Source organism: Trichosurus vulpecula, chromosome 5 (assembly GCF_011100635.1).
Source record: "Trichosurus vulpecula isolate mTriVul1 chromosome 5, mTriVul1.pri, whole genome shotgun sequence".
In the NCBI taxonomy this organism is placed as follows: domain Eukaryota; kingdom Metazoa; phylum Chordata; class Mammalia; order Diprotodontia; family Phalangeridae; genus Trichosurus; species Trichosurus vulpecula.
The window spans coordinates 201,360,443-201,494,164 of NC_050577.1; the positions used below are offsets into that span (position 1 = coordinate 201,360,443).

Consider the following 133,722-nt stretch of genomic DNA (forward strand, 5'->3'; position numbering starts at 1 on the left):
AACATGAATATTGTGGAAGGGTTATACATAATAATACATGTGTGGCCTAGGTTGAATTGCTCAACTTCTTAGGGAGGGTGGGTGGGAAGGGAAGAGGGAAGGGAATTTGGAACTCAAAGTTTTAAAATCAGATGTTCAAAAACAAAAAAACTTTTTGTATGCAACTAAAAAATAAGATACACAGGCAATGGGGCGTAGAAATTTATCTTGCCCTACAAGAAAGGAAGGGAAAAGGGGATGAGAGGGGAGGGGGGTGATAGAGGGGAGGGCTGACTGGGGAACAGGGCAACCAGAATATACGCCATCTTGGAGAGGGGGGGGAGGGCAGAAATGGGGAGAAAATTTGTAATCCAAACTGTTGTGAAAATCAATGCTGAAAACCAAATATGTTAAATAAATAAATTGCATTAAAAAAAAAATTTTATTATATCTAATTTTTCAAACATTTTGTTCAAATCTTTAGTTTCTTTCATGTTCATCCTTCTATGTCTGTCTGAAAAGTTGAAGTCATGTTAAGGCAAGCTGAAGTCATCAACAATTATTTTTTTTACTAGTTAGGTCTTTGGCCATTCAGTTAGCTTTTCATTTAAGTACTCAGATGCTGCACTATGATAGATAGATAGAGATAAATAGTTATTAGATAGATAGTGTTAGATAGATAAGTTATTGGACAGAGAGAAATGGAGAGACATAAATAGATATCTAGAGACTAATTAATTGTGGTGCCTTTTATGACAATTAAAAATTTGCAAAGCAACTTACATAAAATATTTCATTTGAGCCCTGTAACAACTGTGAAATAAATATTACAGCTGTTACTGTGTCTACTTTACGTATAAGGAAACAGACTCAGAGAGGGTAAATTATTTGACCATGGTCCCAGTTAAAAGTGCCAGAGGTGGGATTCAATTCCATTTCTTTCTGACTACAAGTCCAGCACTCTACTAAATCACGCTACTGCTCATAATGTACTTTTTCTGCTTAACTCTCTAGACAGAATCTATTTTTGCTGTCATCTTGTCTGAAATCATGATTGTCAATTCCATTTTTTTATTCAAATGAAGCATAATAAATTCTTCTCTAACTCTTCGTCTTAACTCTTTATGAATCTTTTAAATGTGCTCCTTGAATAAAGCATCTTTTGGGGTTTTCTCTCTAATCCATTCTGCCATGCTCTTCTGTTTTATAGGCAAGTTAAAACTACAAACCACTCACTGTTAGGATTATTTATTTTTTCCTCCATCAAATCTTATCACAGGTGTTTATAAACAAAAATCAAAATCAGCACTAGTTATTTGTAGTTTGTTCTGTTGGGAATAATCCTGTCCCAGTTTCTTTCTGTCTTTCTTCCCTTACAGCCAAGACCCAAATCCCTGGATGTGCCCTCATTTTAGGCAATTGGTAATTTATTGCTGTGCGTATTTTTGCTTGAGGCAGTTCCTTTCCCAATCCATCCCTTCTTCTGCTTGTCTCTACTTCTTTATCAATTGTTTTTAATATGCAAACTCTAACCTTGTCTTGTTTTCTTTCCTCAATGACCATGTAAGAAATGGTGGGATTCCCAAGGGACAGTAGTCTTATCTCTTCCTTTTGGTATAAGCACCACATCATCACCTAGTCCTGTCAGCTGTTCAAATGCCACTTCTGAGCCCTGTGATCAACAAGGTAAAGGACTAGACATTTTCTCCAATCCTCAAGAACTCTTGAAAATTCCCCAACATAGGAATTATTTAGAAGATATGAAGCAATTGCAGCCATCTTCACAGGCCAATACACCAAGAAGCTCAACAAGCTTTATGAATTAATAGCAAAAAAAAAGGCTAATCCTTAACAAACAAATTGAGTACCTCCCTCACAAGCCTCCATGCTCCTACAGGATGCACAACCCAACCAAATGGCTTTTGCTCTGGCATCTACTCAGCGATTTCCTTTCTGCTGCTGGCATAACCTCCAGTCCTCACCCCACCATTCTGTGGCAGCAAGCAGCAGACTTCCTTGTGGAAACAGAGAGAGCAGTTGTATCAATAAGTCAAGATTCATGATATCGATGGCAACCATGAATATACTTGTAGAATTCAGAATCACAAAGTATAAGAGACTCTCTGTATAGAAGGCAGAAGAAGTAAAACATTTATTCAGACACCAGAGGATCAGATCCCAAAACCAATAACCCCAATTCAACACAGCAGTAATTGTAATCCAAAACCAGTAAGTCCACCTCAATGTAACAGCAAGGAGATTAAAACACAATATCACAACAAGGAGTCAAGCCATCCTATAACCTTCCCCTCTGCTGGGGACTTCCCATAAACACTCACTCACAAATCCTGTCTGCTTACCTGCATCCTCTCCTCCTGCAGTTCTGAAAGCCCTTGTAGTTCTCCGAGCCCTTCCAGTTCTCTCTCCGTTTCTCTGTCTCTCCGTCTCTTCCAATTCTTCATCCTCTCTTACAGTTCTCTCTTCTTCATCTTCTTCTTACAGCTCTCTGGTCTCTGCACCTCCTCAGCTCTCTAGTCTGAGCTTAATGGCTACCCCCAGGATATATATATACCCTGTGTAGGCCTGGGGCTTAGCACCTAGTAGCAAATGGGTGTGGGCCTGCCAACAAGCAAGCCTCTCCTAATCAAACTTCCCTTAACTAGCTCCACCTGAGGCCTAGTGAATGGGCGGGGAAGATCTTTGATCACATTAGCACCACAGTAGTATAGGAAAGCAGAAATGCAGACTGTCTGGGGCAGCAGAGAGAGACCTCTGGAATAAGATGTGAATCTGTATATGGGGCTACACCAGACCTGAGGGAAAGATAATTGGCCAGTTCTGTCCCCACCCCCAACCCTTGCTCAACAGGTGACTTGGGGAAGGGGGACTGTGGCCAGTGAAAAGTGAATTTCCCAATGTGGAATGAGGCTAAAATCAAGAGTCTCAGGAATTTACCATGAAAGGAGAGGAGGCAGAAAATGGGCAATAGACAAATTTGAGGTGAAAAGACAACCAAAGATCTCAACAGGAAGACTCAGTTAAACACCTAAAGCACAAGTAGGTAAGTCAACAGGAAAGGCATTAAAATAGAAAGAAAGATAGTCATCAAGATATCCAAATAAGCACAAATGTCTCTAAATTAATATTTTAAGACAAAGGAAATTGAAAACCTGATAAGACAGAGGATTCTGAGAATGCCCAAGAGAGCATGGAAAATGTTCACAAATGGTTTAACAGAGAAATAATAAATTTGAAAAAAGAAGTTAAAAGGGAATAAATTTATGGCCTGTATAGAAGAAATAATTAGTAGAATAGAAAAACTTAATTAGTTAGCTAATTAGTAGAATAAGAAAAACTTAAAATAGGGTGAATCTCTTTATAAAAAGCAAAAGAGAAAACAACCAATTGGTAATATAAATATAAAGTCATTAACTATCATATTTCTCTTTCCCCTGCCCCTAGGTCTTGTCAGTGTTAAACATTCTTTAGAGATATGTATTTCAGACCCTCCAAATGTAGGAAATGTATGAAGATCCCAGTAAGAAATTTATTCTTCAAATAGTGATTGTATCTTCTATGTACCTTATAGTTTGGGGGAGGTTTTGTAAATAGTATTTTACTTTTCCCAATTACATGTAAAGATAGTTTTCAACATTCATTTTTTGTAAAATTTTGAGTTCCAAATTTTTCTCCCTCCCTTTCTCTCCTCCCCCCACCTCCCCAAGACAGCAAGCAATCCGATATAGGTTATACATTGTCCCTTATAGTTTTAAAGAGTTATTCAGAATATTGATAGATTAAATGACTTGCCCAGGGTCATACAACCAATTGGTATTGGAGATAGGACTTGAACTTGATATTCTTGGCCCTGAGACCAGATCCACTGTGCCATGTTACTCCCTTGTCAGAGGCAATAGGGGAAGTGTGTGTGTGTGTGTGTGTGTGTGTGTGTGTGTGTGTGTGTGTATGAGAGGAGTAGAGAAACACAGAGATAGAAGTCTGATATTATCTTTGGAAGGTCTGCAAATACACATCTCCAAATGATACAAAGATTTTCTTTTTCTCTCTTGGATGATGCGTGTGAAATATGAGGAAGAGCTACTAGATTCAACTTAAGAATAACTATTGTGGGACAGCCTGAGTCCAGGGTTCAGGATGTCGAGAAGAAACCATCAGAATTCAACAATGGCACTGGTCAGAGGCAAGGGAAAGTAAGGAGACAGAGAGGGGAATGGGTAATGGGAGTTCACCACAACTTCTGAATTTGAATGAAAGTAGGACGTTAAAGGTGTGTTGGGGTTGGATATTTCTGAATAGACTTAAACACACTGGAAGGCAATGGTTCTCAAGGAGCTGCCCCTGTTCTCAGGCAGAATTATCCAGGACAAAGACAATTTACCTTTAAAAAAAATCCACCATCCCTAATGTCAACATTTCCACCATCATAATTCTATAATCACCTCAACAAATATTTATTGAGTGCTTATCTATGAACAAGGAGTTGTATGTGCCCTTCCTAGGATGTAGGTATACAAAAACAAAACAGTTCTTGGATTCAAGAAGCTTATATTCTATAGTGCAGGGAGGGAGAGGTGAAATACAACATGTATAGAAATAAATGCAAAAAACTTTGAGATAGAAGGGGGCACCTATAAAAGTGTAGAGAATCAGAAAAGGCTTCAAATATAGAGTGACATCTGAGCTAAACATTTAAGGAAGCTAGGAATTTTAAGTAGTATAGATGAGAAGAAATTGCTTTCTAGGCATGGGGCGAAGACACAAAGGTAGGAGGTGGAATGTCAAGTTCAGGAAAGAACTAGTATGCCAGTTTGATTGGAACATATGGTGCATCAAGTCAAGTAATGTTAAGTAAGTCTGGAAATGAAAGTAGGGGGCCAGATGACAAAGGGCTTTAAATGCCAGCAGAGATTGTATTTTATCCTAGAGGTAACAGGGGGCCACTGAAGGCTTTTAAACCTGGCAGGGGGAACGGGGGAGACATGACATAGTCAGATCTGTACCTTAGAAATATCAATTTGGCAGCTATGCAAAGGATGAGTTGGGGAAGGGAGAGACTGGAAGCAGGAATACTAGGTGGGAGATAATTTCAATAGTCCAAGTAAGTGGTAAAGATGGTCTGAACTCCATTAGAGGCAAAATAAATGGAGATAAAGGAATGAATGAGATAGGTGTTTTAGGGGTAGACCTGCCAAACTTGGCTATTGTTTTGACATAGGTGTGAGGGAAAAGAAATAATTATGGATGACTTTGAGAATGAATGGTAGGGCCTTCAACAAAATAGACAATTTTTGAGGAAAAGGCAGATGGGAGAGGGGTAGTAAGATAATGATTTCCATTCCACTGAGTTCATTGTTATGATGGAATATCCAGGTGCAGATGTCTATCAGGGAGTTGACAAAGCAGGACTAAATTAGGAGTAAATTTTGGGGGTTAGCATAGAGATGATAATCTAACTGAGAAGATAATATAGAGTTACTATAGAAGAGAAGAGGGCCCAGAGAGAGCCTTGAGAGATGTATGTGCTTAGTGTGAGGGAGATGGATGATGATCCAACAAAGGATATTGAGAAAGAAGGGTCAAACTGGAAGGAGGAGAATCAGCAGCATGGAAACCAAGGGATGATAGAATATCCAAGAGAAAGCATCAAAAGCTGCAGAGAAGTCAAGCAGAAATAATCTGAGACAAGGCCATTGGATTTTGCAGTTAAGATGCTTTCAGTCAAGCAGTGACATTGGAGACCATATTGGAAGTGATTAAGAAGTAAATGAAATAGGAGAAATTGGAAGCAACAAGTGCAAAAAACTTATAGAAGTTTGACTTTGAACAGGAAAGGAAATATAAAATGGTAGGTCAAGAGGATTGCAAGGTTAATAGAAGAATTCCATTTGTCTTTACATATAATGGAGACCCAGAAATATTTGTAGACAAGGAGACAGGATTGAGTTATTAAGGAGAGCTTGAAGATGAGACAGAAGCAGTTATTGAACAGGCAAGGTCCCAGAGGAAACAGAGGTTAGCCTTGGCAAGTAGAAGGACCCACACAAGATCAAGCAAGGAGAAAATGGAGGGGAAATGTAGAGTCATTTTTGAAATGTGGAATAAGGGGAAAGAAGTAACTCACAGCGAATAACCTCTTACTCACTCCAGGCTACTTCTCCCAACTTCTCCCAACTCCCAACATTAGCAGGTTGGGTCTGCCAAAGGTGGCGCCTACCTCAGGTTCTAGGTGCAGGGGTGGGGAACCTGGGTCTCAAGGTCACATGTGGCCCTCTAGGTCCTCAAGTGGGGCCCTTTGACAGAATCCCAACTTCACCGAACAAATCCCCTTAATAAAAGGATTTGTTCTGTAAAACCTGGACTCTGTCAAAAGGCCACCCCTAGAAGGCCTCAAGGCCCCAAGTTCCCTACCCCTGTTTCCCGTGGAGAGCCACTCCTGCTACTGCAGCAAACATGCCTCAACCAGTGTGATTCCCCTTTAACAGTCATACCATTAAACACAGTTAGCTCCTAGCAAAAGCATTTGCCCAGCTGGCACGGCAGAAATCGTAGTTGCAGAACATCTCCCACCTGCCATAAATCTGGGATTCATTCTGCCACAAACACACACAGCATCCATGGGAAGAGGGGACTCAAACTAGCAAGACACATATGTAGTACAGACATGCAGCAAAGGCAACTCAACTCCTGCTTCTTCAAGGCCTGTCTTTTTTCTCTTCATGGTCCTCAAAGCACCAGCCCTGGGAGGTAGCATCTCTGCTGGTTGCTCATCCAGGTTCCCCAGGGTCTTCTTTCTATTGCTAGAATCTCAGTTTCCAGAGCTAGCTCCTTGAAACTGCTTCCTCCCTAGTGGGGAAGGGGTAGGGGTGAGGGACTGATCTGGCACTTTAAATTCCTTGAAAGAAAGTTTTCTGGAGTATTATCTCGTGGAATCAGAGAGACAGAGACAGAGAGATGAGCCAGGGGGAACATCCTCTGTGGTTGGATTCTCCAGTCTTTGTATCTGTTTTTTCTCTTAGGAACCACCATGAACCATTTCAGTAAAGATGAACAAGATGATTGGCTAACGGTCTACCTGAAATATCTCCTCTTTGTGTTTAACTTCTTCTTCTGGGTAAGTGAATTCAGACTCTCTCCACTCTTTTTCCTGACTTTCAAATCTTCTAAAAGTCATCACCGTGTTGTTGAATCACCACTCGGATTATTTCTCCCAAAGACCACTCATGGGTAAGTTTCGACTTCTTTTAAAAAGTATCCATGGTTGCTGCAGTGGTCCAAGAAAATAATTCACTTATGAGGCTGACATAGATTGTCGACAGGATGGCATCAGGATAGGAGATTCACCAAAATGGTGGAATTTCGCTAAGGAAAGATGGGGCTTTTTCTTTCACAAGTTCTATGTGAAGAATGTGATACATTGACATCATGGGTCAGTATTCAATGAAGGCTCATTTGTTTTTTCCTGATTAATATTCTAACCCAGAATCGGATGGAAATGGTAGGAAATGGAAGCCTGATGCTTTGGACGATTTGTGCTGGCGTAGCTTTCAAAATTTAGTAGCTAGTCTCAGGAAAACCCAGAGGTTCTAAATATGGCTTGCACCTGTGTCCACATGTACCAAGTAGAGAAATGAAGTAATTATCTCAGTAAACAATTAATTAATATAACAATTGTCCAAAATGACTGTATTTGCTTACAAGAAAACTATAGTCATTAGGCCTACCCTAATTCTGGATTGATGGTACTTTAGGCAGAATACATAAAATCATAGTATCTCAGATTTGGAAATGGCCTTAGAGGCCCCAGACTGATGTTATCTGACTCCCAGCTCCATATCCTTTCTAACACATCACGATGTATTTCTTATAAAGTAAAGCATCATGATGATTTCTTATTCTGGTAGATTTACTTGGACATAAAATCAGTCTAAATTTGGTAACTTATTTTTAAAACTGAAGATTTTGGAAATTAAAGAATTCTTCGATGTATCTTAAACTTCTGTGGTCTCTAATTAATTTTTGAACGCTAAATGACTTTATGTTTATTATGTGCTGTGATGCTTCTATCTAAAAAGGAGCTGAGGTTTCAGATCAAGTTTTGTGAATATTTTTAATTCTTCCCGGGAGGAATTAATTCCAAAATAAAATAGGTTGTCTGTAGAGGTTGTGATTTCTCCATCACCAGAAGTCTTCAAGTAGGAGCTGGGTGATCAGTTGTGAATGTTGTAGAGAGAATGCATGCTTCGTATGTGGTTTGAAATAAATGATTTCTGAGTTCCCTTTCACCACCATGTTTCTATCAAAGCCTGAACTAGGAATGTTTTCAGCTGGGTTGGAAATAGGATTGGGGAGAACAATGCTGTTGGCAGAGGAGATGGGGAGGAGGAGGTGGTGACAAGGCATAAGACAGACCAACCACAGGTGCAGTTACAGCAGAAAAGAGATGATCTGACCCCCAGAGTAATCCACCACTGCCCCCTAGTGGTTGAAAATAGATAGCAAGGAGTGGGGTACCAGAGTGATAGAATGCTTGAGATACAGGATTAAACAAAAAATGGGGTCGTACTGTAGAGCAGAGACGTCAGACTCAAATAGAAACCAGACTATTAAACCATACATAAGAATCCCTGCATATTGACTTAGAAAAGCACATTATCTAAATTCTATTTTTTAAATTTATGTTGTTAAATATTTCCCAATTACATTTCAATCTGATGTGGAAGCACTAGGGAGTGTTATGGGATGTGGCAGCATGTTTGACATTTCTGCTGTAGAGCATGAGTTGGCAGAGGACAAAAAAATCACAAAGACAAGTCTCTACAAGGTGAGGGTTGTAGGAATGGGCATCTCCAGGCCACCACAAGGAAGAAGCATGTCCCCAGGTGCCAGTGACTTGGGGCATTTCCCCATAACTCTAGTTATGGCTCTGAATTAAAACACCGCTTATATTATAAATGGCTTCTATGGAAGAATTTTTCTCTTGTTGCTGCAGTAAGAGAAGAACCTCATTGAGGCAACCATGAAAATAAGAGATAGAATTCTTTTTATTATTTTAATATACTAGATAAGAGAACCAGGATCCAAATGATCCCAAAACACCAAAGCAATAGCCTGGACCTGATACAATGACATTTATTAGAGACGAATGTAAACTTTTACCCTTGGGTTCAAAAAAATCAATTTCACAAGTAGAAGGCAGCTTGGTAATTCAGTAGGTAAGAGTCAGGAGCCCTGAGTTCAAATCTCACCTCAGATACTTGCTAGCTATGAACTTGGGCAAGTACTTAACCTCCATTAGCCTCAGTTTCCTCATCTGTAAAATGAGAGACGAGAGTTGTTGCAACAGTTTAATAAGATAATAACATGTACAGTGCTTTGCAAACCTTAAAGTGTTATATAAATCCTATTATTATTGTAAGACAGAATAGGGCAGACTATATAATGGTACATCTGAAAAAAAGATTTGTGGGCTTTAAAGGATTATAAACTCAGTATTAGTCAATAGTATAATGTGACAGCTAAAAGAGACAATAATCTCGAACTGAATTGAGAGACAGTGAGGTAGGTAATTGTTTCATTGCACTGTGCCCACACTGGTGTCCATTCATTTTTAAGGGTCCCACATTTTAAGGCCATTACTAAGCTTCAGGGCATCCAGCTGAGGGCCATGAGGGTGGTAGAAGGGCTTGAGGTTATGCCATGCCACTGGGGAGTGGGAACAGTAGACTGGAGAAGAGAAGAATCATCACAACTGACTATTTGAACAATTGTCATGTGAAAGAATTAGAACCAGGAACCATGAGTCATAGAAACTCCTTTCAACACAGTATAAGGAAAACCTTTTGTTCAAAAGTAGAAAGGACTACCCTCAGATGCAGCGCCCCTCCACCCCCCACCAGATCCAAACGCAAAGGCTAGATGACTTATGGGGCTGCTTTGGAGCACACTCTTGGTCAGCTTCAAGACGGAATACATGGCTTCAGGTCTCTTCCAACACAAGCCCTGTGTTTTGGTGTTCCCCTCCTCCACTCCCTCCCCAGGAGAAAGAGATATCTCTGATCAAGTTTTCTTAGAGCACTTTGCACAGATTTCTCCTTTGCTCTACAACATGTAATGTTTAATTGTGAATATATTTCCTCCTGCATTGAACTATAAGTTCTTTGAGGGCAGGGACTGTATCATATGTATCTTTGTATCCAAAAGCACTTTGCAAATATAAAGTGCTTAATAAATGTTTTTGAATGATTCCCATCCATTGAGGCATAGAGAGGAAGGAGGTGAGAATCCATAACATTGGGGACTAAAAGGAAAGGAAAGGAAAAGAATTCTTTCTAATATTCAGAGCTATGAAGCACAACCACATCCTGTTTCTGAAAGCCAGCTGGGAACTTAATTACCAATTATTACATTGTTTCTATGGGAAACTGTGGTCTGAATGCCAAATAAAAAATTTACAAAATGTTTTTTTGGAACTGAACCCATTCATAAGTTAGGGACTGCCTGCAATTTTTCCTGTAGACAGGAACACAAAGTAATTACTTACTTCTACATTGTGGTGTCAAAAAAATTTTCAGACTGAGTAATCAGATAAACCCAAAAGATGTTACTTATTTAAAACAAGGGGAAACATAGTCAAATTTCTCCTAAGACTGTTCCAATTCTGGATGGCACAGCTTTACGTTTTTATAGGTTTAAAATGGATTAAGCAGTAGTGGAAAAACTTGAAGGATGTTACAGCATTTTGTGGTTGCTATGTTTAAATTCTCAGACTGCAATATCTATGTTTTACATTCCAAAACATTTTGCTTCCTAAGTGTCCTTGTAATTTCCTACAAATGTGTTGTCATAGCAATTCTAATTGTTAAAATTACTCCAAGATGGAGTGTGTTGGTCTTCCTCTCCAATGGAATGTAAGATAGCTGGGTTAGTAGTTTTTGTTTAAACACTAAACACAATTAGATACCTCCTTGCAGCTTTTACTTGGTAGAAATTCTAGTTCCCTAAATCTTTGCTTGTTTACCTTTTCTCTACCTGAAGGCTCTTTAGCCACTTTCAAAGCCAGTCTTTTAACAGCTTATCCTCAGCAGCTATTTAGAATACAGCTGTTAGTTTCCTCACTTAGACACCTCTGCTACTCACCTTGAGCCTGAAAGAATCTAAGTGTCTCTCAGTATCATCCATCAAGTCCTGTTTGGAGCTTTAAGCAGCTATATAACCCTTTTCCTCTGTCAAGTGTTACTCTTTAAAGCGGGGCGTGGGGCACTGAGCCTGTCCCTAGCTGTTACTAATTCTCTCACCCAGGGCTACATTGCTTAAAGGAGCCAGATTCATTCATTTTTAAAGTCCCCTTTACTGTGGACTGCCTTCATCTGAGCATGCTCCTGGAGTCAGGAAGAGCTGAGTTCAAATCTAGCCTCAGACACTTAGTACTCCTGACTCCAGGGCTGGCACTTCATCCACTGTACCACCTAGCTGCCCCATATATAAATATTAGCTATCATTTATTAATCCAATCTAAGATCATGTTGACTTTAGGGCAGATATTCCACAGTGCTGACACCTATAGAATTTGCAGTCAATCAAAACCTCTAAGTTCTTCTTACATGAACTGCTATCTAGCCATAGCTTTTCCACCCTATACCTGAGCAGTTTTTTTTAATTGTTTAGTGGATTTTACAAGTTTATCTACAAAATCACATTTTGCTAGATTCAAGTCCAATGTTTCATTCAGCCTTTTGAGATCTTGGATCCTAATTGTCATCCAGATTATTGGCTATTCTTCCCAAGTTTGTGTTGTCCAGTTGGGTAAGTATGCTATCTACCTATTTATGAAAGTGACAGAAATCTTAAACATAATAGCTCCATGGATGGCACATCCCTAGAGAATAGTGGTATAATGGAGAGAACCCTAGATTTGGAGCCAAAAGACCTTTTCTTTGATTGCTCATGTGACCTTGGGCAAGTCACATGAACTGTTTGTTCTCAGTTTTTTCACCTGTAAAGCAAGCTAAAGAAGGAAAAGGCAAGTATGGAGATGAACTAGTCAACTATAATGTCAAAAATGCAAAAAGAGGAAGGTTGGAACAGGGATAAGAGCAGGGAATACAGGGAGAGGGGGTGGAAGGAAGAGAGATGGAGGTTGGGATGAGGATTAAGGATAGATTTAGAATGAGCGAGGCAGAGAGAGAGAGATGACAGCACAAGAGTTCATGACTAAAGAGGGTAATTTCAGTGTTTGAGATCAAGGAGGTGGCACAGATTGGGGTGATGAGGAGGTCTAGGGAGTAACCATCCCTGGGGGTGACTGAGGTAAAAGTAGGACATGGGAGCTAAGAAGGGGGATGACCCCAAGTGTAAGGGCAGGGGATAGGGGAGGAAAGGAAACCTTTGACTCAAGTACCAGTGCCTTGAGTTAACAATTGAGAGAAAAACCTGGAGGTCAATAGATGGCAGCAACAAGGGAAAGGAAGGAAGGAAGGAAGGAAGGAAGGAAGGAAGGAAGGAAGGAAGGAAGGAAGGAAGGGAGGGAGGGAGGGAGGAAAGAAGGGAGGGAGGAAAGAAGGAAGGGAGGGAGTGAAGGAGGGAGGAAAGGAAGAAAGGGAGGGAAGGAGGGAAGGAAAGAAGGAAGGGAGGAAGGGAGGAAGAAGGGAGGGAGGGAAACAGGCATTTGTTTAATACCTACTATGTACCAGGCACTGTTCTAAGCACTTTACAAATATAACATTTGATCCTCACAACAACTTGGGAGGTGGATAACATTGATGAAAATAAAAACTAGCATTTAAGATTTGCAGAGTGCTTTTACAAGTATTATCTCATCTTATCCTCAAAACAGCACTGGGAGATAAACACTATTATACCCACTTTTTTTGTTCAGTCATTTCTGTCGTGTTGGACTCTTCATGACCCCACCTGGGTTTTCTTGGCAAAGATACTGGAGTGGTTTACCATGTCCTTCTCCAGCTCATTTTACAGATGAGGAAACTGAGGCAAACAGGGTTAAGTGACTTGCCCAGGGTCACACAGCTAATAAGTGTCTAAGGTCAGATTTGAACTTGGGAAACTCAGGGCTTCCTAACTCCAGGCCCTGAGTTCTACCTACTGCACCACCTAGCAGTCCTTTAGAGTTGAGGAAAGTGAGCCTGACAGAAGTTAAGTGACTGTGAGCTTTGGCTCAATCAGCTGACAGGGATAAGGTGTCACATGGAGAAAGTCAAGTTTCTATGATCAGAAAAATGTAGAAAAGATATAAAAGGAAGAGAATGAGAATGAAGGGAGCTTTTTTTTAAGCACTAGACCATGGGTTCCAGGTATTAGAGTGGAAGGGAAAAGCAATGGAGGATGTAGAATTGGGATGTTGGGATAAAATAGATGAGAGATAAAGGAACAATGAGAATGCAGAAAGAAATGGCAGGAGGAAGGGCTTCTTAACCTTAACAACTCCAGGTTCCAGGAGTGAGGGGAGCAAGAGAAGGGACTTTAATTAGCCATAAGACAGTGGAACACCACTGATGATCAGCTGATCAGAGCAAGGGACAGGAAGAAAAGGTCATTGGGAGGCTACTAATCCTATACAGTAAGTGGCTTTGGTGGCCATTTCTCTTTTAATGAGATGTTAAGTCTTCCAAAATTTAGGCAAGTTTTGATGGGTTAAGGGGGTACATGCTGAGCAATGGTCATTTTGCTCATCAGTTTTGCCCTGGGAGAACCTAATGTTTGATAATCTTTCCTCCACTTTCCATTAAGGAGTCAGGGAAGAGCAGGCTTTGAGAAGACTACTTATCCCCCAGTGGTCTGTCAACTGGTCTTCTACTGATGTATTTACATTGGACTTGAAAACCTGTTCCTCAAAGCAGAAGACAGCCTTGATGAGAGAGGCAAAGCCAAAAGCATAAAACAGGGCCGAGGTAAAGAACTCCATTTGTTAGATCCACACCCTGGGGACGCAAAGTAGTTGCTGCGGTCAGCCTCCAGCAAGTAGCCCAGTGGATAGCTCATCATTATAGTTTAGTCTCATTGTAGTTGAGTCTTAGGGCAGCTAAGTGGGCACTGGGCTGGGAATCAGGAAGACTCCTCTTCTTGAGTTCAAATCCAGTCTCAGATACTTACTAGCTGTATGACCGTAGACAAGTCACTTAACTCTCTTTGCCTCAGTTCCTTATCTGTAAAATGAGCTGGAGAAGGAAATGACAAACCACTCCATTCTCTTTGCTAAGAAAACCCCAAATGGGGTCCCAAAGAGTCAGACACAACTGAAACTACTCAACAACAAAGAAGAGTCTTAATTCTACTCATAGCTTCTAAGATAAGAGGACTTAAGACAGAGGTTCTTAACCTTTTTGTGCCTTGGACCCCTTTGGACGTCAGGTCAAGACTATGGACCCCTTCTCTTGTTGTGCCAAAAAAAGCGAGCGAGACCCAGATATAAATTTTGATGTGGATTTATTCAAGTATGCGACTGTTTGGAGTAAAGACTCAAATCGAACAGCCCCAAGCAGGGGTAGGGTCAGGGTATTTAAAGGGAAAAAACACAAACTGATTTCCATGAAGATGGGAACACAAACAGTGGGACAAGCTGGGGCAGGATTATTTCCGTGGAGGTGGGAGCACAAACTGTAGGGTGAGCTGGGGCAAGATGGAGGGTAAACTGGGGGACAGGGCACAACACTCTGAATCATGTTTGTAAATGCATAAAATAAAATATTTAGGTCTACAGTGAAAACCAATTATATCAAAATAATATTTACCAAATTGTTTTTTTTAAAAAACAGGGTTGTGAAACTTGGGTTAAGAACCCCTGCTTTGGGGACATGGGGACCTTGACATTACCTCTCCTCTCTCTCTTAGAAGCAGAATAATAGTATTGACAAGAAGCTGATGGACTGGCCTTGGATGGAGGGGGTGGGGGTGGGGGGGAAGAATCTACTCATTGCCACATTCTCATAGAGCATAGACACAGCTAAACCACTGGTGATTTCCTATCATCCCTTTTAAACAGGGAATGCTAGGAAGTATAACTTTGAACAGTTGGCATTGGCTGCACAAGGATTAACAGCTAGGCTGTTAGGGAGCCTACACCACCCCCACTCTGTTCAGGGTAAATACCCTGGGGATCTTCCTAGGTACTAGCCAATAGACTGCCTGGAGAGCTGATCTGCACTAAATTAATGCACAATTTTTCTCAATAAAGAGAGGTGACTACAAAGCACAGAGACTGTCTGGGGAAATTCCTAGTTTAGTAAAAACATACAACCCTATCAAAAATAACTCTGTTCATAGCAGCATGATTTATGATGACCAAAACCTGGAAACAATATATATGTAATAATCAGGTCGCATGCCCCTAGCTCCCTCTTGCCTGCTTCTTGGCTTCTCTCCCCTTAAAGTCATGTTGATTCAGATCTCAGCGCTTCAGCTAGCTACCTGGGTAACCCTGAGCAAGTCACTTAACCCTCTCTGGGCCTCAGTTTCTTCAACTATAAAATAAAGGAATTGGACCTGAAAACTTTTGAACTCTCTTTTAAAGTTCTAAATCTAAGATCCCTTATGGTTTGATGGAGTGCTAGAGACCACTCTTTCATGAGACCTGACAAAGGAAGGACAAAGTATTGTGCCCCTTCCCACCATTCTAGATCCTAAACTCTAAGAAGGGGAAAGAACGTTTACCTATTACCTATATTATCTATATAATTTACCTATATATTGCCTAGGATGGATGAGCACTTAAAGTTCTTAGCATATTCCCCATTGGGTGAGTTGATACTAACCATCATGCCTACCACACCATGGTTTGGTAGGTAAGCTTTCAAAGGGCTCTTAATGGCCAAGATCCACTTCGTTGAACAGGAGAGGGAGCTGGTCAACATAGGAAGCCAAAGATGTGACGGCTGAGTGGGGGAGAATTGTTGCACCAATGGAAATCAAAGGAGCAAGAGTGGAGAATTACAGACTGGCTTTATTACATTGGAGTTGATAGTCAGAAGCAGAAGTTGGGCTGAGAGGAAGGTATTGGGATGAGCCAAAGGTTGTAGGAGAGGTGAGGAAAACCAAATAAATCTGGGTGTGGAGCACTGATTAGCAATTTGCCATACTCAGTGTGAGCCTCAACATAGCATCTTCTCAAAGTGGGCCACTGCATGCCAGCATTATCCCCTGGAACTTTTGAAATGGATGTCAGGCAATTCCAAAGGACCCATTATGAAAAATGCTATCCACCTCCACAGAAAGAACTGATAGGGTCTGAATGCAGATCTAAGCATACTATTTTTCACTTCATTTTAATTTTAATTTAATTTTGGTCTGTGTTTTCTTTCACAACATGAAATATGTTTTTCATATGAAAATGTTTTGCATGATTACACATGTATAACCTATATCAAACTGCTTACCATCTCACAGAGGGGAGAGGGGAGGAAAGGAAGAAGAGAAATTGGGAACTCAAAATTTTAAAAAATGAATATTAAAAATTATTTTTACATGTAACTGGGAAAAATAAATATTCATTAAAGAAAAAAGAGAAAAAATGTCAGGGTATGAGGTCTATGCAGTGAGACATGGAGGAGGCTACTTCTGGGAGTTCCTTCAGGCCTAAGCATTATTTGGTTCTACCTGAGTAATGTGAGGTTCTAGAAGTGAGCTGGAAAGTGAGCAGGTGATATATTTGGGCACATAATCACCTTAGAATCAGAAGACGAGTTCAGTCCTTGGCCCTGACAGTAACTAGCTGTGCAACTCCCCCCACAAAAAAAAAGTCACTGAATTTCTCTGTTCTCTTCCCTCATCTCTGAGGTAGGGATATGATATGATATGATATGATATGATATGATATGATATGATATGATATGATATGATATGATAATACAATGTGATATGATATGATATGGTATAATCTAATGTATATAATACATAATATTCATATACCCACCTTATAGGCTTGTTGTAATGAAATCACTTTATAAAACACTCTGTGTGTGTGTGTGAGTGATTACTAGGGAAGTGCTAGAAAAGGACATGGCGGTCGGTTTCTGCAAAAAGCAATGGAGGCTGTCCCAGACTGCAATTGTACGTGGGAAGTCAGCTGGGCAGCTAGCAGACTGTTAACAAAGGAGCTGCTTGAGAGGAAGAGTGGTTTTTTTAATACAGATCTCTCTGCACTTTCAAGTTAAAAATACACAAGCTCTGAGATCACGTTTGGCTTCAGAACAGCTTCAGAGAGGCTTGGTTTGGGGCTCCATATTAATGTTGGGTGATTCAAAGCTTTGCTGCTTAGCCATTTTTGCATGTAAATGACACAAACAAAAGGTTTAAGGTAAAGGGTGATGCTTAGCAATCCCATTAGCTATTTTTCATCTTGTTTTCTTCCTATCTATTTATTTACATGGCAAGACCCAAAGGTTCTGGGGTAGCTTATATGATGTGATCAGGAAAGAGTATAGTGACTCTGTAACCTCCCTTGTTCTGAATAATATGCCTCTATTAATCCACCCTAAATTCAGGTTCACTTTTTTGGTGACTAAGCCAGATGCCCCCAAGAGGGGAAAGATTCCAGGGTGGAATGGAACCTTAATAACTAATGCACCCCAGTCCTACTCTGCCATCATTCTGCCTTCAGGAGCTCATTCAGTCCATACTCTCCTTGGTTGCAATTTTCTCCCTGATCCCTTGGGGTAGCAAACACCAGTGCAATCTCTCTAGGAAGTTTCTGTAGTGCAGTGTTTCTAATCTGTAAAATACAGGGTGCCCATGAAGGAGGAATCCTGTTCTTCTATTTCACTCCCTCCATACACATACACATCCCAAGTCCAGCCCGTTGTCCTGCACAGAGCATGTCGATGCATGTCAGCTCTTCCCCTTCCTCCTCCTACTTCCTCCAACTTCCCACCTTCCTCATCAAAATGTTGACAAAAAGAAGGGAGGAAATATAGGATTATCAAGGCCTAGCCAGGATGTTTCCCCACGGAACCAAAGAGCCCTTCCCACTGGCTGGGAAACAGTAATTAAGTATGATATATCCACAGGGCCTGGATTTTGAGTCCTGACTAGGCCACTGACCCCCTGTTTGACCTTTCAGAATCTATAAAAGGAAGCCATAGGTTGAAGTCAAAGGTGTGAATCATGCCACATTGCAGGCAGGTTGCAACCCAACCAAATTAAAGTGGAATTGGGAATGGGGCAGCTGGATGGTGCAATGAATAGAGTACCAGCCCTGGAGTGGGGAGGACCTGAGTTCAAATGTGGCCTCAGATACTTGACACACTTACTAACTGTGTGACCTTGGGCAAGTTACTTAATCCCAATTGCCCTGCCTTCCCCCCTCCAAAAAAATGGAATTGAGAAATATGTAACAAAATAAAGAGTATAAGTTATATACATAATATCATATTTTAAAACTAAATCAATATGTGCACAGAATGTTCTAGTTTTTTGAGCTTGATGCCGCTAGGTTAAATGATCTCAAAGGCCCTTCCCAGCCCTAACCTTGTATGATTCTTTGGGAAAACCCCAAGAATGACCCATAAGTGCATTGTAAAAGGAAAAGGGGAAGAAAATGTCTACTGATATATAAAATAGGGCCTACCATGGAATCATAGAATTTGGAGCTGAAAGGAACCTTAGGATTCAGCTAGTCCAGCCTGCTTATTTTGCTGATGAGAAAACTGAGCCCCAGAAAGAAGAAGTCGCTGACCCAATATTGTACAAATGGTAAGTGGTAGATCAGGACCCTAAAGCAAAACAACCAGGGGCAAGAACGTGGAGAAACAGGGCCATATGCAGATCTTTTGGTTTCAGATACTTTCCACCTCACCGCATTGCCAGCTCTTCACTCAATTCAGAGAAGGCACCTTGATAGTCATCTAATGAACCTTTGTGTTTAGTGCAGGAGTCACCCCTATGTTGTCCGTGCCCATTGTAGCCTAAGCCTCAGAATGCGTGAGATTGCTTAGGGTGCCCTAACTAAGTTCTCAGGCCTTCATCATCTCTCCTCTGGATCATCCTCCTAAAGGGTCACTTCCACCCCATGTTTCTCCTTACTCCAATCCAACATCCGCAGAGACACTAAAGTGACTTTCCCAAAGCACAAATCTGACAATGTCACTCCCTTGATCGGTAAATTTTAGTGACTCTCTAGATCAAATATAAACACCTGTTTGTCTTTTAAAGCCTTTTATAATCTGTCCCCAACCTACCTTTCAATTATGTCGTATTTACTTCCCTTCTCCAACTCTGTGGCCCACAGTTAATAATGACCTTGAAGTTTCTTCCATGTAACTCTCGATCTCCTGACCTCATATTTTTACACTGAATGCCCCCCATTCCTGAATTGAACTCTCTTCTTAACTTTTCCTCTTGTTGTTGTTTAGTCATATAAGTCATGTCTGACTCTTAGTGACTCCATCTGCGGTTTTCTTGGCAAAGGTACTGGCATGGTTTGTCATTTCCTTCTACAGCTCATTTTACAGATGAGGAAACTGAGGCAAACTGAGAGATTAAGTCAGTTGCTCAAGGTCACACAGCTAGTAAGTGTCAGAGACTAGATTTGACTAGTCTTCCTGACTATAGGCTTGGCAGTCTATCTGCTGCACTACCTAGTTGCCCTATAATTTTCCTTTTAGTATCCCTTATTTCCTTCAAAACTTAGCTCAGCTGTCACCTCCTACAGGAAGTCTTTTCTGACCACCACTAGCTGCTAGTGCCCTCCCCCCAAATTAATTCATATTTATTTTATGCATCTTTTGTGCAAACTCATATATTTATTATATCCTCTCCAATAGTGTAATTTCTTCAATGGCAAAGACTATTATATTTTTGTCTTTGCATCTCCGACATCTAACACAATTCCTGACACATATATTTCTTGGTTGATTGATTGATGAGTTCATGCTCAGCATCCTTTTAAAATTAGCTTTTATCTATACTGTACTTTCTCTAGCAGCTCCCTACAAAAATACTTCTTTTCCTCCCCTCCCTTTTCCTGCTTAGCTTCATACATCTCCAATCAACCCTGAATGTTGGCTCACTAATGTATTATTTTAATTAGCAGCATGATTGTGCTAATGATCAACACTCATCCAAGAAGTGAGTTGTGCCAAACTTTAGAGAGAACAAGAGAGTCGACATGCTCACCTTGCCTGGGAAGCTGTTACTCTTTGTGAAATCACAACCCTGGCTTGGAAACCAGCTAGCTAGTTGAAGATTACCTACGGAGAAGAGGAAAATCGTCTTCCTGAAAGAACTACTGATCACAGTCCAAGATTCAACCCAGTGGGAGATCTAGTACAGTAGGAGAAAAATATCCATTAGAATTCCCCGTCATGTGGACTGGGCTAGTTCTTTTCCTTAAAAGGTATAAAAGTATAATTGAGATTTAGGAGACAAAAGGCTCCAGTCATTGACATCGCTTCCTGATTACAAAAAGCCATGAAGCTACTCCCTGATGCTCTGACCAGTGCACCACCACTGGCAATATGGAGACAGGGAAGCACAGAGGATTCAGCACTTAGCTGAATCAATTGATTCAATGCTGTGTCCTTGATATATATCCTTGTTTAATATTTTTCTCTTGCTGTGGCTAAGTAAATCTCCTTTTGTTAACCGTTACATGGACTACAAGTGTCTCATTTCTTCCCAATGTCAAGCCAGCTCCGGCCAGCCTGCTACAAATAGAAATGCAAGAGGAAGATACACAGGCTTAAGAAAGGCAGAAGGTACCAAGCCACAGTTTAGAAGACTGACATTGACTAGAGAAGAGTAACACAGATACTTCCAGGTAATCCTGAGCAAGACAGGAACTGGGAACAAGAGCCAGGAGGGGACTACTCCCTGATTCCCCTGACCTTCAGTTTGAATTCTTCTACCCAGTATAAAGAAGCTGCTGAAAATGGACTTGAGCCCAGACAAATAAATCATGTGTTCAAGCATTATTGCTGATGAACTTGCCTCTCTTGGATGATCATGTATCATCCATCCTGAGAAAGGGTGGATTAAATTGGAAGATAGCTGGTTGTTTTTCTCTAGTCTCACAGTCCTTCCCAGCAGTTATAAGACTTATTCAGGATTTCACAAAATAGTCAGACAAAACCTTTTTATTATAGTGTGCTTTAACTCTCACAAGGGAAGACTCAGGACCAAAACAATATACTTAGAGGGGAACAGTGACAACAAAGTAAGAGAGGTTTAGGGCAAAGTATGCAGCCAGGTCTCTATCACTGGAGAGGACAAATACAACCAGGGATCAGTCAAGAGAGGGGTCAATCACTAGAGCCACAAGCTTGATGGCTGTCAGGTCAAACAACTGAAGGGAGAGGGTCAGCGCTGATGCCTCAGAGCGGCTGCTCTCAGACTTGGCACACCAGCACTGCCAAGTTCTCCGTCACCCCTACTCTGTGCAGAATGCCTATAACACAATTGTTTTCATTCAGTTCAGTCATCATTTATTAAACACGTGATGTTATATGTTTGACACTATGTTAGGTGCTAGATGAAATAATCCTTGCCATCCAGAAGATTGCCTAAAGAGGGGAAGGAAATATATGGGACGATAGCTTGAGAAAATGATCATGTCAAGTAAAGAGCTGGGCATGTGTCTAAGCAGCAGGAATGGATCCACTTTGACGATGATGATGATGATGACTGATATTGATGTTTAAATGTTTACAAAGCATTTTATATTTGTTATCTAATTTGATCCTCAAAACAACCTTATGAGAAAAGTGCTATTGTAATCCTCATTTTATGGTAGATGAGGAGACCACAGCTCTGAGAAATTGTGACCTGCCCATGGTCACACATCAATTAAGTATCTGAGGAGCAATTCAAACCTAGGTCTTCCAGAATTCTTAAATTTCCTAGAGCTCTCTACCTCAGACTCTTGGTAAGGACAAATTTTCCTCGATTTGTAGTCCAGGGCTTTTTCCATTAAACAATACTGCCTCTAGGGGTAAGGGACAGAATTGAAAACTAAAATATATCCCATCCATTGGTAATCATTCAATGCAGCGCAAATAAAGAAAGGTTTGGGGAAGAAGATATACTATGGAATTATAAAATTCAAACCTGGACGAGTCCTTAGAGATTATCCAAGGACAGCATTCCTATTTTGAAGAATCCATTAGGTTGGGAGTTTCTCAAGGGAAATGACTGTCTTTTGTCTTTCTTTTATCAGCTCTTAGCATAGTAGATAGCACAGGGTAGGCATTTAATAAATTCTTATTGATTGACTGGAAAGGTTCTTAACTTGTAGCCAATAAACTTTGTTGTTATTTCTTTTTAATATTTTGAAGACTTATTTCAATATAATTGGTTTCTTTTGTAATCCTGTGCATTTTATTTTATGCATTTAAAAACATTATTCTGAGAAGGGATCCATAGGCTTCACCAGACTGCCAAAGGGGGTCCATTTCTCTCTGTCTCTGTCTCTGTCTCTGTCTCTGTCTCTCTCTCTCTCGCTCTCTCTCTCTCTATCTATCTATCTATCTCTGTTTCTCTTTCTATCACACACATACGCACACACGCGCGTGCACGCGCGCGCACACACACACACACACACACACAATTAAGAACTCCTGTTACAGAGGAAGAAATGAGGGTTAGAAAGGTGAAGTATCTTACCTAAGTTTGCACAGTGAGTTAACGAGAGTGCCAAAATTGGAACCCAGATCTTCTTCCAGGCTCCTGCTTTTATCATTGCTCCATCCTGACTCTCTACCCAATGCTCTTATTTCTCTCAATGCTCATGAATTCTATCACCTCTATTATGGCAGAAATAGGAAATTCTTAGGTATACAAAAAAAATTGGTGTGTGGTTTTTACTCATGATCTCACCCAGAGATATCTTGATCATTATGTAACAATAAATGTTCTGAGCTCAGTCTCCTCAGAAGAGCAAAGAAATTCAATTCACAAGGTGGAGTTGGAACATAGCCAGCACAGTGCATAACTTTGTAGTCATTTATGTGTTTTCAATATTTCATATCCATAGCCATATGCAGTATGGCATAGGGGAAGAACACTGAATTTATCATTATAGTTAGAGGATTGGATTTGAATTCTAACTTCCCTAATTATTGGCTGTAGGACCTTGAGAAATTCATTTAAGCTCTCTTGGACTTCAGTTTCCTCATCTGTAAAGTTAAAGGGGTTAGACTAAATGTGCTCTAAAGTTCCTTCCAGCTCCTGGGAAGAGTCAACCTTGTTAATTTTTTTTTTAAACTTGATCTTGCCCAACATACTGAGTGTTGTAAAGAGGGTTGTAAAGTCCAAAGAGGCTGAAATCCTGAGTTTCATTCTGGGGTGTTCCAGTGGCCCAACTGCCAACCTGGAGACAGAGTTTGGAACATTCACTCCTGTGTCACCCTGTTCACAAGCACATTCTAAATCAGGGGTGGGGAACCTGCGGCCTCAAGGCCACATGTGGCCCTCTAGGTCCTCAAGTGCAGCCAAGGGGCCTTGAGGCCGCAGGTTCCTCACCCCTATTCTAAATCATCAGAGCAGATGAGGTTAGATTGACATATATCCATGTCCTCTATCCCATTAGAATGTAAGCAGGAACTGTCTAACTTCTATCTTTGTATCCTCCGTATTTAGCATGGTGCCTAGCACCTAGTAAGCTTGTCAATTGATTTATTGATCCCTTTCAACTTTGAAATTCCCTGATTCTGCAATCTACTCAATCTCTCTCCTGAAGCATGAATCGTAGGTGTATCTTTCCTTTAGAAATAGTCATCTGTCTCTACTTGAATCTTTCATCTTGTTTAGCCACCATTTTTTTCCAGTCTGTAAATTGAGAGTATTAGACTCAGTGATAAGTAAGAATCCTCCTTAAATCCTATGATCTTGTGACCTTCAATGTCAGGGAATTCACTACCTTCCATTGGCAATGTATGACATTTTCAGATACCTCTGACAGAAGGCACTGCATTGACCAATTACATCATTACATCAATTAACCTCTGACTAAAAAACTCACAGTATCTAAATATGGGCTGCGTGTTGTATATTGAAATTGACATTGTATGTTACATATCGAAATTGGGATCTGTGAACTCTAAATAAGTCAACAATATGACTTGTCTGCCAAATCAACTAGTGTTATCTTGAGATGTATTAAGAGATGCAGTTTCCATAATAAGGAAAGCTATAACCCTGTTGTTAGGACTAGTTGTTAGTTATAGTCCGCAACTATATAACTATGTATAACTATACAACTAGTTGTTATAGTGAATTCCCCAGGCAGTTCACAAAAGGAGTCTTCTATTCACTTCTAGATGCCACATTTTAATAAGATATTTATAAATTAGAGACCACCCAGACAAGAGTGACCGAGGGGATGAAGAAACTTGAGATCATACATCATGAGGATTAGTCCAAGGAACCAGGAATGTTTAGCCTAGAGAAAAGAAGACTTGGAGTAGAGAACAGGGATAACATTACAGCTGTCTTTAAGCATTATACTCTTGGCACCACAGACCAGAAATGGGTAAAAGTTGCATGTTGAACCTTGATGAAAGAGAAAACTTCCCAAATAAACAATTAGGGCTATGCAAAAGTGGAACAAGCTTGTTTGGGAAGGAAGACCCTGATGAAAGGCTCTAAATAAAATACAGATGAGCACTTGGGAAAATTTTTAAAGAGATTCTTGTTCAGTTATGGGTTGGACTAGATGACTTGTTAAATCTTTTTTGTTTCTTTAAAATCCTTCTTAAGACCAAGAATATAGAAGCAGCTTAGCACATTGGGAAAAACAATTGGGGAAAACCTGGCATTGGAGGCAGGACACCTCAGTTTGAATTCTGACTTTGCTACTGTATGACTTAGGACAAATCACTTAATCGCTCTGAGCCTCATTTATATGTAACAAATGTGGGAGTTGTAGAATTGTAGAGCCTCACAGCCCTCACACAGTGTGTATGGACACTTACTCTCTAGGCTGACTTATTCACTTCAACTTGTTCTTACATTCCCTTCCCAGGGAAGGGCTTGTACTTCAGATTCTCTCAGGGTGCTGGAGTTTAATCTGTTTAGGTAGAATATATTCCCTTTACTTATTACTTTAGCTCTTGAGCCCCCATCAGTGCACTTACATTTACAGAAATCAGCAACTCACAATAATGACACTTTTAGACCTTAAATATAACCATTCCTTTAACGATAAGGCAAAAGAAATAATAACATCACAGGTACTCATATATTAAATCATATATAGGAATAATTAAAGACATAAATCTGGGTTACACTTTCCCATTAATGCAATCATATCTATAAGGGAAACCGACCACATACTTACAGAAACCTTTCAAGGAAACCTATGTATTCAAAGTAACTCACAATTCTGGTTATAGGCTTTGATGTACTTGATCTGTTCAGGAATATCTGCCATTCAAGAAGCTACTTCTCTGCTAACTGCTTGACTGCTGAGCCTTACTGCTCTTTAGTTGGGAAAATCCTCTTTTCATTTCTTCTCAAATTGGCATAAAATTTGTGAGCTCTTTCAATTACAATTGGAAAAGCATCATGTGCTTAATGTAGCTGAAGTTCCTTTTAAGCTAAAGAACTACAAAGCTCATCAGGTAATACAATCCCAGCTAACTAGTCACTCACCAGGATGCTGTGTCATTCAATCAGATTGTTGCAGAGCTCATAACAATAGTGCAGGTTGACTCTTTGGGCAAAGCAAGCCAACCTAGCCAACTGTTCACTCATCAGGATTCTACATTGTTCAATTAAATCTCAGCATCTCTTCTTATAGAATAAAGTAGCCATAAAACTTTCACCTTCCTGCTTTTCCCTCTAAAACCAAAAGAGGGCAGCAAAGAGCAAAATGAAGTTCTTTAAGGCTTTACCTCTCTTCAGCTTTAGGGAGCACTGAAGGTCAATAGCTGGAATTCCAGTCTATTTAGCCAATCAGGCGCTAGCTCTGAATCCCGTTTGTCAATGACTTATTCTTGATGTTTGTGTCTTCAAATAGATCCAACAAAGATATTTTTCCCCTGCCCTTTCTTGACTACACTAGCCTTAGCCTCCTATACTTTCAGAGGCTTAAACCGAGCTTCACTTCTCACTTACCAGATAGCAACTCATCAAATCTCCTCTTTCAAATGAATAATCTTTAACCAACAATCTTCAGTCTCCAAATGGTTTTATGATTTTGCTTTTTTTAACTCTATTGAGTCTTTTACTGCTGACATGGAAATGAGCTGACTCCTGGCTATCACTGTCAATCAGTTCTCAACACAGTCATGTCTTATAATCCTTGAAATTGTGCTTTTTCATGCTCAAAAACTTCCAGTTTTAATAAATAAAAATTCTCTCTCTGCCCCTTTTAAACCACCAAATTGTTCACTTGCAAATGAAGCAGCACTCTGTATCTCTGTATCTTTTACAAGGAGATTTAAATCTTTGCATTTATACCACAGTTCATTTTTTGTCCCAAACTCCTCAAATCATATGTGAAAGCTGTTTCTTCACATACCTACTTTAAAAGATTTTTATTAAACTGAAATTTTCTTTCTACTCTTTTCAGGCATCATGTTGTTCCTGTATTAAAGTAACAATACCTTACATCCTTTATAAATTGATTTAACTCTTTCTTTACACAAAAAAATATTTTTCTGCCCCTTTCATCACTAAACTGCTCTGTATGAAAAGACAGTATGTTAAAGGGACTGTACCTTACATGAAAAATAGAAGAGTGGACTAGAGAACCTCCAAGGTTCCTTCTGAATCTATAATCTTATTTAAGATCATAAAAGTTTATGATCTCAAAAATCTGCATGTATTACTGCCCTGGTTAGCTCCTTAAAACTTGGCAGGAGCAGTGTAGGCAGAGAAGAGGAACAATACAAGTCCTAGAATGCTTGTTCACTCTTTAAATCCTCACACTCAGTTTTCCATATGAGTCAATAAACAGTGCTTGCTGTGGATAGGGTCCAGGTCCTGTGAGATACAGAGAGAACAGAAAATCCCCCTTCCACCTATGAGGAACTAAACATCTACTACGGAAAGGTAGCACACACACACACACACACACACACACACACACACACACACACCTGTGAAGACTCCAATTCTCCACTGTATGTAAAATCTTAACAATGTGGGTATATCCCTCCAATAATTCAGAGGTCAACCTATCCATCCATGCCAGCCTATCCTGTGCAGCTCTTATCCACATTCATAGATTTAGCAGAGGAGTTTTATCTCATCTACTGGGGGGAGGTTACTCTCATTTTCTTGACATACTGTGGATTGCAACAAAGCTTATTGGCTGCACATCAATTGTCACATGACTAGCTCATCTTTTTTCTGTTCATATATAATACATACGGGCTGCTGGGCCCAGAGGGGCTAGGGTGTTTACGCTTTCCCTTTAATGGGAGCTCTGGGCCCACATGCATGGACCTGGTTCAGTCCTAGAGGAGCCTAGGTCCTGAAGAAATAATTCAGGCTCTTATTCTCTAACTTTCTGACTCTTTACACCCTCACTCTGGAGCCCTGAGAAGAATCCGTCCGAGCTTAAGTATAGAAATAGAGTGTCCTCTGTGAGGAGCAACAAGGCCAGGTTGCCTGGACCAGAGAGTGCAATCAGTCAGTCAACAAGAATTTATCAAGTGCTTACTGTGTGCCAGGAGAGCTGGTCTTTCAGAAATCCCTGGCAATGGATCAGCTAATACTTTCAGAACTATTGACATAGTGCATCTGGGGCCACTGACTTGTTCATCAAGTCTAAATATTCTCATGGGACAGCTAGGTGGTATAGCGCACTGGGCCTGGAGTTGGGAAGACGCATCTACATCAGTTCAAATCGGGGCTCAGACATTTACTAGCTGTGTGAGCTTCAACCAGTCACCTTGACTCTGTTTGCCTTAGTTTCCTCATCTTTAAAATGAGCTGGAGAAGGAAATGGAAAACTACTCCAATATCTTTGCCAAGAAATTCTCCAAAATGGAGTCACAAAAAGTCAGACATGACTAAACAGCAAAGTGTTCTTATATTATCTCTCTACTTAGCTCAGATTTCAAATTCAATCTATGCTTTATCGTTCTTTTGGGACCTCTCTTGCTGATGACCCAGAATGAGCCATATATACTTTCTTAGCAAAATTTGGTATCTTCCTCCTAACCCCAGATTTAAAATTTGCTCTCCTTCAGCAAGAAAGCATTTTACTATGAGATATAAGTAGCTCTCAGTAGGCAGGTATTGAACTAATTGCAACAGTTTTCCTTGCCTCCCCATCCCCAAATGAAAGTGTGCTCATTCTCTCTCTCTCTCTCTCTCTCTCTCTCTCTCTCCCTCTGTCTCTCTCTCGCTCTGTCTCTCTCTCTCTGACTCTCCCTCTGTCTCTCTCTCTCTGTCTCTCTCTCTGTCCCTCTGTCTCTCTCTCTGTCTCTCTCTCTGTCCCTCTGTCTCTCTCTCTGTCTCTCTTCCTCCCTCCCTCTCTCCTCTCTCTCTCTTTGACTCTCCCTCTGTCTCTCTCTCTGTCCCTCTGTCTCTGTCCCTCTCCCTCCCTCCCTCTCCTCTCTCTCTCTCTCTCTCTCTCTCTCTCTCTCTCTCTCTCTCTCTCTCACTTTCCCTCTGTCTCTCTCTCTGTCCCTCTGTCTCTGTCCCCCTCCCTCTCCTCTCTCTCTCTCTCTCTCTCTCTCTCTCTCTCTCTCTCTCTCTCTCTTTCTCAATTTTCTTACAGCGTATGGTATGGACTTCACCTTCCTTTGCTTTTACACATTCTACTTTAAATCATACTTATAGTGACCATGTCTTATATATATATCCTTCTGATCCATTAGAGGGCAAGATCCTTAAGGGCAGGGACTGGGTTGTTTTTCATCTTTGAATTCCCAGTGCTTTAAAAAGTGCATTACATATGACATATACTCAATAAATGTTCAGTTACTTTAAATGAAGTGAATCTGTAATTAGCATCTGATGAGCCATAAACCTCCTAAAGATGCATATGTACCCCAAACCCTGAGGTTAGGAGATGAAAGGAGCTGGATCAAAAATAACCTGAGGGTGACATGACTCAAATACTCAAAGAATACTGGTTTGAGGTCAAGGGGGAGGAAGAGTATCCAGAAAAGTTTCTCTTCATACCTGGCCTCTCTGTGACTCAGTCCCATTGTTCCATTAACAGTGAATAGACATCAAGGATCTCTCAGAGTTCCATGCACACTGAGAAGCAATCAGAGCACAATCATAGGCCAGAACTGGGCCAGAAAAGCTGTAGCTTTCCAAGCTCCCCAATTGACTTGACTTTGACCTTCTGATAAAGGTAGACAAGTCAATGTACATGGGAAGAGGAAAATGCTAGGCCCATGAATGGGGAAATTCCAAGGATATTTGTTAACACAAGCCTAAGAAATATCTACTAATGCAGGCATCGGGAACATTTGTTCACTTCCAGTGGGATGGGTGATGGGGATAACACTTGAACTGTGTTTAGGGACTCTTAGTTTTGGGTGTATCTATAAATAATTCATGAGCTGCTTAGTTGATAAGAGCTAAGGATGCAAAGTCCACATTGTAATTGTTTTAAATCTATTTGGTCATGTTTCTTTTATTCTTTGATCATGAGTAAAAACTGTTTTTTGGCCAAGCTGTGATTGTGTGGTGATCTTCGTTATATTATGTTCCGTGATTTAGGGTCCTTTGAAATCTAGTGGGAGCAAGAAGAAGGCAGAGCTTCATCAGTAGGTAATGACTGAGCCAAGAGTTTAACTTTATAAATCCAAGAAGACCACACCCCTAGATTAATGAGATGAGCCCTACCACACACAAAATGAGTTGTATGGTCTGCCTTTCATTCTGGAAGAGGACCATGACATCAGGAAGATGATACCATGACTTACAATGAACTGGTTTTAAGTGAGACAGGACTGTGCAAAGTCATCAGCCTCACTTTCTCCTCCAGAGCCCACTCACAAAATGGGGCAAAGCTGGAGAAGAGAGGGAGCAGCTTTCTGAGAACTATAGATTGCTTGGTAGTTCCCTTGAGAGCCCCCTGTTCTTAGTTGGAGCACATAGCCTCCTAGAGATCTTGTGGGCTTGCTTAGTGTCTGGTTTCTTTTGTTGAACAGGATAAATTAGTGGCCAGCAGTGCCCCTCAGTGGTTTAAAAATTGAATCAACCATATCCAGAGAAAGGGATTAACAATCCCAAGAGAGACAGAGGAGAGCCTGAAAGCAACAGATGTATCCTGTGAAGTGATCAGTTAGGGGAGAAAGAGATTAGAAAGATTTTTCATAACATCTGAAACTTAAAATGCAGAACCACTATTAGAACTAGAAAGACTCTTCTGGTCCAATCTTTCATTTTACAGGGCCAAGGCCCTGAGTGGGAAGAGGACTTGTTCACACAACTAGTTAGTCACAGAGCTGGTATCAAAACACAGCAAATCACCAATAATCAAATTTTCCAGAAGGGCCTTAAAAGCTGGATGAGTGTTGGGTATTTTTCCTGAAAAGCTTAACATCATGGCTAACATACAATCCAGGTGACTCAGGTTGGGGAAATCACTCCATGACTGTGGGATAATTTATGTTTACCAGTGTTAAGCATGATCAAGTCTCTTCTCTCTGAGCCATAAGTGGAAAATATGGAAGACAATACCCAACTGATTACCCGCCTGATAAGGTTCCTTCAACAGACATTTAAAAACACCTGTTGCATGCAACCCCACCTTGGGCTGCTGAAGATTCAAGAATAAATATAAGACATGATCCCCACTCCCTTCTCCCAGTGGGTTACTATGAAAATGAAATCAGATAAAGCATGTAAATTATTTTGAAACTTAGTCAATTACTATACAAATATGCCATCATATAACATCACCATTAATATGGATGACACCTGCTCTGACAGATGGCTCATGAAGGTAAGCCTATGTTGACAAAGGCTCTGCTGGAAGACTACAAGCTTTGGAAGGTCCTAAGGTGGAAAGTCTTTGAAAACAAGAATACTTTTGGGTCAGCTACGTGGTACAGTGGCTAGGGTGTTGGACTTGAAGTCAGGAATACCTAAGTCCAAAGTCTGACTCAAACATGTACAAGCTGTATGACAGTGGGGACGTCATCAAAACCTCTGTCTGCCTTAGTTTCCTCATATGTAAAATGGTAGCAGTAGTAGTAGTAGTAATAGTAGTAGTAGTAGTGGTGGTGGTAGTAGTAGTAGTGGTGATGAGGGTGGTGGTAGTAGTGGTGGTAGCAGTGGTGGTAGTCATGGTGGTGGTGGTAGTAATGGTAGGAGTAGAAATAATAATAATACCTACCCCCCAGTGTTGTTGTAAGGATCAAATTAAATAATATATGTAAAGAGTTTTGAAAACCTCAAAGCTATATACCCTAAAAACTATATAAATGCCAGCTTTAGTGTTGAGGCAAAACTTGGGAATAAGCCTAGCTAAATTTAGAGAGACTCATCACTGAAGCATTAGCCATGATTGGTAATGATTGGTTTTTGTGGGTATAGGCACTCATGAAGACAGTTGACTCTGGAGGAGAGGGCGAGGCTCTGCACATCTTAAATCCAATTCACTTGCAAGTCAAGAGATCTTCCTACTGATATCATTGGTCCTCTTCAAGAAGGAGAGATGAACCACCACCACCACCAAGGTATAAAGGGGTGGTTTTCTACACCTGACCAAGCATTAATGATACCATTGAGAAGTATTAGAAGTTGGGGCAGCTAGGTAGCACAGTGAGTAGGGCACCAGCCCTGGAGTCAGGAGGACCTGAGTTCAAATCCGGCCTCAGACACTTGACATGCTTACTAGCTGTGTGACCTTGGGCAAGTCACTTAACCCCAATTGCCCTGCCTTCCCCCTTAAAAAAAAGGAAAAGGAATAAAAGGAGAAATATTAGAAGTGGGTCCAATGGCTATGGGAGAGAAATAATCCAAATCTCTTTGTGGATTACCACAAAAGATTTATTTTATGTTCCTTTGTTATTATCAATCAGCCGTTTCCCAGGAACACAACTACCTTCTTTTATTGTTTTTCTCACTCTGTTTCCTCCCTGCAAGAAGAGTGCTCCTGGACAAAAAAATATATATATAACAGGAATATTAGGAATCACAGGTTTGAAAAAGCATTTGTGAACTTCTAATAAAATATTTCAAATTAATGTAATCTTAAAAGTGTATCATCAATCTATCCAGAGCTATAAGTACTAAAAAAATGTGACTGGAATATATTCCCTTGGTGGGGAGAAGATAAAGGGAAAGTAGGATGAATAGAGGACAGTCCCACCAAAGGAGGGGATACAAACAGGGGCAGAGGGGACCATCAGACTGGGTGCAAGCGCATTGGGAGAGAGTGACCCCTTCCCAGAGAGTCCTAGCCCTTGAACCAACAGTTGTTGGGGGCATCATGGCAATGGTACCATGGAGGGGGTAGCCACCTTCAGAAGGAGGTAAGGGGTAGATATATTGGTCCCCATGGATAGGAAGCACATCCCCATGAAGGGTCAAGCCCTTGGGGCAAAACTTTGTTTGCCCTTTGCTGGTTATGACTCTGGCTCTAGAGCTGTTATTAAATATATATTTGTCTGATGGATAGAGAAATGGATATCTAAGCCCTACTTTTGGGGGGTGTGTGTGCGCGTGTGTGCGTGTGTGTGTGTGTGTGTGTGTGTGTACATATAGATGTGTTCAGGTTGCAGGATTAGTAGAGTCCCTGAAACTGAGGAGCAGATAAGATTATTCAAGGAAAGCTGTGAGGGTGGTGGTGTGTGGAAACAGTGCTTAAAGGATTTTTTTTTTCGGTATAATGGATCAAGAATTGATTTTGAAGTCAAGAGACCTGGGCTTAAATCTTGCTATTATTATTCACTAACTGTGTGACTTGAGACAAGACTCTTAGCCCCTTATGGTCAGTTGCCTCATTTTGCTACCTCTTCCACTTAAAGCCAATTCACTCACAAGTCAAGGCGTCACCCTCCTAATGTCATTGATCCTCTTCAAGGACAAACAACAACACCTCCTCCATGAAGCCTTCTCTGATTCCCCTGCCAGTAACCACCTTTGCCATTGGACCAAACTTTAGTTTTCACCTCTCTGATGTACTCACCATGTAATATTATATGTTATAATTATCTATGTTGATGGCTTATTCCTGTACTAGACTATTAGTTCCAGGAGGATGGGGACCATGTGTTCAGAGTCTTTGCATCCCCTCTCACACAGTACAGTGCTCTGCACATAGTAGGTGCTTAATAAATGTTTGCTGAATGTATAAATGAATAAATTCATAAAATAGGGATAAGAAGACTTTGCCCACTTAAGGACAGAAGGTTGGACCAGATTATCTTTTAAGGTTCTTCTGGTTCTAAAATCTTTGATATTATGAGGAAATTAAAAAGATCCTCCTTTGGATGAGTAAAAATAATGCTTTCCATTATCCACAGTTAATGGTTCTCTCTTACAGCAAGGCAAGGAAAAAATAGAGATTTTTTTAGAGTTGGGATCACATGCCATTGCCTAGATCCAATATGGAAACAACCTAAGGAAGAAATTCCTGTTACAAAATAGGAGGGTAAAGAAAGAGAGATCTAGTGCAATGAAAGGAGGGGTATAAGTAGAAAATCTGGGTTTAAATCTTGGCTATACTACTTATCTTCTATTATTCTTTGGGAGTCACCTGCCTGGGTTTCCTTTTCTGTAAAATGAGAGAGGTGGACAAGATGGCAGCCACAAAACTCCCAAGTGCACAGAACCAAATTCAAATGTAACTGGGAGATGTTTAATAAAAAAAATACAAATACAGTATCACATAGATAGTGTTACTTTGTGGCTTTCTAAGTCAATATTCAGCCTAAAAGGATCAGTTTCTATTTGATTTTGACATCACTTTGTAGATGACCTTGGATGTTCATTCCAGCTCTAAATCTATGAGCTGTGAAGAAAACTAATGGAGGCAGCTCTGGAGACTGGAGGCAGTAGAATTGGTCCTAAGACCCAAGAGTTCAGCCTCAACCTTCACAGAACAGCAGAATCTCAAGAGTTTCAAAGGACCCTAGAATTCAGCTAGTCCAACCCCCTAATTTTGCAATTGAGGACACAGAGGTTCAGTAAAGGATGATTTGCTCAACATCACAAAGGAAATAAGAGCCAGAATAAATTCAAGTAGAGTTGCCATGATTCTAAATTCATTAGTCATAAGACTGCATCATATTGCAGAGGAAATATGGGACAGAAGGGAGAGGTAAGAAGCATGCTAACAGTAAGCTGCAAGGGGACAACATATAAGGAGAAGAGGTCCAACTATAATGAGGACTCTGCACTTTGGTCAGTTATGGGGGAAGGAAGGAGAGGCCTAGAAAGACAACAGTTGTTCTGAAAAATGTGGTTTTGGTGGCCTCCAAACTCTGTCTCAGTCAAAACCGTGATGTGGCAGCCAAAAAAAACTGCTCATGCCATCTTGGGCTGAGAAAATCATTTCCAGAGATAAGGAGGTGATGGTCCCATTAAACCTCATCTAGACTGTTGTGTTCTAAGCACCGCAGTTTTAGCAGGACAATAATAAGCTTGAACATGTATAGAGGAGTGCACCAAGGACAGTGAAACACCTTGGGCTCATGAAATAGGAGGTTTGGTTGCAGGAATTGAGTGTGTTTAATCTTGAGAAAAGGAGACTCAAGAGGGACCTGGTACCTGTCTTCAAGTATTTGAAAGACTGCCATGGGGCAGAGGAGCCTTGTTTGTTCTAACTCCAGGAAGCACAACCAAGAGCAGATGGCAGACTTGCAAAGGGACAATTTCAGGCTAATAGCTGACGTTTATACAGTGCTTACTCTCCACCAGGCACTGTGCTCCATTCTTTAATCTCATTTGATCCTGACAGCAACCTTGTGAGGTAGGTGCTACTATTATTCCCATTTTATAAATGAGAAAATTGAGGTAGAGGTTAAGTGACTTGCCCAGGGTCACACAGCTAGTAAAGTGTCTGAGATCAGATTTAAACTCAGGTATTCCTGATCCTAGGCCCAGTGCTCTAACGACTGTGCCACCTATTCAACCTGTCAAAAAAAATAGAATGGACTTTCTCAAGAGATGGTAAGTTCCCTGTCCTTGGGGGTCTTCAAGGCAAGGCTGAACAACAACTTGCATGGCTGCTGACAACCCTTTCATATGTAAGTGAGATCAGATGGCCACTGATTCATTGCAATTCTCAAAGTTCTGTGAAAGTACCAGAGTCCATACCTCAAAGGAGAGGAGAAGAAAAGGACTTAGGTTATAGTGGATAAAGTGCCAAACTTGGAACAAGGAGTCAGTTCCTGCCCTGAATACTCACTCCCTAGCTATGTGAGCTTGGGCAAGTTTCCTCCTCTGTAAAGTGGGATTAAGCATCATCCTAACAATTATAGTTATCCAGGGCTTCCAGAGTCAGAGCCAAGATGGCAGAGTAAAGGAAGTACTCAGCAGAGCTCTTACAATATTCCCTTCCAAACAACTTTAAAATAATGCCTCAAATAGAATTCTGGAGTGGCAGAGCCAACAAAAGTTCAGAGCGAGGCATTCTTCCAACCCAAGACAACTTAGGAGGATGGAAGGAGAGATCTGTAGCTCAGGAGTAGAGGCTAACCCAAAGCTCATGTGGATAAAACATCAGTGATGGGAACAGGGGATAGCAATGGAAGTAGCAGCAGCTTTAGAAGCTCTCCAGCCAGAGACAATAAGGGGACCTGGCAACTCATCAGAAAGAGATCACAGGGGACTCCTGTGATAGCACTGGACACAAGACATCATCTATAGTCAAATGGCGGCAGCTAAGTGGCACAGTGGATAGATTGCCAGGCCTAAAGTCAGAATACACGTCTTCCTGAGTTCAAATTTGGCCTCAGATACTTACTAGCTGTGTGACCCTAGGCAAGTCAATTAACCCTGTTTGCCTCATTTTCCTCATCTGTAAGTGAGCTGGAGAAGGATATAGCAAACCACCCCAGTATCCTTGCCAAGAAAATTCCAAATGGGATCACAAAAAGTTGACACAACTGACATGACTGAGCAACATCAAAAGGCAAGAAAGAGGGATGCCCTGGGAGAAGGTGGAAGTGAAGGGAAGAATGGAGGAAATTGTCTCATATAAAAGACGTGCACAAAAAAGAGCTTTCACAATGGAGGGGGTGGGCAAGACTTGAACCTTGTTCACATCTAAATTGGTTCAAAGAAGAGGGGAAATACATACATACATACACACACACAGTCAATTGGCAATATAAACCTATTTTTCCCAACAGGGAAAAGGGAAGGGAATAAGAGATGGAAAGGGGGTAATAAAAGGGAGGGCACATAAAAGAAGGCAATGATCACAAACAAAACATACTTTAGAGGAGGGACAGTATAAAAAGAGAGAGAGAATGATAAACAAAAGAAAATAAGATAGAGGGAAATGCACAGTTAGTAATCATAACTGTGAACATGAATGGGATGCACTCACCCATAAAACAGAAGTGAATAGCAGACTCCAACAATATGTTGTTTACAAGAAACACACTTGAAACAGAAAGACACACACAGAGTTAAAATAAGGGGTTGGAGCAGAATCTATTATGCTTCAGCTGAAGTAAAAAAAATAGGCAAGGGTAGTAAACATGATCTCAGACAAAGCAAAAATAGACCTAATTAAAAGGGATAAGCAGGAAAACTACATCTTGCTAAAAGGCACCATAGACAATGAAGTAATGTCAACACTAAATATATTGATATATACAACAAATGGCATATTATCAAATTCTTAAAGGAAAAGTTAAATGAATTCTGGAGGAAACAACAGTAAAACTATACTTGTGAGAGAGCTCAGCTTTCCCCTCTCAAGAGCTAAATAAAGCTAACTATAAAATAAATAAGAGGGAAGTCAAGGAGATGAATAGAATCTTAGAAGAGTTAGTTATGACAGATCACTAGAGAAAACTGAATGAGAATAGAAAGGAGTATATCTTTTTTTTCAGCTATACATGGACCATTCCCAAAAATTTATCATGTATTAAGGCATAAAAGCCTCACAAACAAATGTAGAAAAGCAGAAATGTTAAATTCACCCTTTTTAGACCATAATTCATTAAAAATTACATTCATTAAAGAGCCATAGAAGCATAGATTAAAAATTAATTAAAACTAAATGATCTAATCCTAAAGAATAAGTGTATCAAAAAATAAACACAGAAACAATCACTAATTTCATGAAAGAGAATGATAACAATGAGACAGTATTCCAAAATCTGTAGGATGCAATCAAAGCAGTACTTAGGGGCTGTGGGGGGATTCAAATGAATTAACAACTGGTTCTCCAGGGAACTGAGCCAAGGTGCTGCACCCACCACTAACGTGGTGGGTACAGGCCTCAACTCTGCTAACAGCCAGTTCATGGAACTCAACCTAAAATTAGCTACAGGTTCTACCAAACCAGTGTGAACCGACTGAATCCTACCACTGCTTAGGGAGAATTTTATATCTCTAAATGCATGCATCAATAAAATAAAGAGCAGATCAATGAATTAGTCATGCAACTGAAAAAAAGTCTAGAAAAAGAACAAATTAAAAATATTCAAATGCCAAAATGGAAGTCCTGAAAATCAAAAGACAGATTAATAAAATTGAAGGTTTTTTAAATCATTGAACTAATAAATAAAACTAGTAGCTGGTTTTATGAAAAAGCCAATAAAATAAATCAACTATCAGTTAGTTTGATTTTAAAAAAAAGAAAGAAGAAAACCAAATTACTAGCATCAAAAATGAGAAAAGGTAAATTCACCACCAATAAAGATGAAATTAAAGCAGTTATTAGGAGCTATTTTGCCCAACTATATGCCAGTAAAACTGACAATCTAAATAAAATGGATGAGTATTTACAAAAATATAAATTGCCCGGATTGACAGAAGAGGAAATAGAATGCTTAAATAACCCTAAGTCAGAAAAAGAAATTGAATAAGCCATAAATGATCTCCCTAAGAAAAAATCCCCAGTACCACATGGATTTGTGAGTGAATTCTGCCAAGCATTTAAGGAACAATTAATCCTAATACTATACAAACTTTGAAAAAATAAGTAAAGAAAGAGCCCTACCAAATTCCTTTTATGACGCAACATATGGAAGAGACAAAACAGAGAAAGAAACTACAGACCAACGTCCTTAATGAATATCAATGAGAACATTTTAAATAAAATACTAGCAAGGAGATAACAGCAATATATCACAAAGATCATATACTATGACCAGGTGGGATTTATACCAGGAATGTAGGTCTGGTTCAATATTAAGAAAACTATGAGCATAATTAACCCTATCAATAATAAAAACAACAATCATATAATTTTATTAATGCAGAAAAAGCCTTTGACAAAATACATCACCCATTCCTATTAAAAACATTAGAAAGTATAGGAATAAATGGGTCCTTTCTTAAAATGATGAGTAGGATCTATCTAAAAGCAAGAGCAAGCACTACCTGTAATAGGGATAAACTTGAAGCCTTCCTAGTAAGATCAAGGGTAAAACAAGGATGTCCATTAGTGCCACTGTTCTTCAATATTGTATTAGAGATACTAACAATAAACAAACAAACAAACAAATAAATGAATAATTAATTAATTAATTAAAATACTAACTATAGTGGTAAAACAAGGAAAAGAAATTGAAGGAATTAGAATAGGCAATGAAGAAGCAAAACTATCTTTCTTTGCAGATGATATGATGACATAACTAGAGAATCCTTGAGAATCAACTGAAATTGATTGAATTATTGAAATAATTAACAACTTCAGCAAGGTTGTAGTATATAAAATAAACCCACACAAATCATCAGCATTTCTATATCCCACAAACAAAATCTAGCAGGAGGATATAAAAGAAGAAATGTATACCCTTTGACCCATCAATCCTACTTCTAGTTCTCTATCCCAAAGAGATCATAAAAAAGGGGAAAGGACCTACATGTACAAAAATACTTATAGCAGCTCTCTTTGTGGTGGCCAAGAACTGGAAATTGAGGGGATGCTCATCAATTGTGGAATGGCTGAACAAGTTATGGTATATGAATGTAATGGAATACTATTGTGCTATAAGAAATGATGAGTAGGCAGACTTCAGAAAAATCTGGAAAAACATATGAACTTATGCTGAGTGAAATGAGCAGAAACAAAAGAACATTGTACACAGTAATTGCCACATTGTACGTTGACTGACTGTGATAGACTTGGCTCTTCTCAGCAATGCAAGGTTCTAAGACAATTCCAAAGGACTCATGATGGAAATGCTATCCACATCCAGAGAAAGAACTATGGAGTCTGAGTGCAGATCTAACCATACTATTTACTCTCTTTTTTGTTGTTGTTTTGTTTTTTTCATTCTCATGGTTTCTCCCATTCATTCTAATTCTTTTTTACAACATGACTAATGTGAAAATATGTTTAATAAGACTGTATATGTAGAGCCTTTATTAGATTGCACGCCATCTTGGGGAAGGGAGAGGGCAGGGAGGTGGAGAAAATTTAAAACCCAGAAGCTTATGGAAGTGAATGTTGAAAACTAAAATTAAATAATTTAAAGGGGAAAAAGATTAATTCCACTTAAAATAACTGCAGACAATATAAAATACTTGGGAATCTTTCTGCTAAGACAAACTCAGAGATTATGTGAACAACATAACAAAACACTTTTCACTCAAATAAAGACAGATCTAAACAGTGAGAAATATAATTGCTTATATGTAGGCCAAGCCAATATAATAAAATGACAATTCTACTTAAGTCACCTTACTTATTCACTGCCATAACAAACAACCATAAATTATATTATAGAGCTAGAAAAAACAATAGCAATATTCATCTAGAACAAAAGGTCAAAAATACCAAGGAAATCAATTTTTTAAAATGTGAAGGATGGCAGCCTAGCAGTTCCAGATTTTACACTATATTACAAAGCAGTAATCATCAAGACAATCTGGTACTGGCTAAGAAATAGAGTGGTGGATCAGTGGAATAGATCAGATATACAATGCACAGTAGTAAATGACTATAGTAACCCAAAGATACAAGCTTTTGGGGTGAGAACAACATTTGGTAAAATTGCTGGAAAAAGTGGAAAACAGTTTAGCAGAAAATAGACATAGACCAATGTCTTATACTGAATACCAATATAAGGATCAAACTAGATAAAGGATTTAGATATAAAGGGTGACATCACAAGTAGATTAGGATATCACAGAAAAATATACCTGTCAGATCTATAGGATAAGAGAAGAGTGTATGAGCAAACAAGAGATAAAGAAGATTACAAGAAGTAAAATAGAAAATTTTGACTACATGAAATTTAAAATCTTTTGCACAAACAAAACTAATGTGACAAAATTAAAACAAAATAGGAAAGTGGTAGGGGGTGGATTTTCACACAAGTTTCTCTGATAAAGACTTCACTTCTCAAATATGTAAATGAACCCAGTTGATAAATGGTCAAAAAATATGAATAGGAAATTTTCAGAAAAAGAAATAAAAACTATCAATAGTCCCATTTTAATGCTCTAATTTGAATTAGAAAAATTCAAATTAAAACAACTCAGAGATACCAACTCATATATCTCAGATTAGCTAACATGACAGAAGAGGAAAATGACAAATACAGAAAAATTAGGTCACTCATGCACTGACAGTGGAGTTGTGAACTAGTCTAACCATTCTGGAGAGCAATTTGGAACTATGCCTAAAGGGCTATAAAAATTTGCATACCCTTTCACCCAGCAATACTACCTCTAGTTCTCTATCCCAAAGGGATCATACAAATGGGAAAAGTGCTCACATGTACAAAAATATTTATAGCAGCTCTTTTGTGGTGGCTAAGAATTGGAAATTGAAGGGTTATCTATCAATTAGGGAATGATTGAACAAGTTGTGGTATATGAATGTAATGGAATATTATTGTGCTATAAGAAATGATGAGTAGGCAGACTTCAGAAAAATCTGGAAAGACATATGAACTGATGTTGAATGAAATGAGCAGAAACAAAAAGAACATTGTACACAGTAACAGCCACATTGTGTGTTGACTAACTTTGATAGATTTAGCTCTTCTCAGCAATGCAAGGATCTAAGACAGCTCCAAAAGACTCATGGTGGGAAAAGGGAAAAGGACTTATTCGTACAAAAATAATTACAACAGCTCTTTTTGTGGTGGCAAAGAATTCGATGCCCATTAGTTGGGGAACAAGTTATGGTATGAGATTGCAATGAAGCATTATTGGGCAATAAAGAAGTGATGAGCAGGATGGTTTCAGGAAAACCTAGGAAGTCTTATATCAACTCATGCAAAATGAAGTGAGCAGAATGAAGAGAACATTTTACAATAGCAAAATTGTAAGGATGATCAATTGTGAAATACTTGGCTACCCCGATCAAGACAATGATCCAAGACAGTTCCAAAGGACCTATAATGAAAACTACTGGCCTCTAGAGAGAGAACTGATGAACTCTGAATGCAGATTGAAACATAGCTTTTAAATTTTCTTGATTTTTCTTTTTTTATTTGTGTCTGTCTTCTTTTGAAACATAGCTAACATGGAAATATGTTTTGCGTGATTTCATATATAGAAGAGATAAAAAATTGCTTTCCTTCTTAAGACAAGGGGAGGAATAGGAAAAAAAGAACTTGAAACTCAATATTTAAGTGAATGCTAAAAAAATTTTACATGTAATGGGGAAATATCTAATAAATAAAAATATATTTTAAAAAAATAATTATAGCTATCCAAAAAGTATAGACTGCTGCCTTGGGAGGTAGTAGGTTTTCTGTCATAGGAGTCCTTCAGGTAGAGGCTGGATGGACCACTTTTCAGGTATATTGGAGAAAGGATTGTTGGCTGGGTATTTGCTAGACAAGATGGTCTCTGAGGTCCCTTCCAGTTTCGAAATTCTGTGTTATGAACCCCGATTAAGTAAATGTATGATTTGCAAACTTAAAATATCATTATAGAATATTAGAGTTCTAAGGAACCCGAGAGGTCATCTAGTCTAAATCTAATTTTTACAGGTGAGGAAAGTGGGCCTGGCAAAGTTAAATGGTGTACCCAATGTCACAGAACTATAGAGAACAAGGATAGAAAGTCTCCAAAGCTCTTTCTACCACCAGCTAGAAATCATTGTTCCTAATATGTAGATGAGTTGGGCTCCAGACTCCAGATTCGTTTGCTTATTTGGACTTTTAAAAGTTCATAATATAAGCCCACTGGGCCACTGATGCCTGCTTTTATGCTCTATGTCTTGCCTGTACATATGTCTAATCCCTATTGTACTTGAGGTATAACTCAGGTCAGTCTGGTAGTTCAGGTTTGGGACTGAAACAAAACAAGATGCTCACAGACTAGCTAAGCGTTAACAAAAGCAAGTCTATGTGACCGTAACATGGCAAGACTATCCAGCAAGGATACAGCATTGATTCTGCTGGTTGGGGCTTCCCTGATTCTGAAATTGACATTGTTGAGGAAGGAGTCCCTGACTTCTTTGGTGATAGCTTTTATACTTAAGTCACCTGGATGCAATATAGATAATTCAAATCTTAGTCTCCTGAGCCAATTAAGTCTAGAGTCTGGTTTCAATACCTTTTAAAGAGAAAAAAACTAGTCTAGCATGCATGGGCAGGAATCCTTTGTAGATATTGTTCCTATCACAACCCCTATCATTCCTAACCTTATTACCTCTCTCTCTCTCTCTCTCTCTCTCTCTCTCTCTCTCTCTCTCCCTCTCTCTCTCTCTCTCTCTCTCCCTCTCTCTCTCTCTCTCTCTCCACATTAGGTGGGAGGAGCAGCTGTCCTAGCTGTGGGCACCTGGACCCTGGTGGAGAAAAGTGGCTACCTGAGCGTCCTGGCCTCCAGTACCTTTGTCACCTCTGCCTACATCCTCATCTTTGCAGGAGCCCTGGTGATGATGACTGGTTTCCTGGGATTCTGTGCTGTTCTTAGGGAGCAAAAGAGCTGCCTCTCCACAGTAAGTGCCTGGGTACTCTCTTCAATCTAAGGTGGGAAAATTCCACCAAAGGGCTGTGGGGAGATCACCGAATCAGAGCTGAAATTTAGAACCTTGGGCTCTAGGAAGGGACTTTAGAGATTATCTAGTTCATGCTACTCGTTTTACAGATGAGAAAACTGGGGCTAGCAGGAGTAAAGTGACTTTACCCAAAGTTACACAAGTAGCAAATGGTGGGTTTTTTACCTCTAAATTCAGTGGTCTTTCCACTATGCTAATTTTGCTGTCTTAGAGACTGATTAGTCTAACTGCCGACTGTGCAAATAAAGGTCCAGAGATGTAACTTGCCTAAAATCACATAGTAGGCAGCTAGGTGACACAGTGGATAGAATGCTGGGCCTGGAGTCAGGAAGACTTATCTTCCCAAGTTCCAATCTGACCTTAGACACTTAGCTGGGTGACCCTGAGCAAGTCATTTAACCCTTTTTACTCAGTTTCCTCGTCTGTCAAAAGAGTAGTTGGAGAAGGAAATAATAAACCACTCCAGTACCTTTGCCAAGAAAGCCCCAAATGGGGTAGCAAAGAGTCAGACATGACTGAACAATTGATGCTTTTTATTGATGATACTTCTTCACAGGGTTGGACTGTCAGGCTGAAATTAAACATCTTTTCCTTAGAGAATCAAACCAATTCCTCAGTGAACTTAGGCTTCTGCATAAAATTCTCTATCCTTGCTCAGTGTCAAGGTTTTTCCTCCATAAAATAGTCAGCAAAGATGGAACTGGGGGAAGGATGATGGGTGGTTGCCTGCGGCCCAACACTCAGAAGGGGACAGATAAGAGACTCCTTTTAATATAAGTTTAATATAAATTTAGTTGATATATAAATAAGCTTAATATAAGTTTACATATTTTAATGCCTTCATTCCCCATGACACTTAGGTATTTGTTTTGTTATAATCCATCACATATTACAATATTACAGTATCACACAGAGGACACAATTTTCAAGCCTCACCTTTACTGCCTTACCTTACATTCTCAGGTACTGCATCCCAGATCTGCTGGTCAGTCCCTCTCTCCACCCCCAACAATTTATAAGATCTCTCTTTCATTGAAATCAAAAGGGAAAGCAGAAATCAATTGGCAAGTATTTCTGGGGTACTAACTACATTCCAGGCACCAAACTAGGCTCCCCAGGGAAGACAAAGATGAAAAGCTTACTGTGTAGCTGAAGAGCTAAGAATCATGGACTGATTACATGTTAGGGCTAGGAAGGACCTTAGATATCATGAAACTGAATGTCCCCCTGCTCCATCCCCCATAATATAGGTAAGAAAACTTGGCCTAATTAGGGGAATTGATTTGTGTGAGGTCAGACATACATATAAAGTTAGTTAATAGCAAAACGTGACAGCACAAGAGAAGTCAGGTAGTGCAATGCTGATTAATTGCTAGGGAGTTTGTACAGTGAGAAGGGCAAATGCTATGGACTGAAGTAGTCTAGCAAGATCTCCTGGAGGTGATATAATCTGAACAGGGGCTTGGAGGATAGTAATAACTCCCCACCAGTTCCCAGCTATGGGCAAAAGGCCAGAGGAAGGTGAGGGTGATGGATAAAGGGCAGGGAGGATCAGAAAGGCCCTTCTTCCCATCGTTGCTATACTCCACCTGCTGAAAAACTGATACCAGTTTTAAAGTTGGGAATATAAAAAATCCTAGGGCTTATTTCTCTCCCATTTGGAAGGGATGTAGATTCAACTCTGAAGGAGCTGGGCCAAGGTGTGGGAAACACATGATAGGTGGTCCTTTGTTTACCAGCATGCTCCCTTACCCGCCCCAACCCCATGACCATGGCCAACCTCATTCATTTGCAACAGAGCTACTTGGTGATAGGAAAACCAATTGCCTTGGACAAAGCTAGCAGGGATATCACCTGTTGCCATGAGATTCAAAGCCTCTGGTGACCACTACTTCACAGCAGATATAATTTTCTCCTGAAATGCAGGTGTGCAATGGATCCCTCCTCGTCACCAAAGTCAGCTAGATCCTGGCTCCCAGGGCCATGCCTTGGGAGATTGATGCTCAGTAGAGACCATAGCACTCAGTTCAGCTGCTGAGTCAGACCCCCTGGGATCACCCTCCTCTCTCTGCCTTGTAACGTAATGGAAGGACAGGACTTACACAAACTCAATATCTCTAAAGTAACTACTCCATTGTTTCTCAGCGTGCAATGAGGTAAAACAGATGCATGTACTTGGAAAACATGGGCTTTGGTTCAAATCCATTGCACTTTGGGCTCCTGCAGGCAGATGGCCTTATGCTGCCTCTTATCTTCCACTGAGGGCACTAGGATCTTTGGAGGGGCAAACTTACTCCATAGAGTTGCCATGGTAACTGAAGTCCCAAATACATTTGGGATGTGAAAGGAAGGTGGCTTTGAGAAACAGAGTGTGATGAATCTGGAAAAGGGAAGGCAAGGGGGGTGTGAGTGTAAAGGATATTATGCAAAAGGCAGTGGCCTGCCAGTCTTTTTGAAGGACAAACCAGAAAAAAACCTACACCGGGAGTGATTTAAGCTAGCCCCAAAAAGATCTTCCTGAATGGCTAATGTATAGGCCTGAGAAGGAGGAGACCTGTTGACTCACCCTGTGAAGGTGAGAAAGTTGGGAAGCTTGTGTGCCTCCTTTTCCCTCATTCTTAATACGGGAATGATAATCCATTGGGATGGTGGTGATGGAAGTGAGATGATAGAGGGGAAAAGACCCTGGAATCTGGTCCCGCACTCTATTTGTCATTGAACTTACTGGAACCATGGCTTTTCCATCCATCAAAAAGGGGCAATGATATAATATTCATGTTATCTGCCTCACAGGGCAATTTCAAGGAAAATGCTTCTGTAAGTGATAGGTGTTTTATATACATGAGCCATTATTACTTAGAGGATGAACACTGAATAGGTAAGAATTCTTTGAGCCCAGGTAGAAAAGGGATGAAAAACTTAAGGCAGCATGCTTCTTAATAATTAGCATCTACTGATGCTCATGGAGCATCATGGAGATGTCTTCTTGGGGAAGCCCTGAAACCCAAGCTCTCTGCTCCATTTGCCACAAACCCACTTCTGATTCTCATTCTAAGCATTCCCTTCTACATTTCCTTGTTACAGTGAGACATCCTCATCCTCTGTGTGAGTCCATCAGCTGGAGATGCTGACTCTGCATGTGGTTCTCCCTGTTTCATGGTCCTCTCAGGCTGTTGGTCACAGAATGACACTATCACAAACTGTCTGAGCTCAAAGGAAGCTTAGAGACTACTGCAAACTTCTCAATGGACAAGGGAGGGATCTGGCCTCACAGAGTCACCCAAAGTCACACAACTAGTAAATGAATCAGGTTTTAAACCAAATTCCTGACCCCATGTTCACCTGTAGATACTGAACAAGGGGGAGGAAAAGGTGTAAAAGAGAATGATGGAAGGTTGTTGATCCCTTTGTTACCACCCTTCATCCTAGAGATCCAGGATAAGATGCACACACACACACACGCACACACACACACACACGTATATGTATACACACATATATACACAAGCAAATATATGTGGATATGTGTGTATATACACATATATACATATATTAGAGATCATCTAAACCAGTAGCATCAAACTCAAATGGAGTAGAAATGTAGACTAGAAATGGGAGCCACTAAATAGTTCAAAAGGATCTCTGCAGACTTGATATTGACTTTGAAGACTATATATTCACATCATCTATGTTCCATTAAATTTTTATTTATTTTATTGAATGTTCCCCAATTACATTTTAATCTACATTTTATTTCTCCACTATATGGAAGGGAATTCACCTCTAAAGGAACCACACAGGGCCAGGGTATAGGAAACACATGGTAGGTGGTCTTTTGTTCACTGGGATCTTCCCTTACTCATTTCATTCCCCAGCCCATAACCAACCCCATTCATTTGTAAAGGGGCTACTTGGTGATAGAAAAACTAGCATCTGTTCCATTGGGCAAAACTAAGGTCCTCTTACTCCAGAGGCATTATTGGGAGTGTCAGCCTATGGGTTGTACGTTTGACACCTCTGATCTAAACTAGGGATTCTTGACCTGTAGTCTATGATCTTGAATGGGAAAAGAAATAATAAATCATTATTTAAATATAATTGGTTTCCTTTGTAATCTTGTGTGTTTAATTTTATGCATGTAAAAATAGTGACCTGAGAAGGGGTCCATAGTCTTCACCAGACTGCCAAAGAAGCTTGTGATGCCCCACAAAAGGTCAAGACCCTTTGATCTAGATCAAATCTTCTTTCAGGGAAGAATCCTGAGTCTCAGAGAAGTTAAGTGACTTGCCCAAAGTTACCAGAAAGTTAACCAGGACCATGATTAGGAGCCTAGTGGTCTGGGACAGTGTTATATAAATATTTCAATGCTGAACAGAAACCCCTGTAGAGTGGTACAAGACTCCTTTCACTGCTCTTTGCTCTGGTTCTTCCTCCTTCTCTGAAGATCTACTCTAAATTTACTTCCATGACATACACATCTGCTTTCCTCTGCCTGTTCAATATTATCAAACAGCCACATTAGAGAAGCAACAGCTTGAAATGGAGATAAGGGAAAATAACATACATACTCACACACACACACACACACACGCATAGGCACATACTTGCACAGACACATGCACAGACACATGCACAGAGAGGCACTGTGCTAAGACAGCAGAGAGGGCAAAAGGGGGCACGGAAATAGATATGGGTTCAGGATCCTGAAATTAGAGTAATTGGCATTCGGAAAATTCCTTTCCTCTCCTTTTCATTGCCCACCCTCTGGAAGAGGTATTAATGAGCAAGTGAAATAACCTGAGGGGAAAAACCAGGGGAAGAAACAAATGGACAAGAGTAATCATGACCTGAATCACTGAGCTCTGAAATAACTGTGTAATTTTTTTGGAAATTATATTCATAGACTCATAGATTGTCATATCTGTCAAGCCTTCTCATTTTATGTGGCAGCAAAACTAAAACCTGGCTCTGACATTAGCCACAAGGCCTTGGGCAAGAAGCTTTATCTGTCCAGGCCCTGGTTCCTTCATGCCCAAAATAAAGGAACTAGACTATGTGTTCTCTAAGGTCCCTTCCAGTGTGAGCAATCTGTTTCTTCACTGAGTGACTTAACCAAGATCACAAGTTAGTCGCCAAGCAACGACTAGATCCCAGATCTCACTCCCAGTATGATGCTTTTCATTTTATCAGACTCATTAAGTGTTTAAACTGAGAAGGTGGGGATAAAAAATGTATTTGGATGAAAACAAAGATGAGCTCAAAAGACCAAACTTCTATAAAGGACAATGTTAAGATAGTTACAAAAGAATGTTTTGAAGCTGAAGTTCCCTCAATTATTTTATTTCTTCCTTTCCTTGGTGTTAGACTTTCTTTCTAAAACCTCTTGGGGAAATGCTCAACATCTAAGAAGGCACCAGAAAAGATAAGCAACAAGTCCCAACAATTATAAAGTACTTTCACCTTAAGAGTAGGAGAAGAGAAGGCATTTGTGTGATGCGCTTCCAGTTTGGTTAAAGGTGAGATCAGCTGCTTGGTTTGAAAAGCTGATCTCATGTCAGGAAATGGAAAGAGCATGACATTAAGAGTTGTAGGTAGGTTCTAGTCTTCTCTCTATCATTAACTTATGACATAACTTTTGGCAAATCACAAAGAAGCATAGATTACTTGAACTACTGTCAATCGTCTAGTCATTTTGTGGCTTTGTGAAAACCTTTAGAATTGTACTTGTTGAGGGCAGCTAAATAACCTCTTCCTTTTTTGGAAGGGGCTGGGGAGTGCTTTAGAGCTTGGTTAGTCACTGAAGATACTAAGGTCATCCGCTGCATCCCACGTCATCACCAGCAGTCATTGGATTTTGATGACTCAGGAAAAGAGAGTGAGGCTGATGACTTGGTGCAGCTCTTCCTCACTTAAATACAATTCACAGGCAAGCCAAGACATCACTCTATGATGTCATTGGTCCTCTTTGAAAATAGACGACAAACAACAACAACCTTCTCAAATTGTAAATGAGGACAATGAAGCCCTAAGAAGGGGCAAGATAGGGTTTATCCAAAATTCACAGCTAATGGAAGAATCATAAATGTTAGTTTTCCAGGGGAGTTGGCCATAAGAACTACTTATAAATACAACCAAAGGCTACCATCTTTCATCAAGTACAGAGATCAGGGAGAATTTTTCAGGAGCATGCCAGGAACATAAAGTATTTATCTTTTTTGCCATAGCCAAGAAACCACTATAGCATCCCATCTGGATGCTATACTCCATCCCACCCCAAGATTTACATTTGCAGGTTGTAGGTTGGGTCCCCCAGAGAGACGACTATTACCTCATGTTCAAAGTACTCTGTGGGTGAACACTCTTAAAACCATAGTTCATGAGTTCCAATGGTGTTTACTTTCCATAGTCTGCCAGTAGACACAATCAGTTCAAAGCAAAAGCGTTTACAAAGAAGACATAATGAGAATAGTTGCAAAACATTCTCTCCCTAAATATGAGGCCCACTCTCTCAGAATTAAATACAACATCAATGTGGGTCCAAACTTAGGATGCAGCGATAGTGAGGCACACATGGGGCATAGGCATAGCCAAAGCCACTCAGGTACCATGGGGCCCCTGTGCACTTTCCATTCTTGTGATATCCTCATGCTGCTCCCTACAAAATACAGTGTCTTCACTACGTAGGTCATTCAACTGGGGTCTCTGGGCCTTGGTAGCCCAACTCCTGACTATCAGCAATAATGCTCTGTGGAATGCACCATTGGTTTGTTTCTTTGCTGCCAGGTGTCACGCTCCTTGGAATTATCTCCGCTGACTCAGTTTCTCTGTCTCTGTCTTGTCTCTGCAAAAGAATGGAGTAGTTCTCTAAGAATCCCATCAGAAAGTCTAAAGCTCAGAATGAGCTGAGGCTACTGAGAAGTCCTGAGCACAGAAAAAGGGGGAGAAGTATATTGAGGGAAAAGGGGAAGATCAAAGAAGAAAAAGAACCATTGCACAGAATAGAGAGGACGATGTGATAATAGGTGATAAAGAGAATGTAGAGTTACTCAACTCATTATTACCTTTTTCTGCTAAGGAAAATATGTTAGAGATGGAAAAAAACAAAAATGGCTAATGGGCAGTTGAAGCACAAGAGAAATAGGAAGACAGAATGGAAGCACTTAACTGCCCTTGAAGAAACCAAGTCCCAGAGCCCAGTAAGCTTGATTTCAAATCCTGGCCGAATTCTAAGTTATTAAAGGGATAGTTAGTGAATATGTAAAAAAGAAAGCAGCAATCACAAAGAGCCAGTGTGGCTTCATCAAGAACGGGTCATGCCAGGCTAACACTATTTCTTTTTTGACAGGGCTATTAAACCAGTAGAGCAGGCAATTTGACAAAGACTCTTGCTAGTCTCATGGAAAAGATGGAGAATTGTTAGAAGTGACTGAATGGCTAGATGTAAAGTGAAGTCATTAATGGCTTCATTTCAGCCTTAAAGGGGGTCACTGGTGGAAGGCTTCAAGGATCTTTTCTTAGCTCTATGATGTTTAACATTTTTATCAATTACCTTTAGAAAGGTATGTTGCTGTTGTTCAGTCATTTCAGTCATGGCCAACTCTTTGTGATTCCATTTGGGGTTTTCTTGGCAAAGATACTGGAGCGGTTTGCCACTTCCTTCTCCAGTTCATTTCACAAATGAGGAAACTGAGGCAAACAAAGTTAAGTGACTTGTCCAGGGTCACACAACTAGAAAGTGTCCATGGCCAGATTTGAACTCAGGAATGTGAGTCTTCCTGAGTCCAAGCCCTCTATCTCTATCTCCAGCACTCTATCCACTGCACCATCTAGCCTCCTAGTAGAAAGGTATAGATGGTATGTTTAACAAACTTGCTAATGTCTCAAAGCTAGGAGATACAGCTAACACCCTAGATGACAGTCAGGATCCAAAAATTCTCAGCAGGGCAAAATGTTGCATCAAATCTAATAAGCTGATATTTAATTAGGGTAAGTGTAAACTGTTATACTTGGGTTCAAAAAATCACTTCACAAATTCAAGCTAAGAGAGATATGACTAGACAACAGATAATCTAAAAAAAACCCTGGGGCTTTCAGTGGCCTGCTAGTTCAATATGAGTGAACAGTGTTCTATGGCAGCCCAATAAAGCTAATGGAATATTAGGCTACATTGAGATTCATAGGGTCCAGTGTGTAGGAAGCCTTAGGAAGACACACAATCTTCCTAATGTCTAAGAAGTTTGTAGTTTGGTTTTACCAAATCTGCCCAAATCAAACCATATCTGAAATGTTGTGTCCAGTTACAAGAACCACATTCTAGGAAGAGTATCCAGAAGGGTACAACAAAAACAGAGAAAGATCTTAAGGTCGTGCCACATGAGGATCAGTTGAATGACCTGGGGTGTTTACAATGAAGAAGAGAAGACTTAGGAAGAACCTGGTAGTGGTCTTTAAATATTTTAAGGACTTGACAGACTCATTCTGTTTGGCCCCAAAGCTCCAAACTAGAAGTAATGGGTGGAAATTTAAGAGACGAAGATTTCGACTTGATGTAGTGAAAGACCCTCTAATAATTGAAAATACTCTAATAATTCCAAAAATGGAATGGGCCTCTTCAGGGGGTAGTCAGTTCTCCCTCACTGGAGATCTTACAACAAAGACTGACTGACCACTTGTCAGGGACGTTGCAGAATTGTTTCCTCTTTAGGGGAATGGTTTAAAATTAGTGACCTCTTAGGCTCCTCCTAATTATGAAATTCTCTGTGAGAAAGGTAAAAAGAGCAAAAGTCTCAGAGCTATGACTACACAAATTCATGCTGACTTTCCTCATTTAATTCCTTCCCCAAAAGGAAGCCGCACCCTTTTGGTTCATCTGCAGCCCCTCAAAGTCACTTTCCCCAGAAGGAAATATATTAGGAGACAAGAATAGTACATCAGAGCCGGTGCTGAAATGATGATCAGCTCAACTTCTGCAATCGACAGAGGAGAGAAAGGGAATGGGATTTAAATTATTCACACCAGATCTTTTTTAGAGCCAGTGGTGCAAGGGAGGCCAGATCATTTAGCCAGCCAGAGCCCAAGGCCGATGACTGTGACAGATGCTATCCTGATCAAAGGGGAAAGATATTTTTAGGTCATGATCCACACTTTGAACACAGACACCTGGGGCCTCTGTCTCTTTGCCCAAATGATGAATGGTTTGGGGTAATCAAGATCTGAGTCTCTTTTAGAGCTGGGTTGTTTTTTAAAAAGTATTTTAGGGACATAGAGGAAATTCTGGGAAGCAGATTTAAAAATCTGGGAGTAAACAGAAAGTGGTGAATTCCTCAGTCAAATTAACTGCAATTTACTCATAGGAGAAAAAGTCTGGAAATGAGGGACATAATTCCCTGTGCTGTAAATTGGGAAACCAGCCTTCTAGCCGCCACTTGCTGCTCTCATGCTGTGTGCACCCTCAGACTAGTCACTTAATCTCTCTATTCATTGATATCCCCATTTTTAAAATGGAGATAATGTTATCTAATCCTTTCCTTCACTGATGTATGATGATTAATGTGAAAGGTCTTTTAGGACTCAGAAGAAAAAGCATTACATTATGTAAGGATAACTAAAGAACATAGAAGTATAAATTTCTCAAACCACCTTAGAAGCTACTGGTTCCAAAGTTTCACACACTTCAGAAAGGCCCTCCTCAAGCTTCCTGACTTGTCATCTAGAATATACTTGAACTAGAATTATTGGCATTACCGCACTCCTTAAAGAAAAACCCTTCTTAATTAGAAACATTATTATTAGACCACCATCATCATCAGTGTTATTGGACCAATGTCAACAGAGTTCCCTCTTCCTTCACCCTCCGCCCCAACATGGGTTAGGCTGGATTTTCCCTAAAAGTCAATAAAGTTGGGATTTGATTAACCTGGAGGTAGAAAAAAGTTTGAGCTGTTCTTCCATTGAGTGGCTTCCTGGTCACCTAAGGGCATAAAAAGCCCCATCTGGAACAGTTAGGTGGCACAATGGATAGAGTGCCAGCCTGAATTCAGGAATACCTGAGTTCAAATCTAACCTCAGACACTTACTAGTTGTGTGATCCTGGGCAAGTCACTTAACTCAAATTGCCCCCAAAAAAAGTCAGTAGGAACTGAGTTCAAAAAGTCCCACCCAACCTTTCTGTACCTTTTTGACCTGGTGGATATCCTAAGACCTAAGCAAGTTACCACACCTTGCCCTGCTGACCAGTTTCCTCATAGAGATGAAGGGAGCTTTCCTTACCAAAGCTAAGTGCCAGCATATCCTTATTGGACAGCATTGCTACATTAGGGATAAGTAAATCTTCTTTTGTTAACTGCTCAATGACCTATGTTATGAGCGCCTTATTTCATTCTAACATAAAACTGTCATTAAGCCAACCTAATTAAAGTCCTTGCCAACAGGAACTCTGCTCCTTCAAGCACACTACCACCCTTGTCTATCATCAAGGCCATTGGAAAAGGAGCTGCCTCCATGACAATATTGATGTTACTGTCATGTACTCATTTATAATCATTCTGCTGCCATGTATCTCTTTCATCAATCAACAAACATTTATAAAGCATCAACTAGCAGCCCAGAATTGTGCTAGGCACTGGGGCTACAGAGACAAAAATGAAACAGTCTCTGTCCTCAAGGAGCTTACATTCTTTTAGAGGAGATAGTGTGTACAATATGTACAGGGTAGTACCACTGTGGACCATCCCCCATAACTTATACTAAAAAATTCGTTTTCCAAGGACAATATTACTTCATTCACCAAGGTTTAAGGTAGACTATGATTTGTAGTCCTAAACCTACAAATCATAAGCCCCTACCAGTATGTTTACTTTGACATTAGTCGGCCAAAGGACACCATGAGCTCAACGCAAAGGCATTAAAATGGCATTTAAGAGCTACAGCAGCAAAACATCTCCTCCATAAGCCTGGGAAATAATCTCTCACAAATACACGGTGTCAGTGGGAAGAGTAGATGCATACAGATTTTTAAAGTGGATAGGCACATACACAACTCAAATGGTGCCAAGCTGCAAGGTCACTGAAGTACCCACACTGGTCCCACTGACCTTGATCTTTAAGTCTCCACTTAATCAAGTGATCACTGCCCCATTAGATCTCACTGGATGCTTCTCTGATAAATGTTGCTATACTGCTTGGCTACAGCCATACCAACTCCAGCTTTGGCTCAACTGAAATCTTAATCTCTCAATCAAGCAATCAATAAAATCTTTTAAGTTCCTACTATGTGCCAGATTCTGTGCTAAATGATGGGGATACAAAAAGAAGCAAAAGATAATCCCTGCCCTCAAAGACCTTACAGTCTAGTGAGGGAGACAACATGCAAACAACTATATACAAAGCAAACTATATACAGAATAAACAGGAAATAAATAATAGAGGAAGGTCACTGGAATTAAAAGGGGTTGGGGAAGTGGTCTACTGTACTTTGTAAGTGCTTATTTCCTTCTCCCTTCCCCTTGCTCCTTCTCTGTGCATGAGCTACCCAAGGTGGATAGTCAGGATCTAAAAAGGGCAATCTTATAACTTGCAAATGAGACCACACAAAAACTAAAAGGGATAATAATAATTTATATGATGATAATAATAATAATAAACAAATGTGGGATCTCAATTACTAATGAATTACTTATTAATATCAACAATTATCACCAGGAATTAACAATTAATACTCTCCTTTAATAATTAGTTATGATGCCTGGTTTTTAATTATTAATGATCACTGTTAATAAATAATTATTAATTGAGACTTGGTTTGCTTGTTGGAATTAGACGATATAAGAGGCAGGTATTGGAAACAATGACATGATGCCCCTTTTAGTCTTTGCGTGGACTCATTTTCAAGTTGTAAGACTTCCCTTTTAGACCCTGATTACCCCAAATCAAAGCCTATTATTTAATTGGTATAGAGAACTCCCAAGCAAAGAAACTCCCTAATTCAAATCAGCATATTCTCTGTAATTTATAGGCTTAGACAGCTGCCCAGAGATTTGAGAGGCTGAATAACTTGCCTAGGATTACACAGCCAGTATGTGTCAGAGACAGGACATAGACCCAGGTCTCCTAGCACTGAGGCCAGCTCTCTGTCCACTATGCCATGATACTTCTTGAAAAAAATATATACCGTATTTCCCCATGTATAAGATGCGCCTTAATTTGGGGGCTGAAATTTGAAAAAAAGAATGTATTACATAAAGTTATTGAACTCAAGTTTTATTCATCCACTCATAGCTTTCAGGCATCTTTTGGGCAAGTCTGGTGCATGTACACATGCTTAGTCCATCCTGTTTCATGACCTTGAAGCACCAATTATGTTCTCCTTTGAAATCGGTAACTTCTTTTTCATCAGCAATTCTTCTTGCCTCATGCTGAACCACCTTTGTGACACAGGAATTCCAATTGCCCTTTGCTCTTCAACCCATATCTTCAATTCCCTCTCTGAATCAGGCCATTTTGCTGACTTGCCTCTCATGGCCTTCTTCTGCCGTGGTGTTTTCATTAGGGTTTCTTCTTCCCGTAGCCAGTCTGGGATTGTTTTCTCAGTTGGAGGAGAACCAAAGTTATGTTCAGCAGCATGATTTCCATTCACTTTTGCAAACTGGATCACTTTTAACTTGAATTCAGCACTGTACAAAAATCTTTTCTGAGCCATTTCTGGGCAGAACGTGGCAAAATGTAACCTAACATACTGGTAACAAATGCGAAACAATGAGCGCAAAGACAACAAGCACGAAAAAGTGGGAAATGCAAGTAAAAAAATCTACAGCCACTGTATAAGATGCACCCAGTTTTTAGACTCCAAATTTTTCGAAAAAAGGTGTGTCTTACACATGGGGAAATATGATATAGATATAGATATATATAGGTATATATATATATATAGATATATATATTTGTGTTTATGATATGTATCTACATATACACATATGTAAGCATATATATGTATACAAATATACAAAACGTGTATAAAAATTAATATAAGGTCATTTTGGGAAGAAGCACTAGAAATCATGGTGATCAGGAAAAGAGTTGTATAAAGAGTTTGAGGTGAGCTTTGAAAGAAAATAAGGAATTCTAAGAGGCCAAAGTGAAGAGAGCGGATGTTCTAAGTAAGGGAGAGCACATTATAAAAGCATGGAGATGAAAGATGGAATGTTGGGTGGGAAGAATAGCAAGAAGATATGTCAGACTGAACTGAAATTTGTGAAGGTAAATAATATATAATAAGCCTGGAAAGAAAGATTGGAACCAGTTGTGAAGGGCTTCAAATGCCTAACAGAGGAAGTTGTACTTAATCCTAAAGGTAATAGGGAACTGCTTGATTAGCCTGTGCTTTAGGAATAAAGTCCTGAATTCTGAATCTGCTTGCAACCACCATCTGCCTCCCTTCCTGGGGCTCTCTTCTTCTGTGAAGAGACTACAGGGAACTCAGAAATTTACCATTTAAACAGAAAAATCCAATCAGGCTCTTTTTTTAATCACAGCCCAATACAAATTCTACTAGAGGATGGAGGGAAGACCGAGGGCTGGCCTCAGGCTTAGAACACCGGCTGTCTCCCATTGCATGCACTCAACCCTCACAACTCTGGTGCACCTATCAGGCTTCAAGCTTCTCTTCTTGTCTGTGTCTCTGTGTCTGTGTCTGTGTCTCTTTGTCTCTGTCTCTGTCTCTGTCTCTGTGTGTCTCTCTTTGTCTCCGTCTCTGTGAGTCTGTCTGTCTGTCTGTCTGTCTCTCTCTTTCTCTCTCTCTCTCCCTCCATCTCTCTCTCTCTCTCTCTCTCTCTCTCTCTCTCTCTTCTCTCTCCCCCTATCTCTGTGTCTGTGTGCCTGTCTGTCTCTGTATGTGTGTGTCTCTCTGTCTCTGTCTCTCTGTCTCCCTCTCTCTCCCTCTCTGTCTGTCTCTCTCTCCCTCTCTGTCTGTCTCTGTGTCTGTCTCTCTCTCTCTCCCCCGCCCTGTTCTTCATTCCAATTGAATGTTCCAGAATCACCTTTTCCTCTCACAAACATACTCAATTTCTCAGAATTCCACATACAAACTTCACACTCTTCAAAAGTTAGTATGTACTAGCATGCCTTCCAACGCCAGCACGAGTGCCCATCTCTCTTTGTCTTTACTGTGCCTGCCACAGAATTAGTTATTAAGACCAGCTGTGTGGCCCCTGCAGCCTCAGGCACACAGTTGAACCGCTTTTGCCCATATCCCCAGGCTGCAACACCTGACTCTAGATTTGGTAGACTGTGGCTAATTGCCTTCAATAGAGACAGCAGATGGCAATAATATAACTCAATTTTTACTCTCCCCTCTGCCCCTTATCTGTGTTCTCTTTTGCTCCCCTTCATGTCCTGCCCTCCCCACCCACCATCCCACGCACACGCACACCCAAACACGTATCTTTTGGCCTCTCTGAATGTATCAGTCACTTGTCCTGATGTGTTTCCCTAGCGAACATTCACTAAAGGCATATGAACTTTTCCACGTAAACCATGTCTTTGGGCAGCTAGATGTTGCAGGGAGTAGAGTGGCAGGCCTGAAGTCAGAAAGACTTTTCTTCCTGAGTTCAAATACAGCCTCAGACACTTACTAGCTAATGTAGCCCTGGGCAAGTCACTTAACCCTATTTGCCTCAGTTTCCTCATCTGTAAAATGAGCTGGAGAAGGACATGGCAAACCATTCCAGTATCTTGGCCAAGAAAACCCCAAATGGGGTTACAGAGAGTTGGAAATGACTGAAAAATAACTGAACAGCGACAACAATATAATATTTTAAGGTTCACAAAGTGTTTTCCTCCCCACAACCTTGTGAGGTAATAATAATTAATAATAATAGTCATTCGCCTTTTTTTGCTTTCTTTGTATCCTCAGTGCATGCACAATGCATTAATAAATGCTTGTTGACTGATGGACATTTTGACATTAAACTTGAAGGTTTGCATTGTTCTTTTTTTCTTTTTTAATCTTTTATTGGTGCCGTTTTATTTTTTCCACCACAGTAATTTCGTAATGACTTCCTCTACCCAAAACCTTCCCTTGTAACAAATAAGTACAAACAAAACAAATCAACACATTGTACCTGTCTGCAAATGTATGCCTCAATTCTGCACCCAGGCATACTAACCAGAGGTCCTCTGAAATCATCACTATGCACCGTGTAGATCAGAGTTCTGAAGTGTTCCTTTTTATGTGACCATTTGGTACATTGTTCTCAGGGAAAAAAAGAGAGACAAACAGAGAGAGGAAGGTGGGGGTGGAAGAGAGAGAGAGAGAGAGAGAGAGAGAGAGAGAGAGAGAGAATGTTGTATAATTATTACTAGGAAGCTTGGTCCTAGAGAAGAGTTAAGAAAATGTGTAAAACTAACTCTCCTTTGGTTGAAAAGTGGGAGATTGTAGAGGGTGGAATACTGCACATACTGTCAGACGTAGTCGACGTGTAGGTTGCCTTAACTAAATTTTTTTTTCCTCTCTTTCCTTTTTTAATCTTTATTACAAGAGATGACTTGCTGGGGCAGGGATATATTTGGAAATTTAGGTGATACACAAAGAAAATATTAAAAGAATAAAACAAAATAATATCACTGACATTTTTATATAGATGAGATAGTGATAGAAACACGGAGAATTAGGTGTTGTACTTTTGTGTGAGCTGGGAAGCAGAAGGGTAAAACCAAAGCAAAATGCTCCCTCTCCCCTCACCTTCAGCTTAGTTCTTGGCAAGTGCCCCTCTCTAGTCATTGTGGGATCCCATCAAGACGTTACCAGAATGTTACCTTTCTGTTCCAAGTACCCAACGCCTACTCTTCCCACTATCCCTAGCCTACCTTGTTCTTTCCCCACCTGAGTGGGCTTCCTTTTTATTCTTCTACAGCTTGTAATTTACTAATGGATTTTTGTCCCTGAAGTATTAATTCACTTCTTCCTCTTAAATCTCTTGCTGATTTTTCCCATTAGTATATATTTTGCTTCTTAAATTCTTTAGCCCATTGATGTACCTTATTAATGTGTGTGTGTGTTTTTTTAAAGAAAATGAAACAAAGAGACTCTGTCATCCCACATTTATGGGGCCCTCTAGCTCAAGCTGCATGAAAATCAACATAGCCTTTCTTATTCTTTCTTCCTATACAGTATTGATAGTTTTAACTATAACCACACTTCTGTTCTGCTCCATCCTCCACAATCTTCTCCCAACTTTCCACATTTCTCCATAGCCTCTTCCCTCCCTTCATTTTTAGCCTTGGGACTGGTCTGATTCATAGGATTCAACCCACCTGAGTTGCTGACAAGTAATCTGCTAAGCATACATCCCAGGAAAGCCAAAGACAAAACCAAAGGTCCCATATATACCAAAATGCTCCTAGTATCACTCTTTGTGGTAGCAAAGACTTGAAAACAGTAAGTGTCCATCGATAGAGGAGTGGCCAAACAAATTCTAGCAGATAAATGTAAGTATGGACAGATGCAGATTGAAGTAAGAAGAATCAGGAAAACAATATGTACAAAGAAAACAACAATATGATGGAGAGAACCAAAAAAGAAAGGAAGAAAGGAAGGAAGGAAGGAAAGAAGGGAAGAAAGGAAGAAAGAAAGAAAGAAAGAAAGAAAGAAAGAAAGAAAGAAAGAAAGAAAGAAAGAAAGAAAGAAAGAAAGAAAGGAAGAAAGGAAGAAAGAAAGAAAGAAGCTGAATACTGTAATTATAATGACCATGAAACTTAGTCATGGAGAAAAGTTGAGAAAATAGGAAGGGGGAAAGGAAGGAAAAGAGAATAAGTAATTATATAGGAACTTTTATGTGCCAGGCACTGTACTAAGTGCTTTACAAATATTATCTCATTTATACCTTCTTTCTTTCATTTCAGAGGTGAGAGAATGTGTGTGGAAAATTGCATATAACAGATAGAGTCAATGTATTGGTGGGTTTTGCTGAAGTGCTCTTTTCCAATGTTTCTTCCAGGAGATGGCTTGTTGGCTAAGGAAAAGCAGAGGGATATGTTCAAAAATGAATGTGATGTCTTTTAAAAGGCAACAATACAAAAAAAACCCTTAAAATTACTTAGAAAGCATACAGAGTGAAACTTGATTATAATTTCAATTTGATTGTAATCCAGATTGTTATGACTAATTCATATAAATGTGCAAAAAAATTTAAATAAGAAAAAGTTGTGACAAAAGACTAAAAGCATCTTATTTGCTTATTTATTGTTGGTAGTTCCTTTGATTCTGCCTAGTTAAAGGCTAGAGGCTTTCAGTCAGTGAGTCAGCAAGCAATTATCAAGCTAGGCACTGTGCTAAGTTCCAGGGATACAAAGAAAGGCAAAAACTGTCCCTGCCCTCAAGGAACTCACAATCTAATCAGGGAGACAACATGTAAATAACTCAATTAATTCCTGAAAGACATATAAGCATAAAGTTTTTAAATGATGGGGAGACCTGAGTATGTTTTAGGTAATAAAGAAAGAGTGTATTGATAAGATGAGGTTGGAGATGAGCAAAAGAGGAAATGATTGCAGAGACAAGTCCCCAGAGGATATGGGAGGGAATGAAATCAAGAGCAGAAGTGGAGAGATTGGACTTTGGAAGAGATCATAGACTTGATCAAAGGAGGAGAAAATGAGAGAATGATATAGAAGGATTGCCAGGTATAAAACAAAGGAAAAGAAGGAGTTCATGGAGGATAGATAGCCTCTATTTTCTCAGTAAAGGAGGCAAAGTCCTCTGCTGAGGGGGTATGTGGGGAGGAAGGAAAGATGTGTAAGAGGTTTGAGGAGGGAAAAGAAGATTTGAAATAGCTGCTATGAAGAGTGTGCTAGTCATTTGCTTGGAAAAGTGAAATGTTTACATAGTGGTTGACTAAGCCACAGGTGTTTGGAAATTCTCTAAGTTTTGCCTTAATAACTATGCTATTAAAACCACGGTTAATTATTAAACTGTTTGTACAAGCCCCTAAGGCAGCATTAAGGGGAGGTGATTGGAAAACCCAGAAGGGAAGGAGATTTAATCTATGGCTCAGCCACCACCTCCTGTCTGGAGGCGTATACTCCAAGATGAAGTGAAGATTTATTGACTTATTTTAATAGCTCCCCAGAGCAGAGAATACATTCACAGCAGTGTCCCTTTGGATTAAGGCATGTCAGTAATCATAGTGCTGGTTGACTGAATTGAGTTAGGTTCTGACACAATGGCTTTGGTCAGACAGCCACATTGGAAGGAAAACACCCCAGGGAGGGAATGGGGATAAGAGAAGGTCTTAGCCCATCTAAGGTGGGGAGGAGTTAAATAACTAAATTCAGCCTGCCTGCTGAACAGTCCACCTATCTGTACTTTTGCCTGGCTTTTTAGAATGTATGCTTCTTGAGAGCAAGGATTATTTTCATTATTTTGTCTTTCTATTCCCTGAACCTAGCACAAAGCTTGGCACATAGATTAGTAAATACTTGCCTGCTTGATTAACTAAAAAAGTGAAATTAAATATAAGGCAGCAGTAATATCCAAAAAGTACTTGGGCTAAACTAGGGCATAAATCCAAAACAAGTAATCAAGAGTTGATGTACATGGTATAGAATCAAAGGCAGCAAACATCTGAGTAAGATTTAGACCAAATCAGAATCCAGGGAAAGAAACAGGTAAACAAGGAAATGATAAGCAGAGTACAGGATCAAAGGCAGGAATTAGTCAATGTTGGCAGCCATGTGCAGTGTGCTTCATTCATTTGGGTTGGGGTCCTTCTGACAGGAAAGACTGTTCTTTGTACCCCTCTACCATTCTATTCAATGAGACACCTCTGTGCCAACCGAAGTGAAAGCAAACAGCTTCACGAAGGAGGCTGCTGGGACATTAGATTTGGAAGGAGGGGAAAGCACACTAAATCACAGACCTTAAGAAGGCTGGGAGGAGCTGAGGTTCACAACTAAATTGCCCAGGCCTGTCTTAGCCTGGGGAGTCTGGACAATGGTGGCCCCCACGTCTGTAAGAAACTGTTGAACTTGAAAAGAGGTGGGAACAAAAACATACCAATTACTGCTAACTGGCAAGGACCAGCCGTACAGAGCTACCCCCATCCATGATACAGGGACACCAGATCAGGCTCCTGGAAATTGCATTCATTTTTGCATCAGGTTATCCCTGTCAGCAAGAAGGTAGACCAGGACCCCCAATTTGATGACCTAACAAGGGAGTACAATCCTGAAGTGTTTGAGAGGATGTACAAATTTCTGATCCATATCAAAGAGACAGAGCTGGTGGCAAAGGAGATGAAGAAAAACCACCAGCCAAGAGAGAAACAAGGAAAGTGGCAGCCAGTGCTTCACAGGCGGGAAGGAGACGGGCAGAAGCAGCATTGGACCCTGAAGCAGGAGCAGAAAGCTCAGGTCCTACAGGGCCGTCTGCCCACCTTCCTGAGGCAGTCCTAGAGTAAGCTCAGTGCTTCCTGGTTATGCTTTGTCTGTCCTTGGATGAAGCCCCCAGCTGCCATAGATCATAGTGGTAGTGATAACAACCATAGGGCTGTTGGTATCAAATTGCAGACTCTGCGTTATTTTTTTTTAATTTTGTTTTATTTTTAGTTTACAACACTCGGTTCTACATAATTTTGAGTTCCATATTTTCTTCCCTCCCTCCCCACTCCCTCCCCAAGATGGCATGGAATCTGATATATCTTCTACGTATAACTTCACGTTGAACTTATTTATACACTAGTCAAGTTGTGAAGAAGAATTATGACCAATGGAATGAATTATGAGAAAGTAGAAACAGAACCAAAAAAAACCCCAAAAACAAAAACAAAAGAGAGAAAAAAAGGGGAAAAAAAGCCGAGCATAAAGTGTGCCTCAATCTGCATTCATACTTCATAGTTCTTTCTCTGGATGTAAATAGCATTCTCCATCCTGAGTCCTTTGGAGTTGTCTTTGCACCTTGTGTTGCTGAGAAGAGCAAAGTCTGTCAGGGTTAGTCCATATATCTGTAGTTGTGTATAATGTTCTCCTGGTTCTGCTCCACTCACTCAGCAACTCTGAGTTATTTTTGAGGCAAAGACGCTTCAAACAGATCAAATCAGCCTGGTTCCATGTGAATCCCTCTGATCAAGCCTGCCCAACTCCTTCTTCCCTTAAAGGATGGAAATACTTTCTTGCAGTGTCTTACTTTGCCCTACTAGCAACTGTTAATACTATTTTCCCCAATTATATGTAAAGACAATTTTAGCATTCATTTTTACAAGATTTGGGTTACAAATTTTTCTCCTCCTCCTCCCCTCTTCCTAAAATGGTAAGCAATTTGATGTAGGTCATATATGTGCAATCATGTAAAATATATTTCCATATTAGTCACAGTTGTGAAAGAAGAAACAGATGAAAAGGAAAAAAACATGAAAAAACAAAGTGAAAATAGGATGTTTGATTTTCATTCCCAATCCATCAGTGCTTTATCTGGATATGGATAGCATTTTCCATCATGAGTCCTTTGTAATTGTCTTGGATCATTGCATTGCTGAGAAGAACTAAGTCATTCATAGTTGATCATCATACAATATTGCTATCACAATATTCTCCTGGTTTTGCTCACTTCATTTTGCATCACTTCATACAAGTCTTTCCATGTTTTTTGCACATTTTTTTCCTGAAGTCTGCCTGCTCATCATTTCTTATTTTACGGTAGTATTTCATTACATTCATATACCACAACCTGTTCAGCCATTCCCCAATTAACAGGCATCCCCTCAGTTTCCAGTATTTTGCCACCACAAAAAGAACTACTATAAATATTTTTGTACATGTGGGTCCTTTTCCTTTTTTATGATCTCTTTGGGAAACAGACCTAGTAGTGCTATTTCTGGATCAAAGGCTATACACAATTTGGTTGCCCTTTGGGCATCCTTCTAGCAATTTTGTTGCAAAAGGAAGAGGGGTTGTCAATGGCTATGGATGGAAGAAGAAGCTCATGAATTCTGCTCCTGCACTTGAGACCGTGATTCTACAGAAACTTTCATAAACACGTGGTCCCCAAAAATCAATAGATACGCAGATAGATAGATACATAGATAGATAGAGATAGAGAGATGGATGGATGGACGGATGGACGGATGGATGGATGGATGGATGGATGGATGGATGGATGGATGGATCGATGGAAGGGTGGATGGATGGGTGAATGGATGGATGAATAGATGAATGAATAGATGGATAGACCGATGAATTAATGTATGAATTTTAAAATAAATTGATAGAGTAGATTAATCAACCGATCAGTAGAACAAGGAGTATTAGAGCAGTGTTCAAGGCCCGTGTGTGAGAAAGTATGCAAGGTTGTTGTGATTAAAGTGGAGAGACTGCAACAAGGATGTAATTTGATAATATAATTGGGGACCAACATTGGGAGAAGGCCTAACTGTAGAGTTTGGCTTTAGCTTCCTCTTCTCTAAAATGAAGAGGTTAAAGTCTGTGATCTCTAAGGTGCTTTCCAGCTCTAGCAAGCTATGAATCATGAGTTAGGTAATAATGTGTTCCCCTAGTTTTCTTAGCAGAGGAGTGGTGTGATTGAATGTTTCCCCTTCCTCCAGGTACCAAGAGTCACAAGGTGTTTGTCATGTGTGGCTGAATAGTCAGCATTTACTAGTAGATCATTTTTCAGCTGCTTCAGCCTTTTTTTGACCTTGAGGCTGCCCTCGGCAGTGCCAATGAGCCAATATGTTTGTTCCTAGTGTGTGATCTTTGCTCTCCAGGATTCAGGGCATACATCCTAATGCCAAGAAGACCCAGGGAGATTCCTTCCCTTACCCAAAGTGACTGAAATGTACTGGAAGCACATAGGTCACAAGATCACACGTTTGAAGCTAGAAGGGACCACCTCATTTTACAACTAAGGAAACTTGGGCTTGCCAGGGTAAGCTGACTCACCCACAGTTATACAGCAGGTAGTAAATAGCAGTTATAATATCAACCCAGGTTCTCCAAATTTAAATTTCAAGAGTCTCACTACCTTAGCATACTAAGAGAGTGCAGAGAGAGGAGAGATGACTTCTACATGGGAAACGAGGGAAGGCAGAGGAGGCATTACTTGAGCTGAAATTTGAAAGACGCAAAGGATTGTATGAGCCAAGATCCAGCGGTCAAGGATGATGGACAAGGTGAACTCTAGAGAGTACTTGAGGGAGAAGGATGCTGACTCTCTTAGAGAACCTTGGCCTTATGAACCTATTGCAGAATGGAGTCAGACATCTGTTCTGCCTTCTCCAGCTGGGCTTCAATGATGTCATGCTGGAGCAGCTCTTGGGATGAAATTAAGTATATGGGTCTCCTGGGCCAACCCTGCAGCTGCCCGCTGAAAAGCAGCCCATTCTCTCAGAACCCTTATGAGTCTTTTTTATAGCCACCTTCAGCTCATCAACCTTACTGCTTGTGCTGGGAAGAAGGAATGACTTATATTCCTTGCTTGCATGGGACTATGGGAAGTAGACCTCCCCTCTCTTTTGTTTTTGTTGTAGTTGTTTACTTGGAAACCAATCTACTTACATCCATCCCAGATTCCAAGATTTGGTTTCCACCTGAAAAGTTCCCAGGTTTGAAAGATTCATCAGAATTCACCAGAAATGAGAATCAGGTAACCTAGGTTCCATCCTCAGTTCTGTCACTTATTAGCTATGGGATGTTAGCAAAGTCACTTTGCATCTATTGTTGTCTGGGGCCTCATCTTTCTCTGACAGTCTATCTCTATCCTACTTATGCTTCTTCATCTCCCTGTCAGTCCTTCCCTTTTCTGGAATCCATAGAGCTAGAAACTTCTATTTCTCAAGTAAACTTGCAGATTGTTGTCTCCCTTCCTGTGTCTTCAGAGGCCAAACAAAAACTCTTAGAAGACATCAAGGTAAAACAGAAAGAAGGCAGGGTTCAATGTCAAAAGGATCTGCCTTCAGATCCTGACTACCACTACTGTGTTGACTTGGGCAGGTCTCTGGACTTCTCTGGGCCTCAGTTTCTTTCCCTGCAAAATAAGGCAGTCAGACTAGTTGGACTCTAAGCTCCCTAAATCTATGATACTATGAATTTGCCCTTTCCTATAAAACACATGGTTCTTCCTATATACATCTCATCTCCCTAGATGCATGGAGTGGTGACAGATTTGGGAGTCCCATCCATCATACTGCTGGGAGCTTGGTATAACAGAGAAAGCTCTCACAAAATAATGTTGGACTTCTTCTTCCCACCTTGGCTTAAAGGACGTCATGCCTTAGGCTTACTGGTGATAGCCCTGGTTTCCTTTTTCTGCTCTTCCCTGATGTTCTTTGAAGGTTCATAGTTAGAAGGGACCTCAGAGGCTACCTAGTACAGCCTCGTCACTTTACAGATGAGGAAACTGAGACCAAGTAAAGTTATGTGGCTTGCTTAAGGCCACACAGGAAGTAAGTATCCAAGGGGAGATTTGAACCCAGTGTAAGTGTAAGTTTGTTAGTATTTTTTGGAGTTTTGTTTTCCAGGATCCATGGCCATTAACAATGTCTTGTCCCCAAGTGTTAGATATAAGTTCTATGGTTCAAAACATCTCCACCATGACCCATGTAGATTGTAAGGGCCAGGTGTCACTCATTTAAATTGTAATGGTCAGGACCCTAGAGGGATGGAGTGTAAGTAAAAGCAGGTGAGCACTGGTCAGTGAGGGGGCAACCTTTAGGGTTGAAATGCATAAGCTAGGATGCTGTGTGTGCCTTGGTCAGCCGCCATCAAGGCTTGGGGGGAATTTGCCTCAACTGGCCCCCATTGAGGTTTGAGGAGATTTAGTACAAGTTGTGCTGGTCTCGACTGACTGCACTCAAGGCATAGGGGGAATTGCCCTCCCCATCTTCTCACTGGCCCCTGCCAGAAGGGTGATTATGGAATGCTGTAGGAGTTGGTGCTCAGCAACCCTTGTGAGAAGACTAGATAGAATAAAGTCTGCATTGTTTAAATAAGGTGGGATCATCAACCCTTTTGAAGTTGTCTTCCTTTATAAAAGCAGATCAAAGAACCTGTGCTAGCAGGACATCCTGGGCATGCTAAGGTGCTTGCTAACACACCCAGGTCTGACTCCATCTTTGTACTGTAGTATCTCAGCTGCGGCCCGGGTTTGACTATGAGTGTTGTTCTCCTTGCCCATAACTAGAACTAGAAATTATAACTATATACATTATATATATATGTGTGTGTGTGTGTGTGTGTGTGTATGTGTGTGTGTGTGTGTGTGTGTGTGTGTGTGTGTATATACACACACACATATGTATAGTTTCCTCCCTTTCCTCACTTCTTTGGGCATCTCCATTTAAGCCAAGCTGCCTTCCCTTAAATCCACAAATAAAAAGGCTTATTGTTTTCAGCATTCACAAACTCTTCTAATTCCGCAAAACCTCTTTAAGTCCCAGATACATTATAGTTTAAATAGGCCTTTTTATGTTGGCTTGCAAGCTTAACCACCATTTATAACACTGATTCTACTATTATTTGAGAGACGGTGTAACGTAGCAGAATAAGTAACAGAATAAGTAACAGATTTAGAGCCAGGCCACCAGGGTTCAAATCCCAGCTTACAGTTGAATACATGAGTGACTCTAAGCCTCAATCTTTCATCTGTAAAATGAAGGGGTTGGATTAGGTCACCCCTAAGGTCCTTCTCAACTCTGTCTTTTTGAGCCTCCAATCCTGTGTTGTACAGGCTGCCTATACTGGGTACCCTACTGTAAATGTCAAATAATTGTGTGACACTGGGAGGAGGTTCTTGAAGAGCAGTGCCTGGTCCTATATCAGGTTGTCTACCATGTTCTCACCCTCATGTGGACCACCCAATACTAGATAAGTGCTCTGGAGTAACCATCAAGTTCTTTCTAGCTTTCAGAAAGCTGGCTGCCTCTCTCGCCTTAGTTCTGTCCCTGTGTGGGTGGAAATTCTTCTAGCACGGTGTCTTACACAGAGAATTAATAAATGTTTGTTGATTGACTCATCTCTGGTTGAAAGACATGGATATCCCAAGCACTTAAATCAAAGGTCATCAAAGCAGAAGCATAAATCATATGAACAGAGAGAAACATTTCATTTGATTCAGCCCCTCCCAAAACTGGAAACCCTGCTAGGGCTGAAATCCATCTTTGTCTTTCTCATCTTAGTCTGGCACAAAGTAAGTGCTATATGAATGTTAGCTATTATTATCCCCCAGTCTGGAGAGGAGAGAAAACCCTGAGGTTGGGTTCTCTGTTGTTCTCTGGTTGGGAATTAGGTTAAAAGGTTCCTTTTACTTGGGAAGTCCACAGTACCTACAGTCAGATAGATGTCTTTCATTTCTTTAAGCATGACCAAAGCCTCACTTTTGCCATGCTCATACTACTTGCTCAGGGTCCAAAATACAGATCAGTTTCAGTCTGGCCCTATAACCTTTCCAGGTGAAGGTAACAGGCTCTAGGCTAGCCTGACATTCCTAAATCTAACATCCTTAGAGGCCAGGGAATTATCATTGGTTTTTCAAGCGCACACACATTCCCCTGCCCAGCTTCTTGCAGCCAAGGCGGCCATGGAATGGGGAGATAGGGTTGTTACGTTGGTAACACAGTAATGACCACTAATAAGTATCCTATGTATTCAAATGAGGCAAGAGAAGACATGGATAAAGTACCATGAAGAAGGTGCTTCGAAGGAAAATTAAGACCTTTGCAAAATAAGAATGCGATTTACTCAGGCAAAGCTGTACTTCAGAGACAGGAGATTAGGGCCTTAATCAAGGCATGGAGCCAGAAGAAGGGTGGATACCTGTCTCCAGAGACCATAAGGTCTGTGTGCACACCAACACTATTTAAAAAATAAAAATAAAATTTATTTCAAACTTCTGGCTATTTAAACTCTTTAAAACTTTGCAGTCAAATCTTTGTAAGAAAATTGAAAGAAAAGTTTAAATAAGGATGAGGGGAAGAGCATCTTTGTAACTGCTAAGTAGAGCTCCAACTCCCCTGCCTGGGACCATCCTACATTTCTAGAGGTTCTAGAGACATTCTGGGCCAGGTTCACATGGGTCCCAAGTGTATGGTATGGATTTGGTAAGATTGAGTCAATGAGGTAGAAGGCAAAATAAACAACCAAATGGATGAATAAATAAATAAATCTATTATTAGATAACAGCAACACTATATGGAGACCCTTAAGCTGATACACAATACCTGGATGAGCACAATCTCTCCAGGTCCCCCTAGGGACCCTCCAGGTCCACAAGGACAGCCTACAGTCCCTAGAGGAGTAAGGAATCTACCAGGTCCCAAGAACTAGGACCCCTTTTCATGTTGGCTTTTTGAGGGCTTAGCGGGTCACCAAAGGTGGGCCTTTGTTCTTTTAACCAATTGATGAACCATTCAGGAAGGGCTCAAGCAGACTTTTGGCCAAGATGGTTGCCAGAACGGAAACAAGACAGTCTAATAATCTCACATAAAAATACTGAAGCTCATACCAGGTAGAATAATATACAAGAAATCCAATGAAAAACTCCAGTAAATGAATTCTTCCACTACAGAATTGCACCAAAAATAAAAATGCTCCAGAAGCCCAAGGCAACAGGAAAGGAAGCCTACTGGAAAAGCCAGTACCTGTACAAGGTAACCTCCCAGTGCTATCAGAGATGGACCAAAGATATCTGTGACCTTAAAGGCTCAGTTTCTGGAGGCAATAAGAGTGGAGAACTTCCCTGAGAAAGCTCCAGGGTAGTGTGACTTTGTAATCCTCAGAGAGCAGAAACAGAAATTGGGCAGTGACCAGCATGGTGCTATAGCACTCCAACAGAGAAGCCCAGGAGCTCTGAGGTCCCTAGCACTCTGTCCTGAGATGCCAAAGAGGGCCCTGAAGATCTAGCACTCAGAACCTCAAAGATCCGGTGGAACACCTTATGCCATATTCAACAACAAATTTCAAATGGATATGTGACCTTAATATTAAATTTCATGCCATAAAAAAATGACAAGGGAAGTAGATCGTATACCTCTCATAGCTATGGGTAGGAGATGGATTCTTAACCAAAGAATAGAGGCAATTACAGAAGGTGAAATAGATAATTTGATTACATGAAACTGAAAAGCTTCTGTACAAACAAAATTAATTCACCTAAGAAAGGAAGCAGTTGAATGGGAAAGAAATCTTTGCATCAAATTTCTCAGATATTCAATAAAATGTGTTTCCATTTGTTTTCTGTTGAATGGGAAAGTGTTGTGTATATTTTGAAACTTTTGTAATTTTTCTCCAATCTTTAAAATTATTTTATTTTACAATTTGTCTTTTGATTATCTGAAATGTCCTGAATTGAATAGTTGGCAAATAGCATGTTCTGTTTTCTTATGCATTGAATTAAAATGATTTTCATTTGAAAAAAGAAAAGTTTGGTATTGAAGATATATAGAAAGCTAACAGCCCCAATTCAAGAACTAAAACTGGAGCGATAAAAGAAAACACTGATCAGTACCAAAATTTTTATGAATCTTGATGTCCCTCAAAAGAATAAGCAGGTAAAACTTTTAACAACCAAAAAGGGGTTACTCAAAGGGGAAAAAATGGATTTTCCACAAGTATTATATCAATACCTAGAAGAAATGAAGCAAGAGATAAAAAGTGTAATAAAAGCTCTGGAGGAAGGAAATGAAAAGCGAATAATTAACTTAGAAGAGAAATTAGCAAACCTTACCCAAGAAAAAAAACTTCCTGAAAATCAGAATAGACCAAAAAAACAATGGCTTCTATCAGACATTAAGAAAAATTAGAACAAAGTCAAAAGATCAAAAAGAAGACCATATATCAGATATGAAAAAAACAACTGAACTGGAAAAAAAGGTCATGGAGAGCTAATTTAAGAACCACTGGGGGAAAAAAAGCCTAGAAATCATAAATGATAGCTACCTCGATCTATTAGAATGAGAGAGCAAAGATGGAAAGAATCCATTAATCATCTCCTGCAAGAAACTCCAAAAGAAAAATTCCCAGCAATGCCATGGCCAAAATCAGAGCTCTCATATCAAAGAAAACTTATTGCAAGCATCCAGAAAGATGCACTTCAATTTTTAAGGCAATATAATCGGGATCACACAAGACCTGACAACTTCTCTAATTAACAAGAGAAGATGTTGGAATTCCCCCCAAAAAAGCAAAAGAGGCTTACAACAAAACATAACTTATCTCTAAAACACTACAGGGCAGTGGAGGGGGGGTGGGATGGATCTTTAATGGAGTAGAGAACTCAAACATTTCTGATGAAAAGATGAGAGCTGAGTGGGAATTTTGAAATACAAACTTAAGAAAACAGAGAAACCTATAAAGGCAAATTTATCTGTACAATGGGCAGGGGCTATGTAATCATGTAGCACTAACATTTTAGTGGTTGAAGAAATAAGTACCTATCAGAACTTTAGTATCTTGAAAGGGAGTTAAATAAGAAAAGCATATTGCGGGGGAGAAGAATTGGTTCTATTCATGCTACTGTAGGAAGGAGGAGGAAGGGGTGGATTTTGCAATTTCCTATCATTGAAGTGTGAAAAGAAGGTGGAGAATTGGGTATCAGATGAACTTCCCTTTTATGTGAAGTAGATAGAGGATTTAAAACACTCACACTCACAGTTTGGTGTAAAAGAGTATCACACTCAACAGGAGAACAAACAGGGAGGGGTATGTTGGTGGGGGAAGGGGGTGTTTAAGGAGGATAATACTGGGAAGGTAAAATCATAAGCAAAACAAACTTCCTAATTCTAAGGAAGAAGGGAGATAAGTTGGGGGAGAGAAGAAAAGCAAAGAACTAGAATCTGGGGAGGGTTCTTGGATTGCCCAAAATAATTAAGGAACAAATTGTGGCATGTGAATAAAATGGAACATTATTGCCTCATAAGAAATGATGAAAGACATTATTTCAGAGAATCGTACACAGTATGAACTAAAGGAGTGACGTGAGCACAACCAAGAGAACGATTTCCACAAAGAGAGCAGGACCTGCTTTTTACCTTTCTCTGTGTCCCTAATATGTAGCACAGTGCCTAGCACATAGTAGGCATTTTAATTGACTGCCAGCAGCATTGTAAAGAGAAATATCGTTAAAGAGTCCTTTAGGAACTTTAATCAATGCAATGATAAACCATGTCTCCAAAGGACCTATGATGAAAAATGTTTTCTACTTCTAACAAAAGGATATTGGACATGAGGCGAAGAGACATACATTTGTGGATATGGACAGTATGTGGATTCATCTGGCTTAATGATGCTTATTTTTATGGGATTTATATTTTCTTTCTGTTTTTAATTGGAATGGGAGAGTTGGGAGGGAGGAGAGAGTTAACAGTAATGATGCCAAAAATGGAGGAGGAGCCATTGTAACTTTTTTTAATACAGAGAACAGAAGAAAGAAAGCAAAGACAAGCAGGACAGTTTTGCAAATAATACGTAGAATTTGTTATATACTTTAAAAACAAAAGTAAGCAGTATGGAGTGGAGATTAATGACCTTGTATGGAATCCTCTTTCTTGTGTCCTTGTATGCGTATGGAAATTTCCTTCCTTTTAAATTTGTGTGTTTAAGTTCAGAAGGAAAAAAAATAAAAGCCCAAAGGAAAAAATCTAATTTGGAGCTTGAGAGGGCTCTAAGTCTAAGGACAATACCCTATCAGAGGGCTATCTATAGCCTCATTTCAGGTCATATTGCCATGACTAGGGAATGGCACGTAGCTTAAATTTCTAACTGTGCCATATGGTCTAGTCAGTCCCTCAGGACTGAGGAAAACATGCCCAATAGCCTTATCACAAATTACTTCACTCCATGGATTCTATGCACCGGCCAAATTTCACTACTGTGAAATTTGAAATGGAAAGAGTAATGAACTGGGAGCCACAGGGCATGGGATCAAATCCTGTCTCTGCTACTTCCTACATGTGTCACCTTGTGAAAGTCACCTCACCCTCTCCATTCCTCCGTGTCCTTGTCTGTAAAATGAGGAGGTTGGGCTGGATTCTTCTAAGCTCTCTTCTGTCTCTCCATCGATGATCTTATAGCTCTCCTATCTCCATCCATTTGTCCTTGCCATCCCTATTCTTAGGATCCCCTTCTCTTTCTCTTTACCTTTAAAAAAAGACTCAGTTCCCACTCCTACAAAGCCTTCCTTTAGTTAGTGATGACTTTCCCCCTCAGACTTCACATAGCATCTTAATTTGCATCGATGTACTATTTTTTTGGCCTTATCTGTGATTTTTATTGGCACGGGACTCTCAGTGAAGAAATTACTAAGATCTGTAGGGTAAATGACTTTCCCAGAGTCACATAGCCAGTCTATGTCAGAGGCAGGGCTTGAATTCAGGTCTTCCTGACTCTGAGACTTACTCTATCCCCTATGACAAGCTGCCTTTCTGTGTTCTTACCATGTAATCTTATCAATTACAGCTCTCTCTGTTTAGAGGCAACTAGGTGGCTCAGTGGCTAAAAGGCTAAGCCTGGAGTCAGAAAGACCTGAGATCAAATCTAGCTTCAGATGCTAACTAGCTGTGTGACCTTGAGTAAGTCACTTAACCTCTGTTTGCCTTGGAGGCAGCTAGGTGGCTTAGTGGATAGAGAACGCTGGGCCTACAGTTAGGAAGACCTCATTTCAAATCTGACCTCAGATACTAACTGTGTGACCTTGGGCAAATCACTTGACCTCTATTTGCCTTAATTCACTGGAGAAGGAAATAGCAAACTACTCCAGTATCTTTGCCAAGAAAACCCCATTGACAATATGGCATGCTATGGTTCACAGGGACACACTGAGCAACTATGTTAGCATTTTATCCCCCCATTAATCTATAAGCTCTGTGAGGCAAGAGATTATTTCTCATCTAAGCTTTGTATCTCTCCCAGCAGAGTATATTTAGCACAATGCTCTCTATGTAATAGATAAATGGTTTTTGTGGTTGAGATCAGATTGTGGAGTGCTTTGAAAACCGAGCTATGAAATTTGGACTCTCTCTTATAAATAATAGGAAGTTGTTGGAAAATTTTGACAAGTGAATGACTTGATCAGAGCTGAAGGGTGTTGTGTGGCAAGTGTACGAATTGGAGTAAAAGCCAACGACACGGATTAGGGAGTTGAAGCAGCAGTCTAGCCTTCTTCATTGTTTGTGAAAGCTCAGAAAAGGGACTTTGCAGCTTGAATTTGGTAACATACTTTATTCCTTTTGAGGTGGATTTGACTATGAGCCTCAACCAGTCCTTCAGGCCAGTGTTGGGCATTAATTAGCTACAGTGAGCATTAGTGGAAACACAAGCTGGCATTCTCCTTGAGGAGGAGAGCATAGGTGGAGATGCATCTATGCAGTACCTCCTGGAGCCCTGGAAGTCACTCCAATAACACAGACAGAGCACCACAGTTGGAGAAGAAGAATTTCTCGTCCATTCTTCCAGGACTGAAAAGTTGTTCTAGCAATAACCCTGGACCTCCCATTCTACATCCTCTCCTCTGCAGGAGCAGCCAAGCCCCTAAACCCCAGGCCTGACTGCCTTGAGCCTACAACTACCTTCCAGGAAATAACACACCCAGTTGTTACTTCTTAAACAGCTGGTTCTGTTTTCTCTCACTGTTTTGTTTTGGTTTTGTTTGTTTTTTAATCACTTGCCCTTGTTCTGCCTGTTTTTGTGATCTCCTTGATGCTCAAGCAAAGTAGAGACTTGAAGCTAGGTTTCTCTTCCCCAGCTGCAAGATATCAGGGCTGGATTTGGGCTCCTTCTGTACTTTTTTTTAGATCCTTCACATTGTGTTATGACCACATCATTCTGAATGCAAGCTGACCTTTCCACTCCCACCCTCCTCCTCCTCTCTCCAGCTGGAAGCCTTGGGTTTTCAGCCTGTGCCTTGGGAGGCAAGTTTGTGAAGTCATGGTGCCTGTGGTCTAGGCTGTCTGTGGATGAGCAAGAGGGCATGGAGGAGCATCATGCCTTGTGGCAGAATCAGTCCAACTAGTGGGACTCTAAAAATCCTGAGAGCATTAATGTTCTGGGATTCTGTGACTGAACAATCCAAAGGATCCAATTCTAAGCTGTTCATGAAAAATGACTTAGGTACATCAGAAATGGGGATTTTGAGATGCTGTGGCACTCACAAACTCAGACTTGTAGAATTGCAGGGGTGACTAGACCTTACCAGATGTTTCTAGGGGAGCTGCTATAAGAAAAGTGCATGGTTACACTGGAAGCCCTGTTTTTACATCCATCACTAACAAACAAAATATTTTCCTCTAAGCATTCCAAATGAAGGAAATATATTAGTGGAGGATCAGCTGTAGCTCAGATAAATTTTTGAGGTTTCACATTTGTTCTTGTTCACTAGTTTTTGAAAGCAAATACCATCTTGGTATGAATAGAGACTGTATTATTTTCCATATTTAGCTTCTACAGAAACTCAGGATGGCTTACAATCAAATTCTCATTAAGAGAATGATAACAAAGTTATAAAGATGAAAAGAGCAGTGGAAATAAAAGTGAACAAAAGAGATGTATTTAAATAAAAATGCTTAACATAAATTTCACAATTATAATGCAGGTAATTTTGTATAACAGTCACAATGGTGTAGTGGATAGAGAGCTGGCTTCAAGGTCAAGACCTCTTGGGTTCAAGTCCTTGTTGTTTGTCCTTCCCTCTCAAAGAGGACCAATGGTATCAGGAGGGTGATGTCTTCACTGCAAGTGAATTGGATTTAAGCAACGCAGAGCTGTGCAAAGTCATCAGCCACATTCTCTCCTCCAGAGTCATTGGAGTCCAGTGGCAAGACATAGTCAGGATGACTGGTGATGGCCCCAGATGCAGTAAGGGACCTTGGCCTTTTTAAACTAAGGTCTTTCCCAGCTCTGTTTGTCTGAGACAATACCCATTGAGTGATTAAGATTAGGCAAGAATTGAGGCAAAAAAGTGGCCTAGTTTGCCTTTACAAAAGAATCAGTCTGGGAGGGGAAGATCCTCAAGAGTTTCTGGTCCATAAACAATTGCTATTTAGATTCACCCTGAGCCATCAAAACCCAAAATATGAGCAAGAGTTCAAGTCCTACTTCTGACATGTTGTTGTTCGATTGTGTCCAACTCTTTGTGACCCCGTTTGGAGTTTTCTTGGGAAAGATACTGGAATGGTTTCCATTTCCTTCTCCAGCTCATTTCACAGATGAGGAAACTGAGGCAAACAGTGTTAAGTGACTTGCCCAGGGTCACACAGCTAGTAAGCGTCTGCGGTTAGATTTGACCTCAGGAAGATGAGTCTTCCTGACTCCAGGCCCAGCACTCTATGCACTGTGCCACCTAGCTGCCCAACCTGAGCATGACCTTGGGCAAATCACTCTCAGTGTACCTAGAAAACTCTTTAAGACTATTTAGTTTCAGAGAAGGTGCTAATGGGCATCAGCAGAGGAAGTTCTTCCATGAAAACTCCTTTTACTGTTAAAAAAAAAGTCTGATTAAAAATAATCTAATAATAACTCTCCGCATATCTTTATATCTATATACTTGCACACAGTTTAAGAAAAACTTGGGAAGACCTATATGAACTGATGCAAAGTAAAGTGAGCAGAACCAGGAAAAACATTTACAAAATAACAGTAATACTGTAAAGATTATCAACTGTGAAAGATATAGTAACTCTGACCAACACAATAACCCAACAAAATTCCAAAGGACTCTTCATAAAAAACACTATCCACCTCCAGATAGAGAATGATAGACTCAGAGTGCAGGTTGAAAAACATTTTTTTCTTTTTCTTCAGTTTTTTTTTTTGGCGGGGGGGATGGGGGGGTGGGAGGGACATGGTGAATGCAGCAATTTGTTTTTGAGTGACTTCCTATTTGTAATGGGTTTTATGTTTCTTGCTTCATCAATGAGTAGGGTAGGGAAAAGAGAGAGAGAGAGAATTAGGAACTGAAAATGAAATAAAAATATTTTTTTAAAAAATCAAAGATATCTCATATTATAGGTATAGTCTCTATTGTAGGGCATTCTATATATGGACAAATAGATTTAAGTATTGTTGTGACTTAAACCAGCTCAGTAAATATTTTTAAAAACTATAACTGGTTTTCAATTTATAAAAATAATTAATGTTCAACAATTAATGTTCAACAGAGAACTCTTAGAAGCCAATTATTCCAAATCATACTGAACATGATTCCCTTCTGCAATACACTCAAGAAGTAGTCATCCATCCTTTGCTTGAAGACATCCTGTTATACCAAGGGTCTTAGCATCAGTGAGTCACTTCTCTGGCCATCCCAGGCACCAGAATCAAACAACTGTAATATATAAACAGAATCAATAAATGTAAATTGATTGGCATGAAGAAAAACTTGCCTGCTAGATCCCTGAGGCTTTTTAAAGCCCGAGGAACTAGTGATTCAGTGCCTAGTCACCATTTCACTCCCACCCCTCAAAATCGCTACCGTATAAACAACATATGAGTCACTTTTTACATTTTCGCTTTCAGAATCACCCTCAGCTACTTCATCTGGGAGTCCAGTGACTGCAAGTCCTTTATCACAGCCCAGTGAAGTGATGTTTATCATCAGTGGCACTCTATAGAAAAGCCCCAGTTGTCCTCATCCTCTTTCTAGGAGCCAGGCACTGGCTTTTCTCCCAAGGTGTTTTTGCCCATCAGAACTTGTTAGGTGGAAGGAGGAGGGAGCTTGAGGAAAGGAATATCCTTTGGCATTTTATTTTATCTTTCTGAGATTTCCCAACTTCTGACAACTCAGCTCAGGTCTGACAGCTTGTGTGATTCCTCAGAACATGCCTTTAAGGAGCTGACATGTACTAATTTAGCCTGCCACTAAATCAAGATATAAACTCCTTTATTTTTTTTTATCTTTCCCACTATACCTCCCCCACCCCCACCCTCTTCAACTCAACTATAGCTGGTATTTCTCCCAGGAACCAACATTCACGGATCTAAGAGAAACAGGGTTTAGGATTGGAATCTAACTTTGGGCTAAGGGTCAGTGGAAAGGGAAGGACTCTGAAGATATCCAGAGACTTCACCATCCTCATGGCATGGCCAGCATCCTACATTTGATGTAGACAACCACTCTCCTCCGTAGACTCTAATGGTGCATTCCTTCTGCTTTGTAGGACTCACAGGTGTGCTACCACCGTGAAGCCTGAAAATCAACAAGTTAATGAGGCAAAACATTCTAATCACTGTTGTTAGAGTGCCATGTAGCCAACCCAGCAGATGTTAAATTATACCCACCTCCAGAGACTGAGCAAGAGCCAACTGCCAAAAGAGAAAAGAAATTGGGAAGGTGTAGGGGGAGGGGAAGTTAAGCTCTTCAGAACTTCTCCTCTTGAAGTCAGTGGAACCAATCAATCAAACAACAAACATTTATTAATTGTTTACTCTGTGGCTGGCACCAAGCTAGGCTCATGTGAGGTAAAGACAAAAAAAGACAGTCCTTGCCCTCAAGAAGCTTACATTCTACATGTTGGTGGATGTAATTTTTCTTTTTTTTTTTTTAGTGACTTCATATTTGTAATGGGTTTGAGTAGGGGAGGAAATTGGAGAGAGAGAGAGATAAGTAAATAAAGCTATATTTATAAAATAGAATACAGAATAATGGAGGGGGAGACTATCAACTAGGGGAATCAGGAAAAGGCTTCTTTAAAGGGGTGGTTTTTGAGGTGAGTCTGGAAAAGAGCTAGTGGTTCCAAGAACTGGAGGTGAAGAGGGAATGCAAAGTAGGGGACAACCTGTGCAGAGGCATGGAGATAAGAGGGAAAGTTGGGGAAGAACAAATAGCCAGTTTATCTGGAATATAGAGCATGGGAATGGGAGTACTGTATAATCAGCATGAAAAGATTGGCTAGAGTGAGGTTATGAAGTGTTTTAAATGCCAAGGAATTTTGTATTTTATCCTAAGGAAATGGAAGACATTCTGAAGCATCTAGAGGCAAGGTAGTGACATGGTCAGACCTTATGAATATTGGTCTTACGAATGTGCCTTATGAATATTAGTTTGGCAGCCTGGTGCAGGTGGATTAGAGTGTGCAGAAGTTGGTTGAAGAGACACCAACTGGGAAGCTATCATGATGGTCTAGGTGAGAGGTGACAAGGGGCTGACCTAGGATGGTTGTAGTCCAAATGTAGAAACAGAGATGTAGATATTCCGATGATAGAATCAACAAGACCTGGAAATTGGTTGACTTTGGGAAGAGTTGAGGATGACTCCTAGGTTGTGAAACTAGGTGACTGGAATGATAATGGTGCCCATAACAAAAATAGGAAGGTTAGGAGGAGGGACAAATTTATGGGAAAAGATAATAAATTCAGTTTAGGACATGTTGAATTTGAGATGCCTATGGGATATCTGATTCAAGATATCCAAAAGGTAGTTCAGATTACAGTAGTAGAGCTCAGGACGCTGATTGTAGCTGGATATGTAATTATGAGAGTCATCTGCATAAAGATGAGCGTTAAATCCATAGGATCTGTTGAGATCACTAAGATCTCTAACAACCTCTTGTTAGAGAGAAACAGCCGGGCCAAGCTGAATCCTCCCCTAATCTCACAACCAGAGCCTCGAGGTGAGTTCCCAACTTATTAGAATGACATGAATGGAAGGAGTTGGCCCAGGGACACTTTTTCTCTAACAAGAGTAGCCTCCATAGAACAGGCCAGACCGCTTTCTAGGCTACTAGTCCACTAGATTATTTCTAGGAGTAGCAGGGCAAAACTTCTCCGTCATGTAAAAGTGTAGCACATACTATGTGTGACCCATGGTGGGATTCAAATGAATTAACAACCAGTTCTCCACGGAACCGAGCCGAGGCGCGGCTCCCGCCAACAACGGGTTCACAGAACTAAGCCTAAAATTAGGTACTGGTTCTACAGAACCGGTGCAAACCAGCTGACTTCCACCACTGTGTGTGACCCATCTAGATTGTAAAATACTTGAGAAAAGGTTGTGTCCATAGTGCCTAGCACAGTGTTAGGCAAAGGATATTAATGTGTTATAGATGAAAAAGATCTCCAAGATCATTTAGTCACATGAATCATGAATACAATAATAAAAGCAGCTAGCATTTATATAGACCTTTAAGGTTTGCAAAGTGTGTTTGAGCTTTACAACAACCCTGTGAGGTAGGTGCTATTATTCCCATTTCACAGATTGGGAAACTGAGGCTGAAACCAGTTAATTGACTCGCTTAAGGTCATACAGAACTAACAAGTGCCTGACAGAATGTGAGCTCAAGTCCTACTGATTCCAGGCATCTAGGTTCAAGACCTAAGTTCAAATCCAGCCTCAGACACTTACTAGCTATGTGACCTTGGACAAGTCACTTCACCCTATCTGCCTCTGTTTCCTCATCTTTAAAATGAACTGGAGAAGGAAATGGCAAACCACTCCAGTATCTTGGCCAAGAAAACCCCAAGTGGGGTCACAAAGAGACAGGCATGACTGAAACAACTCAGCAACAACAAAGACCTCCTGATTCCAAGTCAACACCTAGCTAGCTGTTGACTTGGAATCCAGAGGGCTTGAGTTCAAATAGGTGCCCTACCTCATATACAATATGCCCAACAAGAAGTCCTTGAGGAATTTTGCTTAAACACCTTTAGTACCAGGGACCTCACTACCTTATGTGGTAGCTCATTCCATTTTTGGAAAACTCCAATTGTTAGGAAGTGCTACCTTACATTAAGCCAAAATCAGCCTCTTTATGATTTCCACCCATTGGTGGTACTCCTGCCCTCTGGGGCCAGCAGAATAAATCTACTCCCTTCTCTACATAATAGCCCTTTCAGTACTGGAAGTCATTTCATGTCCCCTTGCCTCAAGGTCAATGCTGATGGTGTAAGCAGCCAGCTACTTTTACTAATCTAGTTTCCAATACCCCCAGCTTCTGCAACCCACCCCAAATGATTGTATTCTCTCTTTGTCCCTAGTATTTCTGCCTGTTGCTTGTCATCTTCCTCATTGAGCTGGTGGCTGGAGTTCTTGCCCATCTTTACTACCAAAAGGTGAGTAATCAGCTTTCTGCCTCCATGATCTTCCTCCAAGGTCTTATCTTTATGTGTTACTGTGAGTTGGCAGGAAGAGGGAATAAATTGGGGCAAAGAGAAGATAGAGAGACAGAGAGGTTGCCATGTCCCCAAATGTCCCTATAACTCTGACTTAGACTTGGCTACTTCACCCTAACAAAGATTCTTTTCTTTTTTCATTTTTAATAGTATTTTATTTTCCCAAGTATATATATAAAGACAATTTTTAACATTTTCACAAAATCTTGAGTTCCAAATTTTGCTCCCTCCCTCCTTCTCTCCCCTCCCCTCTTCCTAAAATAGTAAGCAATTTGGTATAGGTTATATATGTGCAATCCTGTAAAACATATTTCCATATTAGTCATGTTATGAAAGAAAAAACAGACCAAAAGGGAAAAAAACACACAAAAATGAAGAAAATCAAAATAGTATGCTTCGATCTTCATTCAGAGTCCATCAGTTCTTTCTCTAGGTGTGGATACCATTTTCCATCATGAGTCCTTTGCAATTGTCTTGGATCATTGTATTCCTAGCAAAGATTCTTAAGAAGAAATCGATCAACAATCATTTGTTAAGTGCCTATGATGTGCCAAGCCTTGCTCTAAGAATACAAAGACAAAAAGGAAACAGTTCCTTTCCTCAAGAAGCTAATATTCTAGCAGAAGAAATGACACATATACATACAAGTATATACAAAAAATATAAACCGAATAAAGGCAGGGTAATGTAAAGGGATGCCCCAGCATTTGGGGAGATCATGTAGGAGGTAGGGCTTGAGCTGACCTTTGCCAAGTACTAGGAATTCTAAGAGCCAGAGATGACAAGGGAGTGCATTCCAGGAATGGGAGACAGCCTGTTCAAGGCCTTGGAGATGGGGAGATAGAATGTTGTGTGAAAAGAGAAGCAAAAATGCTGGTTTGGCAAGATTGGGCAACTCATGAGGGGCAATAACGTATGATAAGCCCAGAGAGATGTGCTGGAGCCAGATTACTTTAAATGCCAAGGAGAAGAGTTTGTATTTGATCCTAGAGTTAATTAGGAGGTCTGGAATTTACTGAGTAGCAAAGCCAGACTTGTACTTTAAGAAAATCATTTCTGGCAACTATGAAGAGGAGGGAATGGAAAGGGGAGATGCTGGATGGAGAGACCAACCAAGAGACTATTACATTATCCCAGGCAAGAGGTATGAGGGCCTGAACTTGCAGAGTGACTATGTCAGACAGAAAGGTCAGAGTCTCATTCTGGGATAATTGTAGGGCAGTTCTTCCCTAAAGCCAGAGGATGAGTTTATTTCCCTTTCAGCCCTAAGGTCAATAATTTAGCCAATGATTTAAGAACTTAATTAATCAATCAATATTTAATGAGTGCCTTCTATGTGCTAGGACTGTGGCTGATGTTGCAGGGAATCCAGAGAAAAACTTCAAGTCTCTTGCCCTCTAAAAGTTTATGGTCAAAGACTCTCATAGAGAGAGAACTCAGAGGTCATCTAGTCTAACCATACCTGAACAGAAATGCCCTCTGCAATGTGCTTGCTACATTGTCATCTACCTTCTACCTAAAGATTTCCAGTCGATTTAGAGAGAGAGACACACACACATATGCACACACCTAAAACTGAAGATAAGAGAAATACCAGGCAGCATGGTGTAGTGGGAATAACCCTGAATTTAGTGACAGGAGAGCTGGGCATGAATCCCAGATTTGCCAGTTAGTAGCTGAGTAGGTCACTTCATCTCTCTAGGTCTCAGTTTCCTGACCAGTGATATGGAAGGGTCATAGATGATTTCTATGGGTTTTCTCAGCTCTAAAAATTCATCTATAAGGTGGACAATAAGTCTCATAGGAAATTAAATTTGAGAGAGAGATCTGATGGCTTAGGTAGTCAGGAAAGCCTTCCTGGAAAAAGAACTTTCAAACCATGTCTCGAAAGATATGTGAGATTTAGATAAGTGAGGAGTAATCACAGGCAAAGATGCAGGGGTTAGCAATCATAATCCATTTTAAAGAGCCAATGACTCTATGATCTGGGCTACAGAAGAAGTTTTCTATAAGTTGCCTGAGATAAGACTGGGAAGGTTGTTGTTGTTTGTCCTTCGTTTTCAAAGAGCACCAATGACACCACCAACCTGATGTCCTGACTTGCGGGTGAATTAGATTTGAGTGAGGCAGAGCTATTCAAAGCTCTCTCCTTGTTCTCTCCTCCAGAGTCATATGAGTCCAGTGGCAAGACAAAGGTCAAGGCACCTGGAAATGACCCAGGATGCAGTGGGTCACCTTGGCCTTTCTAAATGAAGGTCTTTCCCAGGTGTCAGTTTGTCTGAGGCCATGCCCATTCAATGACTAAGGGCCAGGTAAGCATTGAGACAGGATATGGCCCAGTTTAACGTCCCAAAGCAATCCCAAGGGCTAAGGCTCTCAGAGTTTTGGGCCAGAACAGAAAACAATTACACCCATTCTAAGCCATCAAAACCTAACAATGAGCCACAGAGACTTGGGCTGGACCTATTAGTGGCCATTCAGTGAAATCCAGAACGATTTGGATTTAAAGGGGGAATCAAGTAGCTCCATGTAAAATAAAAGCCTGTTTTTCAGAGCTATGTTTCAAGAAATCAAGGATGAAAATAGAGGAGGAAGAGGAGGAGGAGGAGGAGGAGGAGAAGGAGGAGAAGGAGGAGGAGAAGAGCATTTCCCTTCTTTCTGAATCAGCAGGTTGGGTGCCCAGATAACACAGTAAACAAAACCTTCTCCTAAGACTCTGGTTTACTTCTTCACACAAATACACACAGCACCCATGGAAGGAGTAGGCTTAAACTTTGACCATAATAGTAGTGAGCCACAATGTAAGAAATACATATAACCAGGTTTAAGTCAAATCACCTGCTGTGGGAGGCCTCCTCTCTGTGTAGAGACCTCACGCAAAATCTTTGTTGCTGTTGTCCATCTTTTGTTCTTGAAGAGGACCAATGACATCTCAAGCATGATGTTTTGACTTGTGCATGAATTGGATTTCAGTGAGGTAGAGCTGTGTGAAGTCACCAGCCTTGCTCTCTCCTCCAGAGTAGATAGGTTGGGGCCACATGGAGATCACTGAAAGATAGTCTAAGGAGTTGGGGCCTGACTCTGTATGAAATTGGGTCACATACCTAGGGAAACTAAGGCAAAGGGCTACGCTCTGGTCAACACGAAGGGATACCATCATTGCTGATCAACTCATCATAAGGTGCATGACTATGAACTTAAACAGAGGATGCGTATACATGGCCTGGAATGTGAAGATTCTTGAAAGCAGGTGGTGCCTGAGTTATACTTTCTCATTCTGTTCCATCCCTACTTTTCTCTCTCTGTCTTTCTTTCCCAGCTAAGTGAGGAACTAAAACAGCATCTGAACCAGACTCTGACTGAGAACTATGGCCAGCCCAGAGCAAAGGAGATCACATACTCAGTGGACCAACTACAGCAGGATGTAAGATACCTCTCCCTTTCTTAGTTCCCAGTTCCTGTATTCATTCGGTCTCTAAATCCATTCTACATACTTAACATCCCAGGCTCCCCTGTAAAAAGGAAGCTAGCTATGCCAAAGAGAATTCCATATTCAGGCAAGAATCAAAGACCAGGATAACCCAACTCCAGAAATCTTTTTCAGGGAAATCCCATCTTTTTTTCTTCATCTTTGCCAATCTTGTAGCAAAGTGCTCCTCTGCGATAAATTTGCCCATGCTAGTTTAGGGAATACTGCTTACAGGTAGGAATAAAAACATGTGTGAATTGAACCCCAGACACAACTTACTGTATGTTGTAAAACAATGAGATAGTTCATTGAAGGACACGTTGGAATCTCTTTCCCAAAAAAGTAAGTGGATGCCCATTTATGAAGAATGAAGGGCAAACAGACAAAGAGCAGGAGAAAAGCAGAAAACCTGGAGTGAATACAGTGGGAGAGCAGAAGGGGCAGGAAGAGGTGTAGTCCTCAGTGATGAAAATCTATAAATCCTCTTCTAAATACAAGCTGTGCTCAGCTTCTGTTCGCATTGGATCATTGGAAGGAAGTGACTAATGGCCAATTAAATACCCATGAACAGCTCAGCAAAAGACTGTTATAAATAAATAAAGTCTTCCTTAGAAGCAGCCAGGAGAAGATCAGATAGTTTATAACAACAGTTCACTACCAGAGAGACTTACGAGAGCTTCCAACAAGATTAATAGGGACCAGAGAACTCAGACTCTCATTTCCTGCACATATGAGGGATAGAGAGAATTTGCCATGGCCAAATAGGTGTTACATATGTACCAAGTACAGGTTGGCATTCCTTCTAGAAGAGAAGCTAAAAGTGTCATCAGAGGACGGAGCCAACTCACAAGCGGGGATTGTGTAGAAGGAGACAGAGATGGGCTAAAGCTATTACTTTCTTTGAGCTTCCAGGAGGTAGATGCAGAAGCCAGGGATTGTATCAGAGGGTTTAGCCTTATCCCAGCCAACTCATTCAGAACTATCGCAGTAGTAGCATCCAGACCACTGAAGAAATAGGACCAAGCAGAGCAGGCTTACTGTATCTAAGAGCATAAATGAGGGTAGAATCTAGCTCTGGCACAAAGTCTCAATCCAGAAGCTGAGGCAGAAGGAATAAGTAAATAGAAGGTAACTCCAAATACAATGGGAAACACTATAGGAGAAGAGACATCCAAGAGGTAAATCCAGAAGAGATAACCCGTTAAGTACAAGCAAGGCCTCAGAGAGAGAATGGTCTGGCCACAAGGATTCCAAGGATGTCTGAAAAAAAAATTAAGCAAGACAGAAAAAAATGGAATTAGAGCTCTTTGGAGGGAAAAAAACAAATTGCTTAAAGCAAAATGTAGAAAAGCTTACCTAAGAAGTCTACTGCATGGAAAATGGAATATAACAAACATAATTATTAGAAACAATTGTCTTACCAAAAAAAACCAAAACAAAACAAAAAAAAACTCCACCTGGGCATTAGTGAATTCAGGAAAAAGATTTTTATTTTACATCTTTTTGGTGGGGTGACCTGACCACCGCCCCCTTCTAGTAAAGAGTAACCTGACAGGCACAAGCACACTCTTTAAAACAATTACAAAGCCTTTTATTTCTATCTCAATTCCCATTTCCCTCCCCTATTCCCCATTGACTGGGTATTTCAGAGTTCACAGACTATCCAAAAACACCTAAAACCCAACCCCCACGTGGGTCTCTGCCCCTGCATACATTTCCCATTTCCACATTTCAGTCCCCCCACTTTCATCCTCATTTTCTTTGGACTTTATTTAGTAAAAGAATGGACACGCCATAAATATTTTTAATCATAACTCAAGGTGTCTGCTTCACTCAGATATTATGATCTCCATAGCATGAGAAAGGAATTTTCTCAATTGATAAGAGTTGAACCCAGGATTCCTGTTTTTAACATAAGAAAAGTCCCACTGTTCGACATAGTGTTTTGGCTCAAGGTGCCCCCATCCCCAGTGAAGCCTCCTCTGGTCTTTGAAGCTGTTGACACAGGAAACAGTATTCACTAGGTTTACTCAGAGGGCAAAGAAATGTGCTGATAAGTAGGTGCCCACATAAGTAACATCGCCAACTACATTTACCTCGTATATCATGTATTACATGATTTCTGTGGAAACAAAAGTTCAATCATCTCTTACAATAACTCAATGATTTCATGGGATAGCAAGAAACATTAGAAAAAGTTAAAAGACTAAAAAATAAAAGAAATCAACTATCATAAACAACTAACCTGGAAAGTGAGTCAGGCAAAAATTTATGAATCATATTCTCTGAAAATCTTGGAAAAAAATACTTAGAAACTGTATTTTGAGAAATCATAAAAGAAAACTACACAGGTCTATTATAACCAGAGGACAAAGTAGAAAACAGAATCCATTTATCACATCCAGAAAAGTTTTTTTCAAATATAAAACACTAGAAATATTATTGTCAAAATCCAGAACTGCCAAGAAAAATACTCCACGCAATCAAATAGAAAGAGTTCAATTACCAATTGTAACTACTTTAAAGAAGATAAAGTCTTGGAATGTGATACTCCAAAAGGAAAAGGCTTAAAAACAATAACTTACTTTTAAAAAAAAACCTTAAAATAATCCTACAAGGAGGAAATGGACCTTTAATAGAGTAGAGAATATTCAAGCATTCTAGATGAAAGAGTAGTCTTTGAAATACAAACAGAATACAAGAGAAACCAAGAAAGATAAATACTTTGGAGTGATTAGAAGTGTTTACATAAAATTCACCAGGGAAACAAGTGGGGACAATGAGAAAGGAGAAAAGAAGTTAAGAAGGAGGAGGGAGTCACAAGCAAAACAAACCAGCTTTAGAGGGTGGATCATAAAGACATAAAAGGAGGAAAAGAAAGTACAAAAACCAGCTATCTGGGCGAGCTAAAGAGGGAAGAGCAGAGGAATGGGGTCATGTTGCTCTGATTATAAATTATCCTCAGAGATAATAGTGGAAACCTTGAGAGTTGATGAGGTCAGTAAGTGAGAGAGCATAGAGAGAAGAGGGCCCAAAACAGAGCTTTGATGTACATCCCCAGTTAGTGGATATGACATAAATAAAGATCTGGCAAAGGAGGATTCAGACAGGTAAGAGGAGAACCAAGAGACCAGTTACAAAAGCCTAGAGACACCAGAGTGTCAAGCAGGAGGAGATGGTCGGCAACATCAAATGTTGCAGGCAAGTTAAGAAGGATGGAGGCTGAGAAAAAACAAACCTTTTGATGGAGCAATTAAAAAATAATTAGAAACTCTGGAGAAATATGTTTCAAATGAGTGATGAGATCTGGGAAGCAGATTCAAGAGAGCTTAGAAGAGAAGAAGTAGAGGCAATGAGTATAGATAGCTTTTTGCAAGAGTTTGTAAAGGGAGAGATATAGGGTGATAATCAGGATGGTAGGATTTAGTGAAATGTGTGTGTGTGTGTGTGTGTGTGTGTGTGTGTTTTAGGATAGGAAGACATGGGAGGTTTTCTTTTGTAAGCTGCAGGGACAAAGTATATGTAACTGGGACAGAGATTAAAAATTAGAGAGGGTTGATGAAAGTGGAGGCAATCTTCTGGAAAAGATGGGAGGGGATAAGATCAAGGGTACATTTAGAGGAGTTGGCCTTGGCAAGAACAAGGGCCATCTCTCTGTCAGTAATTACACTGAAGTAGGAGATAGAGAGGGATAATGGCAAGGGGACATTAGATGGGGATAAGAAGAAGTTGGAGACAAATGGCCTAGATTTTATCAGTGATGCCTCAGCTAAGATGGCAGGAAAAAAGCCTGCTGTGGGAAGCTTGAGAAGATAGAATAAAAGTTTTGGAACATCTCATTTGTCTGGTGGCTAGAGAAACGATTTGGGAATAGAAAGATTGTCTTGTTGCAGTGATGGCCCAGTCGAAATTAGATAACAAAAGTTTGTATGGATCTATGGGGGCTGTCAGGGATGGAGAGAGAAGTCTAGCAGTGGTGGCAGTAGTTCCCTGGTGAAGGGGATTGTGGCACCTCTGGGTGACCTGATAGAAGAATGTAAGAAAGGCCAGCTGCTTTCCTGAGTATTTTGTCAGGACTTGACTTTGACCACCCTGCCCCCTGCCCCCCCCCCCCCGAGACCTATCAAAACAGACAAATCCTGTAGGTATCTACAGATTCACACGTGTCCAAACAATGCTACCAGAAAGTATCCAGAAAATATTGCTAAATGTTCTGTATTCTTGGACAGGAAAATACAGGCCTTGGGGGTATATGCCAGACTCTCAATTATACTGTTCCCTATTTGAAAAATTTGCTGTCCTCAGTAAATAAGTAGGGGGTGCATTTTGAATACATTGTTAGTATTCCCAGTCTACATGGTCCTCTGGAGTCTCTGGGGAGGCCTATAATCACTGTACTTTCACGTGCTTCCCCATTGCCCCACAGGAAACAATCTCAGAACAGTCAACATGTACTTGAACATCCTCAAATATAAAGTTCTACAGATTCAACAAGCAACGAACATCTTACATAATTTACCAAAGTTTATTGCTTTCTTTGTACTCAATAAGTGCTTGATTTGGTGCTCATAAGTCCTTCCAGAAGAAAGGAAGGAAGGAAGGAGAGAGGGAGGGAAGGAAGGAAGGAAGGAAGGAAGGAAGGAAGGAAGGAAGGAAGGAAGGAAGGAAGGAAGGAAGGAAGGAAAAAAGGAAGGAAGAAAGGAAAGAAAGAAGGAGGAAGGGAGGGAGAGAGAGAGGAAAGAGGGAGAAGGGAAGGAGAGAAAAAAAAGAAAGAGCAAAGAAAATCAGTTTGTCTCTGAAGAAAACCTGATCCCTCCTGAGAGTCTCAGACCATGTTGAGCTCTCCCTGATAGACCCAGAGTCATCTAGGGGTCACTGCCTGCCCCCTTCTCAGACAAGAAACCAAGCCACCTTGGCTTGGGATCCACTCAGCACTGGTCCCACCACATTCATGTCCAGATGCAGCACAAGTGTTGAGCTGAAGAACTTGAAGATCGACTGCTGCCCACTGATGCTGAGCCAGTTACAAAACCTGGTCTGGGCTTCACTCCCATATTCCTGTGGTTCACTCCCCAGCTTTGAAATTCATGAAGTTGGAGACTGCTTCTTTCACCAGATGCCATGAGTGAAGTAGTCACCAAGATCCCCCAGATATAAATGAGTCATTCGAGTCTGATGGGCCTCTTTATAACATCTTTGTAGCCAAGTAAAGAGCCTCCTCTCTACCATGGGGTTAGCCAAGTAGAAGAGACACTTTCTTTTACATGTCGAGGAAGTCATTCTACTAGCATTCTCCAAGGGAAGTGACTGCAGCAGCCAAGCAAGATAATGAGTCCTATGCATGCTCCAGGCCCCCGTTATAGTTACAAGAGTTTCGTTTTGTTTCTCAATTAAGGATGGGAAATGGGAAAGAAAAAGAAAGGATAGTAATGAGGTTGCGCCAAAAAAAAATAGAGTGAGAGGAGAAGGAAAGAAAGGAAAGTCAATGAAGAATTTTTAAAATGCATAGATGAAAAGAGACGGAAACACAGATAAACAAGACAGCTTTGAAAGTTACATGTTGGGGCAGCTAGGTGGCTCAGTGAGTAGAGTACTGGCCCTGGAGTCAGAAGGACCTGAGTTCAAATGTGACCTCAGATGCTTGACACACTTACTAGCTGTCTGACCTTGAGCAAGTCACTTAACCCCAATTGCCTTGCCTTTCCCCCACAAAAAGAAAGAAAGAAAGTTACATGTTGAATTTATTCTATACTTAGAAGGCAAAACAAGCTATATAATAGAGATTTAAGGTTTTAGGTACAAAATCATCTTTTTTTCCATTCCACTGTGCAATTGGATTGCAGTAAGAGGGACACAGTGTGCAGGAATAGGGAGATTATATTCATTGGTACTCTGCCTTCATCAGACCTCATCTGGAGAATTTGTGTTCATTTCTGGGCACTATAGTTTAAGATAGACAGTGGTAATTTGAAGAGTATCTGGAGGAAGCCAGCCAGGATGGTGAGGAACTTGAGTCCCTGCCATGTGAGGATCAGTTGAAGGAATTGGGCACATTTATCCTGGAGTAGAAGAGATGATAAGCTATCTTCAGGTAAATGGAAGGAAGGATTCGATTTGCTCTGTTTGGCCCCAAAGGGCAAAACCAGGAGCACTGGGTGGAAAACGAAAAGAAGTAACTTTGAAAATCCTTCCTTTCAATTCAGATTATCCATAGGTAGAATGGACTTCCTGGAGGCTGGACGGCCACCTGTTGGGTATGTTATAGTATAGAGTCTTTGTGTGTCTGGATTGGATTAGATGGCCACTGAGGTCCCCTCCCAACCCTGGGATTCTGTCACTGATTCTTTGTATATTGACTTGCTCATTGTATTTGGTATTTAAATTCAGAATATTTTTTTCAAAAAAAGACTTCAGCATTCCAATCAAGCCTCCGCAAGACTGATGATGAAGCATGCTTCCCACCTCTTCACACAGAGGTGATGAACTGGAGGTGCCAGTTGAGACATATATTTTCAAACACCATGAATAGGTGGACTTTTTATTGCTTGATCACACTTAATCTCTTACAAGAGAAGGCTTTGGGAGAACAGTGTGTTAAAGGGGGAATTTAGCATTAGGGATGCCAAACAAAAGAAGAAAAGAAGGAAGAGAACATCAATGAAACGGTCAAAACAATACATAGGACAACAAAATAATACTGACATCTTATTATGCTATTACGTTCATTATTCTATATTATAATAACAATTATCAGCTTTATAGTTAACATTTATGTAGTGCCTACTACATGCCAAGCACAGTGCTAAGCACTCTACAAATATCATCTCACTTGATCCTTACAACAACCCTGAGAGATGAGAACTATTACTATCCCCATTTTACATAGAAAAGCAGAAGAAAGCAGAAGTTCAGAACTGGCTAGAGACAGGCAGGGAAGGGGAGTACTGTGTTCAATTTGATAAATCAGCCCAAGCTGTATGGCATAGAGAGTCATAGTCTTCATTTTTTGTTCATTGTTTACGGAAATACCGATGTTTGTCAAGTTCATAATAAAACAAAAAAAAAATTTTAAATCAAACCAAAAAAGAAGCAACAGAGGAAACTGCTATCACAGATTGGATTCTGACCAATATAGGGAAATGCTCCCAGGCATTTTCTTGCTCCTAAATGGTGTACAAGATAGCGTTCTGTACTTGGAGTCAGGAAAACCTGGGTTCAAAGTCTCCCTCAGACATTTACTGCACGTACAGTACTAGACAACTCACCTTACCTAAGTCTGCCTCAGTTTTCTCATCTTTAAAATGGGAATTGGAATAAGCACCTAGCTCTCAGGGTTGTTGTGAGGATGAAATGAGATGATTGTTTTTTTGGTTTTTGTTTTTTTTCTCTTTTTTTCTTTTTTTTTCCTTTTTTTATTTTTTTTTGTTTTTTTTATTTTTTTGTTTTTTTGTTTTGTTTTGTTTTTATTTTTTTATTTTTTATTTATTTTTAGATGATATTTTTAAAGCACTTTGTAAACCTTAAAGTACTATGTAAATGTTATTTGTTATTATTAATGCTTGATGAAGAAGGAAAGATAGGAACCATGAAAGGAAACTGACCGCTCCCTTTTAGAATTTGTTAAAAAAGGAGGAAAGCCAGGTGGGGAATGGCAAGGACCCTAGGATCCTGTTTTTAAAAAAAAAGCCATCCTAAGGGCAATGGAAAATTCTAGAAATTGAAATTCTGTAGAAACAATTCTTAGGAGGAGTAAAAAGGGAAATTATCAAATGAGATCTGTGTGGATATTCATCAACCAACTTAGACTTTTATAAGACTTGTATAAAAGAAGGAAGCAAGACTAAGTAATAGCTGGTGTGGTCCTCAAAGAAAACTGTCACAAATACCAAAGCCTAGAATCAGTAAAGAATCAACAGTAAGAATGTTTAAAATGATGTTTTTAATTTGTGTTGGAAAAAAGAGGATGATGAAAAAAGAGGATTACACCACACAGTCTATAGGTTAGTAATAACAATAATAAGGGTGGTATTTATATAGTTCTTTAAGGTTTGCAAAGCATGGTACATGTTATCTTATCAGATCTTATTTGCTCATCACAACAACAACAAGGTAGGTGCTACTATTATCTCTACTTTAGAGAAGAAGAAACTAAGGCTGGGAAAGGACGAGTGACTCAACTCAGGATCATAGAGCTATCAAGTGTCTGATGAAGAATTTGACATCAGACTTTCCCGACTCCAAATCCAACATCCTTATCCACTATACTTAACTGCCTAGGTTAATGATCACAGATGATGGAGAGAGGACAGAACTATTCAACTCCTGTTTCTGTTTTCTCTGTCAAAAGAATTATCTTTGGATGAGAAAGGAAAGAACAAAAACAGGGAGTTGAAAACACAAACAAATGAGAGGACGATTTTTAGGGAAAAAAGGCCGCATGGGATGGTAAAACAGGAAGGAGACAAGTATTCTGCACTTACTGTGTGCCAGGCACTGTGCTAAGCAGCATGGTATAATGGATGGAGCATCGGCCTCAAAGTCAACAAGACATGGATTCATGTTCCACTCTGACACATACTGACTACTTGAGTAAGAACTTGACTTACTTGACTGTCCTAGGTGAATCACTTGACTTCTCAGTGCCCCAAGGTAGTAACTCTTTAAGACTAGAAATTTCAGAGGTGCTAATTTGCATTGGTAGAAGGAGTTTCCTCACTTGGAGCTCCCTATACCAAAGAAATCATGTGTCTGGTCCAAAAACATAATAATTGTTATTTGCCCTTCATTTTAAAGGCAGTCAGTGACATCATGGGTAATGTCTTGACTTGCACGTGAATTGGATTTAAGTGAGACAGAGTTGTGCAGTCATCAACCTCACTCCATCTTCCTGAGTCATCAAAGTCCAGTGGCAGGACAAAAGTCAAGACGATTGGCAATGACCCGGGATGCAGTGGACGACCTTGATGTAGCTCTAAGTGCTACACATCATCTTCCAAAAAAATAAGAGATTATCTGGCTGCCCTCTATGAGTACAATTCAAAAGGTTTTTATAGAACCAGCAGATGCAATTGCTGAGACAGTGTTAATGATCTTTAAAGGTCCATAGAGGATACACACAGCACCATAGAACTGGAGAAGGGAAAATATTGTCCCAATTTTTTTTCCATCTGGACCTGTGTTTCCATTGTGTAACACCATATTATGACAATTAGCTCATTTTGTGCCTAGGGGCAATATAATGGCCCCTAAGATCCACATGCTTCCCTCCTCCAAGGCTTTAAGGAGTTCATTTTAAAATAAAATTTATCAATTCAATCACAATCTCTCCCAGCCTCCAGTGAGGAAAATTCCCAACATTTAGGCAGAGGATTGGCTCTCTGCATGAATTTCCATTTATATCTCTATCTACTTAACCCTTGGCCTCTTTGTAATTGAGGCAAAATTCAGGTTACTGGATATGTTCCAGTAACAAAACAGCAAATTTATTAAAGTTTCTGTGGATAGACAGGGAAGGAAAGTCGGGGAAAAATCAGGCTTTTTCTCAGGACTTCAGTCCTTGAGTAAGTGGTTGTAATGGTGGCATGAGTCCGTGGCATCTCTTCTGCTCCGAGATGTCTGCAGAGCCTTGATTAGGGTATCTCTTTTCTAAACTACAGCTCAGTCCTGCCCTCTCTTTCATCTTTTTTAGTTGTGCAGGAGCTACTGATTCTTGGCTCAGTTCTGTATGACCCAGATACTTCCCTTTCCCTTCCAGATCTTCTGATTCTCTCTCTGGTTCTGAGATAGTTCCTCCCTTTTATATAAATTTTCTAGGGAGTGGCCAAGTCTCTCCTGTAATGACTTTGATTTATCAAAGAAGTGTACAGGCCCTGTTCATGTTCAATTCAGATCATCTGATTCAATTAATAAGTGTTCTTACCTAACAAAGGTAATTACTGTTAGGTTGAAGCAGTAATCAAATGGAGCCCACTCTTAAAATTGGTACAGGAAATTCCTATAGTGCAGAGAGTTCAGAGACTCTCCACATATATGCCCAGCAATTTTTCTAGAATTTATAGTCATAAAGACTTGTCAAGTGCGTGGAGAGGTTAACTGATTTGCTAGTACTTGCACAGCTAAAATATTTCAGGCAAAATTTGATTACAGATTCTCCTAACTGAGCCAATCTTCTATCCACTATGACAGTCGTTCTCAAGGTGTGATTCTGAGGACCCCCAGGATCCCCAAGACCCTTTTGGGGGGTCAGTGAGGTCAAAACTATTGTTGCTATAATACAAAGACATTTTAATTGCTAATACAGTAAACATTGATAGATATAACCCACATAAACAAAAACTCTTTGGAAGAAGGGTCTTCAATAATTAGTTTGAGAACCACTGCACTATCACATTCTTCCTCTTGATGTGATTTTAAGCTGTTTTAAAATAAATGGATATCCTATTGCTTCCAACCATCTTTGGAGCATTGTATTCCATTCAAGGTGCCACTTTTTAGGAAGGACATTAATAAAGGTGGAGAGTTTTTGAGAAGTGGGTGATCGACATGATGAGAGGGCAGGAGACCATGACCAGTGAGAGTTGGTTTGCAGATGACACAAATGGGGGAGAGATAGATAACATGCTGGAAGACAGACACATTCAGGCATTGAAAAGATCTTAATAGAGTATAACGATGTCTCAAGCCTAATAGGATGAATTTTAACAAAGATAAATGTAAAATCCTATGCTGTGGTACAAAAAAAATACATTTTAGAAGTACAAGATGGGGAAGGTATGACTAAATATGAAAATATGGTTTTTATTTGAATAAAAAAGGGGGGTGGAGAGTCTTTTGTGGCCATTACAGCTAGGTCCTGTTTAGTTGGAATAATGAACTTTGTAAAGTGGTTGCATGTATTCAAATCTGCTCTATTTGAAGTTATAATTATTTAAACTGTGGTAATTGGTTTGAGCCTAATGGAAATATGCAATCTGAATTCAAATAATGCAACCACTTTGCAGGATTCATTATTCTCACTAATAAGAACCCAGTTCAATATGAGTCAACAGTGCAATATGCATGGCAAAAAAGCTAACATGATTTGATGCTTCTCTTAAGACAGGCATAGTATTCACAAAAACAGAAGTAATAATTTATGTCGGTTATATTCTGTCCTCATCAGATCACATCTGAAGTATTGTTTTCAGTTCCAGTTGCCATGTTTTAGGAGGGACAAGCTTCAGAGCATCCAGAGTAGAGAAGTCAGGATGAGGAGAGAACTGGAGACCTTGCCAAATGAGTATTGGTTAAAGGAACTGGGAATGTTTAGATAAGAGAAGACTTAGGCAGAAATGATAGCTGTCTTCAGGCATCTCCACTTCTGTTGAGAGCACCCATCCATCCATCAAGTCACCCAGGTTCACAACCTCAGAGCCATCCATGATGCTTCCCTTTCCTTCTCTTCTCTCCATATCCCATCAACTAACAAGTTTTGTCAATTCTACTTTGGTGACATCTCTCCCATTCACATTCTTTTCTCTACTCAACACCTACTCTCATCAAAACCTTCAGTACCTCTTGACTAAACCATTGCAATAGGGAAAAACTAAGAAAAATAGGTAGAATTTAACAAAGTGAGAATGTAAGCCAAAACTCCATAGCAAGAACTCTTCTAGAAAATAGAATGTGCTACTTCAAAAGGTACTGGCTTTCCCCTCCCTAGTGGTATTCCAGATAACTCACTTGCTGTGGCCATCATGTAGGAAATTCCTATACAAGTATTTATTGGACTAGATTGCTTCTAAGGCCTCCTGAGATTCTGTTATACAACCCAGAGGGGAAAAAATAGACCAGACAAATTGTTAAATAATCACACCTTCCCATCTTGTACTTCTGAAGTTAATTTGTTAACCCAGTGTAAAACTTTTACATTTGTCCCTATTGAATTTTATCTTATTATAGTATTTCATCTTATTAGATTATTATTTCATCACAGTAGATTCATCCTAATGTTCTACCTAAGATTTTTTTTGAATCCTGAATACAGAATATAATACGCTAGTTATCCTTCCCAGCTTTGTGAGGTATAGAAATTTTACAGAATTTCATCTATGCCTTTATTGAAGTCATTGAGAAAAATAGCAAATAGCACAAGGCCATCCAGACCTCCAGAACACCAGAGACCTTAATGGAACTCTTAACGATTGTTCTCTGAGCCCAGGCCTTCAGCCACATTCTAATTCACCTGGCCACTATCTACTAATCCTACAATGCTCATTCTTTTCCAAAAAGATTGCATGAGAAACTTTTTCAGATACCTTTTAATGCTCAAGGTAAGCTACAGCATTCCCTTTATCCACTAGTCAATTAACCTTGTCAGAAAAGAAAAGAAAGTTGTACTAGCATGGCCTGCCCTAGCTAGAGTTACAGAGCCATGCTGGTTCTTTGTCCCTGCTGCTTTCTTTCCTAAGTGTTGAATGGCACAAATTAGAGTAAAGATCACTGGCCTTTAGTTGCTGGGTGCCACCCTCTTCCCTCTTTTCAAAAATGGAAACATTTGCTCTTTGCAAATCTTAAATCAGTACATAAATGTCAGCTATTGTCATTATTGTCTTTGTGGTTGTTGTTATTTTATCTCCTCTGGCAGTGTCTGTGAGTCTCCATCAGTGTTCTTTGGAGGACCACAGCTGTCTCCTCCTCAGAGGGTCTAGCTGCATTCTTTCGGGGGAAAACCTACCCCTGATAAAAATGGCAGCTCCTCAAGAAAAGAGATTGTTTCATTTTGTTTTTGTTGTTGTTTATTTTTGTATCTCTAATGGCTAACACAGTGCCTGGGACATAAGAGGAGCTTATTAAATGTTCCTTAGTTGATTGAACCTCAGAGCTCTGTCACTTAGCTCATTTATTCAGTGGTTCTTTTCCTTCCTTTTCCCCTCTGTTACATTTCTTCTACTTCTCCAGTGTTCCCCTTTTTTTCCTCAGGTCACTTTCCTTCTTCGTTTTCACATTGTAGCCTTTCTTGTGTTTATTTTAAAGGATCACTTCAAGATTTCCAATATTTTGTGATCTCATTGATATACAGTATTCTCTTCCATTCCCTCTCATCCTATATGACTCTTGGCCATGTCCTCCTATAAATCTTCACAAGGCATCCATCCAGTATGCTAAGGATATTCTTAACCCAGTGTCTGTGAACTTATTTTCAGTACTTTGATAACAGTATTTCAATAGAATTAGTTTTCTTTGTAATTATGTGTCTTGGGGTGGAGCCGAGATGGTGGCTGGAAAGCAAGGACTTGCCTAAAGCTGTCCCCCAGGTCCCTCCAAACACCTGTAAAAATAGCTCTGAACAAATTCTAGAGCTGCAGAACCCATAAAATAGCAGAGGGAAGCAGGGCTCTAGCCCAGGAAAGCCTGGATGGTTACTGGGAAGGGTCCATCACACAGAGCTGGGAGCATAGCAGAGCACAGCCCCGCATGGGCCACACCAGGACCAACCAGACTGGGAGCCAGGCAGAACAAGTGGTAGGGCCCTGAATCATTGAGCTGTGGCAGTTACCAGACTTCTCAACCCACAAATGCCAAAAACAACAGAGAAGGTTAGTGGAAAAACTTCTGCAACACAGTGAGAGGAGTGCATGTTTGGCCTCAGCCCTGGGGGCACAGAAGTGGTGCAGCTCAGGGGCTCCTTCCAGAGCTCCAGCTGCAGTTGCTTCCAGCCCCAGGCCCAACTGGTGGGAGGAATTAAGCCACGGATCAGAGCAGGAGTGCAGAGTCTGCTTGGATCTGGGTCGCAGTCTGGGTTGGTGGTTCTTGGGGGAGGAGGAGTGCTGGTGTGGCAGAGAGTTTGCTGTACAGAAGTAGCTCTGAAAACAGCAGTGCAGCCCCTAAAGCTTGGGACAAAGTACTCTATACAAGCAGTCATGTGCTGACAAAAAGTTCAAGGGTCAAGTAGTTGGCTGGGAACATGAACAGGCAGTGAAAACAGACTCAGATTCACACTCAGACTTTGGAATCTTTTTGGTGACAAAGAAGATCAAAACATGCAGCCAGAAGAAATCAACAATGTCAAAGAGCCTAAATCAAAAGCCTCCAAGAAAAACATGAACTGGTCTCAGGCCATGGAAGAGCTCAAAAAGGATTTGGAAAAGCAAGTTAGAGAAGTAGAGGAAAAATTGGGAAGACAAATGAGAAGGATGCGAGAAAACCATGAAAAACAAGACCCAAGAAAATACTGAAGAAAATAATACCTTAAAAAGTAGACTAACTCAAATGTCAAAAGAGCTCCAAAAAGTCAATGAGGAGAAGAATGCCTTGAAAGGCAGAATTAGCCAAATGGAAAAGGAGGTCCAAAAGACCACTGAAGAAAATACTACCTTAAAAATTAGATTGGAGCAAGTGGAAGCAAGTGACTTTATGAGAAATCAAGATATTATAAAACAGAGCCAAAGGAATGAAAAAATGGAAGACAATGTGAAATATGTCATTGGAAAAAACACTGATCTGGAAAATAGATCCAGGAGAGATAATTTAAAAATTATTGGACTACCTGAAAGCCATGATCAAAAAAAGAGCCTAGATCTCATCTTTCAAGAAAATTGCCCTGATATTCTAGAGCAAGAGGGTAAAATAGAACTTGAAAAAATCCACTGATCACTTCTTGAAAAAGATCCCAAAAAGAAAACTCCTAGGAATATTGTCGCCAAATTCCAGAGTTGCCAGGTCAAGGAGAAAATACTGCAAGCAGCCAGAAAGAAACAATTTGAGTATTGTGGAAACACAATCAGAATAACACAGGATCTAGCAGCTTCCACATTAAGGGATTGAAGGACTTGGAATACGATATTCCGGAGGACAAAGGAGTTAGGATTAAAACCAAGAATCACCTACCCAGCAAAACTGAGTATCATGCTCCAAGGCAAAATATGGATTTTCAATAAAATAGAGGACTTCCAAGCTTTCTCAGTGAAAAGACCAGACCTGAATAGAAAATTTGACTTTTAAACACAAGAATCAAGAGAAGCATGAAAAGGTAAACAAGAAAGAGAGATCATAGGGGACTTACTAAAGTAGAATTGTTTTGCTTACATTCCTACATGGAAAGATGATGTGTGTAATTCATGATTCCTTTCTCAGTATTAGGGTAGTTGAAGGGAATATACATAGATATAGACAGAGGGCACAGGGTGAGTTGAATATGAAAGGATGATATCTAAAAAAATAAAATCAAATTAAGGGATGACAGAGGAGTACATTGAGAGAGGGAGAAAGGGAGAGATAGAATGGGGTAAATTATCTAACATAAAAGTGGCAAGAAAAAGCAGTTCTGTTGGAAGGGAAGAGAGGGCAGGTGATGGGGAATGAGTGAATCTTGCTCTCATCGGATTTGACTTGAGGGGGGAATAACATACACACTCAATTGGGTATCTTACCCCACATGAAAGTAGGGGGAAGGAGATATGAAAGAGGGGATGATAGAAGGGGGCAGATAGGGGGAGGAGGTAATCAAAAGCAAACACTTTTGAAAAGGGACAGGGTCAAGGGAGAAAACTGAATAAAGGGGGATAGGATAGGATGTAGGGAAATAGAGTTAGTCTTTCACAACATGACTATTTTATGGGAGTGTTTTGCATAATGATACATGTATGGCCTATGTTGAATTGCTTGCCTTCTTAGGGAGGGTGGGTGAGGAGGGAAGAGGGGAGAGAATTTGGAACTCAAAGTTTTAAAAGCAGATGCTCAAAAAAAAGTTGTTTTTGCGTGCAACTGGGAAATAACATGTACAGGCAATGGGGCATAGAAATCTATCTTGCCCTACAAGAAAGTAAGGGGAAAAGGGATGGGGGGGAGGGGAAGGGGGTGACAGAAGGGAGTGCTGACTGGGGAATGGGGCAATCAGAATATATGCCATCTTGGAGTAGGGAGAAGGGTAGAAATGGGGAGAAAATTTGTAACTCAAAATCTTGTGGAAATCAATGCTGAAAACTAAAAAATATTAAATAATAAAGTATGGAATTAACATAACACTATGTGTCTTGTTTTATGAATTTTAAAACATGATTCTGAGAAGGAATCCATAGATTCATCAGACAGCCAATAGAGTCTATGAAAAAAATGATTAAGAACTCAATCTAGATTTCTTGAAATTGTATGGATAGTGATTGAAAACATGGACTGGCTGTCCTACTACTGATCTGTCAATCATCCTAGGACAGGTGGGCAAAGAAAATGTTCTAACACCATAACCATCATCACATCCACCAGTGGCACATTCTCTGGGGTAGTTCCGAATCCTGTACAGCTAAATAGTATTGTACCCAAGGTAGCTGCCTACCTTTTTTCCTGTAAATACTTTCTGGCTTGCTAATTACCTTGCCTAGCTTGACTCATTTGCCTGCAGGTTCTCTAAGTCCACAATGGGGTGTGGGGGTGGTGGTGATGGGAAGATTTAAGGGAGCCTCCGTCTCCTCTCCTCTAGCCCCCTGAAATCTAATATAATTTAATTCAAAATTAATACAGATATGCCAGAAAGGGAACTTTACGACATTACAAATATGCAGTTTCTATAAAGTCATATTTTAAAATGTCTCTCTGTGCTTTGTGCCCTGGCTAGCTGCCTACTCTGTAGCTATCTTTGCCAGAAACTATGGGTTTACTGGTAGGGACTATCTTGCAAATACCAGCCACCATTGCACTGCTCTCAAGACGTGCTCTCTGCCTTCCAGTTCAGGTGCTGTGGCAGCAACAGCTCAGCAGACTGGGAGTACAGCACCTACATCCAGTCTCCAGAAGCTGAGGGCCGGAAGGTGCCTGACAGCTGTTGTAAGACAGTTGTGGTCCTCTGTGGTCAGCGGGCCCACCCTTCTAACATCTATAAAGTAGAGGTAAGTAAGAGACCCTGAGACAGTGCTCCCGTTCACTGGGATTGGAGAGGAGGGGAGAGAAGGAGAGAGGAGAGAGAGTTACAGTGGGGGAAGAGGAAAGGGGGGAGGAAAGAGGAGGAGAGAGAGAAGGATGAAGGGAAAGAGGGACAGAGGGAAGGAGAGAGAGAGAGATATCTTGGAAAAGGTCTCAAAGCCAAACCACAGTATTTTAGATCTGAAAGGCATCTTAAACAAGAATTCTCCACTTGTTGTCTTGTGAGTCAGGAGTCCTAGGTTCTAGTCCAGCCCATGCAACCAGTTGTGTGACCTTGGGCAATGGATTTACTTTCTTGGGGCCTCACTTTCTTCATTTGTAAGATGAAGGGGATGGACTATATGATATCTGAGGTCTTTTCTAACTGATATTCTGCTTTGCTGATATTTGACTTATTTCATATTCTATAAATTTATATTATTTATATTCTATAAATATGTGCAGAGCCACCACTTTAGGGAAAATTCAAGTTGTATGCAATATATCTTGTGTAAAGGTAATCCATTATCATCATTATTATTCAAACAGACTGCAGGCTCCCTAAAAGCAAGAACTGTGGCTTCTGTTTATCTTAAATTCTACCCTTGCCCCAAACTAGCTCAAAGTGCATTGAGTTGTCACTCGACCTTGGCCATGGCACCGTTCAGGGGTGGCCGAGGATATCAGGATGTTAGCTGTATGTGGATGCCTGTTGGTTTGTTTAGGAATATATCAGTTTCCTCCTCCTCAAAAACCCACCCTCACCCCTGAGATTTGGCCTGACCTTGGGACTGGCATAGGGTTGACTTTGACTCATAAGCTTGCCCCTTTGGACTTATGAGAAGAAGGTTTATAAAGGGCTTTCCATATAACTTTGTGGGGTAGACAGTGCAAGTATTATTATTCCACTTTATAGATAACAAAACAGAGGCCTAGGTTAAGTAATTTCCTACTAACTACTAGAGCTAGGATTTGAACTCAGGTCTTTTGATTTCAAGGCTAGTGATTTGTCCACTATACCACAACCATCCCTGTGAATTTCTGAACACGTGCCTTTCCCCATTCCTAAAATAGTGATCCTGTCCCCTTAGGCCTCTCCCCCACTGTTGAACACTTGCCTTTTGTTTTCCACACAGGGTGGCTGTATCACCAAATTAGAACATTTCCTGGCCAATCACCTCCTACTCATGGGAGCTGTTGGGATTGGAGTTGCCTGCCTGCAGGTAAGTCTGTCTCATTGTATCATGGCATAGGGTTGCTTTAGCCTGATACCACCAAATTAGAGAAAGAAAAGAGATCCCTTTCACCTCTGTGGGTAAGAAGAGGATTGTTCACCAAACAAGGAACAGAGATGAGAGTGCAGCACAACTTTGGTTACATAAATTTTTTAAAATTTTGAACAAACAAAACCAATGCATTAGAATTAGATGGGAAACAGTTAACTAGGAAAAAACCTTTGCAGCAAATTTCTTGATAAGGTCTGATCTATAAGAAACTGATACAAAAATATAAGAACTAGAGCCATTTCTCATTTGTAAATGAGCAAAGGATATGAGCAGGCAGTTCTCAAAAGAAGAAATGCAAACTCAGAAATTACCAAAAAATGCTCTGAATTGTAAGAGAAATGAAAATTAAAACAACACTGAGGTTCCACCTCTCACCCATCAGAATGGCAAAAAATGGCAATTATCAGTTGGGCTGTGGAAGGACGTCACACTAACACACTGTTGGTGGAGCTATGAATTGGAGCAATCATTCTGGAAAGTATTCGGGGGCTGCACTTGAAAATAAATCATTGAGCCTTTATTAAGCACCAGGCACTGAGCAAAGTGCTGAATATACCAAGAAACACTGAAACAAGCCCTGCCCTCAAGAAGGGGACACAATATGTACATAAATAAGTATGTTACATATGGAGTAGAAAAGGGACCACAGGACCTCTTACTAAAGATGGCGTTAGACTTAGTCAAGAAAGAATCCAGTAATTCTAAAAGGTGGAGGTGAGGATAAGAAGCATTCTAGGGATGGGGGAGAACACAAAGGCACAAAAGTGAGAGATGCACCACTGGGTGTAAGAAATAGTAATTAAACTAATTTACCATATCATCGGGTATATGTGGGGGAGTAATGAGTCAGAAGATGAGATAGGAAGAGGTCAGATTGTAAAGAGCTTTGAATATCAAATGGATAAGTTTATATTTGATCCTGGAGGTGACCAGATGCCATTGAAGTTTATTGAATGGGAGAGAGGAAAAAGAGAACTGGACTGACTGTGTCCAGTGATCATGTCCATAAACCTATACTTCAGGGAAATCACTTTGGTGGCTGTATGAATGATAGATCAGCACAGGGAGATACTTGAGGCAGGGAGACCAATTTGGAAGCTATTTTAATTGTCCAAATGAGAGGTGATGATAAGTGCCTAAACTGGAAGCAGGTACAGGTAAATATCATGGAGAGAGAAACTGCAAGATTTGGCAATGGATTGGGTGGTGGGTGAAGGAAAGTGTAGGGAGTCAGAGATTAACACCAAGGTTATAAATCTGGGTTAACCTAAGGATGGTGATATCCTCAACAGAAATGGGGAAGTTCAAAAGAGGACTGGGTTCGAAAGAAGGGTTTTGGGGGAAAGAAATGAATTCTGTTTTAGACATGTTGAGTATGAAGTATCTATGGGACGTACAATTTGAAATATCCAAAAGCAGGTGATGTGGTCCTGGAGTTCAAGTGAAAGATTAGACCTGATTACATAGAACTCAGGGTAGCTTAACCTCTCAGTGTGACCAAGAAATTCCTGAACACTCTAAGGTGCAGAACAATTGCTCATCAGTATTGGTAGAAAGAGGTTCCTCACCAATGAAGTCATAGGTCCAGACCTCCTGACCCACATCCCCCAGTCCCAAATACAGAGCCATGATCCATTCTTTGGTATTATCTTTCCAAGTGACATATGAGATCATATATGCCTCGCTGAATTAGGACAACTGGTTCACCTTCCTTGTTCACCAAACATTGTGCATGTTTATGTAGGCATTGGAAGCCATGGATTTTTTCACAAGTTTCATTCATGGATTTTTATCTCCTTTGAATTTCTGGGCATTCTTCCTGCTAATCTTCTTACATTGTAGCTCTGTTCTCTAATTTGAGAGACAATTTTCTCTTTCTTCCATTCATGTTCAATGTAAAGCCCTTTTCTTACCAACCTTTATTAGGTACCCTTCTTCCCTGCCCAAGAGTCTCTCCCTTTGTACACATATCATTGAGCTAAGAGAATATTTGCCTGTTCTTAGAGTCTTCCTATAAATCAATTTTCAGCAGAAAACATCACCAGTAAGAGATTTGGTTTAAAAAAAAGTTAACATTTTGGACCACCTGCCCAATTTCCTTCAGGTTCTTAGAGGTAGGTGGGATTGAAATTATTGACACTGAGTTCTTTGTCCTTCCAGAAAAGGGGATGGTGGTCCCCACAGAAGGATTCAGATGGCTTGAAGAAAATGTGGAGGAAAGAGACAGGAAGGCAGGAGAATGGATAAAGGCATTTAGAAAAGAATGGACTGGTCTAGGGAGCACAAGTTAATTAGGTCCTTGTGGGTCTAAACAGGGTGCCTCTAAGCTCTGCTTGCTGCACTCAGGGCTCTGAAGGGAGGAAGGGGGTAAAGAAAGTTGGGAAAAGAGTAAAGAGAATAAAGACAATGTGGTATAGTGGAAAGATAACTAGACCTAGAGTCAAAAGATCTGGGTTCCAGTGTGGACTCTATTTTTTTGGCCAGCTTTGTGATCTTGGACAAGTTACATAACCATTCAGGGACTCAGTATCCGTATGTGTAAAATGAGGGGGTTGGCCTTCATATTTTCTAAGGTCCTTTTAAGTGCTAGATCTGTGGTGACATGAACCGAACGTTCCAGTTCCCAACATGGACTCTTTCTACTATACCCTGTTACCTCTGAATCCATGCTGCCCTTTCCCCAGGTGGCAAGCAAGCAGGGCTGCCATAGCTGAGAGGCATTGACTCCAGTACTAAACCTCCCTTTTTTCCAGCTTGCTCTGGAGGAGCACCTGGGATCTGAACCCTCCCTAAAGCTCAGGATGCTAAGGCTCTCCCTAGCTTGCGGAATAGACTCTGTCCCTCCTTGTCAGTGGCGTGGTCAGGATCAGGAAAGGGGACTCTGTCTGAGGCAGCCACCAGGTTCTAGGCTCAACCTAGATCCTAGGGAATCTGCAAAATCCATTAAGGCTGCTCAGCAGCTCCCCATAGCCCCCACAATGAGGGTAGCCCAGCAGCTGGTGGCTAAATTAAACCAAGTCTGACTGGGTCTGCTTGGAATTGGCATGAATCAGAATCTCAGCTTGCTTCTAGCCCCATACATCTTTATTCTTCCACTGTCTCCTCTAGCCTTAAGATCAGGGCAGCTAGATTGTGCAGCGAATACAGAGCTGGCTCTGGAGTCAGGAGGACCTGAATTCAAATCCAGCTTCAGACACTTACTAGCTGTGTGACCCTGAGCAAGTCACTTAACCCTGTTTGCCTCAGTTTCCTCATCTGTAAAATGACCTAGAGAAGGAAATGGCAAACTACTCCAGTATCTTTCCCAAGAAAAGCCCAAATAGGGTCACAAAGAGCCAGATAGGACTGAAACAACTGAACAACAGTAAAAATGTAAATTGCTTTTTTACAAATGGCGAACCTGAGTCCCTCAAATGGCAAAATGACTTTCCTGGGGGCTCACATCTTTGATGTTCCTTTCTCTGCCTTCAAAAACATACAGGTTTCCATTAAGCCCCTATAAAAATGCCACTCAACTTCTGTAAGTTGGTGTCCTGCTGCCAAAGGACACCAGAATCCCACTAGGATTCCTCTGTCCTGATTTTTTCTCCCACCTATTCCTTCCCTGAATCTCAGGTTGGGTTGCCCTCTGCTGGCTAATGAGAACCATCTCAACTCTCCTGCATTTCTGAAAGGAAGCATCTGGAGAGAATACCCTTCACGTGTGTCATCTTTTGTCCAGAATTCTTCATAGACTATAGAGATGGAAGGGTCCTCAGAGAGCATCTAAGCCAAGCCCCTCAATTTAGCCCAGAGAGATAGTTAGACTTTGAAAACCAGGTCCCCTGCCTACAAAGCTGATTCTTTCCACTACACTATGCTGTAGCTGTCCCAGCTTCAAGTCCCATCTTAGGACAATAATGAATAGGGGCTGGACTTGTGATTTTATTGATATAGGACAATCCCAGGTGGGGAAATTCCCTCTGACAATGTAGGTCGGCACCTTCTCTGCAACTTATGGTCCTGGAGAGTCACTTTATATACTTGAAAAGGTTAAGTGATTTGCTTAGGGTCACGCAGCCAGTTTTTCTGAAAGACAGGACCTGACTCTAAGGCCAGCTCTCTATTCACTATGCCATACTGTCTCTATCAGGATGATAATAATAGAACATTTTTCTATAGCCCTTATAAACCTTAAAGATTTATAAAGCTCTTCCTCCACAACAACCCTATGAGATAGGTAGTACAAGTACTATTTCCCCATTTAACAGATGTGGAAACTGAGGCTCAGAAGTGTTAAGTGATTTATCCAAAATGACACAGTAAGATAGCAATGGAGCTCATATTTCACTTAAAGAATAGAACTCTTTTCATTCCTCCAAGTGGCCTCTCAGCAGGGACCAGTACAAGGCAAATGGTGCCTGGCAGGCAGTCTTTCTTCCCTATCGTATTCCCAGTTTGCTGTATCACCCCTCACCCTTCATCCTGGAGCTATACTCCCTGGCCCAGTAACTCAGCATTCAGCACGGGCCACCCTATCAGCTTCTTTTTCTTTAATCACTGGTTCCCAGGATTCAGGGTTTATTGTTAGCCATGACTCAGGACCTGTTCATTCCCAGGTGTCAGCCTTCCAAGGAATAAATCCTATCCAAATGCTCCACTCCACTCCAGTGATACAAATTGCACCCTATCCATGCCTGACCATCCTGTTACTCTCCTCCATGTTCTCCCAAAAGCTCACCACAAGGGGGCAACCCAACATGGCAAAGGAGGTCTTTCTTGATTTCTCCTGGAAGGTACCATTGAAGTACTATGGCTGTCCATCTGTCATTCCTAGCTCTTGCCATGTGACCAGCCCATCTTCACTTCCAGTCATACTGCTCCTTGATAACTCCTTTATACCTGTTCTTTGGGATTCCTCATCAGTTATGCCATGAAACCTACTCACACCTGCCATATGCCTCCATAGTCCTCTGTGTAGTACTGATCTTTAGTAGTTCAGGGACAGTGATATTCCATATTTCACTTCCATATTGCATCAACAGTAGAATATCAGTATGGAAGTGATGGGCTTGTGCTCTCATAGGAAGCTCGGGTTCACTAAAAGAGCCTTGTAGCTTCCTGAAAATGATCCAACCTGCTCCCCTCTTCCTTTTCTGCTCTGGGACCAGTTCATTGTCCATCCATACTATCTGCCCCAGACGTGAATACCATTGGGCAAGCTCTACAGACGGTCCATTCATATGCATATTCAAATGTGGACAATCCACATTCCTCATCCACTTGGTCATTCCTGTGTGGATGAAAAGATCAAAGTCCTTCAAGCAATTTCAGTTCTTTCCAGAAACGCCTATGACATCCTGGAGTTTTATACAATATCATATTGTCATCCACAAACCAGAGCATCTGGAAAACCTCCCCAGCCTCAGAGAATCCCTCCTTGAACAGGAGGACTTGGCCCTGGATTCCTTCCATCACAGTGGGAAATAACTTTGGCAAGCATATGCCTCCTGGTTTTAGGCTTTATCTGATGTTTTTATCAGAGGCTCACTGAACAGGGTTGTTTCTCTTGTCATCTTACAAGTCCTGGATGATCTTGAGTATGGATGGAAGACATGGTCTGGCCACTTGCTGTAAAAGAGTTAGGAAGGCAACATTTTGTTCTACTAAATTAAATCAATAGGCAATGAGTCACACCCTGATTCAATTTAGGGGCAGCTAGGTGGCCCAGTAGATAGAGTGTTGGGCAGCTAGGTGGTAAAATAGATAGAGGGCTAGACCTGAAATCAGGAAGACTTGTCTTCCTGAGTTCAAATCTGGCCTCAGACACTTACTAGCTGTGTGACTCTGGGCAAGTCACTTAACCCTGATTTCCTCATCTGTAAAATGAGCTGGAGAAGGAAATGGCAAATCTCTCCAGTACCTTTGCCAAGAAAACTCCAAATGGGGTTACAGAGAATTGGACATGACTGAAAAGACTGAACAACAACAACAATTCACTTTAACCAATATTTATGAAACACCCACTGTGCTTACGCAAGCCATTTAGCCAGAGGCTGGGGATTTTAAGACAAAAATTAAACAGTCCCTGCCTTCAAGGATCTTATAGTCTACCCAGAAGAATGCTATAGGCACATAAAGAAGGAAATACAAAGTATATACAAAGTCGCAAAAGGCAATATGGTGTAATGGATAGAGTGACTCCAGTCTTGCAATCATAGGAATCAAAGATATAGGATTAAGTTCTGCCCCTGATACATGCTTGCTAAGATCCCTTCCCACTATAGCATCTTCTGATTCTTATTCTATTATTCAGTTTCTCCTCAGCCCTAAGATCACAGAGGCATGGACAAGTCATATAACTTCTCCGTGCCCCGGGCAGTTCTCTAAAACTGTATGTTACAGATGACTTGCTGATTTGCATTAATGGAGAGAATTTCTACCTTTGGGAGAGAGTCACCGTTGCATTCCCTACACAGATGAAATCACAGGTTCTGACTTCCTCCCCCCTCCAAAGAAAATACCCACACACTTATACAAAGTAATTTAAAAAGGGAGAGAGGGAAGGCACTTACAATTTCAGAGGATCCAGAAGGGGACTGTGTAGGAGGTGGTACTTGAGGAAACAAGGTATCTAGCTAGAGTGGTAGAGGTGAGCAGGGAATGTATTCCACACATCAAGGACCACCTACCTACCTTGATGTCAATCCCTAGAAAATTACAAAAGATATTACTGAGTTGATGGTATGTGAGTACTTAACATGAGTACTATGCAAGCCAGCACTAGTTCATTTAAAAAATAGTAGGATGTTGCAGAAAGGCAGATTAGACTTGATTAAAGAAAAAACTTCCTGATGTTTAGAGCTGTCCGACAATAGAGATGGGCTTCCTCTGGAGGTGGTGAATCGCTCTTCGGCAAAAAGCTTTCCAACAAAGATCAGATGCCCTTTTGTCCACAGGGTTGTAGAAGGGATTCCTGGTCAGATGGTTTGAAGTAGATGGCCTTAGAGTTCCTTTCCACTTCCTAGATTCTGTGATTCTGGAAAGCCATACCAGGCTAACTTAATTGCCTTTTCAAATAGGGTAACCAGACTGCCAGACTGGGGAGGGAAGGGGAATCTTGTAGCCCTTGTATAGGCCGATTTTAGGAGGCCTTTGACAAAGGCAATTATGATATATTTGTGAACAACTTGAAGAAATGCTATGCATAATATCACAAATAGGTGAATCCTTAACTGCTTAAGCCAGCCTATAAAATTATTGATTAATGAACTGATATCAACCTAGAAGGAGTTTTCTAAATGTTACAGCACAGGGCAGTTCAGCATAATTTTATTAGCTTGGCTCAGTGACTTGGGAGTAAAAAAGATATGATTCTGAATCCCATGTCACATTATATGACCCTGGGCAAGTCATTTATCTTCTCTCAGTCTCAGTGTCCTAATCTCTGAAATAGGGATATTACTATATCTAACCACTTAATGTTGATTGGCCTTTACAAAGGAATATTTACAAAGATATTGCAAGAACAAAGTACTAACAGTACTTCACAGGCATAAATCACTGTGCACCACCTCATTTTTGCAGGGTTTAGGCTCATAATTGAGCTCAAATCGGGGGTGATCAACAGAGGGAAGGCACTAGTATTGAGGAGGATTGGGAAAGGCTTCCCATAGAAGGTGGGTTTTAGCAAGGACTTAAATGAAGCTAGGGAATGAAGGTGATGGAGAAGAAATAGGATTCCAAACACAGTGAAAATGCCCTGAGTTTGCAGAAAGAGGCTCATGTTCAAGAAACAGGAAGGATTATAGACGATTTGGAGGACAAAAGGGTGCAAGACGACTGAGAAAGTAGGAAAGGGCTAGGTTATGGAGGACTTTAAAAGCATTTTCTGTTTGATCCTGGAGGTGACAGGAAGTTACTGGAATTTATTGAGTAGAGATGTAACATGGTCAGATCTGCACTTCAGGAAGATCAGTTAGACAGCTGAGTGGAGGATGAACTGGAGTGGGAAGAGATAGGAGGCAAGGAGACCAACCAGAAGGCTCCTGCAGTAGTTCTCTTGTGAGGTGATGAGGGCCAGTACCAAGGTACTGGAAGTGTCAGAAGAGAAATGGAGGCACAGATAAGAGATGTTATGAAGTGAGAATCAACCAGACACAGATTGCATGTGGGGGCTGGGAGAGAGAAAGGAGTAGAGGGTGGCAATGCACTGCAAGACTGGGTGTCTGGGAGGACGGTGGTACCTTTGAAAGTAATAGGAAAACTGGGAAGAGTGGAAAGCTTGAGGGGAGAGAGATGGAATGATAACAGGTTGTGATGAGATAAGGGAATTTCAGAATTCAGGAGATGAGAATAGATTGGCATGCAGGAAAACCTAATCCCAGCAACAGCAAATCCAAGAGCCAGAGACATTTTCCACATCAGGTGGTGTTCTCAGCTGCCCAGCAATCCCAGTCCCTAGGATTACATTCCATGCCCTTTCCTCTGTGGCTGTGGCCCTGGCCCTAACCCCTCACTCATATCCCGAGGACATCTGTGCCTGTCAGCGAGGTGGGCATGTCCATGCTTCTTTTCATTCAGATGACAATCAAGAGTTTGTCATTTTTTTAAATTTTAATCTTAATCATGGTGCCAACTTGGACTTGTAGACTGAGTTCTTTTTTCCTATCATTCTGCTCATCCCCATAGCATGCTTAGTTGGGAAGCAGTGGGAGGGAAGAATAGAAGGGGGAGGGTATGGATGGGAAGAACTAGAATTACTCTCATTTTACAGATGGAATAACTGAGGCTTACAAAGATACAATGACTTTCCCAAAGTTCAAAGCTGTTCTTTGAAATTGGGAGCAGATCCTTTGCCTTCTGCACCCTTTTATGGCCAAAACTATGTGTCACTAGCTAGATAGCTGGGTTTGTTTCCCAGTCCAAAGTTTGCCATGTGAACTGGGAAAACCATTCCTTCTCTCTGAACATGAGTTTCCCCCCTGGTCTATAGAGATTGGGTAAGGAGCAACTAACTAGTGCAGTGGATAGAGCACTGGGCTGGAAACTAGGAAGTGTCATCTTCATGAGTTCAGATCTGGATTCAGAAAATTACTAGCTGCGTGACCCTGGGTAAGTCACTTAACCCTGTTTGCCCCAGTTTCCTCATCTTCAAAATGAGTTGGAAAAGGAAATGGCAAGTCACTCCAGGATCCTTGCCAAGAAAACCCCAAATGGAGTCATGAAGAGTCAGACACAACTGAACAACGACAAGCATTTATTAAGAGTTTACTTTGTTGCAGACACTATGATGCGCTGGGTATAGATGCAGAGACAAAAAAAAAGGTCCCTCTCATCAAGAAATTTCCATTTTCCTTGACTTTGTTTTAAAGTCTCAGAGTGTGGTAAGATGGAAAAATAGAGTCGTAGTGAAAGAATTCTTGAGAGAGCTATGCTGAAGCCTCTTAAACATGACCACTTGGGAGCAGCTTAGATTGAGAGGCTGTGAGAGGAGGCATGCCTCATGGACAAACAGCATCTATGGCCAGAAACTTCATGGAGCTCTAATTTCTCCTTTTCTTTTTCCCCTTTTCTCTCTGTCAGATATGTGGGATGGTTCTTACTTGCTGTTTATATGGACGGATCCAGCTGCAGTCATACTGAAGATTGAACACGTCATCTTCCTTCTGCATAGAGAGGCTCCCAAACCCTAGCCTACCAAGCTTCCAGTATCACTTTTCAGCTTCTTCTCTGCTGGAGCCGTAGATTCTTCTTCTGCTTGGTGCCAGCATGACGATGGCCCCCATCCCTTTGAAGTGCCTGAAACCATGCCGTCATGCATCCTGCATCCTCCCTTCTTCCTGTGGGACTCAGGCTTCCAAAAACCCTGGGAGAACTTGCTTCACCCCCTGGAGGGGGATTGACCTTTGATATTTGCCTTTGATAGTAAATAATCTTCCTGGTGGAGCCAGGATGACAGCCTGAATCTCTGATCTCGCCTAACTTTGAAATATGGGGCTTTGTAAGAAGTTCCCCTTGCTTTTTGCCATATGAACAAGATTTGCAATATGTAATTGCCTCTAAGATTCTTTTTTTTCATTTTATTTTATTTTTTAATTAGCAAGCATTTATTTTCCTTCTCCCTCCCAGCTCTCCCATGTAAAAGGGGGAACGGAGGAATGGAGGAATTAAAAACCTTGTAAGTGTTTGTAGTCAAGCCAAACAAACTCGCGTGTTGACAATGTCCAAAAAGCCATGTCTCCTTTTGCTTCTTTAGGCTATCACCTCTCTGTCAGTACATGGATAGCACAGGTCATCATCAGACCTCTGGAATCATAGTCAATCGTTGCACCGATTATAGATCTTCAGTCTTTCAAAGTCATTCGTCTTTACATTTTTTTTTATTGTTGCATAAAGTGTTCTCCTGATTCTGTTTATTTCACTGCACCAGTTCATACAAGTCTTCCCAGGTTTCTGTGAATCCATCCATTTCATCCCTAAGGTTCCAATATACTGTAATTTCTCCTCTATGAGATGCAGTCCCAACATTTAGCTACAGCCACAACTTAGAGAAAAACATCACAAGGTCTTCCTAGAATGAGCAACATTATGCCAATGCTTTTGCAGCACAGAGGTAGGAGGCAGACATCTAAGAGTAGGAATATCCTGACCTTTGCTCTGCCCATTTGTCCATGACCTTCATGAGCTATCATCTGAGAAACTGAAGGTCATGAGTGAGGTGGGTAGAAGCCAGATCCTACCCCCCAAAGACCTGCAGGAGGCAGTTCTAAACCACAGTCAACTTTCTGTTCTCTGTGGTTAGATTATCTGCTATGGAGCCTCTTTATCTTTCTGAGTCAGCTTTCCCTCACAGCCCAAGATTCCCTTTGGTTGCCTCTCCCCATGGTATAGCCACTGTGGGATCATCAGCTGTGCTAGAACAGGCCTTAGAAATGTCAGCTATTCCAACTCTTTCATTCTACGGTTTAGGAAATAGCCCAGGGATAATTAAGCAATTAAATCAGACCTATATGAATAGCAAGTAGTAAAAGGAACATTTGCAGCCAAGTCTTCCTGTTCCAGGCCTTGTGCTCTTTCCTCCAAGAACATCACAGAGGGAGGGCTAGGAACCACAGCAACGAGGGAGGTGGCTGCACATTGCTGAGAATAAGGAGACCAGAGATTGAGTCCTACCTCTGCCACTAATTCAGTGTGTGGCCATAGGCAATGGGCCTCAATGGCCTTATCTGTGAAGTGAGGGAACTGGACCAGATGATTTCATAAATCCCTTCCACTCGACAATCCCCCAGTATAGCCATGAATCTAAATCTCATTGGTTTTGCCCAAGATCATTCCTTGCAAAGTTTAAGGATGATGAGAGAAGTTTGTGTTTTCCTCATCCCCTGTCCCCCACTGCACAGTAACAATTCTTAGCCCTGATGCTTCCCTGGGTAATACGGAGAGAAGGCATGGGAGCACAGGCCTTTCAGAAAACAGTTATCTTCACATATGCTCCAGAATGAGAGGTATTTTATGTGGAAGGGGATCACAGGAACAGTTTCTCTTGGATAAGAAGAAAACCTGGTGCACCATAAAAGACTCTTACTCAAAGTATGCTGGCAAATATTTAACAACCAGTTCTCTGGGGGGAAAAAAAGTAAAATGACACACCTTTAAGTTTATTCTATGTTATTTTCTCCATCACTTTCATAAGTCTAGACAATCAACAAAACAATAAATCAAGCCTTGATTTTTAGCATTTACTAGTTTCCAAGGTATAAATACTCACTGAAAATTTAATAATTGCCTCTCATGAGCCTGTAGGGGCCCCTACCCTCATCTTAAGCTGTATATTTAAACCATCCTCCCAAATTCAATGCATATGACAACTACCCTCGTGGCCTGAAAGCTAGCAGTCTGCTGGCTTTGTTTACCAAAGCCCAGAGGATCCAGCTTCCTTGGCTCCTCACAACACATTCAATGGGGATTTTTTGAGTTTAATGGCAACCCACTGGTATAGTGGGTAAAGCACTGGACTTGGAGGCAAAACCTCGACTTCAAAACTTGTCTCAGATACTTAACAGCTATGTGACCTTGGGCAAGCTTTGTAACCTCTCTGGATCTCAGTCTCTGCATCTATAAATAAGTGTGCTAGATCTAATGACCTCTAAGGACCCTTCCAGCTTGTAATCTATGATCTATGTCTGACCTGAGCCCTTCCTGCTACTGCAGAGAACTGTCCCTTTTGTTGGTCCTATCCTGGGATGGTAACAATGAAGTTCATGTTTGCCACCACTGTTGTCTCCCAAGGGACAGAGATGGTAGATTTCACCTGTTGAATATGAATATTGGGACCCACCTGTCCTGAGGCCCAAGGGTATTTTCAGAAAGCCTCCCATTCACATCCCTTCAGACTGGTCACTGGCGCACAAGCTTTGACCTTCCGTGCCAAAGGGCTCTATGCCACAGAGTTGTGGCCTAGGAATCCGTTCCTAAGGGTGAGTTATTTTGCTGGAATGTCATTTTCACCTCACCCTCTCAGTGCCTCTAAATCCAATGCCCACCATGCTTCCCCATTAGCTATTTCAGGAATGAACTGCCAAATGAATTCCTATCCACCTGTCTCTATGTGTCTTCCTTGTGTTCCCTTGTTCACTCCCCTCCCCAGAGCAGAGTACTAGCTCTGAAAAATTCTACCCAACTGGAAAGGTTTTGTGTGTGGGCTCTGCTTTGGAAGACTAGACAGGAAAATCTCCTAGTCATGGATATATATGCATACATTGGTATATACGTACATCTATATGCACATGTATATACATATATGCACTTATGTGTGCATAGGTATATATCACATGTGTATGTATACATCCCAGGTGATCCACCAGTGTCTAAGAAAAACTAAGCATAAGAGAGCCCAAATAAACTGATGTCAGATATGCTCCAGAAATCCGATGACCTTGAATGTCAGTTGTAACAATTTGCTTTATGAACTGATATTGTGCCTTAAACTACTGTACAGAAAGATATTTTAAAAATATTTACTTCTTTTCCCTGCCTATATCTGGTATAAGCTGATTCTTTACACACAAGAGGGCCACCAATAATAAAGGAATGATATCCAAAGATTATTAATGCTGTTTTTGTTCTCCCCTCTACTGAAAAAATAGACATCTAGCCATTGAAACATTGAAATTTAATATAATTGCCAAAGTTGAACACCAAAATTTCTGTATATGAGTACATATATACATATATATATATATACACACCTACATATATATGTATATATATACACATACACACACGTGTATCTGTGTGTGCATGTGTGGGTATATGTTGTGTGTAAATGTTAGAACTAAAACTCCATTCTCTTCAATTAGCAAAGTCATTAATTAAGGCCCAATATATACTTCTTTAATAAATTGTAGTCACACCCCTTCTTGTGTCAATAATTAGGGCCTGTCGGCAAGTGTTATTATTTTAAAGGTGCATAATTTTAACAATTAGAAAGAGTAATGATTTTTGGAGACAGATCAAAGGTTGCCTCTATCCTATAACTCCATAGTGCTAAGTGAAACTCCTGGGGTGATTTTCATGGACCCAGTCTATCAAAAAAGGGGCATTATGAGAGTTGAAAGAAATGGACTCACCCCAATTCAAATTGCAGACTGACTGTAGGGAATGGTACCTGGGAGAAAGAAAGCAGTTCAAGACAGACTTAGCCTAAACCTAGGAGTTTTGCTGGCTGGCCAGTTAGGTGTAGCTGTGGGTCTGACTCAGAAGAGTTGAAATAGCCTCTGAGACTATGGGCTAAAAGAGCTGAGACCCCACCCCTTCCCTATGAAGAAGTTGCATAGCAGCTAAAATTCATCAAAGAACCAATAGATAGCAGCAGAGAAAAGTACAGTAGAGAGCAGTATAATGGTGAATCAAAAGATGGCAGCACAGTAAAGACAATAACCCAAAAGAAGACACACTAGAGAAACAAGCAAGTATTTCCAGTTGGGATTTGATCTCAGGATGGTGACTTGACTTGGCTATATACAGGTTCCTTCTCCCACCGTGAAATGGGGAAATATATCCCTATGTATGTTAGGGACTTCAGGACAGAAGAACCTGGTTCATGGAGTCATGATGAGTCAGATATGACTGAACAACAAAAACCAAAATGTCAGTTTATCTTGCTATATTGCTTGATTAAATGCCCTTCCCCCACCCCTCAAAGTAATGTGTCAACTAATTGGTTTAGTAAAAAAGAAACAGTATTTGAGACTCTAAGTTGTGGCTTTAAATTAATACTGAATCAAAGGGTGCCTTGAACTTGGGGTAGCTTTCACGGCACCCACATTTTGGGATGAGTAGACTGTTTTAGTGGCTCATCTGGGATTTTTTTGGATGCTCTAAAAGAATAGAGATCCCTTCATGGTTTTTCCTTTTCTTTCTTTCCATTTTTTTTTTGCAATTTTTATACTTCCTAGGCTATAGTTGTACAGCAGGGATTTTCCGATGTGACTTTTATAGACCAGACTAGTTGTTCCGCTATAACTGTTATAATATTGTGTTTGAGGTTCATTGAAACAGTATGGTTTAATAACGTTGTTGAATTGTTACTGTGCATTCCTTTTCAATTCCCATCATGCCTGGCTCTGTGAAAAATCACCCAGAGAGCTTGGCTCAGCAAAATTGGAGGACTGGAACAGAGTAGGAACTCTTGTTCTGCTTTCCTGCAGGAGCCCAAATCGCTGCTCTCGCTCCAATAGTGTGGATTGTCCCTCCACTGGTATGTATCACCAATCCTCCATGCCTTTGTGACTTGATGTAGAGAGAAAAAAATTCATCATGTGGTGGCCAACCTCTTGGCAATAAGCCTCTCTGCACTTAACTAGACTGTTGCTCATACAACAGATACGTGATATATTGCTAGGTTCATATTCAAAATCTTTCTAGCTGCCAGAACTAATATTCTGATAGAAATAGGATGGGGCTGACTTTATGGAGCTTGAACAGGATCTCCTGCTGAAATTTCATGAATAGGTTTGAATGTCATACCTGTCGTATTTTGTAGAAGGAATTTCAGGTCAATCAATGATTTCATATATCTATCACTGGCAACAAATCAGAAGGTTTGCCAGATCACTCAATCCAATTCGACAAGAATTTATAAAGGACTTGTTACATGCCAGGCATTGTGCTAGGCAGTGAGGATACGAGAACAAAGAGTAAACAGTCCTTGCCCTCAAGGAGCTTCCATTCTATAGACAACACTCTTAGTATTTTATTTTTAATGCTTTCCGCTTGGGATAAGGAGGGCTGAATTTTTATTAACTTACAGCCAGTGTGTATAAAGTATTTTTTAACGGCAATGTCCCTGACTCCAGGTGTCCCATTCTATCCATCGTGCTACCTAGCTGCCTTTCTTCAAAATTTCCCTATATCTGCTGAGAATTCCATCGCCTTTCTAGTCACCAAGGTTCACAACCATGAAGTCCTTGTTTGTTCCCTCTACCTTGCCCTTTCATATATTCAGTTGCTGAGACTTCTCAATTTTACCCACACATGTCTGCATCTGTACCTCTCCACTCTGACGCAGTCCCACACGGTTTTAAGCTCTTAGCATCGCTTGAATTGGACCATAGTTATGACTCCCTCATCAGTCTTTCTGCTTTCTTCTCTCCAATCTATCCTGCGCATAGCTGCCAAATTAATATTCCTGAGACACATGTCTGACTATGTCATGCACCTTCTCAAACCCCTTTCCAGACCTACTTCCTGTTGTTCCCCTTCACTCACTCTATGTTCTGGCCCAACTGACCTACTTGCCATTCTGTGACCCAGACCCTAACCCTAACCCTTTGTAAAGGCTGCCCTCATGCCTTTACAGGTGCTCTCTTCTATAATTTAGCTTTTCTTGATCCCTATGATTGAAAACGCCCTCTCACTTCTGACATTATTTTGAATGCACTTCTCTGCCTATAAGTTTTTTTCTCATTACAACGTAAGTTCCTTTTGCATGAGATTGCCCGGTTTTGTCTTTGTTTCCTTGGCCCTGTCACAGTGTCTTGATTATTGTAGATCCTTAATAAATGTTGAATTGAATTATTAGTGGTTGAAATTTGTAGATGACACAAAAATGAGAATGAAAGTAAATGTATTGAATAACAAAAGTGGAACCCCAGATAGACTTGAATGGTGAGAAGCTATCAAACTGAAATTTAATAAATATAACTATGAAATCCCACACTTGGGCTCAAAAAGTGAACTATGCAAATACAAGCTGGGGAAAGTATCACTAGATCATATTTCTTATGGAAAAGATGCTCTAGTTTTCAATAAACACCAAGACCCCAGATCCTGGTATGACGTCTCACAATTTGACAAAAATTTCTGGGAAAATTGGACAACAGCATGGAAGCAATCGTATTATACTATGACACCAATATTATAAAAATAAACAATTTTGAAGATTTCTATAAAAAGTGAAGATGAAAAATGAAATGGGCAGAATTAGGAGAACACTTTGTACAATAACAACACTGTAAAAGCAAATAACTTTTAATCCAGTGACCATTTGTGATTCCAGAGAACCAATGATGAAACATACCATACATTACAGAGGTAATGAACGTAGAATACAGAATGAGACATATATATTTATATGTATATGTATGTGTATACATATACATCTATACATATATATAGTGTATGGCTATTGAGGCAACTTGTTTTGCTTGACTATGCATTTTTAAGAAATCTGTTTTTTCTTTTCTTTTTTTCCCAATGGAGTGGGGGTAAAAGAGAAATAAAATAGATTTCTGTTAGTTTTTTTCAAAATATGTAGTAAATTGTTGGGGGGAGTGCTACGATGTGAAATATTGCGTGAACTTTCAGATGAAATCACTATATTCTTACCATTACTTAATTGTTTCGGGCAGTTAGGTGGCACCAGTGGATGGAGTGCCAGGCATGGAATCAGGAAGACATATTTTCCTAAGTTCAAATCAGGCCTCAGACACTTTCTAGCTGTGTGACACTGGGCAAGTCACTTCACCCTGTTTGCCTCAGTTTCCTGATCTGTAAAATGAGCTAGAGAAGGAAATGGTAAAACATTTCAGTGTCTTTGCAAGAAAACCCCAAAGGGGTCACAAAGAGTCAGAGAGGACTGAAAAAGACTAGACATCACCACTACCCATTTGCCTGTTCTCTCCCCTATTAAAATATGAGCTCCTTGAGATCAGGGAAAGGTATTGTCTGTCTTCGTATCCTCAGAGCTTTATAAATGCTTTTTGACTGAATGACCTTCAAAATCCTTTCCGACTTTTTTTACTTTATTTTTCTTGCTTTATTTTTTTTTACAACATGGCTAATATAGAATTATGTTTTGCACAACTTCATATGTAGGGGAGAAGGGTAACAGGGAGGGAGAAAATTTGGAACTTGAAATTTTAAAAATTGGTTGTTAAAATTTTTTCACATGCAATTGGAAAATATTTAATGAAATAAATAAAATTTTTTTTAAAAAACCTCTCCAGTTCTAAATTCATGAATTGAAAAAAGATCCAACCATTTCTTTGTAAAGATGTAAGAAATACATCCATTCTCTTACTCTTATATCAAGCTATGTGGCCCAAGAGGGCAGGAACTCTGTTTGTTTAACCTTTCTATCTCCTCCAAGACTGAGCACAGCATTTTTCACATAGTAGGTGTTTGAATTGAATTGAATCCATTCATCACTCACTCTACTGAATGCTGTTGTTGTTCATCCTTCATTCCAAAGAGGACCAATGATATCAAGAGGATGATGTCTTGACTTGAACATGAGTTGGATTTAAGTAAGGCAGAGCTATGCAAAGTCATCAGCCTCACTTTCTCCTCCAGAGTCACTGGAGTCCAGTGGCAAGGCACAGGTCATCTCATAGGAGATGACCCCAAACGCAGTAGGTGACTTTGGCCTTTTTAAGCTAAGGTCTTTCCCAGGACTCAGTCTGTCTGAGGCAATGCCCATTCAATAACTAAAAGCTGGGTAAGAACTGAGGCAAAAGATTGCCTAGTTTGCCTTCACAAAAAAGTCAATCTGGGAGGGGAAGATTCTCAGTTTCTGGCCAGAACAGAGAAAATTGCTATTTATACTCACTCTGAGCCACCAAACCCCAAAAAATGAGCAAGTGAGGCTTGGGCTGGGACCTATTATTAGCCAATCAGTGAAAGCCAGAGTGATTTAGGTTCAAAAGCATAGTCAAGTAGCTCCATTTGAATCACTATGAGCTTTAAAAGAGACTGGTTTTTCAGAGCTATATTTCAAGAAATCATAAATGAAAACTACATGAGACAAAACACTTAATTGTCCCAGTTTATTGAAAAACAATGAAAAAATAAAATAAATAGGAGAAAAAACCTAGCCCCCAAGCCCCAAGATGTGTTGCAAAATATAGGTGATCAGAATGTGTATTCCTTTCAACACAGCACTCATATGTAAAGGTGTAACCAGAATGGCTTTTGTTTTCTTTGAATGACTCAGTTTACCTCATTGAGCTTCCCTGGACGCTGGGGCTTGCTCTTCCGGGGCAGGACCAGAACTTCCTGTGTGATGAGTCATGGGGCTGGCTGAGGGGAGGTGTTAGCTCCAGAACCTGGTCTACCCTAGGGGGAGGAGCCAACTCAGGAACCAATCGGCCCTGGTCATTTGGGCGGAGCTTGATGATGTCAAAAACTCTATAAGAGGGGAGAGGACAGCTTGAAGATGCTCTCTCTCTTCCTTTTCCGGTTGGAGCCAGCGACAGTTACAACGACAGTTACAGAGGCAGTTACGACAGTTACGTCAGTTACAGCCACAGCGACAGACACAGCTGAAGCAGGAGCTGCCAGTAGCAGAGCTAACCTACGGGAGAAAGCTGAACAAAGACTTCAGGCCATTACAGCGACAGTTACAGCGACAGTTGGAGCCAGAGGCAGTTACAGAGGCAGTTACGACAGTTACGTCAGTTTCAGCCACAGACACAGCTGAGGCAGGAGCTGCCAGTAGCAGAGCTGATCTACGGGAGGAAGCTGAACAAAGACTTCAGTCCAGTGGGTAATCTTATTACCATAAAGGGGGAAACATGATTTTGCTTTACGCAATCATGTTTCTCTGTAGCCTCCTGGTTACTCTTGCAAGGCGTACTTATTGGGCCTGGAAGCTTTCGATCAGCATATCGAAATGGGGTTGCTGGTTCATGGGTTGGTTACTGTTGAGCCTAAATAAATGTTTTGATTCTTCTGCCTTCTACTTTGAGAGTTTCTTATATCCGGCGATTCCGAACCTTTCAGACATGTTTATGATCCTCTTTGAGATTATAAACTCGGCACTCCTGATACATTTGGCGTCACGAACAGGATCGCTAGGTATAAGATCTCTATTTAGAAGCAGAACAATTTCAGAGGAAGAGATCAATATCCCAGGATGGGAGGATCCATTTTATTCCTCCCTAGCAAAAGAATTGGCTAAAAAAGCTGGACCCTGTGAAAACTGGGAACCAAGGCTACGGAAAGGAGATCCTAGGGATTTGGAAAAGTGTTTACGAGAAGTTGGGATTCAGTCAGGGGCATCACTATCTAGGCAAAGCTGGATAGTGTTATCAGCCTACCGGCTAGTATACGAAAGATTGAGATTAAGTGAAAGACATGGGGGCACTCCTACCCCACAGGAAGAAGAGGAATCTCAGATAGCAGGAGACCAAACTGACTCAAATGAGAACTTTTCTATTAATGTGGCTAAGAGCAACAGGAGACCAAAAAAGCCCAGAGTGCATTTCAACCCAGCCCAGAAAGAGCCTGACTGCCTGCTTCGTCCTAGCCATGGTGGCAGAGGAAGTGAGTGGGGAGAGAATGAGACAATGTTAGGGGCTGAGGCACAAAACACTACTGGGGTTCAGGATGTGCCTCACACAGAGAATAGGAGATGGTTAAATGATCAGACAAGGGCTCGACCCATACAAAGGAGGAAGACAGAAACCCGAGGTGAAGATTCAGTTACAAGGGAAATTCAGGAAGATTTCTCACCGCAAGAGGTCACAGATATTTTGAGTAGATTCAGCCAAAGAATAGGAGAACCATTGATATCTTGGATGGTAAGACTCAGTGATCAAGGGGCCGGTGGAATATCAGTAGATGGGACAGACTGCATGAGATTCATAGGTATCAGCCATGATCCTCTAGTTCAACAAGCTTTTAGGGAACATCATCAGCAAGGAGATGGTGATAGCAGGACTACTCTGTTGGCATTAGCCGCTGTGGGATGCAATAAGAGATATGCTACTGATTCTATGTGGCCCACTGAGCACAGACCCTGGTATTCACTTAGAGATTGTATCATGAGACTAAAGGAGGAGGTAATGAAGACTGCCATTATGACAGGAACTGCAGACAAATATTACAATGATTCAATGGAACTGCCTCATAGGAATTTAATAATTAGGACAGCTCCCCCTGCTTATAAACAACTAATTTTGAATTTATTACTTGGAGAAGTAGGGAGCCGTCTTACAACAGTGATAAATAAGATTTTACAGTTACATGACTTAGGTGACTGGGGAGGGGATAGATCTCCTCGAGAGAGAAGGGTGAATAACCAGCAAACTTGGCGCCAAAGGAGAGTAACAAGGAAAGAAATGTTTACTGCTTTATTGAGAGCAGGAGTAGGTTTTGAAATGATAGATGGAATTCCAACCAATGAATTATACAGAATGTATAGAGGACTTGATAACACGAGAAATAGGGAAATAAGAACTGCTCCTGCAAGCCTACAAGCCACTCAGACTGAAGGTGACCTTGTGTGATTAACGGATGAAAACTTGTACATTTGGGGAAAGGCTGGGAGGACAATCTTAGTCTATATCTAGGGTGGGATCCTCTTGGCTTCCTCATTATGTTCCTTTTGAAAAGAAACATTTCCCACCTGAGTTTGGCTCTGATGTTGGATCTTTGCATAACTGAAATCTCAACCAAACTTGAGATGATTTTATTTGAAGAATTATAGTCCATACTTGTCTATTCTTTTTGTCCTTTGTTTTGGCTAACCTTGTTGCTAGTTTTGTTTCCTTCAGGCTTAAGCACCCTGCACTTTCCGGTGACTGCCTAAGCATGTAGCATTCTTGGAATTCCTGCCAGCTCGTTAAAGAAATGACCTCTGGAATGGGACTTTTTGGGGGCAGGGCCATCTCTACATCCAATTTCAGCATGAAGAAGCTATGGAAAATGAGACCTTCACCCCTCACCCCAAGATTTTGAGCCCCAATCGTTCAAGGGGGGTGGAAATGATGATAGTGTTCTGTTTACTTATTTTGTGTTATCCTTGCTGTGTTGTTTTATTGTTATGATATTATTGATCCTATGTAATGGATACAAGGATTTAGGGGTGGACATTTGAATTATTAATAATTATTTTGGGGATGATTGATTGAAGAGATTATTTTGCTGGGATCTAGGGGTGGATCGCATTTGAATCGTTAACCAATGTTTGGGAATGTCACTGAATGATATGTTTTGCTTTATAATGAATGATATGTTTTAGTTTCCTTTGTAATTGGATCACAATGTATGTTCTAGGATACATGGCTGATTAGATTATGTATCCTATAACAAGGGGTGGAGTGTAACCAGAATGGCTTTTGTTTTCTTTGAATGACTCAGTTTACCTCATTGAGCTTCCCTGGACGCTGGGGCTTGCTCTTCCGGGGCAGGACCAGAACTTCCTGTGTGATGAGTCATGGGGCTGGCTGAGGGGAGGTGTTAGCTCCAGAACCTGGTCTACCCTAGGGGGAGGAGCCAACTCAGGAACCAATCGGCCCTGGTCATTTGGGCGGAGCTTGATGATGTCAAAAACTCTATAAGAGGGGAGAGGACAGCTTGAAGATGCTCTCTCTCTTCCTTTTCCGGTTGGAGCCAGCGACAGTTACAACGACAGTTACAGAGGCAGTTACGACAGTTACGTCAGTTACAGCCACAGCGACAGACACAGCTGAAGCAGGAGCTGCCAGTAGCAGAGCTAACCTACGGGAGAAAGCTGAACAAAGACTTCAGGCCATTACAGCGACAGTTACAGCGACAGTTGGAGCCAGAGGCAGTTACAGAGGCAGTTACGACAGTTACGTCAGTTTCAGCCACAGACACAGCTGAGGCAGGAGCTGCCAGTAGCAGAGCTGATCTACGGGAGGAAGCTGAACAAAGACTTCAGTCCAGTGGGTAATCTTATTACCATAAAGGGGGAAACATGATTTTGCTTTACGCAATCATGTTTCTCTGTAGCCTCCTGGTTACTCTTGCAAGGCGTACTTATTGGGCCTGGAAGCTTTCGATCAACATATCGAAATGGGGTTGCTGGTTCATGGGTTGGTTACTGTTGAGCCTAAATAAATGTTTTGATTCTTCTGCCTTCTACTTTGAGAGTTTCTTATATCCGGCGATTCCGAACCTTTCAGACATGTTTATGATCCTCTTTGAGATTATAAACTCGGCACTCCTGATACAAAAGGTATGACTCCTCATGTGGACAGAGAGAGAAGAGTAGGAGGAGAAAGAGGAGAGAGGAGCCACCAATAGGGTAGGATTTGAAGAAATGTGGAAGCAGTCCAAGCATCCTCATCTCTAAGCTATGGAAGCTTCTGAATTGATTGGCAATGAATCAGAAAGGGAGTTTTAGCAGGGAATGAGGGGGAGTCTTCATAAATTGGTAATTTAAAAAACCCAAACACCTGAGGCTTATATATTTACAGTTATCTTGTGATCATCAATGAGGTTCCCATCATACCAGCACCACCATTACCATCACCAAGGCAAAACCAATGGCAATCATGTGCCTACATCAGGCTGTCCTTTCGCTTATTTTTCCAAATGCCTCTGGGAGGATTAATACATTTTAGCTGTTATCTGACTCTCACACCTTAAGATGATTTAGCTTATTAGAGCCTGTTGTCCCTTAGCCAGCTAAAAGAAGGGCATGGAGGAGATGGGAGTTCTTTATTGGAATGAGGGAATAAAGGAATTTTTAGTGTGGGGCATTGTCTGAAAAGGGTAGGATTAGGTTGAGGTTATTGATAAGGTTATTGATTCTGCCATTTTGACTGCTTTCGTAGCATGAGGGCACTGGGAGCTTTACTGTGTCAGGGAATACCACATAAAGGGTAGGTTTGATGGCACTGAAAGTAAATGAAGTCCCTCTAAAGGCAGCATATAATAATAGGCAGTGTAATAACAAGACCTCTCTAAAGGTATCAGACTTATTGTCGGAAGACCTGGGTTCAAATCCTAGTCATAGTGCTTATTAGCTCTGCAAAGTTGGGTCAGTTAGACTTTGAGGGGCAGTTTGAGAGGCATCTATATCAGCGTTTCTTAAGCCTTGGGTCACAACCCATGGGATTGCACAACTGAATGTGGGAGTCAACAAATTTGGCAACAGTAAAAGGTTTCTGAACACACAATGACCAAAAATTAATTCAAAATCAAACTCATAATGAATCCCATGCAACTTCACTGCAGCTTTGGTTCTGAACACACCACATGTGCACTTTGCACTGTGTATGCCATCACACCATGCAACACCAACAAATGCTGCCAGAAACACCTCAGCTCCTATTTGAGACTATTTTATATTGTGAACTGCAGTGTTTTTACTGTACATACAAAATCGCTATATGAATTTTGGCTTGGGATTAGGACAGAATTTCCAATAATTTCTGAAATGGCCCTAAATATACTTCTGCCATTTTGTGCTATGTACTTATGTAAAATGGTGTTCTCGGCATTGATGATTATAAAATCAAAATACTGATCAACTCTGAAAAACGTCAAAGATACTCTACATCTTGCAGCATCAAATATTCCACCAAGATTTAATTCTTCATGTAAAAATAAACAAGCACATCCATCTCATTAGTATGCAAATTTGCTGTCATCTTTAATAAATGGTAAAATGATGTGTATACCAAAGCATTATTTTAAAATAAATTTCTTTATGATTTATTATCAGTAAATTTTTGACTTGTATTCCTATTTTATTTACCTACATATCTGGGGTCACATAAAAATTTCTCAGGAGAAAAGGAGTTGTGAGTGGAAAAAGTTTAAGAATCCCTGATCAGTATTGCTATTTGCTCCATCCCCTTCAGTAGTATCATATTTAAATCATTCTGTAAAACCTGTATAAATTATCCTTCCAACAAATCTTCCGTAGAGGATTACCCAGAACCCTAGAAGCCTTCCTTTGATTTGATTATTCATGGTGAATAATGAAGAATAAGCTATTGTTATCAATATTAATAGTAAACAATTCAAGAACCATTGAATGAAGCCCACTCGAGGGACTTGTCCAGTAATGTTAGCTCACAGAGGCCTGCAGAAGTCTCCCTCTGAAGTAGAGTTCAGGCAGGTGTTAGTTAAGAGGATGGCAGATTTGAAGTTAGTTGTTGCTGTCATTTTTTTAAGCTCTAGAAGGATCAGCCCTAGCTTGGTATTCCATTTGTTATTTTAAAGAAAATTGACAAGGTCATTCTATATTTCAGGGAACTCAGGAAAAACAAGATGGAAAAATCAAAAAGGGTTCTATTACAAATAAATTAAAAAGCCAAATATCATCAAGACAAGCAATTTATTTACAGTACATGGGGTTGCAAAAGAAACCAGGTTCAGGGCTCTCAGTGGCCAAGAACCCAAAACTTTGGGTTTTTTCCCAGTTAATATACAATTGGGAGGGAATGAAAACCAGGGTGAAAGAGTTAAGATACCTGGTTTCTTATTGGAAATGGAGATCCGGAACCAATGAAATGAGAGTGAGGGTTGGCTGGAGGGGATTGGGACACAATCAGAAGACACTGAAGAGAGAAGGAAAAGGGGTGGTTTTGTGACTTTAAATCAGGTAGAGGTAGGGGAGGAGAGGAGTAATCTTGTGACTTTACCAAATTCAGATGACTGAGACTTAACTTCACAAAATGGTGGATAAAGACAAAATGGTGTCCCTAATGCTATTTCAATATTACAGCACCCAAGACTGTGGAGGACCTGAACCTGACTTTAGCTACCAATTATGCATCCCTATTTAGGAAATGCCAGGAGACCCTGGTGCTGCTTAATGTTTGGTGGAAAAAAATTAGACCCTGGGTATAGGGAAGAAAGAAGCATGACTGAGAGAGTACTGTGGTCAGTGACTGAGAAAGTGTTGAAAACTATTAGGTGAGTGAGATGGGGAGAGAGAACAGTAGTATGAACGGGATTCAGTTCAGTGTGTATGTGTGTGTGTGTTTCTCAAAAGGAAAGAAATAATTAGAGAAGTGAATCAGTTGTATGGGAAAGAGAAAGGGAGTGAGTTGAGATGAGATGTGGCATACATGAGTATCTTAGAACCCCAACATTTTGTGTGATATTACGGGCAAATATAAACATATTTGTTGGAGGCTGTGATGTTTTCTGGTGCCTTCCCCACATTGTGCAGTGAAGCCTGTATTGGGAAGACACGATGACAAAATCAGAATGGATTTTTTATCTGACTTGCAATTTCTTGAGCACCCTATAGCTTTCACATAGGAAGAATGTGCCCAGAGGACACAAAGGACCTCATAGCATGCGATGTAAGTGAAGTGCATGTGAGAGATCCCAAACAATCATTTCTGAATGCTTTAAGACAGGCTTTGCTGAATACTGATATTTTCCTGCTCAAAAATGAGATCTAGTTAATTTGATCTTCTTCTTAGGCATTTACTGAGGATTGAATACATCTACAGGGAAAAACTGTGATTTTTTACCAGGGTTTTCATAGGGGCTTCTCTAATCTGCCATGCCCCATCTAATTGAATCTGCCATGCCCCTTCCTGATGGGCGCAGTGGGGGTGTCCTGGGTCCCAATCACATTCTCAGCACCTACTAACATTAACTTGTCTGTTTGGCCAGGGTGAAAAATGGATTCTGCTCCATAAATGGTTAAGAATGAAAAGCTCGATTCTCCTGCCTGTGGAACTCCTAAGGCTGACTGTTCTGTGGACTCGTGCGTAAGACTGTTTTAGGACTGCTCACGTTCAGTAAAGGAACAAGTCCTTTGGTAACAATCTTTTCTCTTGGCATTGACAAGGCCTCATTGACAGCATCCTCCATAGAATGTTTATGAAATGACAGACAAGAATCACACAGAATGAAAAGGCATGGGTGGGCTATAATCTGTGAAGGGTATACCCATCGAAGTGCTGATGGAACCTGTAGCAGAGGGAAGTTTAGTAACATACCCAAGGTCCCACAAGTCGATGAGGCAAGACTCAAACCCAGGTCCCCTGACTTTCATTGCACCTTCTATTCCCCATTGCCCTCTGGGCTGGCCAGATCACATTGCAATAGGAGGGTAACAGGAATTTAGAGCTATAAGTAACCTTTGCCAGTATCTCATCTAGTCTCCTTAGTTTATATACGATGAAACTGAAGATAAACCTGTTGACTAATCTGGCTACATCTAGGTACTATTCAGTTCTGCATGTTGTACTTTATGAGACGTTAGTCACAGGATTACAGATTTGGAACTTGAAAGAACTTTAGGAACCATCCAACTTAATCCTTCCATTTTACAAGTGAAGAAACTGAGGCCCTGAGTTGTTAAGTGACTTGTCCAAAGTCATAAACTAGAGAAAGGTGACTGGGATACTGATAAGTCTGGAAACCATGAGGATTACCTTTGGGAATCTGGGATGCCTTGCAAGAGAAGACTTGGGAGGTGGCATACATGATCATTCTATTTAGATACTTATTTGAAATGTGTTCATCTTGAAGATGGATTAGAATTATTCTATGTGACTCCAGAGTAGAACTAGGGCAAATGAACACAGGAGCAGCTAGGTGGCACTGCAGTGGATAAAGTACTAGGCCTGGAGGTAGAAAGTCTTATTTTCCTGAGTTCAAATCTGGCTTCAAACACTTTCTAGCTGCGTGGCCCTTGGCAAGTCATTTAATCCTGTTTGCCTCAGTTTCCTTATCTCTGAAATGAGCTGGAGAAGGAAATGGAACACTACAGCATCTCTACCAAGAAAACCCCAAAACTGGTGAGAGAAATGATTATTTCTCTCATATTTATAACCAATTATTGAGATTAAAATTTCCCCTTTTCTATTTCCTCATTCAGAAATCAGCCCCTGGTAGGTTATTCAGCCAGCATCCAAAAGACATTGCTGATAGATGAGATTGCCCAAATCTTCAAAGATAAAATAAAATGATAAAAAAGGACTCCACCCAACTAGAAGACCTTACAAGGAGAATCTAATCTAGGTGGAATTCTTAACCCACCATCTTTCACTGTTCATTGACTGGATGGAGGGTAGATCCCTTATTCATTAGCCATAATTAATAAAATGTTTAAATACCCAGAAATTATGTCTCAAACTTTTCATTTGTCACACTGGGTCATGAATAGTTGGACACAACTGAACAACAAAAATGAGTAAAAGTTGTTAGATAGATTCCAGTTAATGTGAGAGCTTCCCAACAGTTAGAAATAGGCTGCTTTATGAAGCAGCGAGTCCTCTGTCACCAAAGATCTTCTATCAGTGGCTGGATAGAAGCAATTCCAAAATGGAGCAAGGGGGTTGACTAGATAACCTGTAAGTTTTCTTCTGATTCTGAGATTCCATGTTATAAGAACCCTCCCATCCAGTTACACAGGAATGGAAGGATCAAGAGAAGTAACCTCTAGATGTTCTCTGTGCTGTACCCTTCCATTGTGGGAGGGTCTCCTAGAACGAGTTACAGAGGCAGCATGATGGAATGGGAAAAGCATTGCATTTGACATCATAGGACCATTGCCTGTGTAGTGTTATTTCACCTCTGTAGGCCTTGGTTTCCTCCACTGTAAATAATTAGGTTGGAGTAGAACCCCAGTTCTTTATTTCCTCCAACTATACCCACACTTAATAGCAGCCTAAATGTGTATTTAGTGTCTGGGAACATCAGTAACCCAGAAAAATCGAGAGGCAGTGTAAAGAAATGGAAATAACCGAGGCCTTAGGGTCAGTTTTGGGGCCCTACACCTACTAGTTATATAATCTTGGGCAAGCTGATTAACTTGTTTGAACCTCACTTTTCTCAGCTATAAAAAGGATTGATATTTGTACTACCTACTTGACAGGGCTGTTGTGAGTAAAGTGATTTTTAACTCAAAGTCTGCATACCTTAAATATAAGTTATTATTCCTTGATGTAACCACAGAGAAAATTCTCTTCAACCATCCTTTAATCATCACCATGACAAGAAGCATGAAGCAAAAATATGATTGACAAACATGTTCACCATCATCGTAAATTATATTCAGTACAGTCCAAATGGAAGAGGGATTCCCAATAGATGGCAAGGTCCTCCAGATGAGCATGTTTGTGGATAATAACAGCTAGCTTTTATATGTATACTTTACAAATATAAAGGGAATGAATGACACTGTTCGAATATAGCAGAACCTCTGACTGGCCTTTAATTAACTGAAAAAATCAAGTGGATAAAGTATATTGCCCTGATTATGACATGCTGTTGGATGGGCAGCCCATTGACTTAGTACATCAATCCTTTATCGAAAACAGGCACTACAGATGGGCAAAGAGCTGGAACCAGAACTTACTAGGAGAAAGATAGACTGGATTTCATTTGAGGAATTGTGTAGCATTCTCTTTTTTTAAGTGTTTTTATTGTTATTTTCTGTTTTTCATCATAGTTATTCCAAGTATTCCTTCTCCTCTTCCTCCCTCTCCCAGGCAGCCAAAACAGTATTTTTTAGAAAGGAAAAGAGTCAGCACAATTAATACATGGAAAAAGCCTGGAAATGTGCGATGTGTTGACACTTGTGGACCTTCCACCTCCACAAAGGGGTGACTTTTTCCTATCTCTTCATTTGAGCCTGGCTTGGTTTTTATAATTTTATTACATTTACTTTTGATTTTTTGGCACGCAGTTGTTCTTTCCACTTACGTTGTTGTAGTTACTGTGTATACTGTTTTCTTGGTTGTGTCTACTTCACTCTGTATCAGACTGCTTTCCAGTTTTCCCAGTGGCTGTTTGTTTCCCTGTTTTTAATCAAATAAGGAATTTTTCCCAAGGTAATCTGTTTCCCATTTTTGCAAACACTGGGATACTGACATCTATTGTTTCTCCATCTCCCTCATCTAGTTTGTTCCATCGATCTAGCTCTCCTGTTCTTTAACCAGCACCAGATGGTTTTGATGACTGCTGCTTTATAATGTAACTTGAGGTCTGGAAGTGTTATTCCTGCTTTGTCCCTCCCTCTTTTCATCATTTCCACTGATATTCCAGTTCTTTTGTTTTTCTAAGTGAATTATTTGATCAAATTTTACAAGGTCTCCTCTTGGTAATTTGATTAGAATAGCATTAAAATTAATTAAATTAACCTGGGTATTGTCATTTTTATTATATTAGTACAACCTTACCAGGAGCACTGAATATATTCCTCCAGCTATTTGGGTTACTCTCAACTTCTTTTTTTTTAATTTGTCATTGAACTTTATTATTTCACTTTTTTTGGAGGGGAGAAGGCAGGGTAATTAGGGTTAAGTGACTTGCCCAAGGTCACACATGTCTGAGGCAGCATTTGAACTCAGGTCCTCCTGACTCCAGGGCCGGTGCTCTACTCACTGAGCCACCTACCTGTCCCCTTTATTATTTCATTTTGACACAGTAGCTTCTCCTAACAAAAAAACCAAAAGTTCCATGAAGCCAGGACCTGTGGTATGTTCTTTGTGTAAGCAGTTCTTAGCAAAGTACATGAATGAATGAATGAATGAATGATGTTCTCTATTTCTTTAAGGGGCACTTTGAAATTAAATCTATAGAAGTCTATCTATTATAGGAGGTTGATCTCCAGGTATTTTGTGTATTTTGAAGTTATTTGGAATGAAATTTCCTATTGTTTCCTGTTTTGTTATTATTATATATAAAGGATTTTTTTGAGGATTTTTATAGCCTGCAACTTTGCTGAATCTACTGTCTCAATTTGCTGATTCCCTAGGGTTTTCCAAGTAAACTATCATATTATCAGCAAACAGAAAATTTACCTTCTTTTTATCTATCTTTATTTCCTTAATTTCTTTCTCTTGTCTCATCACTTTGCTAGCACTTCCTGAACTATATAAAATAAGTGATGAGAGTAGGCATTTTTGCTTCATTCCTGTATTTATTGGAAAAGGCTCTAGCATATCCCCATTGTTATGTGATGTTTGCTTTCTGTTTTAGATAGACACTTTGTTATTAAAAAAGGACCATCCGGTACCCCAAAGAGATCATAAAAAAGGGAAAAGGACCTATGTGTACAAAAATATTTATAGCAGCTCTTTTTGTGGTGGCAAAGAATTGTAAATTGAAGGGATGTCCATCAATTGTGGAATGGCTGAACAAGCTATGGTATATGGATATAATGGAATATTATTGCACTATAAGAAATGATGAGCAGGATGCTCTCAGAAAAACTTGGGAAGATATATATGAACTGACACAAATGAAGTGAGAAGAACAAGGAGATCATTGTACACAGTAACAGTAACATTGTACAATGATCAACTGTAAATGACTTACTTATTTTCAGCAATATAATGATCCAAGACAACTCCAAAAGACTCATGATGGAAAATGCTTACGGAGGCTGACTACAGATCAAAGCACACTATTTTCACTTTTTTTTTTACAGTTTTTCCTTTTTGTTCTGTTTCTTCTTTTACTGCATGAGTAGTGTGGAAATATGTTTAACATGATTGCACATGTATAACCTATATCAGATTGCTTTCTGTTTGGGGGAGGGGGAGGGAAAGGAGAAAAATTTGGAACTCAAAATCTTATAAAAAATGTTGAAAACTATCTTTACATTTAATCAGAAAAAAATTATTTTAAAAAAAGACCTACATTTTGTAGGGTTTTTAGCATAAAAAGAGTTATCAAAGGCTTTTTCTGCATCTATTGAGATGATAATACGGTTTGGAGTGTTTTGGTTTTTAATGATTATGTTGATTGTTTTCCTAATATTGAACCATCCTTGCATATCCTTG

At 40.5% G+C, this 133,722-nt stretch overlaps 1 protein-coding gene across 1 annotated transcript; it reads left to right on the forward strand.

Moving 5' to 3' along the window:
- Nucleotides 1-7,024: 7,024 nt before the first annotated feature.
- On the forward strand, nucleotides 7,025-112,551 carry TSPAN11 (tetraspanin 11). The gene is made up of 7 exons (XM_036761394.1): nucleotides 7,025-7,111; nucleotides 42,764-42,955; nucleotides 80,960-81,034; nucleotides 84,414-84,518; nucleotides 101,267-101,425; nucleotides 102,575-102,661; nucleotides 112,289-112,551. Exons 1-7 carry the CDS (start codon nucleotides 7,025-7,027, stop codon nucleotides 112,346-112,348), a joined length of 765 nt encoding a protein of 254 aa, XP_036617289.1. The 3' UTR covers nucleotides 112,349-112,551.
- The last annotated feature ends 21,171 nt before the right edge of the window (nucleotides 112,552-133,722 follow it).

Excerpts from the sequence above, each read along its gene's own strand:
- TSPAN11 (XM_036761394.1), top strand. The coding sequence starts at position 7,025 with ATGAACCATTTCAGTAAAGATGAACAAGATGATTGGCTAACGGTCTAC. Across the intron at positions 42,956-80,959 it reads AAAAGAGCTGCCTCTCCACA|TATTTCTGCCTGTTGCTTGT; the intron begins GTAAGTGCCTGG and ends CTTTGTCCCTAG. Across the intron at positions 81,035-84,413 it reads CCCATCTTTACTACCAAAAG|CTAAGTGAGGAACTAAAACA; the intron begins GTGAGTAATCAG and ends TTTCTTTCCCAG.